The sequence below is a fragment of the Castor canadensis genome, chromosome 8, assembly GCF_047511655.1.
Source record: "Castor canadensis chromosome 8, mCasCan1.hap1v2, whole genome shotgun sequence".
In the NCBI taxonomy this organism is placed as follows: Eukaryota; Metazoa; Chordata; class Mammalia; order Rodentia; family Castoridae; genus Castor; species Castor canadensis.
Genome location: NC_133393.1, coordinates 126,826,662 through 126,970,840, shown reverse-complemented (window position 1 = coordinate 126,970,840; position 144,179 = coordinate 126,826,662). Strand labels below are relative to the sequence as shown.

Below are 144,179 nucleotides of genomic sequence, written 5' to 3'. Positions count from 1 at the left end.
ATTCTCTCTTTGGAAGGCAAGCAGGTTTTGTGTTCTAGAGGTTTTTGTTCTCAAATTTAATTAAATGGAGCTGGATTATTTTAGAAAAATAAAGTATCACAGGGATGAAAGACAGAAGAGTGTTCTGACTTCAGAAGGAGAGGAGATTTCTGGGGGACTAGAAGACATCCTGGAAGGAAGTAGTAACTCTAATGTAGGCCTGGAGAGTTTGTCAACTAATCCTAAAATTCACAGCCTTAGGAACTTCAGAGAAAGTCCAAGAGGCAAAATGTCAGCCATAAAGCTTCCAACCACATAATTTAATTTAGAAAAATAAAATAAGTTTGTTTTGGAACAAACTTATATCTCTAATAACAATATAACAAAAATTTAAACCTATCCTGCTTCAATCATTTGTTTCCTCTGAAGCTAAGATCTACAAGGCAACTGGTGATCCCTTGGGATTTTAGGTTGCCTCTTTCCTGGAAAAAGGGTAAAGAGAAATGAAGATCTGGTGGGACCAGGAAACTATGGGCAGAGCAAACAACATGTGCTGTTGGAGCTGTAGGATAATAGACAGCCATCCTTGGCATAGGAAGATGGTTTTGTTCAAGACACTAAAGTATATCATGGGACAGAAGGTAATGGCAATGCTTGGTACAGAGGATTGATATTGTTTTGGACAAAAAAGAAAAAAAAATCTCTAGATGGTACAAGGCAAATTTATGATATTATGTTTGGAATTAGGAAGATCTTTTTCTCACCAAAAGCAACTATGGGATGGTAGAGAACTTCCTTTTCTGTCAATCTCAGATTTCAGCACAGGGTAGACAACTGGGCAGAATGGAAAGGGCCCACATTCTCTATTCACAGAGAAGATGTGTTAAATGCCCTCTTGTGGTGGGGAGTAAAGAAAATAAAGAATACAAGCTTTTTGAACTCTTAATCTATTTGGTAGATTGAGCCTACTATTGAGACATTTATAGAACATTTAGACGTTCTTTGGGGAAAATTATTTTTCTGTATTTATAACAGAAAAAATGCTAAGTGAATAATGACCTACATGAAAAGAATCTTCTAAAATATAATTATTTCAAAATGCTCAATAAAACATGCATTTCTTTATTCACCCACCAAATTATTATCAACTGCAAATTGCATGAGTTATATTATTACCTCTTCCCTTCCCATTTCCCAAAATCTTAGCATGAGCAAAAAATAAAAACTTTATGATAGCTCATCTAAAATGTTCTTCTCCTAGAACGCATTGACTTTCTAAAATCTGTCCCATACTCTGACTAATGTTAGTGGCTCTCATTTCTTCAAAACTCCTTAGCTGAATTTCTTATCTGGCTGATAAACCAACAGAAGAAGTAAGTTGTTTGGAATATAATGTATTTCTAAAGTAGCTATAAAGATCAGGATTAAATAATACTTACTAAACTACAGATAATGGTCAAATGACCTTCTTCCTGACTTGGTAATGTTAAAAGCGCTTTAGATAACTTTTCATACACAAATAAAATGCCAAACAAAAATTAAGTATATATAGAACTTGGAGTCAATTATGTCTTGTTCTTTAAAAATTATCTGAAACCTTCATTTGATTACCTCCTTTGACTGGGGGTCCATGTGTTCTTTTCTCCTCCCTACCACTTACTCTGCTATTTAGCTTACTAATAAGCTTGGAACTTAATAGCTCCTCAAATTCAAAAGAAGAAAAAAGTGAAAGTGAAAATAACACCTATTGTCTTTAATCACTTCCTCTCTGCTCTCCTGGTACACCAGATCTTACCAGCCTCAAAGGGCTGCTCACCATTCTTCCCCAACACTGTGCCCATCATGCTGCCTTTAACAAGGGTACCCTTCTTCCCTTTACTCCCCTGGAGTCTTCCACAAGCAGCTGCTCCCTCTTGGGCCTTTCTTGGGCATCCCAATACTCTCTAACCAGAATTTAATGCTTGATCATTTGTCTCTGATGCTATACATATTCCTTTTGTAGCACTTAACCAATGGTGCTATAATTCCTTGTCTACATCCTAAATTTTTACACATTGCATGGTGTATTATAGATATCCAAATTTATTTCTAATTTCTGACAGAAATTTCATGTGCCAATAAAACAACAAAAATACCTATATAACAAATTGGCAAGGAATGTATTAATGGAAATATTGAAATTGCAAAGATTTATTTATGTTTTCTGCAGTATTATTTAAATAAGATGTGTTAAATGATTGTGAATAAATATTTCAAGTATATTTCCTCAAATAATTGCCCAAAAATTATCCTAATCTATGAAAGCACCAAAAATGTAGAGTTCTGATACTTTACTGAGTCAGGGCACTAGTTGTATCAGGAAGTTCTGTCTAGTAATTATACAACAACTTTAAAAATTAAAACAAATTTCTTCCAGAATGACCATTGTATAGAATGTGTTAATGAGTCTAATTTAGAAACTTTTGTAATAAGTCAAATCTTACAGTAGCTTGCAGTAGCAACTCTGTTTTATAGAAATCACTAAATCTTTTCCTAAGACAGTAAATATATACTATGTAAAGTATATAAAACACTCAGTAAATGTCAAACAAATAAGGAAATTAAAGAAACTGTAAAAAGACGACATTTAATTCAGGCTAAAGAAAAAATGATTCTTAAAAGTGTGTTTAAATTCTTTGTAATTAAAACTAATGAGGCATTAAAGGCTTATAACTGTTCTCTATTAAAAAATTGGCACAGAATTTCTTGGTCTTACACATTTTTAAGATGCTGCTTAATAGGAACACTTAAACATTCTTTTCAAAAACAATTGTTTTCCAAATATTAGTTTAAGAAAGAATGTCTCTTTAGATTTTTTATGATTTGGAGTATTTTACAGTTATCAGATCATCCTTCTTTTCCCTTTCTACTGTTCTCCTTGGGCAAATTATGTTTGTGCAAAGACCCAAGAGAAACACCCTCTCCCTTGGAAGCTCTGCCTAGTATGCCACCTGCACACGTAGAAGCAGAATTAATTGCTCCCCAGGCTGCAGCCCATTGTGCCTTATGGACACTATTATCATAGTTGTGGCTGCTTTTTATCATTGCTATTTATTTGTATGTAGGGTCTTTTCTGCTAGACTGACAGCTCCATGCAGAGGAGCATCTGTCCTACATTTAGGTAATAGGAACATAATTAACAGTAGACCTGAAAACTTATCATGGTGGAACACCAGCTGATTGGCAGAACACAGATGGATTCCAATAATATTCCTTTATTCAGAGGAAAATTATGGAATCAACTTTGCCCTGTTACAACTGTGAAAAATCCATCCACTAAAATAAAAGAGCTGGGCATGGTGGTATGTGTCTGTAATCCCAGCACTTGGGAGGCTGGATTAGGGGGATTACAAATTTAAGGCCAGACTAGGCTACATAGCAAGAACTTGTCTAAATAAATAAATACAAAATAAATAAAGCACTCAATCAGTGTTTGTTGGAAATCATTAAAAATCCTAACGCTGAACTTTAGTGGGTGGGGACAGAGGAAGACATGCTGTAGTAAGCAGGAAAAAATACACCTTTTACTAATCTGTCTGAGTGAGAAACAGAGCATCACACAGCTGAAGTCAACAGGGAACTGGTGGACACCACACTCTGGAAGTTCAGAGGTTATGGTATGACCTTGAAACATACACATCATTGTACTTAACGCCGAGCTATTTTTCCAACCTGACACTGCAGAGAAGGCTTGGAATGTCCTTTTTGAGAAACAGGAGGAAGAAATGGATAATAATATATTCTATATTTTAAAACAGCTGACAGGATTTTTAAATGTTCCTGTCACAAACAACTGATATATGAGGTGATAAATATGCTTAAAAAAGAGAGAAAGAAAGTGCTAGGATTGAACTTTGGGCTCAACATAACAATGCTTTTGATTGAGTTAATGTCTCTTCCAAGGCAGAATAAGAATCAAGAATCAGAAAGACTTATGAACCAGAAAACTTGACAAACCCCCAAGAGAAATGTCTTTTGGGAGGGTCCTAGGATCTTTTGAAAACCTGATAGGAAAAAGTATATGGTCTGCTTACCAGACAAGTTAATATGTGAGGTTTTTTTTTCTCTTAATGTCATGAGATTATAGGGTTCCCAGAATCCCATCCGTGTATGTGAGGGTAAAGACCCTTGAGGAAGTGGGAATCAACTCCAGCAGAAGCTGCCAGACTGGTGGGCTTGAAAATAACAAGTGTGCGGGCTGCTTTCAGGAGCTGGGTGTGATCTTCCAGGGTCTGTGTGAGTCCTCCAAGCAGCAGCCTCCTAACAGCAGCTGAGAACTGAGCAAGTGGCTGCCAGATGCTAAAAGCATTTTGGGACTCTAAGCCAGAGGTAAAGTAGACATAGAGCTGTGTCATGATGGGAACCAGAGCAGGAGGTTGACTTGTGCTTCCTTGCTCTGATGGTTGTAAATGCCACAGTGTACCCCCACCCAGCATAACAATAAAGGGAAAAAATAAATGGGGCTGCTTGGTAAGGGGGTTTTGAGAATCATGGATGGAGATGGCTCTTTTCACTTTCCCTCTTGGGACTCTCTCTCTCCTTGAAGAGACTTTTCAGGATAGGATTACAAATCTTTGGAACTGGTGCTTTCATACTCCAACAGAGTTCTTGTTAGCAATTCCATGAGAAAGCTAAATAAGGGGCTGTATTAGAATCAAAACAGAATCAAAAGAGGATATTATATATATTATGTGTGAGTATTTTTAATATGAAGTAGCTCATTCAATTATGGAGACTGAGAAGTGCTGGATCTGGAGTCACTATACTAGAGACTCACAAATGCCATGGGAGAGTTCTAGTCTAAGTCCAGGTCCAAAGGCAAAAGACAGTTATGCTGAAAAAGAGTCATACAGAGACACTGAATTTTTTTTTCAGCCTCTTTGTTCTTTTTAGGCTTTCATCAGATTGGATGTTTATTGGAAACAGCAATTGGATGTTCAATGTTCAGTCTACAAATTCAGTGCTAATCTTATCTAGAAATACCTTCATAGACATACCCAGGATAACATTTAACCAAATATCTGGACATCCTATGGCTGAGTCAAATTAACATATAAAACTAACCATCAAAGAGATTTCAACTAGAAGAGACCAAGGAAATTTAAGAGGACTCAACCACATCCCAGAGCAGAACACACACACAAAAAACCCTTTAGATACTATTGCTGATTATTACAAATGTGGCTAACAAGTCCAATCAAGAAGATGTATTGATACAATACCATTCCTTTTTGTCATAAGTGAGCTAAAACAACAAAAATAATGAGCTATTTCTTAGATCATCTTCCAAAATGCAATTTATTCCCAAAAGCATATGCTGAATGTCTATCAAGACTACTTTGCAATGTGTGGGTTGCTGATCATCCTTTTTACAAAGGATTATTTTCTTTTTATGTGTTGCTACACTTACTTCTGAAGCTATTATGATAGTTTAGAAGGTTGCCCAATCTTTATCATAGCAAAAATATGTGTATATTACTTTAACCCATTCCTAAGGAAAGTTAAGAAAACTGCTGGATCCAAAAGAACATTTTTCTCAAAACTGTTGCTCTGATTTAAAATGAAGTTAAGGGTGAGTCTGGAAAAGTATCTAATGTTTAGTCATTAAGAATATATCTATCAAGCTGGGCATGGAGGCAATTCCAGCACTGGGGAGGATTGAGTTTGAGGCAAGTCTGGTCTGCATAGCCAGACTCTATCTCAAAAGAACAAAACAAAACAAAAACAGAATGGATCTATTAATTTTATAGTATTTAATTATCTTATTTTTCTGTGGATTCCAAGCATCAGAATTTGGTTAACTACCAGTTATCTATGCTAATGAGAGGGAATAATTATAGCAGCAAAAATCATTTCAAACCATGAACAATATAAACAATACTATATATGATCTTAGATGTTATGTATGTTCTGGGTTTTAGTTTTCACATGGAACTTTCCTATATTCCTGTGTTTTTTTGGGGTTTTTTTTTTTTTTGGTGGTTGTTCTTGGGGTTTGAATTGAGGACCTTGCTCTTACTAGGCAGGTGCTCTACCACTTGAGCCTGACCCCTGAACTTTCCTATCTTCTGCTGATGTTTACTACAAGTTTTTCATGATTACATATCAACTTTATAATGGGAGGAAATTTAGACCCCAAAGACCTACCTAATATTTGGACTTTGAATCTAAAACAAGTTCTAGGACTAGACTAGAGGTGTGGTTCAAATATTAGAGCATCTGCTTTGCAAGCACAAAGCCATGAGCTCAAACTCCAGTCTCAACAAAAAATTTAATTAAAATTAAAAAACAAGCTCTAGATAATCACTGAAGTAAATACATCTCATGCAGTATTGCACAACACTGCATATTATCAATATTGAATGCAAATAGCAAATCTAGCTTTAAAAAATGCTGATGGTGACTTCAGTGAACATGGGAAGAGGAAGGAATCCAAATATTTTCGTCCCCTTTCTTAGAGGCTTCCTTGCTAACACTTCCCTAATAAAACTCTAATGTCCTTTGTTCCACTGCCACATAAGACTTTAATGGTAGAGCAGGAGATGGGTTTTGTTTTTGAAATAATGACTTCAGGAAAATCCTGGGTCCCTTCTCCATTAGGTCCTAAGAGTGGATGGAAGGAGAGGATTTCATACCTTTCAGTTAAATTTATTTTTATGAATTTTCTTACATTTCTTCATAGGTATTTAACTATTTACTGGAATCATCTCTATTTTGAAGGCTGGTTAAATAAAGTTCAGGTGTGGAGATAGTATGAGTGTATTCTGTGGTTTAGAGGAGATCCTGAAATGGTTTTTAGCACATACTTTCTAAGCATACTCATTCATTTTCTTTCCTCCCTCTTGATTTCTGTTTTCCCAACAGTTCTATCCCCTTCTTGTACTCCTCAGCCCAGCTTCCATCAACTTTTCAGCTACCAGGTTTACTGGTTCTGGAATTTGAACTCACAGACTCACATCTGCTAGGCAGATGCTAGCCACTCTCCCAGCTAACTTCCACATTTCTGAGGTGCCTGCTCCTTCAAATGTCCTGCCAGTGAGAGCTTGTTCGTTAATCCAGCTCTGTGATAGCCCTTCACACAAACTTTTTATAAGCCACTTTCCAGGTGACAGTCTCTTCCCTACTCACTGATGAGGTGCAAGGAAGAAAAGAAGGCCAGGAAAGCAAAGAAAGATAAAAGCAAAAAAGACAAATTAATGGCAAGTTTATTCAATACTGGCTGTGCATTTCAGGGCAGAGGAGCTGGTGATAGGTCACAACATTCAGAAATCACTTTGACAGTAGAACATCTGTCATGACTGAGGCCAGGCCCTGTCTGTGCCTGGCGCCAGGCCTGTGGCACCAATTTATATCTACTTTAAAGCCCCTGGCTCCTGATATAAGCACTGATGTAGCGTGTGCAGTGTCAACCACAATTAATACCCAAGTTCACCTCTGATCCCAGGAACTCAACTATTGACTAATAACAGTTTTTCCCCAAAAGATTAAAACTAACTATACTTAAAGAATATTATCTATAAAGCCCTCATTTTTGAGAAAGAAAGAGACTTATATGAACTGAATGATTTTAACTCATTGACAACAATTTAATGTAAAAATTAATTTACACCTTTCCAGAAGTGCCTCTATTTATCTTTAAACTGAAAAAGTCAAGGGGAAGAAAAAAAATCAGAGCTGTAAGACTACGGATAGTGAATTTTTTATTAATGAATCAGTGTTATTGAGTGTGGTTTTGTATTTCTTAATCTGAAGAGAATTTTGGAGAATAAAGCAGTGAGTAAGAAAAAAACTGAGATTGTAAAGCAGGCTTTGTGTCAATGGCAGAATTCCAGGGTGACAGTGGAAAACAACACTGTGACTGATCACAAAGTCAGATTGTTTTTCCACCCAAATTCCCTTTTATGAGATGTGTCAATCAAGTAAACACCATTCATTTTGAAAAAGTCAGATGACCTCTAAGAGTTCAGTCTCTCTAGCATTAGCCATCTTTTTCATTGCAATCAGATATTGCAGTCTTGTATATCTAGGTAAAATTTAAGCTCTTAAAATAATATAGAGTATAATATGATATGAAAGAGCCTTAACAGGCTATCTCTAAAATGAAGGAGATTTTCAAAATATTAACTTGCAAAATATTAAAGTACTATCCTCATTCATGTTTATATGTAAATTCATATTTATATTCATATTATATTTACTATAATGATAAATGTAAGGCATTTTAAAGATACAATACAATCTAACTAACCTGAGGGTCCTCAAGCTTTTCCAACTATGGAGCTGCCCTTTTCTTTGATATCCACATAAAAATCATTCATCTCTCCATCTTGAGTGAAAGCAGACATTCATGTCCCTTTCACCTTCCCCTTCTTTAACTGACTAAGAATCTCAGAGAACACTCACACATTCCATTGCTTGATGTGGGTGTCACTACTCATTTCTTGCTTTCAGAGAAAGCCACTATCTTTGCTGTTGGCCAAATGATGGAATTCAAAGTCTGATAGCATCACTTGAAAGAAAGCTGCTATCCCATTAACCTCAGAAGAGGAAACAGCTACACTCATAAGCTCAACACAATTGTGGTCAAAGAACTGTCTCATAATTTCCCAATCCAGGCCTCAATGATTTATAAAACTCAATTGAAAATTTAAGCTTATAGTCATTCTTTGGTATCATGGGAGCTTGGTTCCAGTAACCCCTGAGGATATCAAGACCCACAGATGCTCTAGTTCTCTGTATAAAATGGTATACTAGTTGTGTATAATCACTCTGGTTTCTCTTCAGATTGTATAAATCTATCACCTTTCATTATTTGTACATAGTTTGTGCACTTCTTCCCATACACTTTAATCCACCTCTAGATTACTTATACTATCTAATACAATGCAAATCTTATATAAAGTTATTAAACTATCTTGTTTAGGGACTAATTACATGAAAAAGTCTGTACATGTTCAGAACAGACACGTATTTTTTTCCAAATATTCTTGATATGTGGTTGGTTGAATGTATATATGCAGAACCCACAGATACAAACAGCCAACTATAAAGGAATCACAACAAAGAAAAAAAATTTAAGATCAGAGGTTATTAGTACTTCTTTTTTTTTCTTTCTTTTATTATTCATATGTGCATACGAGGCTTGGGTCATTTCTCCCCCCTACCCCCACCCCCTCCCTTACCACCCACTCCGCCCCTCCCTCTCCCCCCAACCCCCTCAATACCCAGCAGAAACTATTTTGCCCTTATTTCTAATTTTGTTGTAGAGAGAGTATAGCAATAATAGGAAGGAACAAGCGTTTTTTCTGGTTGAGATAAGGATAGCTATACAGGGCATTACCATACTTTATTATAAGACTCCTTCTCCTTTCCCCTCTTTTCCCCTAGACTTCAGGGCTGAGTCTCACAACTCTGGAAATCAGGTTTTTTTTTTTTTTTTTTTTTTTTTTCTGCTTTCTCTCTTTTCCCCCAATGACCCTTGTCTCCTACCCTTATCAGAGTCAGTTAGCCTAACAGCATCTCAGAATTACCAGCTTAGTCAATTAACACTGTCTTTTTCTCTGCTCAATAGAGCCACTTTTTCCCTTTTGTGCAAACCTTTTCCATAAGACTTTCTGATATTTTACCTTTACATAAGTAATGATCCTGTTATGGTGATTTTCCCAAACAAAAGGAGAGACTCCACTCAAAATTGAATTTTGCTGTTTTTAACCTTTCCCCACATAGTTGCAGTTTTAAAAAAAAATAGGTTGCACTTTTAAAAATAAATAAATAGTTGCACTTTAAAAAATGTTGTCCTATTGCCCATATATTAAATCACTGTACACTATGGGAAAGTGCTACTGGTGCTCAACTTTATTAGATGTGTGAATTTTTGGAAGGCAGCTATACTCACCACTATACCACCAATGGTTCTTAGATGCGAGAATTCTTAAAGAAGGTAAAAGAAAGAAAAAGAGAGGCTGAGAATGTAGCTCAGTGGTAAAATGCATGTCTAGCGTTTACAAGGTCTTGAGTTCAAAAAAAAAGAAGAAAGGAGAAAAGGAGAGAGCAATCATGGGGGCAATAGTTCAATAGCTCTAGAGCTGGCTGGGATTGAAAAAGGAAACACAGCAAAGAAGAGGCACAATGCTTGTGAAATACTACTGGAAATCTGATATCCTATATGCTGTTAGGAAGTTTCAGGGGGGTTGTTTTCACTGTGGTTATGACATATCAAGCAGAACTAAATTCAGCACAGTATTATATATAACAGTGAAACTACATTTTTACATCCTTAACAATTTTAAACAAATGTAGGAAATTCTCATGGAGTTCTACTTATATATTTGTCAAATTATTCACTTTTTGTAAGGATGAGTTTACATGTTTGTCTCGCTCACGAAATTGAACTTTCTGGAAATGCAATCTCAACTATAACTGGAAAGAAAGAGAGAAAAGAGAATGAAAGGGAAGGAAAGAAGGGGAGGCAGGGAGTGAGGAACAGAGAAAGGAAGGAAAGAAAGAAGGATGGAAGGAAGGAAGGAAAGCTACTTCTAATCAATTTCTATACAGTGAAGTCTCAAAATAGAGCAGATCCTCCTCTTTCTCTTTTCTTTTCAAGATTATAAGCAAAGCAAAGACCTGAAGACTTTCCATCCTGGTATTCAAATGTTTGCTTCAGCTGCCTTGCATTAGAGTAACCCAAGAACATTTCACTCTGTTAAGCTTTGTTCACTGTGTTGCCACTAGACAAAGGATCCAGCCCAAAGTTCTAAAGCCAGAGCAAAGATAGTCTATATGTGTGCTTCTTAATTATCTGGTTGCTAAACATAAAATGAAGGTGAGAGTGACGATGCCACAGTCACACTGGGCAATTTTGTATTCCATGAGCTTGATGTGAAAGAATAGAACTTTATGTCTACAAGTCCCCCCTCCTCGTCTCCTCCACCAACCCCATCTCTTGCCACAGCCACTGAAGACACTTCACATCTAAATATTTACAAACAGGAGAAATTTTCACAATTGTTGTGTTCTTGCCACACTGGCAAGGATCTCCCCCATGGCCCACACTGTGACCATTAGTGTCAGGAATTTCCCATCAGAGATAAGCACCCGAAGGTTTGAGATCAAATGAAAGTTTGATACTTGGGCTTGCCTTCAATAAACAGTCTTCTTTAAAGGCTTCCTTTCACTTCATAGAACCAGACACAAATACAAACATGATTATAAGAAGATTTATTTGGAAAACAATTTTTTCATGATGTTATGTCACATTTTCAATAACACAAATCTAGAACTGAAGGGGAATGACTTAGAGAGAACAAACAATTTGTCTAAGCCACACAAATGGTAAGCATCAGGACTAATACTGAGTCCCCAGATTCCCAAGTGAGTAATCTTTTATACGCAATCGTGATGTTAAAATGTTGGTATACATAAGAATCACCAACAGTGCTCTTTAAAATGCAAACTTGTCTCACCCTTTCAGAATCTTGTTTGTTGGGTCAAGAATGGAATCTGAGCTTTCCCAGTAAGTCAGACACAGGTGGACCACACTCAGTAATTCAAATTCAAGTATAGACACCACCTGGTTGCTGAAAAGAGCACCAATTTTTACTCACAGATTTTATGTAGTTTTATTTTATCCTTGCTTAGCCTCTCAAATTTCTCCTTTCACCAAGAGGCTCATGGTTAAGAGGATCCTGTCAACAAGTAGAAATCATGTTTAAACCCTCAGGGCATTATAAATTCTATGAAGTATTTTGTGGGCGGTTATACATGGAAAAGACACCCCCTCACATAAGGTGATGCTATGTATTTTAGAGAATTGTTTGAGTCTGAATATATACTCATGGAAGATTTTAAACAGTGCAGAAGAAAGTGGATTAAAAAGTGACATTATGCTTTTATCTGTCTGCTAGACTCAATTCTCTAGTGAGTGGGTTACTCACTGCTAACAGTTGGATGTGTATCCTTTGTATCTTTCTATATAGTTTTATATGTAGGTGTTTGTATGTGTAACAGGTACTTAAACTGATTTTGTTGAAAAGCATTAATTCCTCACTTTGGCCATGCAATTAACTAAAAGTAGGAGAAAACCTTGGCAACCCTCCCAACATTTTGTATTTGTCTTTAAGCCATTCTCTCTGCAGTCACATTGCAATTACCTTGGGTTCCAGGAAGAACAGGACTGATCTATAACATCTTAAGACAAGTGACTGAAACTATACCAAAGCTGAACCTTGCAAGACAAACCACCCCCAAATGAGTACAATTACCTGTAATAACGAGGGTGCACCCTGGATCAGGAGCAATCATTCATGAAAACCAGATTGCTTCCCTCAAGTGAAGACAGATAACTTCTTTGCAACCCTAAAAGAACAAGGACTGAGATAATGGTCAAGCAGGACACCCACAGAACCAATCTTGAGACAATAAGCTGCTAGACCACCTGTCTCCTGCCACCTCTGACTACCAGAACACACCTGCAACTGGAACTGTTTAAATATGCATAACTTTTGCCCTTGCCCTAATTCTTTCTTCATTTAAATCTCATATCTGTACTCTGAAGATGGCTGGAGATGAAGTGTTGTCTTCCTGTGGTTACCTGTGCCATGTAATAAACTTCCTTTCTCTGCCCTTCACCATGTCTCTTTATTTGGTGTATAGGGGTGAGTGGCTGAACCAGTCTTATGAAACCCAGGAGTTTAGGCCTAGAATCAGAATGGTTTCATATGTATGCCTTTTGCTCTCCAAAAGTTCTGCTTATAAAAGGATCTAGGCATTCTTCTATCAGATAGGTGACAAAGGATACTGTCTCCTGCAAAAAAGCAACCAAGTTTAAATCAAGGACAACTGATGATATGTGACTGCTACTGGTAATTGCAGCATCTGTTCATGACCTTTTTAGAAATGAAGACTTTCTGGACTTCACTGACCTTCTTAAACACATTTTGGCCAGTAAGGTATATAAAAAGTATCTGTGAGGATGCTAAAGGAAGAGGGAAGGGCTGGCAGTCACATCTTGAAAACTTGTGAATACTATTATAGAGTCCTCACTGGAACACAAGGTGCTAAATTAACTCACATTATAAACTCTGCAGGACTGAGAATCTGTTTCCTGAAGAATGATTGAGTGGGGTGAGACTGAGAGTACAGTGGGGGTTGCTGCCACACATTCATATGAACGGTGCAGCATCCATCCTGCTGTCTCACCTTCTAAACTCTGTGATCCTGCTATCTCCCTCAGCACCCCACTGAAATGCCTCTTCTGAAGGTCATTCTAGACTCTTCATTACTGGACCTCCTCTTCTTGACCTTTGCAGCATTTGTCAGTTGTTCATTTCTTCCTTCTGCAAAGATTCTTCTGATTCTGGTGAGACTGTTTGTTCACCCTCTGTTTTTGTCAATTTCTCTTTAATATTTATATCCTGGAAACTAGCATGCTTTTGTTTGCTCTGCACCCTCCACCTGATAGAACAGATAAAATCCAAGTCTTAGTTGTGACATGCAAATCTGCATCTCCAGCCCTATTTTATAAGGCATAGCTTCCAACAACTCAAACACAACATTGTCTAATAGCAAATGGGTGTCTCCCATCTCACCTTCCACCAAGCCTGCACCCCCCCATGACTTTCCCATACCAATTAAGGATAAAACAATAGGTCACTTCTCTATGTTAGAAAGTACATTACCATTCTTCAATCCTCCCTTTACTTTATTCTTTACATCAATCAATCATCAAATCCTGTGGAGTCTATCTTAAAAATGTTCATCTATTCTATTACCTCATCTGTTCCCATTGCTATTGCACTCATTCTCCTTGTCTCCACAGAGTAATGACTCCTAGCAGGCATCCCTACATAAAACTGTTTTTCCTCCAATCCCAAATATTTTGTACTGAAAATGTTGATGTTTCTGAAACATATATGTCACCCCCTGCTTAATAACCTTAAGTAATTTTTCATAGCCTATAGGATAAACATTTCAGATCATTAACACATTTTCTAATTCTGCCCCAACCTACATTTCTAATTTCATTTCTTGTCACAAATAAGCAATTCATCCAAGACTCTAGGATTATTCTCATCCATGCTTTTGACCATTCACTTTCCCTAGCCCGGGGTGCCTCCTCTGCTGTTACTCTTTCATGACACATACTTTCTTCTCTATAAACCCTTGACTGGCAACACCTCTCCACAACTTCCTAAATGCTGGCACATTTTCCTCTGTGTTTCCCCTATGTATCTGTCTCCACTGGGACACTTGTTCTAGTATTCATTTACACATTCCCTCAGTCAACATGTAAGAAAGCACCCACAAAAGTATTTTGCAACAGTAGAGTATAATCACTAAATCCTGCTCACCCCATTATGCATACTAAGTTAGGAACCCCATGCCAACCTCCAAAATATAATATACAGTGTCTTGTGTATGAAAGTTTCTTGACAACTGTTAAAGTAAACACATAATTCAAATAAACAATAGCTCACAATAGAAATCATCTTTATCTCTTTTCTTATTAAGTTAACCATTACAAAGTCATAGTTTTTAACTTTATTAACAGCTCCAAACCCTTTCTTCCAGAATTATGCATTTGTTTTTTATTTGTTCATGTATTCAATAACTATTAAAGATTTAGTTGTTAGGAATAGGGCACTAAACAGGATGGACAAAAATCTTAACCTCCTGATGTTTATATTCCAGTGATAAAAACAAATAATAGACAAATATCCAGGCAGTATAAGGGAGAATAAAGCAAGCAAAATGTAAATAGAAAGTATTAAGAGTATAGTTGAGGGAGAGGTTTCTAAGTATAGCAGTCAAGAAATACTTTAGGGTGGCATAGTTCTAGTTTCTATTATAGAGCAGCTTTCTGCAAAATCCAGAGGAACTAGGATGCCAAGTCTATTTTTAGAAAAAAAAAATGGGAGAAGCAAAAGGTATATAATGATTTGGAACCCAAAGTGACCTGTATCTCACCACCATGTGCTATGGATTCCTAAAGAGAATGAATAGAAATAATGTCATTGATAGGTTCATACTTCTCTTGGAACTATGTGGGACTATAAGAAAGGGAAAGCTTGAAGCTTTGGAGCCTCAAGGAAGCTTTGGAGGAGAGGCCCAGGTACATCAGCGATAGGTGGAGTTTGAACTCTTGGCCAGGAAGCCTGGCTGGCATGGAAAAGCAGAAGTAGGCCAGGGTTAACCATTCTGGAATGAGAAAATGAACAGTAAGTCTTGGTAGGATGCCTTTAATATTTAATATTTTTATTTATTTGCTTCCTTTTGCTCCACACTGGAGATATAGACCCCAATTATAGACCTGTTCTAACTCTATGACTTCCAAAATTTTTACATAATTAATGTTACATATGAATCATTTTTAACAATGTCCATAAATTTGATGGTTTAAAGCTGATATATATCTTTAAAACACACTATATCCAAAATTGTATGCATAATGATATTCAGCTACAAAGAACAGAAATCATTTGAAAGGAAAGGGGATATTCTAACAGAAATTTTTGGAGCCAGGCATAGTGGCCTGTAATCCCAGCACTCATGGGACTGAGTTCTAGGCCAGAGTAGGGTACATAATGAGACTCTATCTAAAAAAAAAAATTCTTCTCACAAAATTTGAATCCTTCCTTTGACTGCTGTCTTTAATTATGCTAATCAGGTTTTTTTGAGCACTTCTCTGGACTTGTCTTACCTAATAAACAATTGTTAGTATGAATACCTTTTCTTCACTAAAACTGTATCCAAATCTAAAACTTATAAAGGAATTGGCATTCTGAGAACAGGAAAGGATTTTTTTGTATATATTATTTTTAAATTTTTCATATTATTGTTGTATTGGGGGTACATTGTGACATTTATGAAAGTTCTTACAATATGTCATAGTTGAATTCATTCCATCATTCTCCTTAATGCCTTCCCCCCTATTCCTGGAATAGTTTCAATATGTCTCTTTGGAAAGGATTTATTAAGTGATGAAAACTACTGTCATCATTTCATTTTGAAATTCTCTTTACTCTTATTTAGGACACAAATGTCTTTTGGAAATAAGATGATACAAAATAAAAACCATGGGATAAATTCAGATTTAAACGCTGAAAGCTTCCATCCTAGATGATGAACTAAAGATTCTTGTAATAGCATATTTGTGAACAATGTCACTTGGACTGATAAATTACTTCAAGTAAGGCAGAACATTTGAGAGAGATAAAGAGAGAGAGAAAAAATATTTTTGGTACAAAATATCTTATTCCTGAAGCTAGTTACTACAATGCTATAGGGAGTGCTTTCTGTCCAAAACTAACTTTTCTTATTTCATAACTGTCAAGTTGTAGATTTGAAAATAAGTGCTTATCAAAGGGAAAAGCCAGACCCCTGCTAGAACTCTGCTAATGACCCAGAATCCTAGCAGATCTACTCAGGGGAAACATGACTATGAGGCCTTGGTTTGGTGTGAAGTGCTGAGGATTGAAGCCAGGGTTTCACGCATGGTAGGAAGAACTCTCCCACTGAGCTATGACCCAGACTAGCTGGTTTTTTTTTCTTGCTGAGGGCACTGGCCGCTATTACCTATATATTTTGCCTGGATTTTTTAGGAGCTAGCCCCTTGACCTTAGGCAGTCAGAGCTGGAGGCCAGGAAAAAAAGCAGTTGAAGTCACCAGGAAACCAAAGTAGAGTAAGAGAACAGAGATAGCACTAAAAGAAAGAAAATCTAGGTGTGGGTCCAGCACAAATGTAAGGCAAGAGAGCAAAGACAGCACTCCCCATAAGTGTGTCAACAGGATGTAGACCCAAGTGCCAGAGGGGAGTAAGAGCAGTTAAAGTTTAAAGACAAACAACCTTGGGGGCAGTAGGGGGGGGGTGGGGGAGGGGATCAAGACCTTATAAAAAATTATACCAAGACCAACCTATCAGAAAGCCGAATACAGGGTCTTGCAAAACCTGCCCTAAGAACCAGATAAACCCCCACCTGTGCAGGTGCTCTGTCTTTCTGTACTTCAATAAACTTTCTCTTGCTTGCTACTCACTCATTGTGTGAGCTTATCATTCTTTGACCCTGGACAAGAACGGCCTAAACTTCACCCTCATGGCATCACAATCAGTCATGTTTGGTATCGTAGTTTGGTCCACAGGCTGGGAAATTCTGGAAGACATCAAGGGTGAGTGGACTTCAGACTATGACTCTCTTCCTCCCTCTATCTTCTTAAAGGAAAAGGCCTCTGCCCATCTTGCTCCTTTCTTTTCTGATCACCTCCACAAAGGGGACCCAAGACTGGTAGATGGGAAGGAAAGTCTTCCTTGACAACTGAAGGTTCCTGGCCAGGGCTGCCCTCTGGTTTGACCCAAAGATTAAGGAAGTGACAACCTGGACTGTCTATAGCCCAAAAGGTGACCAAGTCTTGGGGAACCCCAGGCTATTCCTGAGCTCAAGCAGATAACCTGATCTCTCTTTCTTCCTTCAGTCTTCTGTGGCCCGAGGGGAGGAGCACCCTCATCCATAGCACTTTGGCTATTCTGCCTACCCTCAGAACAGAGGTGCTCTTTAACTCCCAAGGTGTATACCTAGAAGTGTTCTTTTTTTCACTTCTTACCTATTACATAGCCTGCTCACCCATTTTCTGTAGACTTCTTTCCAAAGATGTCTGTTCAGGTTTTACGATTAGATTCCAGAGGTTTTGGGGCTATTTTCCTGGTTCACGACCCCCTGTCCTGCTTATCTTTAATAGCAACAGAGTTCAATTCTGAGGTGTGGGCATCTCACAATAAGATTGGCAAGACCATAAAACACAGTCCCAGCACACATATACCTAAAATATGCCTCTACCTATCCTCACCAAAGGCAATTTCCCTTAAGACCTAAAGCAAAAATGGGACTTAAAGACATTAAAAACTTTAAACAACAGGGACTCCTTATATTTTCCCAGCCATGCAACTCCTCTATTCTTAAAATAAAAAAGTCAAATGAAAAATGGAGCTTAGTCCAAGATCTCAGGCCAGTCAACAAAGCTGTGATTCCTATTTGCCAATCATTTCCAATACATGCTTCTTTAAGTGCCCTTATCTTCATACTGTCCCTTTGCTGTCCCCAAATCCCTGAGGGGCCAAAGTGATTTACAGTCCTGGATTAAAAAGATGCCTTTTTCTACAGTTCCGGCACCCAAATTAAAACATGTCATCTCTCTCTCTCTCTCTCTCTCTCTCTCTCTGGGTTACAACAGATATCAGGGGCCTCTCCAAGGGAATTGGGCCCCTTGTTTACAACCCTGGAGACTTGGTACTGGTTAAGTCACTACCTTCCCTAGCTCCTTCCCTAGATCCCTTGTGAAATGGACCCTACACAGTGCTCCTGTACTTCCTCAGTCATAAAAGTAAATGGGATCAATACCTGAATACATCATTCTCAGGTCAAATCCTGTCATCAGGAGTCCTCTGAGTCTACTAAACCTAAAGCAGCACCCGAATCCTACTCTTGTAAACCACTGGAGGACCTCAAACTATTCTTCAAGAAGATGTTAATCCCTCCAAACAAGTGATGCCTGGACTCTTCTAGGCTTTCATTGTCATTAACATATCTGTATTAATAGGGCTGTACTCTGTGACTCCCCCTAACTGGACAGCCGCTGAGAGACTCCTCCTTTGCTTTTCCTTTTACTCTATTGCCATTATATTTTGGAGTCTCCTTCACATTTAAGCTCCTTAATGTTTTCTAATTTTAGCCCTCTACATATCTCCTGATTAAGGAGATATGCTTCATAGAATAGTCTTCCTAATAACCCAGGAAAATGTCTTCTCTCACCATCCTTGGTCTCCTACTCTATCGGCACTCTCCCAATTGACGCAAAAAAAAAAAAAAAAGCCTGCTGGGTGTGCCCCAGATCAGAAATGGAAACTGAGGACATTCCTTTAATAGCCTTGCCTCCTCCATCAAAACTCCCCCCAAGAGCATTAGTTGTTAAACATTTACTGGCGCAACTTGGCGTGCTTGCATGTTCATGCTTTTCCTAGTTTCTCTTATCTGGAAACTTACCGTTTTCTGCAGCTGTCCATGCTTTATCATGGCAGTGTACTTCTCCAAAAGCTGCATTGACAGGTGTGACACATATCTCTCTGGTCTATAGTATGAGCTGGTCTCGGAATACAAACACACCTGAATCAACAAGTAGATTGTACACTTACAAGCTCTTTAACCACCCAATTTCATTTTTAATAAATACCACTCTTCTTTGACATCCCTAATACAGACAACATTCTGTGTGTTAAATGTATCCCCTGGCTGAGATTTGTTTCTATGTGTACATATTTGATGAACTAGTTTGGGTGAATTGCTAGAAGTCTCTTTTCAAGAAATCCTAAGTTGTCTCCTGGGATACAACTGGCCTTCAGAGAAGAAAACTAAGCACTCTGGGCTTTCCCAGTGCCAAAGCTACCTTACTGTAAAGGAAGGAGAATCCTGAGATGAATTCAAACCAAAGTTAAGGAATAGTCACCTTACTTTATAGGAATAAGATAAGAATCCCTTTGCCCACCTACTTCATAGATGTCTTTTGTTCTGCTCAAGATTTCTGAAAAAAAAAATTATGGAACTTATGTTTCCATAGTTTCACCCCTGATTTTGTGTTACTGCATAAAACTTAGTTCAGTTTGGGGGTACCGTGAATTACGCATGTACTCGTTCCTATCTTACATCATGACAATCCAATAACCAGATTCAGTCTGTTTCCTTAATTCCACATCCTAAGTGGGAAATGTGGAACAACAAAATCAGTAAAGGCTGAGGCAGTTCTATATGTAGGAGACTGAACTGGAGAACCAACTATGGTCTGAACATTTATGTCTCCCAAAATACCTATCTTGAAAAACTTAATCATTATGGTGATGGTCTTAGGAGGCAGGGTCTTTGTGAGGTGATTAGGTCTTGAGGGCAGAGCTTTTGGGATTGAGATTAGTTCTCTTATAAAAGAGACTACCAATTTCTTGCCCCTTCCATTAGGTAGGAACACAGCTAGAAGGTACCATCTATGATCCAGAAAGCCCAGAAAGCATGTGTCTTTCCAGTGTCTTGATATTGGCCTCCAGAACTATTGTTTGTAAGCTACCCAGTCTAAGCCTTCCCTTTTATAGCTTCTCTCTCTCTCTCTCTCTCTCTCTCTCTCTCTCTCTCTCTTTCTTCCTTACTCTCTCCCTCTTCCAGGAAGGTATACCCTCCCCCTCCTCTGGCAACAGGGCACCATACACCTTGGCACTGAGAGAGTGTGGTATCTTGAAAGAGACCAAGGTACCAAGCAAGGTAGCGCTTAACAGAAGAGCTAGTCCTACTTCTTGACTAGTGTTTAAGTGGAAGAAGCTGCATGGGCAGCAGCAGTGCCCAGGACAGGTGGCAATGTCCAGCAGCACCACACTACCTAGGAGAGGAAGCTTGAAACTAAAGAGCGAAGGAAGACAAGTGTGTGTCCTCAAGACTCAATGAAGAAAGCCATTTCGTAAGCACATATGAGATGCTTCTTGGGGTTTTAGAGAATTCTTGCAAGAGGATTCTGCACAGATTTTGTGTCCTTTATCATTACGAAGATGGGAGAGTGGCAAAATATAGAATATAGGATGAAAATAAACTAGATAAAATGAATTCATTATTTTCAACTTTTCAAAGTAAAAGAGTTCTAAGCCTAATTTAAATAAACAGCTAAACTTGACACTATTTATTTATTTAATAACTTATCAAATATTTATCAATTTTTAAGTTACCTTTACCAGCAGGTATCAGAATTTATGAATATGGTATTAAGATGATATTCTACTTACTGTATGATTTCTGAAGAGATGCCCAAATTGAGAAGTAAAATACTTTGCTTATAAAATTTTGCAGATATAAATGTGCAGAGTTAAAAAATTTAAGAATAATATTTATAAACATAATTAAGAAAAATATTTAAAAATTACCCACTAACCAGGCACAAACAATAAAGTTACAGAATAAAAACTTTATGTATGATAGTAAGGATGAGAGGAAGAAAGAGGCAGTATCCAATTTTGCATTCAAGGATCTGTGCCAGCTGTGGGTAAAATCCATACACCACTAAAAAATGTGATGCATGGCTTTATTTTTATATTGATCATAATTTTCAGTGACAGTAAGTGGAATTATCAGCCACACAACCCCACATGAAAGCAAGCAAATTCCTTTATGATTATATCTTTGGGCTGCTAATTTTGTATGTCAACTTGACTGGGCCACAGGGTACCATGATTCAACAGGTTACACTTTTTTTTATTGTTTTATTATTCATATGTGAATACAAGGCTTGGGTTATTTCTCCCCCCTGCCCCCACCCCCTCCCTTACCACCCACTCCACCCCTCCCTCTTCCCCTCACCCCCTCAATACCCAGCAGAAACTACTTTGCCCTTATCTCTAATTTTGTTGAAGAGAGAGTATAAGCAATAATAGGAAGGAACAAGGGTTTTTGCTGGTTGAGATAAGGATAGCTATACAGGGAGTTGACTTACATTGATTTCCTGTGCATGTGTGTTACCTTCTGGGTTAATTCTTTTTTATCTCACCTTTTCTCTAGTTCCTGGTCCCCTTTTCCTATTGGCCTCAGTTGCTTTTAAGGTCTCTGCTTTAGTTTCTCTGCGTTAAGGGCAACAAATGCTAGCTAGTTTTTTAGGTGTCTTACCTATCCTCACCCCTCCCTTGTGTGCTAAAGCTTTTATCATATGCTCAAAGTCCAATCCCCTTGTTGTGTTTGCCCTTGATCTAATGTCCATACATGAGGGAGAACATACGATTTTTGATCTTTTGGGCCAGACTAACCTCACTCAGAATGATGTTCTCCAATTCCATCCATTTACCAGCAAATGATAACATTTCGTTCTTCTTCATGGCTGCATAAAATTCCATTGTGTATAGATACCACATTTTCTTGATCCATTCATCAGTAGTGGGGCATCTTGGCTGTTTCCATAACTTGGCTATTGTGAATAGTGTCACAATAAACATGGGTGTGCAGGTGCCTCTGGAACACAGGTTACACTTTTTAATGGGTGGGTCTGTGAAGGTGTTCCAGATGGGATTAGTATTGAAGCAATACTTTCAATAAAATGAAGTGCCCTCCACAATGTATATTTAATCCATTGAGTGTTTGATATTAAAAAAAAGCAGATGAAAGAAGGATTCTACATTTAATAGTTTGTTAAAAAAAAAGAAGAACAGAAAAGAAAAAAGAAAAAAACCTTAAATAACTATAGATAATGCCTCAGCTTAAAGTACATTTAGATGAGGATGTTGGCTCAGTAGCAGAGCACTTGCCTAGCATGTACCATACCTGGGTTCAATCCTTATATAAGGGGGGAGAAATGGGCTAAGGCTATAGTACCTGTAAGACTAAAACAAGGGTAGAGAGGTGAAGACTATGAGAAGAAGAAGAAGAAGACAGAAATTGAAGCTGGGCGTCAGAGGTTCACACCTATAATCCTAGTTCCTCAGGAGGCAGAGATCAGGAGGATCACGGTTCAAAGCCAGCCTAGGCAAATAAATAGTTTGTGAGACCCTTTCTCAAAAAATACCCAATACACAAAAAAGGAGCAGTGGCGTGGCTCAAGTGGTAGAGTGCGTGCCTAACAAGCATGAGGCCCTGAGTTCAAATCAAGTACCTGCAAAAAACAAAAACCAAGAGACTAGAGTATTGCAACCACAAACCAAGGAACCCCTGTAACCACCAGAAGCTGGAGGAAGCAATGTAGAATTCTCAGATAGGCTCTCTTCAAACCACAATCCCCTTCAGAGCAATCTTGGTCCTGCTGACACCTTGATTTTGAACTTCTGGCCTCAAGACCTGTAACACATACATTCCTGTTGCTTTAAGCCACTTAGTTTGTCATCATTTGCTCCAGTAGCATTAGGAAAGTGTTACAGTGGAGAGTGTTCTGGGCATAGCGCAGTGTCAGGTATAAAGAAGGAATTCAGGAATAATAAGTTTAAAAAAATCATCCCTTGAATGCTTATCCACTTCTCTACTTACAAGAAAAGGTCTTCTGGGAGATGGGCTCCCAGAGAGAAGGCAGAGTTCAAGTCTCTCTTGTTAACTCCAAGAGAAGATTCTAGGAGAGATCAGAATAGCATTTATACTGAGATTGGTTGAACTCCTGAGACACAGAGGCCAACTGTATTGTGACGATGTGTGGAATCAGCTACTCTTACATCCCAGCTTGTAAAGGTGTAAATTTTCCTACCACTACCGTGGCTTTTCAGCTCCTGATGCAGAGGATCTCACAAAGTCAGTGTGGTCAATTCCAGTCCATCCACCAGAGGACCCTGACTGGTACTAGAGTCTCTGGCTATTATCTTTCCTGCAACTGCCTTAAATGATGACAAGAATTCCCTGTCTGTGGACTCCACTACTCAAGCAGAAGTAAAGAGAATCACTTCATTGCTTGAAAACAAAAGTGCTATTGCAGCTGGGCACTCTCCTGTAATCCCAGCACTGGGGAGGTAGAAACAAGAGGATTGTGGTTTGAGCAGAGCCTATCTGAAAAACAAATTCAAAACACAAGGAATGAGAATGTGATTTAAGTGGTAGAGTGCTTGCCTAGCCAGCAAAGACCTGAGTTCAATTCCCAGTAACACACACACATAATCCACACACAAAGTGGCATTGCTTATGTTCTGAATCCCACAAGCTGTTGCATGAAAAGAACTCCCTCATCATCCAGCTACAGTGATTCTCTCCCCACATCCTCCAACACAAACACAATGAGGCTCAACTCATACTAGGCCAGGACATTTTCAACTGCTGTGGTTCAAACATAGTTTGAGTATGTCCCCCAAAGTTTCATGTCCTGGAAGCTCAGTCTCCAGCATGGCATTACTGAGAGGTGGTGGGACCTTTAAAAAGTGCAACTTTGTAGGACATAATGAGGTGTTGGAGAACCACTATGGGAGGAGATTAATGCTGTCCTTGAAGAACCTCAGTAGTTCACACAAGAGCAAGTTAAAGAGTGAGCCTGACCGCTGAGTCTCTCTGGCCTCCTGACTGTCCCTGTGATTTCTCACTCTCACTCTCACACAAGTTCCCACCATTGTGCTATTCTCCATGCTGTGATGCAGATGACTGGGCCCTCACCAGACACTGAACAGATGGTGTCACCCAGTCTTGTCCTTGCAGTTTACAAAACTGTAAGCTAAATAAATCTCTCTTCTTTGTAAGTTTTTAAAAAAGGCAGTGGATGCTCCAAGTAATGATGGTACATTCAACTCATAACAAAAGAATAAACATCATTAGGATAAATTCATCCTTGATCCTTTGCATTCTTCATTGAGAAGTTGCTTAATTCTGCCCAGGCTTTTTACTATTTTAACAGTCATCTTACTGTTTCAATGCCACCAAGTTCAGATCTTCATTATCTTTCGTGTAAAACTATTTTAAAACATTTCTACCTCCAGACTCCCTTTCCTTCTATTTCTCCTGCACTCTGCTATTAGGATTCTATTCCTGAGATGCAAATTTTGTCATTACATAAATATGTTTAGCTCTTTTGATGGTTTCCTATAGCTTAGCAACTCACATCTACACTTATCAGAACAATGTTTGGATTCTGGTAGGATCTTAATTTATCTTCTCAACTGTACTCCAGTACTGTACTTCACACAGTAATACTCAAACCAGCCTGTCAAAGTGATCTCCATGCATCTTCCATTTTTAACCATCTCTGTATTTGCTCACCCAGCTTTCATCATTTGTAATGTTCTCTCTCCACATCAAATCCTTATGTTCAAACTCTATCCCACCTTCAAAAAATACCACTTTTACTATCAAACTTTTCTGGTCTTCCTCTAATATGTGATCTCTAGGAATGCAATGTATATCCACAGAAAGTGATGTTTCATTTCAGGACTTTTTATGTAATTTTTTAAGGCATTTAACCATTTCTGTTACAGTTATGTGCATCTTAATGCTTTTATCTGACTTCAAACTTTCTCTAATTCTTAACACTGCACCATCCATAATCAATATCATTATGTTGTTCAAATATTATTCTGAGTGATTGGCAGAAAATCAGGTTAGAAAAACTATAATCTTTAGCAAGACATTGCTGTTTCTGCAGCAATAAATTAATGTTGGTTATACCTGGAATTTTAATTGATCTATTGATTTATTTGCATATTATTACATATCAGGAGCACAGATTCATATTTATTGTCCAAATATTTTATTCTTAAGTTAACATGAAGCCACTATAAAAATATTCAAATATGCAATGATAAAATTTTGAAACTGAAATATTCATCATGCCATTCAATAGAGACATGAATACTCTGCTTGAATTTAATAGGGTCCCACAGATTGCTGCACAGTTCTTGAAGTCTTAATAATTCCTTTGCATAATTCTTGCATACTTTTTGTTGGTTTATAAAGCTTTTCATATGATTTTTAAGCTTTTTTGAGGTATAATTTAATAATTATCAATATGTGTTTATACTAATAAACCCATCAGCCTAATGAGGATGATGAACATAATTCACCACACCAAAATTTTCTCATATGCTTTTGAGTTATAAATTGATAATCTGTAATTGTATAAATTTATAGGGTACAAAATAATGTTGTGATTTTAAATAAGATGTGGAATTAAGTCAAGCTAGTTAATGTAACCATTATAAGGTAGAGAAATGGAAGGGGCTGAACAGATCAAAGTAAAGCAGCTTACAATGGGGATACATTGAGAAACCCCTTTGAACATCAACTTAAATATTAAGAATGAAAGACAGGAGCATAAAATAGGTAGAGTGTCTGGGGGGACATGGTTGATGGACTTCATATACTTTCATGAAATAGAACAAAGAAACTACTTGCAATTGTTTTAAGTAGAGCAGGGAGGGAGTTGAGGGGAGAGATGATGGCAGTGATCTAACCAATGTACAATGTAAGCCTAATTGGAGTTGTCACTATGAATCACCCCGTGTAACAAATATGTCCTAATTTTTAAAATTTATTAACAAATAATATACCCATCACTTCAAATATGTAACATTTTGGGGTGAAAATTGAAATTTCCAGCTAATAATTTTTAAATTCTTTTAGGTAAATATGGAAGGATGGAATGATTAACTCATAAGGAAGGTATATCTTTTTTACTCTTTTGATGGAACTGTATGTAGATAAGAATTTTGCAATTAAATCTAATTATTATATCTCCATTAAAAAGAATAACTAGGAACTTACAACCATAGATAAATTGTGCAAAATACATCAGGGATCCAAAAATATAAAAGTTGGGAATTATTCACTTTTGAATTACTAACATCTGCTCTCATTATTGGCAATGATTATAATTAAATATAATTCTATTTGGTTTGAAATCTTCCTGTATTAAAGAATTGCAAATGTCTCCAAGCTTGCTGAATCATTGTAGATTCCTGCTTAAAATGAGAGAGAGAGAGAGAGAGAGAGAGAAATGAAGAAAGAAAAGAAGGAAGGAAGGAAAGAAGGCATTTCTTCAAATCTACTGATTCAAGATTTCCACAGGAGGAATTGAGACCTTGTAACAAGTGTCCTAAGGTAATTTTGCAGGCACATGGTCTGGAAAATATAACTTAGTATATAACCTCCTTTTTTATTAATAAACAAAGAAGTTGGTCTAGATGCAAAATAGAGGTGGTTAATGACAGATAAACTGGGATTATTAATAAACTTTTCATTATACAGCATTATGTTGGTTTTTGTATTATAGTTTAAGGCAAAGAATAATAAGATTTATAACACATCATCTCCACAATGAAAGCAGATGGCTATTCTTTACAGAATTGGAAACAGACAATATCTATTATATGAATCATTTTTAAGACATAAGAAAAATTTAGAACTGTGTTCAAGAAAAAGACCAAGTGCGTGTAGACTGTGTCTCGAAACAGTCAGCTAAACAAAATAAAAACAACCATAAAGATGCTTGTCAATTTATAGGTATATCTTCGAATGCATGCAGTATAATACTATAATGAGACTACACAATGAGGTAAATTACTATAAGTAATAAACATCTTTATTCTACTATCTACTGATTCCTACCCCAATTTCCTAGTATTTCTGCATCAAAAAGCTAAGAAATAGGGGCCTGGCTCAAGTGGTAGAGCTCTTACTAGCAAGTGCAAAGCCCATAGTTCAAACTCCAGTACCACCAAAAACTAAAAATATGGCATATAGAAGAAATATATTTTTTCAGTTAGTTTAACTCCTGGTTCAAATTATTTTTTTTCCTTTGGAGCAGTTGTGATTCCAAGATTTTTTCATTCTGATCCCACTAGCCCAGTTTCATAACTCAGAGTCAATTCCATGCTCTTTTCTCTCCTCATTTCTAGAATAAGTGAGTCTACTTCTGCCTTAAAATATTTAGAAGAAGAAAACAAAACCAGCCAACAAACAACAAACCTCTCCTAAATAGTACCTAGGTTTAAAGAGAAACAATATATTTAAATAGCAGATTAATAAGGGGAAATTTCATTTGCTGAACAAAATCTATGGGATGACCAAAGCAGAAGGTAGAGATAAGTTCAGAGTCTTATATGCTTTTGATATTTAAAAGAAATGGTGAAAATAGATGAATTAAGAATGTAGAGTCAGATGCAGTGACTCATACCTTAATCCGAGCTATTTGGGAGGCAAAGTTGGAGGATTACAGTTCAAGGTCAGCCCAGGCAAAAAGTTAGTGAGACCCTATCTCAAAAACAAGTGTAGCATGCTGATGCCTGTTAGAGGCTTAAGCAGGAAAAATGTGTTCTGAGGCCAGCCCCAGGCATAAGCTCTATCTGAAAAATAACCAAAGCAAAAGGGATGAGAAGTGGCTTAAACAGGTAGAGCATCTGCCTAGAAGCACTGAATTCAAACTTCAGTACTACCAAAAAAATTTTTAGAAAATTCTTTAGAAATCTTTTTGTTAGAAAAATTAAAATAATGTGTTCCTAAGGGAAGGTGAAAGAAACTCACTTAAAAACAAAATAACTTTTTGAAATAAAAATTTAAAATAATTACATTAATTACAGTCAAGTTTGTGGGTTGAGAAGGAATTAAAACAGAAACATTCTCAGAAAATAAAATGAAAAATAAACCCTCAAAAGTGGCAATAAAATTAGAAATTAAATATATACATGGAAGGAACATTAAAATGTTTTTGAATTTCTTTCTTTGTTTTTCCCCTTTGGCAATACTGGGATTTGAACTCAGAACTTTGAGTTTAACTTGCTAAACAGGAGGTCTACTGCTTGAGCCATGTCTCCAGCCTCAATGTAATTTTTTTGTTTCTTTTTTTTTTTTGGTAACACTGGAATTTGAACTCAGGGTAGGTAGGTTAGATAGGCACTTTACTGCTTGAGCCACTCCACCAGCCCAGAAGATTAAAATGTTATATGCAGTGAAATGGATGAAACTGGAAAACATTTATATTAAGTGAATAAGCCATATACAGAAATACAGACACTACAAGGTTTCTCACATGTGAAAGCTTAACAACATTGCAAATACAGATTAGCAATTAATATAGTCTGGGAAAGATAGGGGATGGGGGAAAAAGAAGGGTCAGCAAAAACATAAATAAAAATTTTAAAAAGAACTTTCTATCCCAAAAGATTAAATAAAATGGAGGAAGTTCTATTCTTTTTAGAGTCTTATGTGTTTTCCTGAATTTTTTGCCTGTCCTGTGGCCCTCATGTACTCCTGTCTGAAGTCCTCTGTGTGTTTGGGATTCTTTTTTATGAAACACAGTTCTGAGTATATTGAAAGTATTTCTTATTACCCCTAGTGTCCTAGGAAAAGTACAAGTATGATTTAAGATAAGAAATGTTATTATGAAGTCAACCTGAAGTTTCAACACCATTTGCTTATAATTAATCTTAAAAAGAAAAAAGAACAAGGCAGCAATGGCAGGGTGAGAGCAGGTAAGGTCTGATTTAATAGTCATGAAGGACTTCTGCACTCGTGATTATGAGTGCAGTGCCCTTTCTGCACACCAGGGAGGCTGCCATCACACCATCACTATTTAACCAAAAGTCGGCAGAGGAAACAACAAACACCTTGTTCAACTAAAGAAGGAAACGTGCATTTATACAATATTCTTTTGAAAAGCTGATAGTATTTTTGCATGGATGTTAATCTGGGTTAGTATATGAATTGAGGAATAGTTGAAACCATTTATGAGCTGTGCATCCCTGAATAAATTCCTTATTCAAAGCCACCATTGCCTCATCTATAAACTGAGCTAATAAAATACTATCTGCATAAGGATTTTGAGGAGGCAATTAAATAAGAAAACATGTGGAAAACTCTTAGCAGAGTAGCTGATGCATAGGTAGAACTCAATAAAAGTTAGCAACTATAAACATTTATTACCATAAAACTCAGACATTAGATTCTGTACCTAGAGACAATAGTTATATGATGCATAATACTTTATGGTGTGGCTTAAAATAAATACTGTGGGATGAATTGATATGACTAAACTAAAACATATTAATACTACATTATATTTATTAATTATTATTAAATGTATCAATACTATATCAGATTTATTAATCTATTAAATTTATTATTATATTTATTAATATATTAAATTTATTAAAATATTAAATTTATCAATACTATATTGCATTTCAATACTTTACATTTCTTTCACTTTGTAAAAGTATTTTGATATTGACAAGAAAGTTTTAAATAAAAAATTATTTAATTGGGGAAAAATAAATTTACTAAGGTATCAATGTCGATTTAAGCTTCACTTTTTTTTTTTAAGGAAATTAGAATTACTTAAAGTTTTGCTCTTTTTTTAGCAGTACTGGGGTTTGAATTCAGAGCCTCACACTTGCTAGAAGGGAACTTCTACCACTTAAGCCACTCCACCAGCAGTTCAGGATTGAGTCTTACAAAAGTCTCTTCTTAAACTGAATATAGCCAATAACCATTACTTTTAAAAATAGACATTTTTGAAAAATTTGATATTCCAATTTGCTTTATTAATTGAGTTATTCTTTCCTTAACTATTTGGAGTTTATAAATTTGATTTTTGATCTTAAAACTACAATCTTTTTTACTTCTAAGAGGTAGCAAAGCATTTTGCTAATTTTCAAATTTCAGGGGTCTGAAATCAGTTCAAAACTCAAAACCAATAGTGGCACAAGTGCATTAAATTTAGTACAAGCATATTCTCTCTGTTTCTCTCTACATGCTACAGATATTCTATCTTCTATTTTACATTTTGAAAACTGAAATAATAAGCAAAGGGTATCAACACATGATGAACTCATAATCAGAAAGCCTATTTTGGTTACTCATTTCTTGTTCTTCTAGGTTTACCCTAAAAATACATTTCTAGAAGGAGACTCCGGACCCATAGAACAGCAAGAATGTGGTATAATATGATAGAATTTAGGGATTCATATTACAGCCTGACACCTGTACTTAAAATGATATCATCTCTGGTAAATATCACTAAATTTCTCTGGATGTCAGTCTCCTTTTCTGGAAAATGGGGATGCTATACACATTGCTATCCTTATGGTCGTGCTTTGAAAAAAGAGATAATTCAGATGAGGGATATTTTTGTTGGATGCTGTCTGGTATCACATATTTTTCTCTACGAAAGTAAGTGTCGAGTAAGTAGGTTTATTAATGCAATTCTCATTTTTATTGCATGACTACAATGTATCATTTGTTACCTGACTACTAAGGGGTAGAGACTTTAAATACGTTATTGCTTAATTATTAAAATGTCACTACTAGATAGTCATTATTAATCTCATTTGAGAGAAAACAACTCAGAAGAGCATCAACCCTCTGTGTTTTGGCCCTGGTGCAGGAAAAGTTCTACACTACAGGCAGGAAACATTCCCATTCTACAGGTGCAGCTTCTGAGGCTTAGAGGTGGAGTTGTCCAAAATCAAAGAGAAAGCTAGTGACAGATCCAGGGAGGTCCCGAAACTGCGAAACTGCGTGAGGCAGGTAGCTGAAGTTCCACTTAACCTATGGGGAAACTGAAGCCCAGATTGGTTACAGAAGCCACTCTAAAGTTTCTAGGAGGTGCCAGGATTTAAACACACGTCTGGCAACTGCAAGTCTGATGTTCCTTTTACTACAGCACAGTGTCAAAAGACCCGTATTAGATAAGCAAACTACACCTCCTCCTTTCATTTAATAAATCATGTTGTTTTACAACTTCCTTGTTCACCTTCTCCTCCCTCTCTGGCTAGGAAGCCTCTTCTCTGATCTGTCTGATTCAATTGGTCTTCAAACCTGCTCCATTTTGCTTTCAGAGAGGAAGGTGTGGGTAGCATATTTTTTTTTAATACCAGCTCAACAGACATCTGTAGAGTTCAAGGATTATCTTCCTTAACAATGCTAGATCTTTGATGCCTTGGATTTAGGAGGACAGCTTCAATGTAAGGATGAATTGACAAAAACTTTTTAGTGAAGCTCAAATAGAAAAACTTTGTACCACTGCAAATAATTGAGTTTTTAGCCAGCCCTCTTTGTTCACAATATCCTAGGGTGTAGGCAGTTCTTTATTGACCTTCTCCCTAGGAATGCTTCCTTTTTCAAATACTTTCTGTAGGTTCGTTGTCAGTACTTTATAGCTTATTTCTGCTCTATACAAGCTTTTTAGTTTCTCTTTTCCTAGCTAGCACCACTGGAAACCAGATGAAGGCTGCTTCTCACTTTGCACTGAACGTTGATTAAGATAAACCCCAAAACACAAAGGTTACAGAGACGATATTGTACAAGCTATACTAAGGTCTGGTAACCAGAAACCCAGTAACAGGGATTAAGGGAAAAATCAGCACAGATAAAATTCAGCTTCTAGAGTCTGCCCCAAAAAGGCTCAGGGCTGGCTGAACTATTTCCTTTGCTCTACATAAAAGAAACTTGTTCCCTTTAGGAGCCCATCATTGTCATGAAATCAGTCACTTGAATCAAAGTCCTTAAGGACGTTTTCCACGCCTGCAGTGCTGCTTTGAAAGGTGTCTAATTATTCTGTAGTCCTAGTAGCTTCCCAGCATGCCCTATGACTTGACAAGTTACTATTTTACCTTTAAGCAGATAAGAAAATACTATACATTTTAGCGGTGTCAATACTACAGTATCAGAAGTATTTTACTCACCTCTTTGCCCAGGAATGTTTCTCTTTAACAACAAAGTATTATAAAGGACACAGTAGAGCATGGTGATTAGCAGTATGTACTTTCAGAGTCACCGAAACACAGGTTGAATCCCAAATTGCTCACTTTCTAGCTTTGTGACCTTGAGTTGTCACTTAACGGCCTTGTGGCTTAATTTCCTCATCTGTAAAGTAGGGAATAGTACCCGTCTCTAAACAATGACCACACTATACCCAAATGGCTTACCAAAACCAACCCGAACAACAGGGTGCTGTAAGTGCTACTGTACAGACTATAACAAATATTAAATAATACACGTAAAGTACTTACTGCTTGGTAGGTGCTCCATAAACGATTGTAAACTGACCTCAAGTCCATTTCATGTGCACAACTGTTAGGTTCTTTATGGTAGATTACACAGCATCAGACCATATGAAAAATAAATCACAGATCAAGTTTTTCCACATATACAAACATTCCAGTTTTAAAATGTAAGGCAAAAATGGAAAGTTAATGATTTTCACACATATTTTATTTAACTATCATTGTTACCATTGTCACTTGGCTGTACTGAAGACGGAATTCAGGGGCTCAATCACTTTGACCCATGACCTCTAACGCTTTGGTACTTTAGTTATTTTTCAAGTAAAGTTTCCAACTTTTTGCCTAGTTGATCTCAATCCGAAATATTCCTCCCTCATTGCTGGGATAACAGGCCTTTACCACCATGCCAAACTTTTTCTGTTGTTGAGATGGGGGTCTCACTAACTTTTTGCCCAGGCTCCCTTGGATCCATGATTCTCTAGATCTCTGCCTCTTGAGTAGCTGGGATTATAGATGTGAACTACTATGACTGGCCCTACATATTTAAATTTTTGATACACATTGTATTCATAATTAATTCTTTTTATTGTTGTGCTGGGTGGGGTACATTGTGGCACTTACAAAAGTTCTTACAATGTATCAAATATATCATACTTGAATTCACCCTCTCTACTGCTCTCCTTTATCCCTCTTTGCCCCAAAATTCATAATTATTTTGTCCAATTTCCCTACTCCAAAGAAAACAGAAGAATAGGGCCTTTTTAAAGCCATCTGATAAGGGCTGGTGGAGTGACTCAAGTGGTAGAGTGCCTGCTTTGCAAGCACAAATCTGTAAGTTCCAACCTCAGTCCCACTAAAAAAAAAAGAATAAAACCGCATGATAGACAAAAACTAGCTAGATTTTAATGTATTGTTAAAATCGTGGCCGATTTTAACAATATATTTAACATGCAGACATAAATCCAGCCATACAAAATATTCTTTCAAGATTGACTAAGTCTCAGGTCTTAAATGCTATCCTAGCTCCTTATTTGAGCTATTCACTTGAGATAAATACCACTTTTAGAAATCCTCCTCCACCCCTTATCAATAGCCAACAAGACTATTTGGGGCTCACATCCTTAGTATCATCTCTATTGTTAAAGGTTTGGGCTTCTTTGAATTTTACACTCTTCTCATGTTTATAACTCCAAAATAATTTTAACCAATACATTCCTCCTGAAGTGTTCCATTGTACCAACGAGAGCTTCTTATACGAATGATGATGGCGAATAAGCCAATATTTTCTCCACCAATGCCCCTATTTTTCCTCATAGTACGCTATTTATGAATAAGACAAACATATTCTTCTTTCTAAGATATTTCCAGCATTCATGGATAAACTAGAGAGGGATAAAATAGATTTGTATAATAGAAATACTTGCATTAGTAACCTGCAACATGGAACTTCTAGTTAGAAAGTTTGCTGGCTACTTCTTGCACTTGTTGGGCTGGCAGAGTGACTCTAGAGGTAAAGCACCTGCTTATCAAGCATGAGGCCCTGAGTTCAAACCCCAGCACTGCAAAGAAAGCCTTCAGGCTACTTCTAGACTAAAATTTTTGAACAGAACGCTTACCACACCTGGGATACATTCTCACTCAAATAACACACACACAATATCACACTACATATTTTAAGAGAAAAGAAAGCTATCATAGCAATAATTAATCCAAATTTAAGCATGTATCCTTTATAATTAAAAGGAAACTATATATTTAAGAAATGGATGGTTATGTCAATAATCACCTTATTTTCATCTACTGTCTTACCTTGAACGTAGTTCTTACAGTAAGAAAACTGGTATCTGGGATTTGCCATGGAAATCGTATGGAAGCCTCCATAAATGGAGTGAACCTTGGATAGAACCAGAATTAAGAAAAGAAAGGTGGTAAGTGAATATGCAGCTATGTATATGTAGCAATGTCTGGGGCTTTCCAGCCATTCTAAGTTTGTGTCTCTACTTCCAAAAGCCATCTTTTCCCTCAAAGCTTCTGAAGCATAGGTTCAAAACTGGTCAAGATCCCCATAGCCTCTAAAGATGGGGTTACTGCAAACAGTGAGCTTCTAGCTGAGAGAAAATACAGACAATGAAGTACATTGTTAACAAATGTCTTTTATCCAAACTTGATAAGTGGTCTGCTGACGTTGGAAGGAGACATGAAAAATCTGCTACTTGTCTGAGCAAGCTGCACATCTATTTAAAAAAAAATCTATAATCACTATTTCAGATGGTGGAGTCCACATTAGTAAAACTTATTCGTTCTCTAGCTGCCTTAATGTCAGATCTATTCCTTATCCCCCACCATCACCACCACCACCACTCACCAAAAGAAAGAAACTCCCAGACACGCAATAGCTTTTCTTTCCTTCCCTGATCATAATTTTTATAGGAAGATATAATCAGTGGAGTTGTCTTACATCTGGTGGTAGAACTTTTCAAAATAATACATTTTTCTGTAACCCTACACTTTACTAACTTTGCCATTTTACGAGTCATACAGAACAAACTTGTCAATTAGGCAATAAGCCATGGTCTAGAAACTTCTCATTTCAATGACTCTTTAGAGGACACATGTCTCAGAAGTGGAACATAAAAAAGAGCGTTGCCACAGAGCAACAAATCTCTTTTAAAACCAAGTAACTGAAAATAATAATATCACTGCTAAAATGACTGCCCCACATTAATTTATCTGAACACACCTAAAATTTATGAGGCATATATGAAAGCCATAACCTAAAATTATATAAAAATGTGCAATTGTATAATTTAAAGTGATTAATGAGAATAGGGACATGTGGCAAACATATAAAAGTTGTGGTATTACAAGACATTTGAGCATCTAAAAATACATGGATTCAGGTTTCCTATACTCAGAAAATGCAGAACATAATGCGTATAGAATACGTATATTCTCAGGATATACATTTCACTTCACCTTTTCTTCTCTGGAAATTGTTTTCTGAATAATCTTAAAGTTATTTTCTCATAAGAATAAATAATTTGGGTTGGGCCTACTGGCACTTGCCTGTAGTCCCAGCATATAGGAGGCTGAGTGAGGCCAACCTGGCCTCTACAGTGAAATCCTGCCTCAAAACAAACAAACAGACAAATAAAAAGAATAAATCACTCTTAGTCAGGTGTGGTGGTGCTTGCCTGTAATCCCAGCTACTCAGACAGCTAACTGCTTGAACCCAGGAGGTTGAGGCCAACCTGGGCAACACCAAAAAAAAAAGAAAAGAAAAAAAATTGGTGCCTCTTTTAAGACTACAACATTTAGGAGTACTGCTTCTGAATTAGTTGGAACATGGTTTCTAAGACAAGTCTGGCGATATGGGTTCTAACACCTCATTCTACCATAAATTAGTTCACCTGGGGTCTCAATTTCCTTAACTGCTGATTAGCTGTGTCACTACATTTTACCAAATTTCTTTTTCAGTTTTAAAATGTATGTTCATGAAATAAACCAGTTTCTGAAGTTTCTAAGGAGTATGAAAAGACAAAAATGTTTATGTAAGTTAAATGATCATATTTCTTTTATCTAAAACTTTAAGTAAAAAATATTATTTTAAACCTTTAGTTAAAAAAAAAGCCCACGAAAAATAGCTAACTTTTATCAATCCTATATGCATATTCTCCCTCAAGAGTATTCCCATCAAATGTCCCCAACCTATTTTATTCTTTTACTTAGTGCATTCTGAGCCATCCTTTTCTCCTTCACTGAATGGAGGCTCATGTATTACAAATTAATTCTCCCATTAACAGTAGACCTAATTAAGGTTGTAAGGAATTAGCAACTACTCTGCTTGAAAGAGGAAGTGATATTTGAACCAGGCTTTCAATAATGAAAAGGAGATTTCAGGCAGAAAATAAAGGAAAAGCTACTCCATGCTAAAGGAACAATGTGAGGCCAGGAACAAAGAAATCAAAGAGAAAATGTTGAGACGTCCAATATAGCTAGTTGGAAGGAGGTGGATACTACAGTAGACCAGCTTTGGAAGCTATAAATATTGCGACCAAATTGGAAGGAGCCTTAGGTTTTTATAGTGAAGCGGCATGACCAGATTTTTATATATGTGAGAGTAACTGGTAGCCATGTCAGGAAGAGCATTGGTGAATAAATTGATGAGACTCAGGAGACTGAAGTAGGGACAACAATAACAGGAATGAATAATACGTTTTGGAGCCCAGCACCTTGGACTCACACCTGTCATCCTAGTCACTTTGGAGGCTAAATCATGAGGATTGTGGCACCAGCCAGCCTGGAGGAAACAAGTTTGTGAGACCCTACCTCAATGGAAAAAAACTGAGCATGGTGGTTCAGGATTGAAGTCTAGGCTGGCCTGGGCAAGAAGCAAGACCATATGTCCACACCAACCAGAGCAAAAAGGGATAAGAGGTGTGGCTCAAGTGGTAGAATGCCTGCTTAGCAAGCATGAAGCCCTCAGTCCAAAATCTAGTACTGCTAAGAAAATAGTAATATGTTTTGGAAGAAACTATTACACATGCTGTTAAAATTATATGCTTTAGAGCATATAATCAGTTATTAACTAGTTATCAACTATTAGTAATTATTTTGAAGAAAAGTCATATGTTTTATAGAAAAGATTAACTTTAGAGAAAATTATTAATACTATCTGAGAGTATAAAAATATTTGTCAAAAAAGAGGATTAATGAATAAATAAAAGGAGTTATTTCTGCAACATTGAATTAGTAATTTTGAAATGTATCAGAAAATTCTAAGACCCATTTCTCCAATTCCTGGCTCATATCTGGCATCAGTGCCTAATCAGACAAATGTTTAAAAGAGCCACTGTGTTCTATGTATTACACTAGACACTGAAGATGAAGTAACCAGCTAGCATAGTCATAGCCAGTGATTTCAACCAAATAATCACACAAACAAATGTAAAATGCATCAGTTTTGTATAAAAGAGGGAATTTATGCTTGAGTTTCTAGTAAGTGAAAACTGACCAAATCAAAGAGATCAGGGGAAGTCTACCTGATAAAGGGAGAGCAGGGAATCATAAGTTGAGATCTAACTGATGAGCTGGTATTTATTAGGCAAAGATGACTGGGTGGAGAAAAGTGGTCCAAACCAAGGCAGAAGGAAGATGTGAGACAGAGAGAAGGCCCTTGCCTCTGGACAGGGGATCTCACGATGATTTGACTTTGGAAAGGCAGGATGAGGTCAGAACCTGGAAGGCTTGAAAGGCTTTGCTAAAATGCTAACTTCCATCCCAAAAGCAATGGAAAATCACCAAAGAAGTTTTAGCAGAGGAAGTTACATAATCAAGGAGTGATTCGTTTTCTTCTCCCTTTTTCCCTAGTCATCCAAAAATTGGGAGTAGATAGCTTCCCTCTGGTCTGGTTTTGTCAGACAATACCCGTTTTGGTTCAGGGTGCCATTTTTTAAAAAGAAAGATATGAAAACAGTATGTGTGCTTTAAAGAGCATAGCTGCAAAGTGGTATGGACACAAGATGTTTCATATGCACAAAACAAGATTTAGAAAATTTATTTACTAAATTAAACTAACAGCAACAAAAATGATAACACTTAAAAAAAACTTCCTGATAGATTCATTTTTTAACAAAGCATGAAGAAACAACTAGCACTGAAAATAATGCAAGACTAGATAATCATGGGAAGACTTTCTACTCAATATGTCACGTCAGACTCTCTGAGCTATATGATGGAAGGCTACTGCTTCTACGAGAAGCTATCCCCATGACTGTCCACTTGGGACACAGTCCTGCCTTCTATTAACTTTTGGAGGTTTTTTTTTTTTTGAGACAGGGTCTCACTATATGACTCAGGCTGACCTGAAACTTGTGATCCTCCTGTGCTGAGATTACAGACATGCACCATCATATTACCTTTTAAGTAGCTTCTTGGTTCTCTTCTGCTAAGGGAATGAATGGTGGTCTTTGTCTGCTCTCAAAAGACAGCTTTAAAGTCTGTTTTCTCAGGGGGTGTTGCTCAAGGGACAGTATACCTTTTTAGCAAGCCCAAACCCATGAGTTCAAATCCCAGTACTGCCTGAATGCCTGTTCTTCTTGACCCTCTTCTGATCTCTGGGTAAGCTTACCTATAATCTTTGGTTTGCCACTTCTTAATGCCTTTGATGTCTTCTTTCTATTCCTTTGACTTAATTTTAAGTAACTTAATTACACAACAAAAGTAATGTAGCAGTATGAGGAAAACAAAAGATAATAGATTTGCTAGTGTGTCCCCCAGAACTCATAGTTGGATACTTAGTCCTCAATGCAGCTGGGTTGAGAGGTGTGATCTTTGGGAGGTATTGGGCCATGGGAACTCTAGCCTCATGAATGCACTAATCTACTTATGAATTAATGAGGTACCATGGAAGCAGCTATGGTTTATGACCTCTCTCTGGCATGCTTGCTGTTCAGTCATAGGATGCAGTCTACTATGTTATGATGCAGCAAGAAGCCCTCACCAGATGTCAAGCTGATGCCAGTACCCTGCTCTCCAGTCCAAAAATGATGAGTTAAATAAACCTCTGTTCCTTATTAATTACCCAGTCTCTTTTTAGAGCAACAGGAAAGGAACTAAGACAAGAGTTATTGGAAAAAAAAAATCAGTAAGGAAATTAATTTAGTTAGAGCCACGGAGTGGTGGAGGATGGGAGGTAGAGATGAAGATGAGAGGGAAAAGTGCATTGTAGAAGGTAAATATAATGTGTGGAAGAAAAGAAATCAAACTGAATTTCCAATAGATTCACTGCCTGGTTTCTTAAAACCAAGCCCAACTTATTAGGTCATTCCTTTCTATTTGCCTCATAAAATTAATATGGTCTGGGCTTCCCAGGCTTCAGTAACTCTCATACCATCTTGATTTTGTCACATTCATCTTCCTTTAGTACTACTCATTATTTACTTAATGTTATACATTAAATTGAGTTTAAACTGGCACTAAACACTTTTTCTAGGGGGTGGGGTCAAAGGGTACAAAGGTTCACTTAGTCTTCAGATGAATAAATTCTAGAGGTTTATTGTATAGCATGCACAGCTAACACTGATGTACTGTATGCTTACAAATTGCTAAGAAAGTAGATTTTAAATATTCTCACCTCACTCAAAATGAAAAGTAATATAAATGTTAATTAGCTGGATTTAACAATTTGCAATGTATATATACATCAAAACATGTTGTACATGGTAAATGTACACCCATACATTTTTGTGTACACCTATTGATTGTTGGATGTCAAGTATACCTATAAAACTGAGGCAAATAAAATACTTGACTGTTAGGGAAAAAAGCATTTGCTATTCCTCAGCTATCATAATTAAGCAACTCTTTTTTCAAATTTGATATCTTACCTATTTATACTAATTCTTGATAAAGATAATATATAAAAAGCTTTAATCAACTATCAACTTGGACTCATGTCATATACTATCTATCTAAACACATGTATAAAATACACTTTTTAATATATACTTACTTGCAAAACAAATTCATAGGTATACCACCTAAAAAATCACCTCAGGGGCCTTTATAGTTATGAATGTCTCACTGCCAAACCTTTGAGGCCAGGTCTTAGAGCCTGCAATAGAATCTGAAATAGAACCAGTCTTCCTCAAAATCATTTCCTTTCCCATTAGAGCACAAGGCTAAATTTCAGGAGCACAGAACCTTTGTGCATAATATATGGCAACTGTTTGGACGTTTCTGGCAAAGCAAAATGATATCTAAGGGCTGGCTGAGTTAAGATTAGGATTCCCAAGAAGGGAACATTAGTTTAATGATTTTTCCATTTGGTCGTATTTAGGGCTATTTTCAGCCTTCTTTCTACTCTTGTTCAAAATGGCTTGCAGTACCTTTTTTGATTGAAAGTAAAAGCAATTATTGAGTGATTACAACTTTTCTTCTTGTCCTTTTCTCTCAAATGTTTATTTTTGTAACTATGGAGCTGGAGATAATCTCCCAGATGGAAGTTCCCACAGAGTGAAGCACTTGAAGGATGCACACTGACATTCCCACTCCCTACTTCTGCTTCTGTTCTCCCTGAACTTGTTTGCTGTTGAATGGAGGAGGCAGAATAAAAAGCCCTCCAAGGATACTATGTCTTAAGCCTGTCACTATGTTATGCTACGTGATATTTACATGGCAAGGAAGAATTAAAGGCTGTAGATGGAAAGAAAGTTGCTAAACGATTGACTTCAAATTAAAGAGATTGTCCTGGATTATCCAGGTAGGGCCAATGTAAACACAACCATCCTTAGAAGTAGAATTGGGAGATAGAAGAGAAGGTGAGATTGGTTTTATGTGAGCATCAGTAGCTTTGAAGATGAAGGCGGCTATGAGCCAACCAATGCTATCAGACTCTTAGAAGCTGGAAAGGCAAGGAAATGAGTTCTCCCACAAAGCCTCCAAAAAAGGAATGCAGTCTCACCAACAGCTGATTTTAGCTCAGTGAGAGCCACATTGGACTGTTGACCTCCAACTCCAAGACAAATTTGTTGTCTTACACCACTTAATTTGTGGTAAATTTTTACAACAGCAATAAAAAGCCAATGAGTGAGTTCCCAAATTTTACCCAGATTTTCTGTAATAGCTAAAGGTTTGGCACATTTTTTGAAACAAAAGCAACTGAACCAGTTAAGGCAAATTTGGAATCTTACCCTTAAGAAAATAATTTCAAGATTACTGATGTTATTGTCTAGTTAACATTTTCTCTATAAAACTAATAAAATAGTTTTTAGTGTTCTCCAATTTAAGAATAAATGTTGAAGGTTTTGGAAAATCAGTGAGATATCAGTTTGAAGTATTTTTAAAAGGCAGTGCATCCAAGGCTTCAGATTTAAATTAGAATGTGTTTGTTTGGGGGACATTAACCTCTTGAAGACTGTATTTCATCATTTCTAAAACAGGAATTAAAAAAAAACAGGATATATACAATAGATCCATGGAAAAGATTTAATGAGGTAATATATGTAAAGTTCTTAGTCAGGTGGAGGGTCCATAAAAAATTAGTACCTCACGTAATGGTGTTAGCTATTATTATTACTTTCTCATTGTCTTTCCGATTTCAAAAATTTCTCAAAAGTAGAGCTTTCGAAAACCTCTGCTGTGTCGGCGATCTGCACGCTTAATAATCGACTGTTTTTCTTTCTGATTTCTAACGACACGGCAGTAAATCATTCTGAAAATAGCGTCTCTCGCTTAGCAGTCGTTAACCCTGAGTCAATAACTCCTTTACTATTAAAGATTCATTCACTAAAGTCATTGTGAATGAAAAAATTCGAAGGGGTAAGACAATGGCGGCCTGACTATAGATCTAATTAAACTTTTAAAAAATGTTTTTCCCTAAGGCGGGGCGGGGTGAAGCGAACTCCTCTCCCTCCACAGTAGCCTCAGCATAAAACACCGGGCTCCGGGCCTCTCCAGCGCACGAGGTTTTCAGTCTGTCCCCGCGCGGTGCCAGGTAAAGCCCCGCCGGAGCCCGGAGGCCGGCCTGGGACTCGCCGCGCCCCGCAGTTTGCCAAGCTTCGCCCCAGGCTCCCCGCGCCCGCGTGGCCTCCCGCCGGTGCACGCCGGAGCCGGCAGGCAAGGGACGCAAAGGCCTGATCGGTGCAACTTCGGGGACCTTCGCCGCACTCTGACCGCCCTCCGGGGGCTCCCGCCGCGTCTGGCCCGCACCTCTCCCCCCCGGGGCTCCGGAAGGGAAGGAGGCGTGTCCGGAGCAGGCGGGCGGGAGCGATATAAAAGCGCCGGCGGCGCGGCGGCCCGGGCTTCACTCGCCGCCTCGCGCCGGGACCGGGAGCGCCGCGGGAGGCACGGGCCGTGGGGAGGGCGCTGCGCTCGGGCTACCCAATGCTTGGACTATCTGCCGCCGCTGCTCGTGCAATATGCTGGAGCTCCAGAACAGCTAAACGGAGTCGCCACACCGCTGCCTGGGCTGGATCGCAGCGCTGCCTTTCCTTATGAAGAAGACACAAGTGAGTAGGGCACGCTCGGGAGCTCGGAGGCTTTCCAAGACAATCGCGCCCGGAGCCCCGGGGAGGCCGGCGCGCCCCGGGACCGGCAGCCGGGACATGCGGGGCTGCGCCCGCGCGGTGAGCCAAGAGGGTTGCGGGGGGGTGGGGTTGCGGGGGGAGGCAGGCGCGACGTGCGAGTCCCCGCCACCCATCTGGGTGAGAGGGGAGAGGAACGGGAGTGATGAGAGCGAGCCCGTGTCAAGTTTGGAGCCGCAGCGGTGGAGTTGGGAGCTGTCATTCGAAAGCCGCATTCCCGATCAGATGGAAGAGTCGGCTGGCTCTGTGGCCCGGGAGTTTAGGTCATCACGGGAAGGCATGTAATGACATCGCACGGGAGACATTTTTCCCCGTGGATCCCGGGAGATTATGAAACAGGTCCCCATGCGCCACCCTCGCTCGCTCTCGCAAGCCAGGTTTATTTGTGCAGTCCCCCGGGGAGGGTGGGGGCGCGGGACGCGGCGCGGACGCGGGTGCAGCCGCGGGAGCCAAGCCAACCCCTAGCTCCTAAAAGGCAGCGCTCGGCGGGGCGGGGAAACTGCCCGACCCGCCCGGGAAAGCTTGGCTCCCTGCGGCGGCGTTTGCCTAGTTTGCAGGTCTGGGTGGGCCGCCCAGAAAGCTCTAGATGGAGTCCAGCCTCCACAGTGCGTGCACCTTCTTCCACCACAAAAGAAAAGTTCTTTTTTAAATGGGTACCTCGAATGATAGTTATTGAGATAATACCCAGTGTCGCTAAATGGTGCTCTATACAGAAAGCACTGTGAGTAACGCACTGCCCAGGGTACAATTAAATTTTTTTCTTCCTTGAAACAAGTAACTGGTTGGTCTCTTAGAAAGGGCCGCCCAGGTGACCCCCATCAGCAGTTCTCTTCTCCCGTGGAGGTGGCTACTTCTCCCTTTCAGAATTGTTCTGTGTTATCTACTGCGGGTTGGGTAAGGCTTGCACTTTCACCGCCCAGAGGTTCGGTAGGAGATTGCAAATCCCTGAAATGTGTGGAAGGGGTGGAAGTGGTGGGAAAAAAGGAAAATTGCGGATTTGTCCATATCGTCGGTTTAGAATCGTGAGTGTGTTGCAAATGCTTTATTAAATGACTCACTTAGCGTCGTATTTGAAATAGATATCTAGCTTGGAGATGTACACGTTAAGAAGGCAATAGGAAGAGTCAGCCCCTTTCACCAGTGAGAAGAGGGCAGGGGGAAGGGATATTGCCTAGCTTAAAGGAGGTGTTCAGTAAAGTACTCTCCAAGAGTCTGTAACTAAGGTAGGGAAAAAGAAGTGCAGAATCTGCCTGCGGTCTTGCAAGCAGGTTAGTTTTTAGGCGAGGCACTGAACACCACACCTGGAATCACAACAATGTGCTGTTGAGGTGCAAATATTAAAGATGCTTGCAACAAAGAAAAGTTTAATTATAATGGCCTGGTGTGTACCCGCTTTCTGCTTTGGGGAATAATAAACAAGGGGGGGGGGAACTTATTCCTTTTTATAGCAGCATCTGCTCGTTGGAATTGTAGTGGTGAGATCTGAGTAGAGAAACCTCTCTCAGGAAAAGAGCCCCAACTTTCCTATTTAAACAAGAAAACAGGAGACAGATCAGGTTAAGGTCCAACACTCCAAAGCAGGGTGATGGACTATCAAGTCACTTTGAGAGTCAGTAGGATTGATGATCCTTGCTCCCTCTTTGCAAAACAAATGTGAGTTCTGTAATCTCCTTTCTCACTTTGATTAAATGGCCGTGTAAATAGGATTACATGGAATAATTCCATTGAAAACTAGAAAGAGGTCAATCTAGCCTGAAACGCTGTGGAGGTGGCATTAGTGACTCAGTGCTGCCCACCAGAGACATTTGAAACAGCTAAGTATTTTAGAAATGTGACCTGTTCAGACCAAGTTAAAGTGCAGGCCCTTTGGGGGAACTTGCTGGTGTTAAAGGGCTTGCAGGGAGAGAGGGCATTGCTCTTGTTGAATGAAGGCATTCATTGCTCAGGATCTAATGACCTTCAAGGTTTCCTTTAAGGCTATTTCTAACAATTCCACATTCCTGTCTCTGAAAAAACAAGAAGACACTGGAAATTGCACAAAATCAATACAATAATCCATGGTAATGAAGGAAGGGATTAGATTCTCTTTCACATTGTCAAGTCTTTGGATCCAAAAGTTACAAAGTTATTTTCCATGCAACTCTGCATGGATAGAGAATAGCAAAAGGAAACTGAACTCTAAGAAGTAGGATCCAGGTGTTTGTTTGTTTTAGTTTAATGTTATCTTTACCAGGGAGGAATAGCTATTGGTATTCAATAGTTTAAATAGTCCCTTAAACAAACATGGCATCATTACTCAAGTTCTGTTATAGGCCAACTGATCCAGTACTGTTTCATTACCCAACATATCAAAATAGAATTTAACAATAGTTTTTAAAGGACTTTAACTCGAATAACACAGCTCTCCAAGAATCAAGGGAACAACCAGGCATTTTAGCCTTTCAATCAAGATAAATAAGTGAAAATTCTACCAACAACCACTTGGGGCTTGATGAATGATTCTTTCATTTACTTAGCATATGTGATGGACTCCAGTGTTTGAAAAATAATTACACAGGCAATAGTCATGAGGAGCAATTGAGACAACAAATTTCATCATACATCCGTAGAAATGGATGTATTTTGCATTTTTCGGATTTCTCTTTGACTGTATTTTATTTATATGGTGTGATTTTACTGTTTCTGAAGGAAATTGTGGTTCTTTCGGAGATGCTTAGAAAGAGCATCTTCTTCAATGCATAGACTTTTTAAAAAACATAGCACTGTGGTATATTAAATAACAATTAGGATGTCATATTATGACACCAATGAAGATTTGTTTCAAGGTGCCATTATCCTAATATGCTCCAATGCCACATTTATCCATGTTTTGCTTACCTGGTAGTCTCTGCACAGGTTTCGAGAGTAGTCATGACTGCTGTCAGTTTTTGAAATACTGAGATAGGAAAGATTTGTCTTGCAACTGTAGAAAAGGCCATTTTATGCACATTGAAGCTCTCAGGGAAGAAACAAAGAAAATTTTTGCTTTCACTATTCAGAGAAAAATCTCTCTTTTTTTGTCTATGAAGTTTGTCGCATGGGTGACAACGTAAGTTTGCTTTATAGAAAAATTAATATATTTATAAAAAGAGCATTTTAAAGTCTTGTCCTTATGATCACTCAATTTGTAATGTGTCCTTTGAATCATTCTAATTTATGTAGCTTTTAATTGATACATTCTGCCAAGACTTTAAAGTGCTAAGTCGATTACATTTAACATAAAACAAGGAAAATAACCATATGGAAATCTGAAATTCTGTGCCAAACCAATTAAAATTGCTAAATTTTATTTAAGTCTAACTGCTGATTTGAAGATAGCAAATTGTGAGTCACCTTTGTTCTTCAATGAAAGGAGATTAAAATCTTAACCACCACTTTAATCACATTAAAAGCAATACCTGCCCAAATAGCTACTCTGTCAATTTCAGAGGTTTCTTGCATGTTCTGTTTCCTTTTCCATCTCTGGTGAGTACCTAAAAATAGGGTTAATGGGAGGATTCTAGGTTCTCACTTCTAAAAACTTAGGTTCCAGTTCTTGTTTTACCACTTGTGAGACAAATGACCTTAGGCAAATGGTTAGACTTTTTGAGATTTCCATTTTGTAATCTGTTCGATGTTTATAAACTACTTATAAAGGTTTTTCTCAGGTAGTGGTTGTGAGGACTAAGGGAGATTTTTATGTATGTCTCCATCCCAGCACAGTTGCTTACTGTAGTTATAGTCTGAATTTATTTGTTCCTGAGAAGAGAATTGCCTTCCCACCAACTTTTATAAGCCAGAGAAAAACCGACTATTTCAAGTAAATGATGCTTAATGACCAAAGTAGAGATCAAATTTTCCTAAATCTGGGCCCATCACTTCCCATCACGTGCTGATACTTGATTATTGATTGTAATTAACACATGTCAAACCAGGAATGTGCAGAAACAAAAGTGACAGGCGCATGTGAGAGATGTGAAGTTCTTTTAAGGTTTTCTTTTAAAAGTAAAAGTGATGAATGAATTAGAATATAAAACCAAAACCAGCAAATGGAAGTATTGTCTCTGTCTTCTCCTCACTATTTCCACACTCTTGTTTTCTAAGTTCTCCTTGGATGAGTGTGAGGGCTTGTTTTATTTTAGATAAAGAGACTTGGTCAGCATCTCTCCCTGGTGTTCTTGCACTAGCTGTCTGAGTGAGGCTATGCATTCATTTCTGCAGGATGTCTTTGTTGTATTTACCAAGCAACATGCAGTGACATTTTTTTTTTCATTATCCAAGTGTAGGAGTTCCCCCCCCCCTCTCAATGACCTAAATGTTGCTTTTGTAAATGAGGGTAAGGCATTTAGATATAAATCTATCTTTTCTAGTACACAGATCACGAGCAGCTGCAAAAATTCTGTTTTTGGTCTTAGTTACCTGTGTAGTCAGAACAATTTATAAAACAAATTGAGAAGGCACCAAGATGTCTTTAAAATATATGCTGCTTTCAGGGCTGTTTTGTATAGACTTTGTTTCATGGAAACCATTGACTGTAGCCCTCTGATTTATAGATGCAGCAAGGTGTTTTTTGCCTTTTCATTTAATTATGGGGATACTAAAAACTGTTTACAGGGACTGGGAGTTTGCAAGAATTGTCATTATGCTACCCTTACCTATTTCTGTCTGTCCAGAGAAGAAAGTGGGGGGTGATTTTTCTTATAATTAGGCCTCCTGGTTCTTTTTTTAAAATCACAAAGTGTGTCATTGAAAGGAAGGCTGTTCTTTATGTAGCTCTCTGTCCTTTGGTTACATTTTACTGTTTTCTAGGCTGCCACATTGACTTGGGTATTAGGAAACTTGAGTTCTTTTATTAACCTGGATACGAAGTCATATGTCTTTGGGAAATGTAGACCTCCCTGAATCTGATGGCTTGGTTGAAACATGAGAAAGTAGGACTAGCTGATTTCTAAGTGCCTTCCATTTCTAAAATTCTGTTTCTAAAATACTAATAAAAGAGAGGTTTGAGCCAGATGGCATTGAACACTGAAGCTTCGTTTAGGGTTTTTTGTTTATTTTGAGACAGTCTTGTTATATAGTCCAGGCTCATCTCAAACTTGAAATCCTCCTGCCTCAGCCTCTCCAGTGCTGGGATGATAGGCTTGCACCACCATGTCCAGAAAATCTTCCTTTGGTTCTGAGATTTATGTAGCCATTGCTTCAGTATGAGTACATATTTTTGCCATCGTTTTATTATTGTAAGAATCAGCCAGTGGGAGAAATGAAGGTGATTTAATTTTAGACAGTTCTACTTTTAGCCATTTCACCTACTCCTTGATATTTCTCTATAACAAGAATGGTATTTCCACTTGAAGAGGACCTCTTCTTTCTCCCTTCTAATCTTTTAAGTTCTGTGAATAAGGAAGAATCCTAGGGTGAAGTCAGACAGCCCCAGAAGATGATTTTATACAAGGTAATGCTTGCCTATATTTGCCTGTCTTTTCTACCCCTTGCCTTGCAAAGAATGCCTGTGCTCCCTGGGGTGATCATGCAAAAAGGTGTGAAAAGACAGCAGCAAACTCATCCATCCCCAGCGCCCACTTGAAAAAGCAAGACTGGTCACCTTTGCAGAAAGGGCATCTCACTGCATAATTGTGTCCCTGTGCAAACTGGGAGGAAAGAAATAGCCTAGAGGGAGGCGCTGTTTGCCTTGTATACACATTTACTGCGCTGCCTTCCCAGGAGCAGAAGTTCATCTTCAGAACAAAAGCCCTGTGGGTGCTTAGAACACGTGCCTGTTTTTCACCTTGACATAAAATCCCTGAAACAAATGACCTTTCTATTTTACTGTCTTTACTAAACTCTAGGGCTGAATCGAATCTCATTAACGGCTTGTTTCATCTGAAGTGTGTGTGTGAGTGGTCATAAACCAGGTCACTTCTAACAGTCAGAACTGTATAGTGGTTGACAATTGTGGCAAAGGCTCTTGGGGCTTCACTGTGCTGAGTCTTCTACTATGTACTGGGTGTTCCTTTGTCCATGCCCCCAACAACCAAGGTTTCTAAGCAGAGTCCTACAGAGAAAGCATCTCTAGTTATAATGGTCTGGCCATTCTTTTGGAATGTGTTGCTCATATGAGTGTACTGCCTGTTAAATTTATATTCATTGTAGAATGTTAGGTGGAAGAGCCTTGGGAAGAAGGTAGCCATGTTTTCATATAAAATAATTTATAATGTGATTTAGAAAACCCCAGGATTGCAAAACAAACCTCAGCAGGCATTTGTAGAACCACTATTTATGATTCTGTGTAAACCCACAATTTAACACTTCTGAAATAGTAAGCACATTAGGGATTTTCGTTTTTGATGACCAATGAAAACCTCTGTGATTCTTTGGTTTGGGTCTCTGGAGGTTTTAGAAGGCTGCTGTGTGTGTCATGTGGGTCCAATCAGAGATCTTTGATATATTCTGTTAGGCAGAGGACGAACCCTAACACATATATCCTTCTACTGTTTTTTGGAAAGCTAAGCTACCACAGTACAGGGAAATCTTTTGGATTCCAGGTGGTCTACACTGGGGATTGAAATGCAGGGACAAAAAAAGAGTTAGAAAACATTCATGAATACTAAAAAGAGGTGATTAGCATAATGTTTTAATGTTTGGATAAAATTGATTCTATTGATTCTAGAAATGCATGAAATTACAAAATAGGATTTATATAGTTCTTTCATTGTAATTGATCGTGAGATCTGTTTTGTTTTGCTTGGCTGTACCAGGGTTTGAACTCATGGCCATGCACTTGCAAGGGAGGTGCTTTACCACATGAGCTATGCTCCCAGCCTAAATTGTAAGGTTTTTTAAGAAAATGTTTTTTAATTCCTTCCTAGAAAAGCATTTTAAGACATTTGGTATAACATGATAAAGCCTTAACAATCCTTAGAAAATAGTGCAACTCTTTCTTCTTTCTTTTTTTTTGGAGTGCTGGGGGTGGAATCCTGGGCCTTGTCCATGCTAGGCAAGTGCTCTCCCGCTGAGCTACATCTAACCCCAGAATTCCTTTTTCCCATTTGAATCTTGGGTCTTATTTAAAAAAAATTCTATTTGGACATTTATTAAACTTGGTTGTTTTATTTCATGTATGTGTAATTTTACTTGAGAATTTTTATTTAAAAATTAGAAATAGTAATAACAGCAGATTTTGATAGCTAGTGCTCACAATATGAGGGCCCTTTGCTGATTACATACCATGAGTGAGGCTCTGTGCCACAAACTGCAAGGTTTATCTCATTTGATTCTTGCAAAAATGTTGCAAAGTACATACAATAACGACATGATATTTTTTTCTTTTTTTAACAAGTAAGGAAACTAAAGTTTAGAGGTTAAGAAAACTTGACCAAGACTAAAAGGAAAAGGATGCAAGGAGATGGAAGAGCTGAGATTTGAAGACAAGTCTGTTAAATTCTCAGGACTAGATTCCTCTTAGTCACTAAAGTATAATGTGCTCATATTTAGACACGTGCATATAGGTACAGCCTGTGCTGTACTTGGGTTCTTGAATGTCACCCAAAGGCCCGTGTGTTGAAGGCTTGGTCCTCAGTCTGTAGCAGTACTGGGAAGTGGCAGGATTTTTAGGGGGTGGGGCCTACTGGAAGGCAGTTGGTTCATTGGAGGCATGCTCTGGAAGAGGATATTGGGACCTTAGCCCCTCCTTTTTCTTTCTGTTTTTGGAAAGGAAGATGAGGTACACAGGCCTCCTCTGCCACATGGTACCACCATGATGTACAGTACTGTGCCACTATGATGTACTTAGAAGTGGGCCTAAGCATCCTTTGAACTGTGAGCCAAAATAAACCCTCTTTCTTTTAAGTTGCTTATCTCAGGTATTTTGTCACAGTGATGGAAAGCTCACTCATATAACCTGTAAGCCTTCTTGTTCTTTCTTTTTTTTTGTTTGTTGTGTGCAGGTGATGATGAGTTTTAATCTTATTTCAGGAAATCTGAGAACCAGCAAAGTTGAAGCTTCCTGGTGAGTGCCAGGTTGCTTGTGACTCCACCTGCTCAATGCTTCCTGGAAATGAGGTGGTTGTCCACTATGAGCAGCTCTCCTGCATCAGTAGCCCCTCCCACCTGTCTCTTGAACTCTCAGCTGCAAGCTCCAGGGCTGATTTGTCTCATGATGTGGGGTGGGGGGGGCATTGTAAACTGTAAAATGCCTTTTTACTTGAGGGAATTAAGAGTTATTGCCAAAACTTTGGTCTTTCCTTTTTTTTCTAGTGGAACTGGGGCTTGAACTCGGGGCTTCACGCTTGCAATGCAGGTACTCTACCACTTGAACCACACTTCTGGTCCATTTTGCTCTGGTGATTTTGGAGATGGGGTCTGGTAAACTATTTGCCAGACTGGCCTGGAACGCTGATCATTCTGATAGTCTACCAAATAGCTAGGATTACAGCCACCACCATTGAGCTTCCTTGGTGTTTTTCGAATGCAGTAGTACTGGTTGGCAGAGAGCAGATTTTGAAATGTTTTTTGTGTGTCTTTCAAAGTGACTTCTTGAAAAAAGAAAGGTGCTTCAGAGATTACTTTTATCATTTTGCTCCTACTTATATGCTGGTTTTTGAAGACAGTTTTTAATGGCTGGGACAGATTAGAAAACTATTCAGTAATAATGTCTTTATGATTATGTCTGGGTGGAATTTTTTGGTTTTTGTTTGTTTGTTTTGGGTGGTACTGGGGTTTGAACCCAGAGCCTTGCACTTGTTAGGCAGGTGCTCTACCACTTGAGCCACGCTTCCAGCCCTTACGTCTGGGTTTTAATTCTACAAGTCATTTATGTAGTGGTTTTTACTTTGTCTTTGCCTTGTCAATCCAACTGCATTAATAATGACAGCTTATCTTCTGTATTAAAGTTACGATTTTTTTTAACAAATGCTGGTTAGAGCATCCTTCACAATACCATTACCTTGGTACTGTCTCATCAGCGCTTAGTGGAGGTGAACAGAGGTGCAGTTAACCAAACAGACTGCAGATAGATGGTCTGCTTTGGTTCAGTAAGCATGCAAATCTCTGAGCCTCAGTTTCTCCATCTGCCAAACAGGATGAGCAATTGAACATTTCTCCTAGGTTATGAAGGTTAAATGAAGTAATCCACCAAAAGCACTTTTATTTTTTTTTTATTTTTATTTTTTTTCATTTTTCTTTTATTATTCATATGTGCATACAAGGCTTGGTTTATTTCTCCCCCCTGCCCCCACCCCCTCCCTTACCACCCAATTCACCCCCTCCCGCTCCCCCCCTCAATACCCAGCAGAAACTATTTTGCCCTTATCTCTAATTTTGTTGTAGAGAGAGTATAAGCAATAATAGGAAGGAACAAGGGGTTTTGCTGGTTGAGATAAGGATAGCTATACAGGGCATTGACTCACATTGATTTCCTGTGCATGGGTGTTACCTTCTAGGTTAATTCTTTTTAATCTAACCTTTTCTCTAGTTCCTGGTCCCCTTTTCCTATTGGCCTCAGTTGCTTTAAGGTATCTGCTTTAGTTTCTCTGCATTAAGGGCAACAAATGCTAGCTAGTTTTTTAGGTGTCTTACCTATCCTCACCCCTCCCTTGTGTGCTCTCGCTTTTATCATGTGCTCATAGTCCAATCCCCTTGTTGTGTTTGCCCTTGATCTAATGTCCACATATGAGGGAGTTAAATCTACCTCTGAGGATGTTATTAGCATGAACTAAAAGGCAGTATAATGTTTAAGGAGTGATGACTCCTTTCTTAAAGTGACTTTAATTGTAAAGTCCCCACTGAAAGAGTGAAAGGGAAAGTTGGGGCAATTTATCCAAGTTACTCCATCCTCAAATTCACTTTAGTCCTGAGTAATTTAATTGCTTTTATTTTTTACTTTAACAAAAACTGGAAAAAAAGCAAGCTGTTAATAATTTTAATCTGAAGAGTTTGCTGAGGGCACAGTCACTTGTATCATGTGCCCCAGGTCAAAGAGCTAGTCCATGGTGGGGTCACCTCATGAGCCCGGAGGTCTGGGTCCAGAGTCCGCGTTCCTAAGCTGTATGCCACACCTGGAATTGGGGGGACAGAATGTAAGTTCTTCCCATTTTGATTTAGTGAGTGATTCTCTACTTTTCCATGTCTTGGAGATACAATTTTTAGCATCCTTAGAATTCCAGCCAATTTTGGGGGGGAGAATGGGAACAGCATGGCTTTTGGGTCAAAGGCACCTGAGTTTAACCTCTGGCTCCTGACTCTAGCTTGCCATCGGATCTTAGGCAATGTATTTAACTTTGCTTAACCTTTCCTTAACCTTCCATTAAATGGAAGAATGGTACTTTGCAGCTTCTCTCTCTCCCTCCATGTTTCCTGCTATACTGTTAACCACCAAATTATGTTTGTGCAAAGCATTTGAGTCATTGGACTCATATAGACTGGAAGGAACATGGACCTTGGCGTTAGAAAGATGAGGCTTAAATCCTAGCTCTGTTATTCACCAAAGACCCTAGTATTTATTTTCTTTCTCTAGGCTTTAGGATCCTCGTCTGTATAAGGGGCAAGAAAAGTAATAGTACCTAGTTGGAAGAAAACAGGGTTAAATGAGTTAATGTCAGGAAATTAATTGTTTGACCCAGATGTGTGCTCAAAAGTGATATCTTTAATTTTTAGGAGGTGGATTATACCAACAGAGAGATCAGCACTCTGTGTCAGTTTATTTCATTTGTAGGATAGCTATAATTTAATACCTGATGTCACTAAGAAGCAAAGCAAGCTGGGTGCCGGTGGCTTATGCCTGTAATCCAGCTACTCAGGAGGCAGAGATCAGCTGGGCAAATAGTTTGTGAGATTCTGTCTCGAAAAAAACCCTTCATAAAAAAAGGACTAGTTGGAGTGACTCAAGATGTAGGCCCTGAGTTCAAGCATCAGGACCATACACACACAAAAAAAAGCAAAGCAAGACTATGGATGATACAGGAAGTGAAATTGTGAAATTGTATGACTACAAACTGAGACTGGTAAAGGGTGTACATGTTTGTAAGTAAGAATGCTGAGCCATGTCTTGGCTCCCTCGAAAGCTGTGAGAGTTGAGAACCAGTAATGACCTCAAAGCCTGGCTCAAGTGGTAGACACCTGCCTCACAAGCATAAAGCCCTGAGTTCAAACCCCAATAATGCCAAAAAAAGGAAAAAAGTTAGTTGAGAGGCAGTAATGAATAGTCCGGTGCTCTGCGGATTGAACTGTCCTATTCAGAGGCCTATGGTTGTATTTTTTAAGCCCAAAATTACAAAATTTTACACTTTCAAATATCTGAAACCTTGAAGTTTATTTGCATCTCCCACTGCTGTACTACTTTTTGTGTCATCTGATTTTTAATAGCTTTGGAGATTCATAGGTCTTGAGGGACCTCTTAGAATTGTGTGACTGAGCCACTTAATTCTTCTTCTAATACTCTGATTTTTTAATTTATAAAATAAGGCATTTAGAATGTATAACACCTACAGTGGTTCTGAGCATTAAATGAGCTAATATATGAAAAGGGCTAGCTGTTGGATAGATGCCAGAAAACCTAGATAAATGTTTGTTGATTTCAAGTAACTTGCATGCATTTTCGCATTCAAAGGTTGTTTTATTTATTAATTTATTTTTGGTAGAGTTAGTGCTTGCAAAGAAGGCACTCTGCCACTTCAGCCACACCTCAAGTCTTGTTTTATTTTTTTTCAGGTGTTAATTGGTTTTGTTTTCTCATCAGTGATATGCTTTTTTTTAATATTTGGGCTAGAGATTGAACCCAAGGCCTCATACGTCCTAAGCACACACTCTACCGTTGAGCTACTCTCCTGTCACTTACCAGTGCTTCTGTTCAGAATTTAAGGGCTTGATTGTCCAGATTAATCTTTGAATAAGTTTTGTATCAATCAAGACAGATGGTTATTTTTATCAGTCCATTACTTTAGGTAAATAAGCATTCCATTCTTGACAGAATATTAAACTGTTATGTTTTTTGATGGAGTGCTGACTTTGTCAAAGCACTTGTGAAAGAGAGCAAACAGCTCCTGTTTTCCTATATTCTAAATCTAAAAGTCATTTCTAAAGGTTTCTCGACTGAATCTTTGACTATGAATACCTTAGTGATTAATTCACCAGGCTGGAAATTTGTGAAATAAATTTGGGTTCAACATAAAGAAGAGTCTAACACAAAAATATCAAACAACATGAAACAGTGGAAAATCTCTTTTAGATATACTGGAAAAAAAAAAGAGGAGGGGAACTTGTATACATTCTTCTAAGGCCCAAAGGAGGAAAATGGGGCAGAAACATTGTAAATGCTTGTATCATTTGTAATAGCTTATAAATGGCTTAAGAGTAGAATTAGGGCCTTTGGTTTGCACCTTGCTCTGAAGATTTGTGTTGTATAGCATTTCAGGAAGAGCACAGGAAAATCAGAACAAGAATTTGCTAACAGTATGGGAGAGCTATGTCCTGAATTCAGGTATCTAGCATTGGTACGTGGTTTTGTCCCTGTGAGGACACCCATTTCATTATTTGGCTCAAAAAATGGTGGGTTCCATAATTTTAAAGGTTCTGTCAATGCACAGAATCCACAGTTATTGAGGGAAGTCTGATCTTGTCTCTGCCGTGACTAAAATCCACCACTGACTTTGCATTACCTGCAGGATAAAGTCCAAGCCCTCAGCACACCATACAAGGTCCTCAGTGGCTTGGCTGCTGCTTATCTCCACCACTCCCTCAGTGGTAAATTTTATTTCAGTATCACCTACCTATGGCAGAGACATACCACACTCTATTTGGTCTTAAAGGCCCTGGCAGCCTCTTCATTTGCTTGGCTTAGAGGGTTCCTTCTCCAGGAAGCCCTCCCTGATATCTGTTTGCCCTTCTTCCCCCTCTTCATTCCCTACGGTGTTTTGTGATCTTACCCTGAAGTCCTATAGCATTAAAAAAGAAAAACCATGTTGCCTATCATATTATGTTGAAATTATCTTTTACTTACTTGGTCAAATTGCTCATGTTTGTATCTCTAGCTAATGATACAATGTCAAAATCTTGGTAAAGATTTTCTGAACTAACTACAATTTTAATGAAGCATACCAGGTGTATCTTTGAGAGCACACATCTACCTGTCAGCATTCCAAGCATGGATGTAGGCATTTAATAGGTTTATGACTGCTGACCAAGGGTGAGTTGGAAGGTAGAGGAAATTTAGAATATTACTATTATGTATTGATATCAGTAAGATACACAATTATGTATGTAACAGTCCTTTACACACATGGTACAAACAGAATTCTCTGCAGGGAGAAAAATGACAAACGGGCCCCTTGAGGTGGTAGAAGAGAGTGGAAACAGTGAATTAGAAAAGGAAGAGGGTGAGTCAGTGGCTTGCCATTCTTTAAGGAACTAACACAATAGCTTGAATGGAAAGTACCTGTTGGAGCTTGTAAGATATGGGGAGGTGTTTGGAGCCAGAAGGGTTTCAGGACAATAAATGTTCATTTTGTGTGCTAGATTCAGAATTATGAGCTAAGTGTGTTACTTATCTCTCCTAATTCTCCTTATCTGTGAGAGTGGAGGTGTGATTGTGAGAAGAATGTGAGATCAGAGAGGTTGAGCAAGTTGCTCAGCATTTTACAACTATCAGTCTTCAAAACTGATGTACACCTAACCCCTTTCTTGGTTTCAGTATTATGGTCATCTTCTCTTTCCTAGATAAAATGTTTATCTTTTCTTTCTTTCTTTTTTTTTTTTTGTGGTATTTGGGCTTGAACTCAGGGCCTTCACCTTGAGCCACTCACTCCACCAACCCTATTTTTGTGAAGGGTTTTTTGAGATAGGGTCTCGTGAACAATTTGCTTGGGCTGACTCTGAACTGCTATCCTCCTGATCTCTGCCTCCTGAATAGCTAGGATTTCGTGAGCCTGGCACCCAGCCAGATAAAATTTTTTTTTAAATACTTAATAACTAGTAAGATTGTTAAAAGTATGGTGAACGGATCCATTCTCCCCAGCTCACCCGCATTCAGGATGCTTCCTTTAATATTTTCTTTTCACCAGTTTGTACTGGTTAATAGGTAGCCAGTGCTGTAGACAAGCACTGGATGTTGTCGTAGTTTTGGATACTGAGGCATATTGTCTGTCTACAAAGTGTTAAAAGACAGAATTATGAAAATGGGAGAAGTTTTAGTTGGTCCCATTGGAATGATATTTATGGATGGAAAGCAGGTATGTGGTTAAGAATAATGTTTCAGTTCTTAATATCAGACATCATTTAAGTGTAGAAGAAGAAAGTTGGAGAAGGATTAACAAGAAGTGGTGCTTTCAAATTTCATGTACTCATCTTAATGAGCCAAGACAATATAGTCACTATTCTATAATACAGTGCTCTAAAGAAATATTGCAAAGGTTTTTTTTTTTTTGTACTTTAAAAATTCATTTTGGGCATACAAAATGGATACCAACTTTTGATAGTTCTAGAGTTTTTAAATTATACAACTTTATAGCATGAACTGTTTTTCCTTTTCATTTTCTTTCTTCAATCAGTTCAACTTCTTTTCAGTGTAGAACTGAAAAGTTAACATTTCTAAAACCAATAAACTTTTGTATAATTGTATCACAAAGACAAGGTCTAACACCTGCCTCAATTTTCAATCATAATTTCTGAAAAGCACCACAAATGAGAAGAGATAATTTTTTTTTTAATAAAAAGAGCACTGAAGTTAGATGTGCAAGAGAGTTGTGCAGATTTGGTACTTTGAGGGCCCAGCTGAAGCATATCTTTTTAATTTCATTTAGCAGAATGCTCTCTCACAAGGCCCTCTCTCCGTTTTCTGAGGAAGTAGATTCCCATTCTCTGCCATATGGTGAGAGAATTTCTTTGCTTTCCAAACAGTCTTCTGTTTACTTTTCTTCCCCCATCCTCTATGGATTCCTCAGTGAAGCAGCTGCTTTGAAAAGAAACTCAAAGGATTATCTCAAGATGGTTACCCACTTAGCCTCTTTTCTGCCCAAAAGAGAAAGTTCCTTTCTTTTTGTCCACAGCATCATTTAGTGAAGGGATTTGAGGTTTTGAAGTACATTTTCCGTACCCCTGTTTTTTAAATTTGGGAGATTAATTGGTAATCTGACTAAACTTTCCTATAAGAATGAATTTCAGAATGAAAAATAATTTAAATTTACTTAGCAGATTAACTCAGAACCTATAAAAATAATGTTTAGTAATAGTAACGATAATAACTGTGTCTGATGAGTACTGTTATCTTGATAAACTATAGAACATTCATCTATAGTTTATCTAACTTGTGATGTACGTCTTTCTGTGTCTCCGAACTGAGTCTCCTTTAGAGTTGTATTGTAGAAATACTAAGCCAGAACTCCACAGACCTCATGTTGAAAAATTGGAATTAAAAAGTTTGCCATTTAATCATGCTTATGAGCATGAAAATGCAGTATTACAGCCTTTTCTTTCTTTTTTCTGGTGTGTGGGGGGTGAGATGTTGAGTCAGCTCATGAGTAGTATGACATTCCATTTTCTGTTTCTAACAAGCAAGTCACAGGATAGGGAAGCGTCCGCACTGCATGTGACATTGAAGAACACATATCTGGTTTTGTTCTTTAGTCAAAGTAGGGATGGATGTGGCCAACAAAAAAGAATTCAGTTCAATGAGCCTTTTTTTGTCTGCACTAGTAGGGATGACAGACAGATGAAAGAGTGAACCAAAGCTTTAGGAAGAGATACATTAGCATTTAAAAGCTTAACCTATGTCATCACTTCTGGATGTATCTGTTCCTAATTGAAATCTTATTCCCAGTGTGTGTTTCCAGAGATGAATCACCATGAATAATTTTTTTATGAATGGCTGCTTCAGAAATTTTGATTGCAGCTCTTTGGGGTGATCAGGAGAAATTTATTGTTGCATGAGATTGTAGAGTCCTGAGACTTGCACTGAATTTACTGAAGGACAGTGGCTATGTTCCAGGTCTCTGACTTCTTTATTATTATTTTTTAAGATGCCTCTGGATGACCAATAAAAGAACGAACTCCACTTTGTTATACTTATCTGGTTCTTCAGAAAAAGAGCTTTGGAGGGTACAGAGGTTGAGCAGTAGGACTTAAACTTTGACACCATCTACCAGGAGAGACATTTTCTAATGGTTGCTTATTGATTAAAAAAGTATTTAGCATTTACTACAATCAAGGGGGATTGTTCAAGAGGCCAGTGATTCAGTAATAAGCGTAATAGTTACATTGTCTCTACTCCTCATGGAGCTTGCACTCTGCTCCTGGTTTTATATCCTAATTTTCCATTTACATGAAAGTAGAGAAATATTAAAGGCATAAAGGAAATTAGAAATTGAAACTGAGAAGCATTAAGGTGATTAATTAGCTAATCATTAGGATATAGCAAGTACTGTACCTAAGAGTAAGAATTGTGACAGTGGTTTATACCCAATGGATACAAGACTCTCTGTTTATCCTTCATTCTTTCTAAAAATATTTATAAGGGGCCTCTCCATACCTGGCACTGCTCTAACCACTATAGATAAAACAGTGAGGGGTAGAAAGTTCTGCCTTATGGTGCTTACACTTAATGTAGGAGACAGATAAGCAAAATGGGTTGGTGATGTTGAAACTCCTTTGTGTAAATATGGACACCATCTGCTGAGGATCGAATTGTACATTATCCAGACTTTATCTCTGCCACATTTTTTCTCAATAAAAATGATTCAACTATTGCAACCACCATAGTCTGTACTATATAAAAAATATTTGATTGTAGAGGAATTTCTTATGAGTAACTCAGTTGTGTTAGTCACTTTTTTTGTTGCTGTGACAAGGTACCTGAGAAAACAATGTAAGAAGGAAAGATTTACTTTGGCTCACAGCTCCAGAGGCTTCAGTCTATGGTAGAGAGAGAGAGAGAGAGAGAAAGAGAGAGAGCGAGAAGGAGGAAGAGAGGGATGGACAAAGGCACAAAGAGAGACAAAGACAGAGAAAAAGGAGGGGGCTGAGGAACAGATCTACCCTTCAAAGGAATACTGCCAGTGACCTACTTCCTCCAACTAGGCTCTGTCTCCTAGTAGTTCATTCAGCCATGAGTTTATCAATGGATCAGCCAATGGATGAAGTTAGAGCCCTCAGGATCTAATCACCACTGAACTCTGCTGCAGGCAAGCTTTCAGCACATGAGCCTTTTAGAGGAACACTTCATGTCCCACTGCAGCAAACAATGCATGCAGTCCACAAATGTGAAAGAGCTAGGCACTATGCAGAAGGACCAGGTCATGGTGCTAGAGAAAACAATAATGAATAATAATAATCTTCCTGACACCATTTATATTCTTGTTTGGAGGAACAGATGATAAGTAAATTAATTGGGTTGTCAAGATAAATTTTGAAAGTGAAAACAGTTTTGATGGAAATAAAACTGTGAGATGATATATGGAGGGTTCCTTTGAATGGGTTACCTGGAAAGGTTTTCTGGAGAAAATGATGCTTGAATTGAGTTCTGAATGATAAGAAGGACTTGCCATCACAGCAAATACAAAGTGCTTGAAGCAGGCATCTATTGTGGCTATTTTAGGATCATAACAGAGGGGAGAGGATGCTTTATAAGACACAGGTACAGAGGTGGGACAGTGTGTTATGTAAGCCTGCCTCAGAAGTTCTAGTCTTATTATAAGTGTAATGGAAAGGCTTTGGGATATTTAATGCAAGCAGGAATGTTCTGTATTCCCAGAACCCACTATTGTGAGTATTAAGCATGAAAGCAAAAATGTTGTTTATAGTGTCCTCATAGTGATGGACTGGTACCAAGATGAAATGAAGAGAAGCGAATGTTTTAAGATTTTTTTTTCTTGCTGGTAGAAAGTATGACAGACCAGATGTAGACATAGGAGAATAGAAAGAATCAAAGATACTTGAGCCACTATCCTTCAAGTTTGGAAATAACATTACTGGAGAATGCTTACTTGATTGGGTTGAAAATGATAATAGCTGTAACATGTATAAGACATTTTTAGGTAAAAGTGTCTTTCATGCATAGTTCTATTTAATTCTCAACAAACGTGTTAAGGAAGTTCTTGTATTATGCCCATGTTACAGATGAGGAAACTGAAAGACTAAATAACTTTCTAAAGGCCACAGGCTAGTATGTGGTAGAAGAGAGATGGAAATTTGGACAATTTGATTCTAAAGTAGATGTCTCCCCCTTCCCCTACCATACCACTCATATATGCAAGAGTAAACACACTGTTTTCCAAAGTTGTCTTGGATTTATTATTGAAGCTAGTGTTGACTTTTCAAACTATTTAGGTTAACATTAAGCCATTGACCAAACAGCCTAGCATCACTTTTACACAGGTAGAAATGAGTCTGCCTCCTTCCGGGGAGCTGATCTAAATGCAGGCCCAGGGGGCAATTTCACAACCTCTTTTTGTGGCCTTCCAGTGCTGATCTGTAATCTGTGAACAGGTGGAGCATAAACCAGCTTGTATCATTCACTGTCAGTACAGCTTTTAGAATAAAACATGTAAGGATTTTAATGCCACTACTAAAGCAGTAAGTAGCATTAACAGTCATGTAATGATCTCCTATATCTGCTAGTGCTTTACATAATATCTTATTTAATCTTTTCAAAAATCCAAAGACATGTTATCACCACGAGAAAACCAAGGCTAAGAGAGGTAATATAATTTGTCCGGGGATGTAGCCCATAAATGATGCAACCAACATTCGAATCTAGGTCTTACTTTGATGATGTTTTCTATTTCAAATATCATTGCTTTGACACACAATGAAACAGAAATTGTAGTGTATTGTGACCAGAGGAAAGTGTTCTAGACATGGTAAACCCAGCAAATGCTTTGCTGTTCTTCATATGGTAGAACTGTATTTAAACTCTTATGAATTGCCAATCAAAAAATCTTTTAAAAAAACTAAACATGATCCTCATTTTACAATTTGAAATGTGAACTGTTAATGCAAATTTTCCTAAGAAAAGTTTCAACCAACCTTTATGGGAAATAAATAAATGCTTAATAATGTTTTTTTTTCCCCTCAGTTTTGTGTAGGGCTTAGTGGCAGACAGTATAATCCATGATAGCTGATTTAAAACAGAATAGGGTGCATTGAAGTACATTGGATGATTTATAAAACCATGGAAGAGCTGCAGGCTTGGGCTGTAGGCTGAGCCTGCAGAACACTCCTAGTACTCAGAACCAAGTTAGGTCCACTGCAGTCCATTGCTTTTAGAGCCAGAGCAGATGGTATTACTGTTACCGACTGCAAAGACTAGCTGCTCTGCTACCACTCAAACCAGCAAAATGCATGTCAGCATCCAGCTTCTTCTCAAGTATTTCCCTTCCCAGAAGAATCTTGCAGAGTCCTGTCTGATTGGCACAAGCTAAGCACATTTGCAACCCTAGCAAACTGCAAGGCAATCTGAGCAATGGAGGTTCTAGCTTTCCAGCTGCTATAGGACAGGAATGCTAAGAGAGAGGTGTCATGGGATTTGAAAGAGCAAATGCAAGGTTTCCTTCACACTCACTGTACTTAACTTTTCTCTTGTCAAGTTATTCTTGAACAGAAGCTTTTACTAGATAGGCTGGAATGAGATGCAATCTTGTATAACTTTTTAGAGTTTTTTGCTTGTGTGTTTTCTCTAACCACATAGCACCCATAAGCTATCTAAAACAGTATGTCTCATACGTTAGAGTCATATGGAGGGCCTGTTTAAAATGCACAATCCTGAGAGGCACTCTCAGAAACTTGGATTGACTGTGACACTCAGAAATCTGCATTCTAACTCAACACCCCAAATGATTACAGTTTCCTCTTACATAAGAAAGTCTCCTCCCCTTGTTTTACTTGGGGCATCTTCAGTGAAGGGTGGGGCACTTCCCCAGTTTATTCAGTTCAGCAAAAGGCAGTTGGTGTGTCTGGCACACATTGCATAATCTGGAAAGCTAGTTCTGTGACCTTGGCAATCTGGCTTGTCATCAGATGTGATGGAGAAAATGATCAAGATGCTGAATGTTCTTTCAGCCCATGCCTGTAACCCCCCTGGTTCTGATGACTTTTTTTTGGAAGCAGTTATAGCAATGTATAAAGGCTTAATTTATTTTAATGTAGTGAAAAACTGGGGTGGAAAAAAAATTCGTTGGCAATTGCTTGAACTGGTTCCTGAGATTAAGTTTTTTAAAAATTAAAAGGCCCTGTGAGACCAAACTTGTCAGACTCTGAGTAGCTGATCTGTCAGTACATCTGAGCACATTTAATTACACCCACGGGGGAAAAACACAAGTTCTAAGAAGTTCAGTATTCAGTTTCAGATTTGTCACATGGGATCCAATGGCATCAGGAGCCTACACTCATTTTCTATCACAGAATTGTTTGGAGTTCAAAAAATTTTACAGATTTTGAAGAATTCCAGGCTTTTGATTTACATGAGATCACACTTTCAGAAACAAGATACATATTTGGAAGAATATAAACTACAATTTAGGTTTTTGTAGCTGTTTTTGGACAGCTACAACCCTCAGATTTTTGCATATCATAGTGGTTCAATTTTAAGAGCAACTAACTGTCATCAAAGTGAACAATGCTAGCCAAAAGAACCAGTGTCCATGAAGAGCTAAAGATGGCTATGTAGATTTCAGAACTGTCATGGACATTTTATGGTATTTCCATACTCTGAGCAATGTTGGGGACCTTTACCTCTTACTTCTTTGAAAATACATATAGTAAACCAGTCAGTAATAGATATGTAATTCAAAATTTAACTATCATCCATCAATTTTCTAGACTAGTTTGTCATCATTTTCCTAAAATTGATTAGAATTGGGTGTTAACCAGCTTCTCCTTAAAGTAGATTACAAGGTGTAGGGGAACTTTTTACCTCTCTGCTTTAGCATAAATAATAAAGAGCTATATTGATGAGTAGTCAATAGCCTTTTTTTTTTTACTTCCATCTTCTTTTTAATTTATGTTTATTGCAATACAATTGAACTCAGGACTTCACACTTACTAAACAAGTAGTCTATCACTTGAGTGGTACTTCTAGCCACTACATTTTTTTTGCTAATGAAATAATCTATGCTGCTAGAACAAATGCTTATTCCATAATGTATGTCTATATTCAAAATAACAACAGCAAATCTTGAGCACTTGGGTCCAGCTTCTAGCCTGAGCATTCTTCACCAAGTCCTTCCCCGGGATTTTCACACAGGATCAAAAGTCACTAAGCTCACCTGGCTCTCATTAACCAAAGGTGAGTTGTCCTATGCCTAAGCCATTTAAGAAAGAGAAATGTTCTGAGTTTATTACTTTAGCCTCACTCTTCCACAGCTGACTTTTCTCTTCTACCAAGATGGAAGTGAGTTTGTACATTTATAGATGTTACTCGCCCTCTTTGTTCTATTATGACAAGCTGTTCTATTATACACTTTGGGTCCCTCATACTCACTTCTGTGAACTGTTTACTGTGGTCTGACTTCATTTTCATCACTCTGTGGAAACTGTTTGCATCAAAGTCCACACTAGGAACTTCTTAGTAACGGCTATGTTGACATCTTTTGGTTCTTGTTTTATTCTTCATACCCTCCCTGTAATGTTTTTCATTGAATGCAGTACACTATAATCAACTGATTTGCCTTTCATCTCTGGTACATCCTTTTACACGTCTCTGGGTCATGATGGAGTGCCTTCCTTACACACTATTCTATGGATCTTTGGTGATGAGCCCTAATCTCCAGCTGCCACTTTTCCTACATATCAGACTCACTTTTTAAGTAGTTCTCAAGGTTTTCCATCTTACTTTCATATCATTTTGAATTTGTCCATTTTCTTCATTCCAACTACCACTGCCCTATTTAAGGTAGTCATCTTGCCAAAGTCTGGATGTAACTGACCTTCTGCTCCCAGGTTTGTCCCCCATCCCCACCAATTCCATCTTTCATTCTGATGTCTGATAAACTTTTGACAGCTCTTCTGCTTAAAATTTTTCAAGAGCTTCTAATTCTTTTAAGATAAAAACCAAAATCAATTAACAGAATTGGTAAGGCCTTTGCATGCCTTGATAGCCTCATTAATTATTGCTTATTCCTTGAAACTCATTTCAAGGAATTTCACCTTATTTCAAGGGTTTCATAAACATGAAATTCTATGAAACTGCCTCATTCTCTCACTTCTGTTGGCACCTGCTATTCCCCCAGGTCTTTTTTGGCCTGACTAAATCCTGCATACCTTTGAAGAAGATTGCTCTCCCAGAACCTATCTTTGAGCCTCTTCCTCAAAATAATTTGTCAATAAATTAAGCACCTCACTTAATTGGAAGACATTTAGCTATACCTTCTGGGTCCTTCCTTGAGAACTCCATCCTGCTGTGTTCCTTAGTAGCTTGAGCTTCCTGAGGCAATCACAGTATCTTTTCTGTCTTTATCTTATCTACTTATCAGGTACTCTGTGTGTGTTTGTTGATTAAGTGGCTTTTGGGATGATATTAGAAGTCAGAAAGCACCTACTTTTGTTTTTATCAGAAGGAACAACTTATCACTTTAAATTTTGGGTTTCTTCCTTCCCTCTAGCTATGCAAAAATTTAAGCCACAGTTAAGTATAACATAATTTATCTGTATTACTTGTATAGTTCAACCTACTAATGACTTAATATTGTAGTTTGGATTAGAAACTACATCTATGTTGTAGATGTTTGACGTAAAATTTAATAGTTCACTAAATGTAAATGAAAGCAGTTTTATTATCTTACACTGGCCCATTGTTTTTCTTTCTAGCACAGTGTAGGTCTTGGTTTAAATCTAATTTAGTAATTTTCTAGCAGAGTGGCTATAAGGAAGTTACTTAAATCTCTTTGAATTGTGTTTTACTCACCTGCAAAACAGGTAAGATCTACTTGGTTGATTGGAAATGTTGTAATGAAATAATATCTGCCAACTGCTCACCCTATGTGTGACTCTGAAGAGTCATATGTTGGGTTACTTCCTCTTTAAGTAGCTTTTACATATGAAGAAGACTAATTATCATATGGCATTTTCTTTCAATAGATTGAATACCTTGAAATCTTTAAATTTCCTTATTACATTAAAGCCATTTGTCTGCCTTTTTTTATTAAACAGTTCCTTTCTAGGATGCTCAGTTTTGGTAATAAGAGTTTGTTCACCATGATATTTTAGTTATCACCATATTTTAGAATGCTTTTCTTTTACATCTTCACAAAAGATGGAGAGATAGAAGAGTATCCTTACATGGTTTTAGCATGTCAGTTTGGACTTCATGCTGGCTTTTGCACATAGCTAGCTAGTCTGTTAATGTCTGCTTTACTGATAGCAGTAAAAATCAAATCTGCTAAATGTTTCCTTTGTCCCTTTGAGATTACTGGACAGCAGTTAGAGAAGAAATTTAGTTTGTGTAGGAAGATTGGGTGTTTTCTGTGTAATGTTTAATGGTAAATTTTTAAGCAAATGAGCAAGTCATAAAGAACTAAATGGTTATTCAGTGAATGAGAATCCTGTTGTTGGTTTGTTTATTTCAAGAATGTTTCTGAAGGGTATGGTTTCTATGACCTCAGAAGACCTGAACTCAGGATTAATTACTCTACCTGTGTGTTGGTAATTTACTTTCCTGACTCTAGGTGGCTAAGCCTGTTGGCTGTCTTCCAAAGCACATTTGGGCTACAAGGGAACTGCCCGCTTTCATAGCAGGCATGTGAGATTAAAGAGAAGATGAATGTTGTTTTTGGCAGCAGCTGCTGTTTTGTTCAGGGCAGTTCTAGTACCTTTTTGTTAGGTCTGTGCATAAAGAAAACGAATCACACTACTTCCAGGACTTTGTGCAGTCTATAGTGTGGACCCTAATAATGTGTATTTTAAAATTGCTTTTCACATACATACAAAAGAATGTTTTGTTTTACTTTGTTTCCAAGTTTAGAAATTGGAATCTTCTGGTTTCTTGAATAGTACCATGTTCCCCTGAAGGTCCTGGGCCACATGCATGTTAATTTCTCCTGTAGCAAAGATGTCTGCAGTGTGATATAATATAATATAATAATAACAGAATAATAAGTTCAGACCAAGAAAATAATTTGCTTTAGGAAGATTTTGCAACTTCTGTGCCCGGCCTGTAGCTTTTTGCTGAATTCAGGAGGCGTTAGGGATCAGGTGAATATTTCACTGGAGTCTGCTAAGATTGTTCTCAACAAAATTGAGAACTTTGCCTTGGTGGACTTCATCCTCCTGTAACTTCTCCCCTTCTTTTGAAGTTCTTTTCCAGAACTGTCTACAACTGTTGAAACTGCTGCCGGACAAGGACCTGCTGTCTGTCATTGCGAATGGAGTATGAATTTTAATCACTGTTGCTTCCCTCTACCAGGACTGTTTCTATTGCATAATTTAGTCTTAACAGTATATAGATTTCTCATCAATGCCTCCCCCCCATCATCCACAGAGTTTGAAAGTAACTTTTAGCAATGAAAGGATTATTGGCAGCTTTGTGTTTATGGGGAATGTGTGTAGGACATTTTTGATTGAGGCCTCTAAATAAAAAAAAATCTAGAACTGCCATAAATAAGATTAGTGTAATGTGTCTGTGCAATGAAAGGTTATCTTGAAATGAGAGGTTATCACACAATGAGCGTGACCTAGAGAGAATAGTTGTACTATACTAAAACAAAGTAGCCAAAGAAAAATGTCATGCAGACGCAGGGAATGTTACAGAAAAAACAGCAAAATGATTACCCAAATTGAAAAGATACAATTTAGAGCAGAAGTCACAAACAAGGGACATTTTGCTTCAGCACCATATCTCCAGCGGGGTGTGTGCGTGCGTCTGTGAGCACACCCACGCAGCTAGGCACCCGTGTACCCTTGTTAGAGTTTATAGAACTTAGAGAAAGGAAGAGAAAGAAAATGAAGATAAGCACTTTGTTGATGTGTTGGATACCTCGCTTAGTTGGAAATTCATTGTCTATTAACTGCTGTTAACTTCAATACAGTTGAAAACTACATGAATTGACAAAGATGTCTGAACCCCAAATTAGTGTCAAAATATCCATGTACTAAAGGTCATTTTATTCATACTTTAGAACAAGTGTCATATATGATAAATACAGTTTTATCTATCAGTTAAAAAAGGAAAGGTCATATTCTTTGTTCATGGATAATTTACCTTATAAAATCCTTTCTGACTGTTTTATTCAAACATTTCTAATTCCTTTCTCCCTGGTTTCCTAGCCAATCCAAAACTCATAAACTACACAACAAATGATTGCATAGCACTTCTGGTTCAAATGGGTTTTCATTTGATTTTCATCACCAACTCAAGAGATGGGTGAGGCAAAAATTTTCTTATTCTCATTTTATGAGTTGATAAATGGATACTCAGGATGATGAACTGACTTGTTCGAGGTCACATGGTAAAGGACTCAGAGGTTTTCTGGATCCATATTCTACCCATGGTTTCCGTCCTTGGAAACCTTTGTTCAAACAAAAGCTTACTCAGAGGCATGAGTAAACAAAACAGAACAAAAGCTGAGTTTCTTTGCTGAAAATAAAAGTTGGGGGCCCAGAAATCTGGCAAGGGCAGCCCACTTTTCTCACCCTGAATAGCTTGAACATCACCACAGTACACCCTTTACTCATTAATTCATTCAGAAAGTGTGTTCACTGAGGTCTGGTTTATTTTTCATTGTTGCTGTAAAAATTATCCCATATTCAGTGACTTAAAGCAATGTGAAAGTATTATATTATGGTTTTAGCAATTGTAAGTCTACAGTGGGGCTTACTAGGCTAAAATCAAGGTGTCAGTGGGGTGGTGTTCCTTTTCAAAGACTCTAGGGAAGAATCTGTTTCCTCCTCTTTTCCAGCCTCTAAAATCCACCTGCATTTCTTGACTCTTGCCCAATCCCTCTATTTTCAGTGCAATCAGTGGCAAATCGATTCCTTCTTATTTCACTCTTTGTGTAAACTTTCTTCTAATCATTGTGTCTCTCTGGCCAGAGCCTGGAAAGATTCTCCATTTTTAAGGACCCAGGTAAAAAGATTGGGCCTAGGAATCCAAGACAGCCTCTCCATCCTTAATTTCATCATATCTGCAAAGTCCATTTTGGCATATAAAGGAATCTATTAACTTCTAAGGTCAGGATGTGGGCATCTTTGAGGTCCATTACACTGCCTACTACAAGCTTTCATAATTGGATGGACTATATGTTGTGCTTGCTGTAAAAAATAAGCCTGTAAGAGGCTGGAAGCAGTATATTGGCAGTCAGAATATTTTGCACATAATGACCCAAGAATCTGAGAGAACTAGGAAAATAAAGAAACAAGCCCAAACTAAAAGTTTTAAAAGTCATTCAAACAAGTACAGTAATTTGGAACAACTGTACTTAGAGAAGAATGGTCACAGTGAGATAACTGAGTTGCTTTGCAGGTCTTCGCTTTGAACTTGACTCATCAAAAGAAATAAAGTTTAATATTTCAACCCACTGTTTAAAAAATCAGAGAAGTATGTGGGCTATATATTGCGTATATTTCTGTATAGAATAATTAATTCTGAATTTTTTGCATCTAAAAAGTAAAGTCTGCATTTCTGCCCTCTGGTGAGAGGACTGAAGGTTTTACCATTTCTGTGCAGAATTCCCAGTGCATGTAACTTGATTGCTTGTCCTTCCTAATATTCAGCTGTGCTAGAATGTAAATTGTTGGATTTTACAAAAGGGGAGTATTCCTAAATGATATCAAAGCATATGCAAAATTACTCTACAACATAAGTTTACTTATAATGGCTTTAAAATAAAGCACTTCATTGACAGAGTGGCTTAAGTGGTAGAGCGCCTGCCTTGCAAGCCTAACAAATATGAGGCTGTGAGTTCAAACCCCAATACCACCAGAAGAAAAAAACTGATAAAATAAAGTACTTCAAGAAGTATAGATTTTTCAGTGATATTTGAATATTATGAAGTTACCAGAGATTTAATCTTAGCCTCGGTCAAGTGGATTCCTATAAAATGAGCAAAATCATATCTTTCCAGACATTTGTATTTCACTGACACCAAAAAATTGAGGCTTTCCAAATGCAATTATTTTGCAATTGTTATAACCATCTGTGTTGATATATTTTAAGAAACTCTCCAAGGACATATACCAAAAAATATGATCATCTGAATAATGTAAAATATTCAGCTGTGCATGGAATATGGAACAGACATACCCACATATGCTTGGTATTTGCAAAATTATTAAATTTCTAGATATATTCCATTAAAGTCCTCACAAATGCTCTAACAGATTTCTGGGAATGCTGGGACAGCATGGGGTAGTTAAAAGGACAGGCATGAGAATTGGCAGACCTGAGTTTTCATCCTGATTTCACCAAATCTTCTGTACCTCAATTTCTACATTTTTAAAATTAGGATAAGTGAAAGTTACATTCTGATTGTTATTTGACATGCAAGATGCTTAATACACAGTAAATGTTCAAAAAAATTTAACCCCATCTCACCCCTCACTTCTTGTCTACTCATGGGCATTGCTTCAGCAATCCCTCTCTTCTGACTTCCATCAGCAGTTGCACCTGCCTGCTGGATCATCCCTATTGGCATAGAGAGATCCTGATATTTCTACTCTTTCAAATAAAACTCTTCCCCCCACTTCCTTGTCAGCTCCCACCCCATTTTGCTTTTACTGATTTGTGTGTTTATTTACTGGCTCTCCTTTGAAGGAAAACCCTTCAAAAGAATATCATACTCATTCTTTCTGGTTACTTTTTTTCTCATTCTTTTTAAACCCACTGCAGACTGGCCTTCCCCATATTGCCTCAACAAAAATGTTAATGTCACCAATAACCTCTGTGGTGTCAAATTCAGTGGCCAAGTATCAGTCTTCCTTTTACTTGAGCATTGTCAACATTCGATACAGTTTGTTTTTCCATCCTTCTCCTTAAGGTTTTGTGAGGTTTGTTATTGTTGTTTGCTGTTTTTGCAACAGGGTGTCATTATGTAGACCTGGATGGCCACAAGCTCTTTATGTAGATCAGGCCAGCCTCAAGATCCTCCTGCTTTAGCCTCCTGAGTACCAGGATTACAGGCATAACAACCGTGCTTGGTTTTGGTCAGGCTGACCTCAAATCACAATCCTCCCGTCTGCCTTCCACATAGCTGAGATTTTAGGCATGGACCATATACCTGACCCTTACTTGGCTTTCTTTTACTCCTCTGGTGTCTCCCTCTCTGGGTGCTGTTTGGATTCTAACTCTTCTGCAGATCTCCGAAGGTTGGAGCACTGAAGGATGCTCAGTCCTTTGTTCTTTTTTGTACTTAGAATCACTCCATTGCCGATTTTGTCCATTCTTTTGCTTCAAGTACCATTTGTGTACTGAAAGCTATCATATTTACATCTCCAGCCCAAACCATTCTTCAAAATCCAGATTCAAATGTCCTGACCATCATCATTGGGATGTCTCAAAACATTTCAAAGCTTACTTATATACTTCAAAATGTATCCCCTGATCCTCCTCACAAACCTCTACGCCCAGCTTTCCCCATATGGCTTAATGATACTGCCATCCATCCAATTGTTCAGGCTCAAATCCTTGGAGTTACAAATGGCATGGAAGTCAGGAGATATCTGCTCTACTGTCTCTGCTCTTTGGTTGCCTGTCCCGAGTCCTTTCTTAAAGCTCAGCACAGGCACACGCTGGAGATAGCGTGGGTTCAGTTCCAGACAACCACAGCAATATAGTAAATATTGTGACAAAGTGAGTCATGAATTTTTTAGTTTCCCAGTGCATATAAAAATTACATTTACACTATGTAATAGTCCATTCAGTGTACAATAGCATGATGGGTAAGTAAGCATTGTGTATACCATAATTAAAATTTGTTGCTAAAAAATGCTAACAATCATCAGAGCTGGAAAAATGGCACAGGTAGACTTGATCAAGGCAGGGCTGTTACAAACCTTCCATTTGTAAAATGTACAATAACTGTGAATTGCAGAAAAGCAAGCACAGTGAATTTATGTATTGCTACAGAGCGCTTGGTGCTGGGTGAAGTGTTTGGTATCTTCTGAGTGACAGTTTGAACCTAAAGTCACAGCTGCTCAAAGATCTGGGTGTACATTGTCATCTCCATGTCCTTACCTGGCTCTAACATTCCTTTTTCCACAACCCTTAACAGTTTTTGACATGCTCTATAACCTAGGATTATGTTTATTTATGGTTCATCTTTCCTCACTAGAAAGTGAGCCTTGTGAGGGCGGGGAGGTCTTTTTGTTCATTAGATAGCCCTGACATCTTGAGCACACTAGGTGGTTAATATAGTTATTGAATGAATGCATGAACAAAAAATTTTTTTGGTGTTCATTCAGTGCCAGGCATAAAGCCTTCATATTTCCTAAAACCTACAATGTAAACATTATTGCTAGTTACTGAGGTCCTTTTAGGAAGTTTCCCAAATCATATCAGGAAAGAAGGCTTTGGAGACATATATTTCAAGCAGCAACAATATAATAAACCCTAGAATTAAACAAATTATATTCATACAGTGTGAAGGAATACTGTTATTCATGGAAATTTTATATGTTGCGATTACCCTGAAAGAGGGATTTCCCCCCGAAAATCTTCCATTGTGGTCCAAGGGAGATGGCATTGTAAGGATTTCTGATCCCACACTGCTTGGAGTAGCCTTATAAAGTTGAACAAGATTAATGCTAAAATAGGCCACAATGCTAAAGAAATAAGAAGGTTTTAATTTTGTTTACAAGTCACTATGTCCACAGAGTTAGCATTATGATGCTAGAAATTTTAGCATATGATCGTCATTACCTGCTCCAACATGATGTCTAGTTAGTGTGCAGATATTAATGAAAAATAATAATTCAGATCCTTTTAACATATGGCTTGCTACATGCGTAAGAAAGATTTCAGTCATGTGCACCTGGCTTTTGTGTACTTTTAAAATGCCATAGATGAATGTTAATTTATAAAAGAATTCTCGCATATTTTAAAATATCTTCACATTTCCATGTCTTTGCTAATGCTATTTATTTTTCCTGGAATGGCCTTTTGTTATTATTGTTATTGTTATTATTATTAGTAGTAGTAGTATTGTTATTATCATTGCTTGAGAACTTCTCCTTGGCCCCCCAAATCCAGGAAGAGTCACATTTGTTCTGACTTTCCTTGGAGCTGCCTTCCTGCCACAGGTTCACCCCTTTAAGATTAATTGATTGTTACTTTCTTCACTGGGCTCCCAAAACATTTATCACAGGGTGTGGGTATTATTTATTTTCTTGTCTCTGAGTTTCAAGGGCATCTTCATCATCTTCATTTCCCAGGTGACTGGCACAGTCTCATGGTACATGTTCAGAGTGGTTGCTGGACTATACCATTAGACTATATTTTTACCTTGGCCATAAATTCATCCAGAAAATATTTATTAAGGGCTTTTTATATGCAAAGCACCATTTTTTTGTGTGTTACACAGATACTGAAAATTTAAATCAGATGTTTAGGTTCTTAAAATTCTGAAAAATACACAAATAAGGAAAAATAAGACATGCATAAAAATAACTATAATTCATTGTAGAGAGTGTTATTTTTCACAGAGAGGGGTGTGTGTGTATGTGTGTGTGATTTCTTCCTGCTTAAGGTTCAAAAATATCTTCTTGTTGGCTAAGAAAGTATTTTTCCTTATTAAATGACTCAAAAACTGATTTCATACAATAATTCTTTTGCTGCCTCAGAAATTAGGTTAAATTCTGCTTTAGATCTAAAAATACACCTCATTTTCTAGCCTTAGCTTGGTGTGCTGTTGCAGACAATTAGATTAAAGCCCCACTCAGGAGTTATGCCGCTACTTGCCAAACAGCCTGCACTCCAAATAGAGAGAGGTTTCTTTTGGTGCCTTAAGGTACGAATCTTACACATTCTCTAGTTTTCAGAAGGTATCCTAAGTGATAATTCCTTCACATGTTCTTACAAGTTCATTCCTAATTGCCATTAGGAAATTGGCTATAGAAAGCTTTCAACACAAGTTAACAGTAATGTCATTGAAAGAGTAATTCAAACAAGATTTTTAACTGGGAGTTTTATTTTTTGGTTTTTGTTTTTCTAGTTTGGTGAGAGTAGATTGATCCTTTAGCATATAGAAATATAGTAGGTTGGCTCTTTCCACATAAGGCATAAGATGTTAATAATTTGCATGATTATAGATTTTAACTGATGGACACCAAGAAATGTTTCTGTTTTTGTTTAGACTTGGATTATCACTTGCATTCATCTTCAACTGCTCCTCTTCAATCCTCTCGTCAAAACTGAAGAGATCTGCGGGAATCCCGTGACTGATAATGTAAAAGACATCACAAAATTGGTAAGTAGGGAATGCCTTTCAGTAGCTGAAACTCTTTGTTGTGATTGTTGGTTAGAGGCTTATGTTTCTGCTGTCCTAAACTTGTATTTTTCTAAGACAAGGAAAGAAATCATGGGGTTATTCTAAAGGGTTTCTAGAGAGTAGATAAGGAGATATTTATGGCTTAGAGAATTTGTTAATAAAGTTGACCCATCATACACCACTTCAGCGACTTTGTTTCTTTGTTGGTCTTGTCCGTCAGTCACAGGCAGTGAAAGGCCCTGGAGAGGTCGATGTGTGCAAATATGCCACACCAGCTCGCTCCCCATTGTCTGCTGAGTGGGCTTCTCTGTGGTCTGTCCTCTCTACACACCTTCCTATTCTTCTAATAGGCTTCACAACAGGACATCTGAGGTATCCATCTCCTCTTTCTGTCACATGTGTGTGCGGAGGGGGTTGCTCCCTCAGTGAATGAAGTATTTATTGCCTAAATGTGGAACAAACTCATGTCCACATTTGTCACATTGTAGCTCTTCCCTCAGCAAAAGCCATTTTGCACTGGTGCCCCATGGTCACTGCCAGCTTCCTGCCTAGCTTCTCTCCATGCTTCTTTTAAAACTCAAACCCGAGAGCATAACCCATCTGAAGTGCATTCTTCCCAATTCTCGTGACCTAGGCGAGATTGTACATACTCATCTGGACTATAGTGTGATTTCAAGATGAACGAAGTTTGAGAAGCATTTTTGTAAATTTCTTGTTCAAAATAGTTTCTCAGTTATTTGTATATTGACTAGAGAATATAGGTGATGCTAGAATAGGGAAGAAATGAGACTTGTCATGTTGAAAGAAGAAAGGAGAATATACTCGTTGAGGTAATTCTATATGGAATGGAGGGGACTGTATCTTCCCTGCTTTTGATGTACATTCCTAGTTTAAATGCTTTATTTAGGGTTCATCACAGAACTTGAAAATAGAAGTTTAATTTTGTAGTTGAAGTAGCCTCAATACAGAATTAGAAAAGTACAGCTAACACACTCAGAGAGAGAGAGAGAGAAAGAGAGAGACAGACAGACAGACACCATTTATGCAGATTTCTTAGGACACCCCGACAGTCAAGGTTTAAAAGCATTCTTTGTTTAGTGTGCACAAAGGCCTGGGTTTGATCCCCAGCAATGAAAAAAATAGACAGGTAAATAAACATAAAAACATTCTTGGTGAAGCAGCTAACTTTGTATCCTTATGCTTTACTTGGAAGTCTGGTGAACAAAGCAGTAGTTTTGCTTACTGTACACTCAGCTAGGTGTTGAGAGAAGGGATGGGGTTGAGGGGAAGTATTTTTTGGAAATGTAGAGCATGATCCTTTTCCTCAAGAAAAACCATCTTTTTAGTTTATGACCAAAAAAGCAGTACTAAAAAGATAATATGTGTTCAGATTATAAGTTCTTTATATCTGTGTATATCAGTAGAAGGTGTTCATGAAATTACTATTTTATTTATTTGTTTTAACCCAGGGCCTTGTGCATTCTACATTCTAAGTAAGTGCTTTACCACTAAGATATATCCTCAGTCCAAAATTCAAGTATTAGTCTGCATTTTTTTTTTTTTTTTGGAGGTACTGGGGTTGAACTCAGCTTTATGCTTGCTAGGCAGGCATTCTACCACTTGAGTCATACCTCTAGCCTTCTTTTAATTTTTTTTTTTTTTTTGAGACAGGGTCTTGCCATGTTACCAGGGTTGGTTGGCATTCACTGTTGCCCAGGCTGACCTCCAACTCACAGAGTTCTGGGATTACAGTTGAACACTATCACACCCAACTAGATGAGCTATTATGTCAAAAGTTTAGAGATCAAAATGTGTCTTAACCCTAATTTAGTCATAGCTCTTATTAAGACTAGTTATATATTCACTATATAGATTTATAAGAATGTCAGATTATTACAAACTTCAAAGTATGCTTAAAGTAGGTCACTGAGAAATTGCCACTCTAGTTGTGCTGCTTGTGTAACCATAGGCACTGAGAATGGGTTGGGAGACTTGCACTGGCCTTAGAGAGCAAAAGAGGCATGGTTGGAGGATTATGGTATCTCTAACCACAGACTGAGCATCCACGATTGACATGATATTTAAAAAAAAAATTAGTCAGGTGTAGTGGCTCCTGCCTGTAATTCTAGCTACTTGGGAGGATCATGGTTCAAGGCCAGCCCAGGCAAATGGTTTAAGAGATACAACCTCCAAAATAACCAGAGTAAAAGGGACTGGAGGCATGGCTCAAGTGATGGAGTGACTGCTTTGTAAGCACAAAACCCTGAGTTCAAACCCTACTCCCACCAAAATAAAGAAACATTACTTGTAGGTGTTATTTTTGAAGTGTTAAAGGAATATGACTTAATAAGCATAAATTCCTGTGAAATGTCAAACCTATGTTTTGAAATGGCACAGATAGGCATTGTAAGCACCTTCCAAGATTTTCTGTTCTTGCCTTTAACCATCTGCTTATTATCATCCTGTTACCTTTCATTAATATGATGGCAAGACATATTAATAAGGCAAGAAAGAAGAAATTATCAGAAAGGAATATTATTAATATTGACAGTAAAATAATATAATTCCCCCACTTTAAGGGCAAATGTCAAATCACTAAACTGAGAAAAAATGGTTTTCCACTGCCCAGCACTTGACTTGGAGAAAAAATATTGATTCCAAGAGTTGTTCTATGTAAAGTTAATGTATTTTCTTTGGATAACATATTTAAATAAGACACTTGAAAACAAGTCCAGTTAATAAAAAGTCAGACTCAGAAGATCACTTGTAATTGACTAAAGACCTGCATAATTCATAGCCTGTATTTTGTAGAGGAGGAAATAGAAAAGTATAACATGATCTCAGAGCTCAGGGCTTTCATAATCTTGTTTGGGAGATAAGCATTCTAAATAAAAATATGAATTGTATCAATAACATCATAATAACAAAACATAAGTAATGGCCTTTAAAACATTTCGTAGTACAACATAGGATCCAACCTGGGTTAAATGAATGAATTTTGGAATCTGGCAGATGCATAGTTTAAATCCCAGCTCTTTGCCCTTGGCTAAGTAACTACCTTTCTAAATATCAGTTCCTACTTCTCAATTTTGTGGTACAAATTAAGTAAGAAAAAGTATATATGAATATGTTTTACTGGTTACTATCACATAATCCTTGTGCCTCAGTTTCCTCAAAAGTTGTAATAGATTAATAGTACTTAATGTTTTAGAATGACTGAAAATAAAAGAGTGCCTGGAATATATACTAAGTGCCTTTAAATCTTAGCCATTTATACTGTTGGTGGTATTTGTAGAATAAGAGGATACTGGAGCTGGAAGGGAAGTTAGAGACAGCAAAGTATTTTATAAATAAATAAGGAAACTGATACCAAAGAGTGGTGAAACCCAGCTCCTGGTATTACTAGGGCTGTGTCTTCAGAAGCAGTGGTTTTCAAACTGACTCTTGGAGCCCAGGAAGCCCTTTTGCTTTTGTTTATGTAGCTGAGTTTCCAAATAAGACTTGGCTTGAAAAAAGACTCAATGGAGCTTATGAAAGGGTACTTGAATGCCACTGCTTTAACCAGAGAACCATCCAATCATATTCTCTCAGAGAGCTTATCTGAGGTAGGGCAAGGAGGGTAGCCCTGCAGAAATACTGAATCTCTGCTTGGGGAGGTGAGGAGTAGAAACCTTCATGCTTCAGACTAGGTTCGCACAAGATAATTTGCTTAGAAGTTCTAAGACTGCCTGGGTCATAATGCTTGTAGTGGTTTTGTCATCATTACTTATGTTTGAAAAAGAAGCTAGGTGTCCCTATTCTAACTCATTCACTTCATTAATTCAAACAGTACAAGTTTTATAGAGCTGGACAATCACAACATTTCTCTAAAATATGGTGAGACAAATCATCTTGAGAGAAGTGAGGACCTCTGGGTTTCCTGGATGACCATGCATAAATTACCAAACCTTTGTGGGATTCAGTTTCATGATTTTTGAAATGAAGAACCTGGACATGATCAATAGTTCTTTACCCAGGACTCATGCATTTCAAATGCTTGCATGTGGAACATGTGCCTTATGTCATTTATGTCTGTTTCTGAGGAGAGAGTATGTAGCTTTCATCACTTCTCAGAGAAGTCTGTCATCTCCAAAGAAGAGAAGACCCTTTTAGTTAGAGAATTTTGGAAGCCCTTTCAGCCTTAGGTTCTTTTATTCCATAATGATATTTCTGTAGGTCACACTTCTAGGAATAAATCAGTATGCCTCCTCCAAAGGAGATTGTATAGAATAGGAGTAATGTTGGTTTATTTTATATGAGGAGAGAAAGTGAGCTGACAGTATGTCTTTGCCTTGTACTTGCAGTAATGTTCCCCAGTAACTTTCTTTGTATTCTCTACCAGTTCTGCCCTTGCATTAGGTGGAGACTCGCCCTATGCCCACAAACCTTAAGTTTGTTCTCGTTGGAGTGAATTCCATGTCACAGAAGCTCATGATTTACGGCTTTATATATCTTTTAAAATTTCTTCTTGGACACTTTGTGCTGCCCCTATGGTTCCCGTGGTTTTTATTTGAAATCCTTCTGGCATGTTGACTTAGCATAATAGTTCATCTATTTACAGAACATTTTGCCTTGTTTCTAAAAAATGTTGCAAGACTTGTTTTAAATGGCAAACTCAGATCTACCTAGGGAAAAAGTCAAGTATCTAGGAAGAGGATGAATAAAACTTTAAAAACTTTCACCTATCGGTAACCAGGGTATAGCTTTTAATACTTGTCAGTGTTCATGTAAGGAGGAAGCCAAATATTGAAGTAGTTCAAATTAGTTTTCCTCATTTGTTCTCCCTACTCTTCCTTTCATTTCTGGTGTTTTCCTTTATTTCAGGAAATTTAATTAAATGTGATATATTTCAGGAAATTTAATTAAATGTGATATTCTTGCTTTTTAAGAATACCTTTATCTTTAAATATCTGAAGTGTCTTTCTCAGTATTTTTTAAGGTAGATGGCTGTCCCATCCCCATCTTGCAAAGGTGAAAATCACTCTCTTTTCAAGGTCAGTCCACACATCAGTAGGATGGAATTGAAACAAAGGAGTTCATGGTTTTCCTGGTCTCATGACAGATCCTTACCTTAAATTGTTACAGTAATGCATGACTCTTGGAGATGAACATAAGAGGTCATAAATCTATCCTCAGATAACAAGTTTGCACACTTTGAATGAATAGTTTTGATTAATTCTGATTTTAATTTTCTTCAAACAGTATTTTTTTTAATTTGAATTACCTATATATTTAAAGTGAAGGCTTGGAGTCTCTGAATTTCTCCGTTTGTAGATTAATTAGAAGCTTTTCTTCAAATGATCTTTGCATGATTTCTTTTTAAAAAAAGAGGTCTCACATAAGGATGTTTGACCTTTGAGAGTGATAGTTTGAAGATGAATAGCTTTAAAAGTTTGGTTTTTTATTAGTTTGTAATATTTAGCATTCTAATGTCTGTTCCTATAGTCAGTAGACATTTATTTATTTAAAGCTAAATTTTGGACTTGCAGTATTTAAAGAAAGGGCAGAATGTATTAAAAGTAATATTTATAAAAAATGTCTAGTTTGCATCCAAGTACCACACAGAATATGTTGATAGATTATCTGCTGTAGTTTCCACAACTCTATGGGATAATTACCTTTACCGCTAGTTCCTTGTTTGGGAGGCTGGAATCTAGGATGAGCAACCTGACCATGGTTACCTGGAAAATGGAAAGTTGGGTACAGGGTTGAACCCAACCCTCTTGTTGCACAAGAGCCCAGTTCATAATATATAATGCCTGCCCAGTAGTTTGAGATGAAAGCTTCAACTTGTGAATTATCATGGTAGTGTATTGAATTTTATTACCTGAGTAGCAATCATCTTGAATCTTCATAATGAAGAAGTTCAGTTAGTGCTGCTTAAGTGGAGTCATCATGTGTGCATACACGCTTTTGTCTGTTTTCTGTTGCTAATAACATAGAACCATAAACTAAGCATAATGAGATTAATTTTGGCTCTGAGTTCAGGTCTAACATTGACAGACCACACCTCAGTGTCTTGTGGTAGAGTCACGAGGCGGTGCAATGTATCACATGGTGAGATATGGGGATCGGGGTTGAGATCATGTCAAATTGGCTTTTGTAGAAGATTCACCCTTGAGATAACCCATTAATTGCAGGAATAGATTAATCTGTTTATGAGAGGAAAATCCTAAATACCTCTTAAAGGTTCTACTTGGTCATACCTCTTTATATATCATAATGGGGGATTAAATTTCAGCATGAGTTTTGGACGAGACAAAGCATATTCATATAACATTTGAAATAGACCAAATGTTTTTAATCTCTTGAATTTAAAGGAAACAAGGAAGAAGATGGTCTAGAAAAGTCTCCTGAGTATCCCAAATTTGTCTTTTTTTTTTTTTTTTTTGTGGTGCTGGGGTTTGAACTCAAACCCCAACTGCCTTATGCTTGACAGGCAGGCACTTTTTAAAATTTTTGAGTTATCATTTTTTAAAAAGAGAAGAAAAAACACCCAGAGACTTTTGAAAACTAAAGGAAATTGACCTTCTTATTTAGATTTTTTTAGTAGGTATTAGTGGGAGGTAATTTATCAAAAGAAATAAAAAGACATTTTCCTGAGTTAATTCTGAAGGCTGAATAACCAACATTATAATAAGCTGCTGTACCTGAGTGAACTAACTATGATATTTAGATAGATTTAGTTTTTTCTCTGTATAGGCATGGTTCTTACACTTTGCTGGATTTGATGAGACTAAAAGCATGGATGCCTTTTCCAGAAAGGTTCAGCTACGTATAATATTTCCTATAGTGTCAAGGGAGTCATGAGTCACTACTGTACTTTGAGTCCTCCCTTGGAGACAACTGAGACTTGTAAGGGTCTTGCCACAAATGTCAAGCACTGCTGATCTCATGAGATTTATGGATGTCAATGACATTTGAATGAGGAGACCCAAAGATCTTAGATCAGTGACCTAGAGAGGGAATTAAGTATTCTGACTTTGAGTTCTTTTCTCCTGAGTCCATATACCTGCAGGGTATGGTATGCAGTCAGTACTAGTTTGACTTGCCAAGATTTTTTTCTTGGCTGAGTATCCATGATTTCCAAATGCAGTTCTCCTATGCAATTTTTTCCAGTGTCACTGAGTATGGTCAGCCCTCAGAACATCCCTTGAAGATAGCAAACAGAGCCTTATTGTAAATTTAGCCCATCGGCAAATAACTTGTTTTTAAATTTTATGCATTTTATAAAATGTGGCATAATACTGATGTCCTTGAACTCCAGATCAAAGATTGAAAATTTTGGCTTTTGGTAAAATTTCCATCAGTTTATTTCACTTTTCTCTCTCAACTTATTTTAGTAAAATAGATTGATTTTCAAAATATGGAGTATTATTTACCTAGCTATTTAAACCTGACAACAGGGTACCCCTCCCTGGAATCTAGACTGGTTCACATTTTTCTAGAGACTGTAAAAATATTTAACACAGTCAGAACTTTTCTAGTAGTCTTCTAACCTCTGTCTGTCTCTATTCTTTCCTCATTCCAGTCTGTCCTTCCAGACTAATCCTCCTGAATTTACTGTCATGTTCTTTCCCTGATTGCCACATTCAGTACTTCACCACAGATTTTAGGAGAAAGTTAAACCAGACTGAATCTTTAGTAATTATCTAGTTCCCCTCTTTATTTTACAGACAAAGAATAGAAGGTCCAGAGAGATAACACGATGTGCCAAAGGCCAAAGTGACTTGTAAGGTCTTGTAGTAGACCTGTTCCTGCTAAACCTTGTTGCCTCCCATTTGACTCCCAAAGCCCAGCATTCAGGATTTGGCTTTCCTGGCATATTTCTTACATTTTATCTGTCTGTTCTTGCTAATACACCACTCTGTTGTATTTAATATTCAGACAAACTCAGACCTACTCACACCATGCCCAAGCACTTAGTAGTTCACATGAGTTATTTGGTCCTTATAAAAACCGTTATCTCAGTTCTACTATAATTCCCACTTTCATACATCTGGAAATGAAAGCTAAAATAGTTGAATTAACTTGCTCAAAACCTGAGTTAACAGGTGGCAGGGACAGGATCCAACCTAAAGCAGTCTATCTCTAGAAACTGTGCTGCCCCAATATCAAACTCAGTGCCTTTGAGGAACATTTACACTGCAGGCCAAAGACTCCCTCTACTCTATAAAATGTTCCACAGTGATCAATATGCATCAGAGCCACTGAATTTTTCACAAGGTTATTTGTGTTTTCTGAATGCTATTCAACATATTATAAGTGCTTAGAAATTTATATAATAGTTCTTGAAGTGACTGTAACTACCCACAACTTGACTTTTTAAGTTCTCTTCAAAATAAAATTGGAAAGAAACCGATGAAAGCCAGGAAGGTGGTAAAGTGGAGACTGCTCTGAAGCTTGGTTTACAGAGCACCGGCACAAAGCCAGGGTTTGCTTCCTACCTCCAATAGCTATCCTGATACCTGTGACCTTGGAGATGCCAGCTAACCTCTCTGAGCCTCCTTCCCTGTCCTCATTTATAAATGGGCTTAATAAAATATGTCTCAGGGGATTGTGGTAGAGACTATATTTGAAAAATTATAAACTGAAAAACAGTTTTCAAAAATACTATCATTTTTAGTCTCACTAGAAATCCAGTAAGTCAGCTCAATGTAGAAATCCATCCTCCAGTTGATACGAGGGGAAATTTCAGTGTCCTGGTCAGAGAACTTCTTGTAAACTTTATTTGATTTCTTTGACCAATTTAAATTACCTATAATATGATGTTGGGCGGAATGTCCCTTACATTTTCTTTCCTCTTTAGATACCTACTTTGATCTTATGTTTTATAAATACTAATTAAACTGATTCTATATTTATATTTTTTAAATAATTTAAATTATGCTTAAGAATAGTCTAAATTGTTAAGCAGCTTGTGTTCACAATACCTGCCATTTCTTGCTGCATTTTTCCTTGTGGAATGGCTTTAATTTTTACATAGTTGGTTCATAATGAGATATTTTGTGACTGCTCAGGTTCATATTCCATCTTTTACTCCTACAAAGGTGTCCACTGTGTCTTTTCCACCAGGACTTATGTAAAATGGCTAAGTCTTTTTTGCTTTTCAAAGATGAGATAAAGATTCAGAAGATATAAAGAATTATGGGAGCATGGTGGGATGATTGAGAGGAAGAAAGTTAAGCTTGAAGAACAAGTGAGTTAAGCCCTACAATAAGTGAAAAACAACACCTTCTGTAGCAGCCCAGATGTGTTTCCAATAGGCAGTGAGGGTTCTGTCTTATTGGGAATGACATAAAGAGGAGTAACAGTGGAGACTTGCAAGGAGAAAGTACCCAGGACAAATGTCCAGAAAGTATATGAAAATGTGAACCACAGCCACAAGGCAGAAGAGGCTTTCCTGTCACAGGAACTAGAATTCTAGTCCAGAGTTAACATGTGGTGGCCATGTGACCTTATACAAGTTACTTAACCTCTTTGAGCCTCAGATTCATCACCTGTTAAATAGAGATGCTGTGTCAGAGGGATCTGAGGATTGGATGTGACAAACATCTTATGCCCTCCATAAGCACAGTGCCTAGCACACAGAAAAGATTTGATGAATATTAGCTGCTTTTACTCATCAAGTGAATTGAAGAAGGAGCAGCCAGATAAGATGTGTCAGCTCAAGTCTGAGATGAGAGTGAAGTGGTACCACTGGAAGGAGGATGGTGGGTGTACAGGGTGACAAGTTACTACCTTGGGTCCCCTCTGACTATGCAACCTTTGCCTGAAGTCTTTTCTTACTAAGTTGTCCTCAGATTCTAAAAGCTATTGGCAAGACTAAGAAGCAATATATGACTTGTGTTATGGAATGCTTGAAAGAGATGATCTAGTCTTACAAACATGCATATGATCTCAGCCTTCCATAGGAAAAAATGAAGTTTTTAGGGAAAAAAAATGAAGAGGTTATTTGCTTTGAAATCATTTGTCTCTCAGTAAATACATCTTAATGGATGAAATATTCATGATGTGACACAGTAATGTGACTATTAAGTGATTATTTGATAATAACTATATCTCCATGTTATAAATGAGAGAAACCAAGGAACAAAGAGTTTAGATTGGTTCCAAATTCTGTGATTCCAAATATGTTACTTATTCACTTAGGCCAAAATGACTTGTGAGTATGTTCAACATTTCTTAAAAAGCTTTTAAAAGAAGGTAGGCAAATATTTGAGGCATCTCAAGTGTCCATTCCAAGGTAAGTGGATTAAGTTATATCAAAAAACTCAATCATTCTAAATTAAGTTACAAAGCATTTGCATCTTATAAATAGCTTTGTTCTTTTGAAGTTTCACTGACTTTTCTTAGGATCTACATAGATTAGTAGTTCTCCATCTTGCTCTTGTGTCAGGAGCATTGGAGGCTGTGCTAAGTAAGATTCAAGAATGCACCTTTCTAGCAGGTTCCCTGTTCATGCTGATATGTCACTTTGAGGTATGTACTTTGAGAATCACTGACAAGAAAAGCATACATTATTACAAATTCTATGCAGAAGCAAGTTGGAAAATAGTCCCAGAGGGGAATTCCAAGACTACAGATGGAGGTTGAAATTCATGTCATGTTTCCAAACCTGAGTATGTTATACTTAGCCAACCATAATTGAATTTGGCATTCAAAAGTTTTGTATTATTGAGCTGGGGGCATGGCTCAAATAAAATTCATGCCTGGCAAGTGCAAGGCACTGAGTTCAAACACTAATATCTCCAAAAGTGTTTTGTGTTATCATTTACTTTGCTTTTAGGAGGTTCCCTTTGACTACAAAGGGAAATAGAGGATAAATTATTATAGTTGATGTGTATGAATTTTCTCAAGGAGTTCTTTTTTGTTGTTGTTTCTGTAGGTGGCAAATCTTCCAAAAGACTATATGATAACCCTCAACTATGTCACCGGGATGGATGTTTTGGTATGTAAACCGAACATTTCTGAGTTTCATTTTAGTAGCTGATAGAAGAGATGGGGCCAGTCATACCAAGATAGGAAATTATCTGCACTTTAGGATTTTGCCAGTTGTCAAGGTTTAAAGAAGATATTTTTGGAATTTGATTTGCAAAGTCTTTTTTTTCTTTCCTTCTCCTCAAGCAAATTAATCAATGAGCATGTTAGTACATATGTCTTAGACCTGTACTCCCAAAGGAAATGAAGTCATCATCCTTACACCTAGCTGTGGATTTCTTTTTTCCCTGAGCATCTCTCAAAAAGGCTTGAGTATAAGATTTTATTGTTTTTACCTGAAAAGTTCTCATATAAGTTTCCCTTCTTTCCTATTTAAGGACACAAACATTATATTTCTGAACTTACTAGTGGTGCAATAGATTCTTTGAACTTGATAATGTACACATGTGGTTATGGTTATAAACACTATTCTACTACTAAAACTGAGAAATTTTAATTATTTTTGTCATTACATATTGTCAAAGTTCATACATTAATATTTCAATCTTAAAGAATACCGTATGTGTACACCCAGCACAGTTTAATCAAACCTTACCATTGTAATATTTGCTTCAAATATATTCACTAACAATGAAACATTATAACTAAAGCCTCACGTATGCTCCTTTCCTATCTCCATTACTCCCCACTTTGTTTCCTAGTGGCAACAATTATTCTGAGTTAGAAGTTTTCATTTCAGTGCCTGTTTTCAGGTGTTGGGCTGTGGACAGCATCCACTGGTGCTGTGCAGAACAAAAGGATGCACAGTAACCCTGCATGCTCTTATACTTTCACTGCAAAGAATGCATTCATGTATAAGATGTCAAGATTTCACATATTTATAAGTGTACTGTTAATGTTATTATACTATATACCAGGGTGCATCTTGCTTATATTTTCCAGCATGCTACATGTTGTTCCATGTTAATTTATTTTAACTGTTGTGTTCTTAGAGTACCTTTAAAATCACCTGGGTTGCTCTCTTTTTTGCAATTCTCATCTTTCCATAATTTATCAGGTATCTATTAAATATTGACTTTGTATAGGTTGTTTAAGGTTTTGGGTAATTTTTGTGGATTGGTTGATCAAAATTATTACCAATTTAAGCAATCACTATGTACTTTAAAAGGCCCTTCAAAGACTACAAAAGGTTTTCATTTCAATTTTGTTTCAAGAGACTGTTCATGGCTGTTTGTTTTACTTAGTCAGCATTTTAGCAAGAACTACCTAAAGTTCTTTAGAACTCTTTAGAACATGTATCTTCATATTAGTTATCCTCAAGCCTAGGTCAGTGTCTGTCCTACAGAGGTAGGCATAATGCTCTGGAAATAGAGATATAAAATTAAAGCAACCTGAAAGTAAATTAATCCAGTCATTTGATCACTGACTCAGGAAGTGTTAGGGATCCAACACTTTGCCAGGACACTTTAAGGCTATTTGCCTTACAAGTTTAAGTAATGTTCATAATAACTGGAGGGAAATTACCTGGTCTTTTTATAGCACTTTTCCATTTGCAAAATGTTTCATATATGTTTTTCACTTGGATGACTGGGAAAAGTCTGTGAATTGGTAGAATAGCTATTTTTGTTTCTGTTTAACAAATGACACACTGAGGTTTACAGCTTGGAAGTATTTTTCCCAAGATTATGAAACTAGAAAGTGACAGTCTTAAAAAGAAACCCCCAGGTCATCGGACTCTTTTAACCCTGGGATACAGAAAGTAGGGAATCTGAATAATTACACCGCCAAGGAAACTGTTGGGAAGAAAGCTTCTAGGTAATAAAGACTTACCCTGCTCCTGACCACAGCAGCCTTTAGTCTGGTGATTGCCAAACTTGCTCAAAGAAACCCAGCTGCTCTTTGCAAAACAAGTGTTAAACTGAAAATAACTAAATAGATTATTTGGTGCTGGTTTAATCATAAACGATGCTAGGTCATAAACTTCAGCATTGGTTGGTGATAGCAAAGAACCAAACATAAAAATAAAGCCAACTTATTGCCACATATTTCATGTATGTTTCTGTAATTGAGAAAAATCCACTATTATTTGATCTTGGCATGCTATCCTGGAACCACTGGAGAAACATTGTTCTTGGCCACCACAGTTGGCAAGAAACAAGCCCACGTGTGGGCTTTGGGCAGAAATAGGGGTCTCACCCTTTGTTTTACCTTCATTTTAAAAGGTTAATTTCTGCCAAGACCAGAGGGGCTTCCCAGTGGAGAGGCCTGTGATTATTTGTCAGTGGTCAGAGTCGCAGCTGCCTTATCTTTTGTCTTTAAACAATGGAAGGTGGAGTGGGAATGAGCGCCAGGAAGATTCCCTAGGGCCAAAGCAATAAAATTCTGCCTCAGGCACTGGGCAGGAGAAAGCTCTAGAATAGAATACAGTTTATTTTTTTTTTTTACTTTTGTTTTAACATCAGCTAAGTATTCCTGAAAAAGGGAGTCTACTTTCCTTAGGACCTTCTTTGAAAATGACCTAGCAAGTTCTCTGTCACAAATAGTAGGCTGTGATCTACCAGTTAGTGTTTAAATCCAAAGATAATCACCAATTCTATTTTAAAATCTTCAAAACTATAATATTGCCAACTGGTTGGGATTTCCTTCAACTTCATAATCTTAAAAATACCTGAAACGTTTCTGGTCCTTTTCACTTACTCGTAATGTTACTGTAGAAAGAATAGTTGCTGGATTGCATTCTAGTGTCTGTAACGTTACATGAACTATGAGTGACTTCTTTGAGCCAAACATTCTTGGTTTTTAATTCAAGTTTTCTTTGACTTTTTATTTGGAAATATTTAAAAATTTACAGAGAAGTTGCAAGAACCTTATGCACTCTTCAATCCAGGTTCACTTATTTTTAACACTTATTAATAAATAGCTTTCCTTCTCTGTGTGTATACGTATTTTATTAATTTTATGAGCCCCTTGAACAAGTTGTAAGCATCACAGCCATTTACCTCTAAATATTTTGGTGTGTATGTCTTAAGTAAAGAATAATTCTTTTACCTTACCATAGTACATTTACAACTCCAGTAAATTTAGCAAAAACGAAAATCCTTTAATCTATTGGCCAGCATAAGATCCAGTCCAGGATTCTGGTTTGCATTTTGATATTATGTAAATATTGGCTCCCCAAAGGTATCTTGTCCTGTGAATGTGTTAACATAGCCAAGATGACTTGGAAGACGCAATTTAATTAAGAATTTTAAGATAGTAAGGCTATTCTGGATTATCTGGGTAGGCCCAATCTAATTTACATGAATAATAAAAGAGACGCAGGTATGTCAAAACTAGAGTGGGAGATTTAAAAATGTTATTCCTCTGACTTTAAAGATGGAAGAAGGGGCCACAAGGAGAAGCTAGAATGAGCAAAGCAAAGGGGATTCTTTCAGAGCCTCCAGAATAAACACAACCCCAGTGAACATCTTGAGTTTAGCTTAATAAAACCTATTTTGTACATCAGACCTCAATAACTGCAAAATAAAATTTGTGTTGTTTAAGTCACTAAGCTTGTGGTAATTTTTTATAGCAACAATAGGAAACTAATAGATCCTGTTTCTTTAGTCTCATTTAAGAGTTCATGCACTTTGGCTGGCAGAGTGGCTCAAGTGATAGGGCACCTGCCTAGCAAGTGTGAGGCCCCGCCTTCAAACTCCAGTGCCACAAAAAAAAAAGTTCCTAAGCTTTTCTTTGCCTTTAGTACTGGTGTGTGTGTGTGTGTGTGTGTGTGTGTGTGTGTGTGTGCTGGCTAAGCATTCTGCCATGTGAGCCATGCCTCCACTCCATTGTTGCACTGGTTATTTTGGGTTCTTATATACTGTTTGCCTGGGCTGGCCTTGAACCGTGAGCTACCCAATCTCAGCCTCCCAAGCAGCTAGGATTACAGGCATGAGCCACCAGCACATAGTGTGGTATTGAAATTTTTGAATGAGATAGCCCTTCCCTTGGTACAGTGTTTCTCTGTCAGATAACTGATTGCTGTTTCTTAATGATTCTGTGGAGCTTATTCATTCCAAGCCATGATGCTATATACACAATGATGCCTGCTCAGGTTATGTCTAGAGGCAAACGGTATCTGCCTTACTCTCAACAAAGCTGTTTGTTTCTATCACTTAGGCAAGGTGTTCAACAGATTTCTGTGTACTTAGTAACTAGCATCTAAGACCATGTACAACTTTGCTGTTCAGGGTTTGTAGGTTTTGCCCATAAGTTTAGCATCTGTGGGTGATTCCTACCCGAACCATCTTTACTGTTACATCTTTGTCAGTTTTTAAATTTTCTTTCTTTTTTTTTGGTGCTGAGGATCAAACCCAGGGTTTTGTTCATGCTAAGCACACTGAGCCAGCCCCCAGCCCCTCAGGTAATTTAAGGCACAGCTACATAGGGAGGTGATGACTACATATATTATTACTCTAGCAGTAAGCCTCCCAGCCACCTTTCCTTGGCTGTACCCTCCCTCAGCCATGCAGGATTTCGCTTCTGAGCTGTCTCTACTTTCCTTTCCCTGGCCCTGATGTCTCTGGACTCATATCTCCTTTGCTATTCTAGGATTTATTATTTGATGTCTTATTTAGTTGACAGAATGGCTTTAAAATAATGTTTTATCCCTCTTTTTTCACATTAACTGACTTCCCCTGGCTCTTCAGAAACAAGAAATGGTGCTCTTGCAATAAGGCCTCCATGACTGTCATGATCTGGCATTTTTCCAGGTTCTAAACCCCTCAGCCTCACATGTTCCTGTAGCCACCCTTCCTTCCTGCATGGCTTTCTCTAAACCTGGAGTTCTGATTGGTCCTTTGGTTTAGGTGACTTCTGACTCTTTCAGATATTAGTTTCCCTTTGTTAAGGAAGACTTCCCTCACCTCCTTAATGAAACGAAATCTTCCTATTAGAAGCTCTTTTCAGAGCACTCCTCAGAGTAGCAGTTTATTTGTGGAATTATTAAAATGGATTATCTTCTACTAACCTGTAAATTTCACAGGGATGAGAATTCCATAAATATACGGAGAGAATTCTATGTGTGTGTGTGTGTGTGTGTGTGTGTGTGTGTGTATATATTGCTCTAAAAGGATGTAGGCACTTAATAAATATTGCTAAAGCTGAGTGCAGTGGTGTACCCTTGTAATCCAAACACTCAGGAGGCTGAGGTAGGAGAATTTGAATTCAAGGCCAGGCTGGGCTACATAGGAAGTTCAAGGCCAGCCTGAGCTATGAACTGAGACCTAGTCCCCTCCAAAAATCAATAAATAAAATTAAAAAATAATTTGTGGAATAAAGAAAAGGGGAAAGTGTCCTGTTTTTGATTACTTGTAATTTCCTTGAGGTGCACGTTTGAACTGAATATAGCCCACAAGCTTATTATGATAAGGTCACTTCCTCTAATTAATTCATCACACAGAATCGGCACCTTAGCATTACTGTTATCTTCTTTTTAGTATTTGTGCACTTCATGAAAGAGCTTAGGTATAAGAGTTCTATTATACAATTTCAAGAAAGTGGTTTTCTTGAGTCTCCTGCTTTTATTGAGTCATTTTTATACTCAAGAGCACCTCATTGTTCCCACTTACTGAAGGCCGAAGGCCGTAGTCCTAACCTGATGCTTAGGACTTTCCCTAATCTTGTTTCACCCTAACCATCTCATCTTATACCCGTTATTCCCCCCCACAGACTTGCCACCCCAGCCAGATGCATGTTATTCTTAGCTCCAATGCTGGGCTGAGTGCTGCCTCCCTTTGCTTGGGGTACTCTTTCTTCTCCCAACCACTTATCCAAACTCTACTCATGGAATCATGGCATGTTTTGGAGATGATCACAAGGTGGTCATCTCCTCCAAGGGAGATTTAACCTTCCTCTTTCTCACAAGGCCATTTTATACTCTTCTAGACTGTGCTTTCTCTATGTATCATATGGCCAGGGATTGGCACCTCACATATTCTGTGCTGAGCAGTTTGCCTGGTGCTAGGACACATGGTCAGCAACACTGACACTACGTGCCGTGGATCTTACCTTTCAGTTTGTTACCTTTTGGTTACTATAGAATATGTGCAGAAAGTATTCAGTTGGGTATAACATCATAATGCTTACACAGCAATGTAATGTTGTATTTGGTATGCATTTATCTCAAAGTATTATCAGAAGTAATTAAAATGAAAAGTTTGAGGTGTGATACGTATACAATAATCGTCGGATGCCATTATCATCATCATCATTATTGTTACTGTTGTTATATGTTCTTGTTTTGTCTTGAGACAGGGTCTTGCTATGTAGCTCAGGTTGGCCTCAAACTCATGATCTTCCTGCCTCAGCCTCCTGAGTGCTGGGATTACAGGCATGTACCACTATGCCCAGCTCTCATTATTTTTTATAATGTTTTCTTTTTATTCTATCTTAACTATTGAAAGAGTAGATATGAAATCTTTCACTTCTTTGTATTTCTTTAACATTCATTAGACAATCTAATGCAAATAATAGCTACTCAAAAGTTACCAATAAACATTTAACTATTGGTAAAAATTTCCAAGTATTGAAAGAGCCCATCTTATTAGTTTAGACTCCTGAGATTTTTGTTAATAGCAGTCTACTCAAGCTTAGAGAAAAAAAAGCAGAAAAAGAAGCCATTATTATAAAAAATAGCATGCATACAAAGCAAGGATGCAACGGGGCTTAATGGAAGAATAGGAACCAGGATTGGAAAACAACCAGGTTTTCCTTTTCCCAGCTCTGAATCTCTACAGATTTTTCTTCTCTCTGTGTGGATTGTTTCTTCTTTGTTCCAGTCATTTGGTGGAATATAACTGCTTTACAGCTCCCAACCTGATATATTATAGTTTCAGCCTGCTCGGAGACTAATCACGGTTCCTATCACCACTATTGATTTTGGGAGAGGCATTCTTATTGGGCCATCTAGGTGAGGTGTCTAGCATAATCCAATCAGATGTAGCCTACAAGAAATTTTACTGTATGGATCCTGAGGGTCCACCCTTATGGCACAGAGCATTTACTATAGAAATAGAAGTCAACCAAGTAGCAAGCATACTTATCTTCTTGTCTACTTCCACCTCCCATGTAATATGAAAGTATTTCTTTAAAAAAAAAGCATAAAGTAGATAAAATATGACCTTAAATACTATTTTAAGTAGTTTTTTTTTATACTGGGACCCATCTTAATAAAAATTAGTTATGGTAGGACACTATTCAGAACATCTAGGCCATTATTGTCCAATAGAAATAAATGTAATGGGAGCTACATATATAATCTTAAATTGTCCAGTAGCCACATTAAAAAAAAGTGAGAAAGAAGAGCTGCAATTAAGTGCAGTAAATTTTATTTAGCTTATTATATCCCAAACACAATAATTTTACTGTCCATTTAATATAAAAATTATTAATAGACTATTTTACATTTTTATATTATTCAAAATTTACTGTGCATTTTATGCCTACAACATGTTGCAGTGCAGACACAAAATTTCCTTCAGAAATATTTAATCTATGTTACTAGATCTTCATAAAATTTACTATTGAAAAATTTAGCTTCATATACCTAATTTTTTCAAGCATACTTAAAAGTTTTCCAATCACCAAATCAAATATCAATTTTCAAATATAAAGAAATTACAGCTAAGTAAAATTTTATTTCTTTAGTTACCTTAGGCATATTTTGAGTTGTAAGTAGTACCAAGTAGATAGTGATTTTCAAGTTGGCTGACACACATTAGACAGGGCCCTTTATTTTCTAGATGGAGAAATGGATGCCCTAAATTGCTTTGTTACTTGTATGAAATCATAAAGTGAGTTGACAGAGTTGGGATTGAAAACTAAGGGTCTCCACTCCATCAATCATCGCTACCTCATCTCCTGATGTTCTTCGTTGTGCTACCTGAAGTCTGGCTCAGGGGCTATTTATAGCCCTGCTCTGGGAAATAACATGTATTTACAGTGCTTGGGTTGATTACTATCTTAATTAGTTTGAGGCTTCTACATTACTTTAATTCAAACAAGAAAATGCAAAGTTAGATGACTAAAGTAAACACTGAAGATCCAAGAAAATTGTCTAAGGAGAGGACTAAAATCAATTGGAAAACCCAGCTTATCCAAAAAGGAGACAAGATTTTGGATATCCTGTGCTAGTAATGTGAACACACAAAGGTTTTGCAAAGTGCTTTTATAGGAAGTTTTATATTTGCCTGCCCTGGAATTAGACTGCTGCTGATAATTAGATTAGTTGGATTAGAGGCTAGGTTTAGAAGCCAGAGCTCCTCCTTCAGAATCTCCTTCACAGAGAATTTTCATGGTTGATAACAAATTTAGGCCCAAGAAGAAAGCAAATAGAGGACCAACTGTGGTGGCTCACTCCTGTAATGCCAGGTACTCAGGAGGTAGAGATGGGGAGGATTAGGGTTCAAGGACCAGACAAAAACTTTGGGAGACCAAATTTCAATCAAGAAGACTGGTTTGATGCCTCATACCTGTGATTCCAGCTACACAGGAAGCTGTAGGTAAGAGGATCATGGTCTGAGATCAGCCCTGGGCAAAAACGATGAGGTCCTAAGTAGCTAAATAACTAATAACTAGAGCAAAAAAAGGACTGGGAGTGTGGCTCAAGTGGTAGAGCACCTGCCTAGCACGTGCAAAGTCCTGAGTTCAAGCCTCAGTACTGCCAGAAAAAGAGAGAGGAAAAAATGAAAGGGGGGTGGTGGGAAGGAAGGGGGGAGAGGAGAGAGAGAGAGAGAGAATATGATTGGCTAGCAGGCCAAGGACATTGGTTCAATATCATGGGGTCAGCATTCTAGAATAATGCATGTTGTAAGTATATAACAATAAAAAGTGCATGGTGTTCAGTAGTCCTAGACAGGGCTGCTCTAATTTATCCATAAAATGTAAGACAGAAGCTACCAAGAAAAAAGGTAGCAATTATATGTAGCACGGAGTCATGGAAAAATCCAGGCATGGTTTCTATTCAAAGCAGTCTGTATTTCTTCTTTTGATAACTATGCATAGGGGTGAATGAAATCAAGCCACATGTACTTCAGGAATCTGAACACTACTCTTTATGTCATCTCTTTAACATCTCCTGTAACTGATTACAGTAAAAGAGAGAACACTATATCTTACGTTCTTCTAATGAATGTTGTGAGTCAATATTTATTTTAAACTATTTCAGTTTAAAACTGTTTCTGAAAGATAAGAAGCAGTGATAATGCTATTTATTAAGGCAGAGGAAAAAATTCTGTTTGTGAATTTGACAACATTTAATCACTTATTTCATAATCATAATCTTGGAAGAACTGAAAACAGAAAGAGCTCCTATCATCTCACAAATGAAGTAGTTCATTGTGTTTGGGTCTCTTTGCAAACCATTGACTATCTTTAATTAAAAAAATACAAAACAGTTTGATGTTCCAGTCAAAACTGGTTTCCTCTGAAAGGCAGGCAAGTCAAAACAAGTTGACATTTAATATTATTTGTTCACTTGGGTTTTTATCTTTAATGAAACCAAGAATCTTAAAAGGCTAATATGCAGCTGGCTAAACAAATTAATAAACAGAACTTTGAGTTGATGATATAGTCTTTTGCAAGAGAGTTATGGCACAAGCAAGAATGAACATTTAGAATACAGCAGTGAGGATTTTAAAAATATATGGTTATTCAGCAGTGTAGTCAAGAAATTTTTATCAGCTGTCAGCATATTGAAATGAATGTTTTTGAAAGGTTGGGGTAGCATTAGATTGTACGATTTCTGACATTTAATTATAAGAGACCATAGGATTAGCATTGAAAATTTTGGTGAAAAAAACTTGATTGTTCAGGCTGTTGATTTAGGTATGTGAAAATGGGGGCTGGAGGCGTTATAACTGAATAGAAAGTAGTATACAAAATGTAAACAGAGTTTAGTTGAAAATAAAGAAAAGCAGAAGAAATACCAGTAAATACTCCAGAACTCTCCAGTTTGAAAATAAAGAAACAAATAAAATCTTTTCTACTTTAACTGCAAAAGAAAAAAAAAAAAAAGGCCGGGGGGGTGGGGGAGAGATCCCATTCATGTAAGGCAACAACCACAGAAACAAAAGGAATGCCTTAATTCAAAACAAAGGAATTTAATTTTGGTTGTTACTTGTCAGAAGATCTGAGAGAAGGATAGGCAAGAATATTTGTAACATTGAACAAAGAGTTTTAAGAGATTAGTATATGGAACTTAATTAACACAGAAAAATTTGCACAGTTACCGCTGAATGAACTAGTTGGTGAAGACTAGCCTGCTGAAACTGGAGTTTTTGGACCCCAGGCCCAAACTCCTGGGATTCCATGTTTGGTCCAGCCATTTGCCACTATATACCAAATAAAGAAAGACACATGGTTTAGGGCAGAGAAAGGAGATTCATTATGTAAACTGGGCAGCCACAGGAAGACAGCACTTCAATTTGTCTCCAGCCATCTTCAGGGTACAGGCATGAGCTTTAGCCTGAGATAGATAAAGAATTAGGGCAGGGGGCAAAAATTAAGCAAAAACAGCCCCAGTTGCAGGTGTGTTCTGGTGGTCAGAGGTGGCCCAGGTAGTCTCACAGTACATTGTCTCAGGACTGGTTGGGTGGGTCCTGGTAAACCATTATCTAGCAGTTGTTATCACTGTCATCACTTGAGGGGAGCAATCTGGTTCCCAAGAGATTGATTATGCCTACTCCAGGGTGCTGGAGATTACTCCAGCTCTGGTGATTGCCCTCATTTCCGAGGTGATCTGTCCTGTGAGGTTTACTGTTGCTTGGGGGTAGTTTCAGTCCCTTGTCATAGTTATCAATCAGTCCTGTCCTTCCTGGAACCCAAGATGAAAGAATGGCTCAGACAAAGACAGATACAAAATGGAGGCTGGGATTCCTGCTTTTAGTTAATCTGTTGGCCCAAGTAAGGAGTCCATGTTTCTCAATAAAAGCAGCTTTTAAGCACCTAGTATGTGAACGCAAAAATACTATTCAAATACACTATTTGCTGTATTCCATATCCTATCAGCCCTTGCTCATAGGGTAGACTACCTAAACGAAGTTAGCACTGCCTAATAGGAGAGATATTTGGAGAGCAATTAAGCACCCAAGGAAAGACTGACAGCTTTGAAAGAGACTTGTTAATGATGCAAGTAGGAACTTGCATGCGCTTTAGATGAGTGGTGATTTAAAAAACAAACGATCCATTCTGAACATTCTTTGTTAACATGTAGTCTTTGAGAAGTTAGTTATGATGAATTTGCCAGCCAGAGCAAACGTTAGTGAGACCCAATCTCACTAAACAAGCAAGGCACGGTGGCATATAGTTGTGACCCCCTAGCTACACTGGAGACATGTGTAGGAGGATCAGAATCCAAGGCCAGCACCATGCAAAAAGAAGGAGACCCTATCTGAAAAATAACCTAAAGCAGAAAGGACTGGGGGCATGGCACAAGTGGTGGTGCAAGGCCCTGAGTTCAAATTCCAATACAGCCCCCCAAAAAAGAAATCCATTTTTCTCATTAGTAGATCCATATTTCAAAAGATTATTACATTTTGAATTTTGCAAAAAAAATGTGTGGAAATATGCTTTATCTTGTTGTAAATGTATCCTACCATAATATCCTTTGTTTTAACTCTTGGTACACCAAGCCTGAAATATTAACTCTCTTGCCCTTTGCAGAGTACACTAAACACCTGATAAAGAGTGTTTTTTCTCATTATTCACTGTTGTTTGTTTGTTCATGCATTCATTCAGAAAATAGCTTCTGAGCAGCTCCCATATGCCAGCATGTTCCAGGTCGGAGGGAACATGATAGGGAAAAAGACTTTTTAAAAACAAATATTGTCCTCATGCAACTTATTCAAATTATTCCCTTATGGAAGGTTCCATTATTCTCATTCCATACACAGGCAATTCAAGGGTCACAGAATTTATGTAGCTTGCCTGGAGTTTCACAGCAAGATTGAGCCCAGCCGTGTGTGGCTTGAGCATCTAATTATGGGCAAACCTGGCTTTATGGGCTGGGCTCCCTGCTTGGATTAATGTACCACTCTCACAATCTTGAAAAGCTTAATAGTTTTTGAATAATAGTTTTAAACAAGGAATACATTTTCATTTTGCTTTGGATTCTACTAAGAACATAGCTCGTCCTTCCACTAGGCAAAAGCACTTCTATTCAGATCTTGGACCAAATTCTTGCCAGGGCTATTTTATTTTATTTTGGTGGTACTGGGACATCAGGGTTGCTTTTAAAAACATCTACATGATTTTATCTGTTTAGAAGCATTGGCATCTATCAAATATTTCAGGAACATAAGCTATTATTAGTCAATTATTTTATAGTCCAGTACACCAAAAGACTGGGACTTCCTTGAAGGGCTAGCACACTCTCCCTCAGTAATTTATTTTGTAATTCCCTCTACATCTAAAATTTTTTTGATAACAAAATGAGTAAATTATGAATAATATCCAGTAGAGTTTAATTTCATTAATATTTGAACTTTGTAAAGGGTAAGGATTGTCTTTGTATTGTCTGACTTTTCTTCCATGGAAGGGCAAAACCTGTGACATCAATGGTCTTTATGCATTTGTCAGTTTTGAAACTGGATATTAGGTCTGAGTTAAGCAAAACACAAGAATTGACCTGTTCTGCTACAAGGAAATCCTTTGTCCTGTCGTCAGTAGCGAAAACATTTAGTTTTGAGGTTCACTCTAAATTTATTGCACTTACTAAAATAGATACCTTGTCTCTTCTCTCCATTTCTTCCAGCCTAGTCATTGTTGGTTACAGGAGATGGTAAAACAATTGTCAGTCAGCCTGACTAATCTTCTGGACAAGTTTTCAAATATTTCTGAAGGCTTGAGTAATTATTCCATCATAGACAAACTTGGGAAAATAGTGGATGACCTTGTGTATTGCGTGGATAACATCTCACTTAAGGTAACTGTGTACATTGGGATTGTTTGTTATTCTCTAAAACTTAGGTATTAGAAGATAGGGAACATATTTATTTTGTGCTGTTTTGAGCGTAAACTTTGAATTTAAAAATAGTTTAAGATGAGCCCAGAAAACAAGTGTTTGTAGCTATGCTATAATACTAAAAAATATACATTCAGACTTATATATTGTTTAATATAAAAATAAATTTTTATACTACAATGTAAAAACAGTTCTGCCTTTGTCTTGTTTTTATTTCATATGTGAATGAAGTCTACATAACCTTCCTATTAAATTACAGGTTAATTTAAACAGAATGTTGTTTGTAACGAACTCATTTTTGCCATATTATCTGTAATGTAATCATCTCATAGGTTACAACAAAGAAGTGTATTTTGGGCTCTCAAAGTCATTGTATAATTGGTTATCACCAATTTCAAGATGTGGATATGAAATTTCTTTGGTTTTTAACCATATGAAATAGGTAGTATACTGCAGAACTTAAGAAATTAAAGTAAAATGTTGGCTCAATTCTGGATCTGTCACTAATTAGCATTGTGTAACAAACTTCTCTGTGCCTCATTTTTTTATGCCTAAAATGGGGATGATGGAGGATCCATGTCTTAAGGGTTGATATTATAGGGTTTGTGATGAGTGCTTTAGCACCACGTCTGGCAAAATAAATGTTTATGAAATTTGACATTATTGTTTATAGTACTGTCTCTCTGATAGATTAGGGCTGGGGAGACCTGCTGTGGTATAGAGATCAAACGACTAAAATTTCACCTACTGGAATTCTAGAAGGCTAAACCCAAAGTTCTAAACATGAATCTGAACCTTAATACCTGATTGCTCCCCACCAACCAAAATTCCACCTACTTTTAAAGACTCAACATCAGTCCCACTTGTGTTTTCCAATCTTGGAATTCTTGCCATATTAATAATCTGATCTCTGTATTTTACTGTCTCTGTTCCACTTTCTAATATCTGAAGTCAGAATGTATCTTGAAATTAATGACATCTTAGCATTAACATCTTTTTAATAGCATGTTACTCCTGCAGATAGTGTGCTAATGGCATTCATAAGAAGTAGAGATCACAAAGAGTAAGGCACATTACTATAGGAATGTACCTTATACATACTACATATGATATGTATATTATAGGAAGTAGTGTATGCCTTGAGGCCTTAAAATAAGTTAGGTATTCAATAAATAGCAATGTTAGACATTGCCAGTAATTAAGACTGCATTTATTAATCATAGCACATTGTCTAGAACACAGAAGATTGCAAATGGCATTTCTTGATTGCTTTTGGGATCAGGATATGGAAAGCACATAGAATACCATGTTGTAAGTTATATATAGGTGTTCATTATTACCTGTTTGTTTTTTTTCTTAAAAACACCCATTTATGTGTCCTTAAAATATAGTTCTGATTTGCTTTTTTAAATTTTGTATGAACTAATCCTACTATTCTTATTCTTTTGTGACTTGTTTCTTTTACTCAGTATTGATAATAAGATGTACTAACTTTGATATACATAGCTGTGAATGTTTTTACTGCTTATAGAGTATTTATTGATTCAGAATACCCCTATTTATTAAGTCCTTCTGATGACTGATGTAAGGGTTGGAAACTTTCTACTATGTCTTATAACGCATATGTATAAGAGTCTCAGTAGAGTGTTTACGTAGGAGGGAAATTTCTGGGTTATAGGATGGGCACGTGCCTGATTTTTCTAGATAATATTGAATGTGCCAACTTACATGTAGAATTTAAGAGTTACCTTCATTCAACATCTTGCCAATATTTAATAACATCAGAATTTTAACTTTTGAATATTGGAGCATGGTTATGCGCCAATAAATCAACACTATTGTTTTAATGGGCATCTCTTTTTAAAAAATGTACTCAATTTGTTGTCAGGATCCATTCATCATTGCTATGAAATTGTATTAATTGCCCTCCTCCTCCACCTCCCCACATTGCTTTGGACATGAGTTGAGTCCCAACCATTTGGGACTCAAATGGGATCTCATTACCCAATCTGGATTATCCTACATTACAAACTTCAATTATGTACATTAAGACAGCTTTCTAAAAGTGTTAGCTTGTAGAGTTCAAATAGTGAATCTTTGAAATATATATTTATAGTCCATTATCTTGACCTCAGTAAGTCTATAGATTGTTTGAAAAACATAATCTTGGTTTTTGTTCTGTTTTGCCTTTGTGTGTGTGTGTGTGTAGAATGTAAAAGAATCATCTAAGAGGCCAGAACCCAGGCTCTTTACTCCAGAAGAATTCTTTAGAATTTTTAATAGATCCATTGATGCCTTTAAGGACTTTAGGGCATCATCTGAAACTAGCGATTGTGTGCTTTCTTCAACATTAAGTCCTGAGAAAGGTAAGGAACATAAGCATTGCCAATTTAAATGTAAATAGCTAGCTTGAATTGTGTATCTGTAAGAATCTACTTCTGGATTAAATACATGTGTATCTCTAAAAAGATACATGTGTTTTACTAATAAAAGCAAATATCAGTGGCACAAAAGAAACTGATTGTGAATGTGTTGATTTCCAAGACAAAACAATATTCAGTCATTTAAAAAGAATTATCTATGAAGAAACAATATGAGGAGATGGTTGCTCATATTTTTTCTTATCTGATATTTGCTAATAGTATACAATTATATTTTTCCTTACCTCCAACCTCCTTCATGTTCCTTTCTCACATATTTTCCTTAAGGATCTAAATCGGAGTCATGAATTCTGATCCTCACCTTTTATTTTCTGCCACTGGGTACCTATTTCAAAACCTCATTGCTTTCTTTTCGTAAAAAGCAAATTACCAACAACTTGTCATTATTCACATTTATTAGTATATGTGTGCAACAAATCTTTGTTCTACAAGGTGACTGGTAAATTTCTTAAATAGAACAGCAGGACTCACTATGAAATAAGTAGGATACAAGTAATCTCGACTTGGGAAGCAGACTTTTCACATAGTCTGATATTGCACTTCACCTTTTGGGAACTCTGTAATTCATATAAATCACCATATAACACTGACACATTATTGCTTTCTATTTAGATTCCAGAGTCAGTGTCACAAAACCATTTATGTTACCCCCTGTTGCAGCCAGCTCCCTTAGGAATGACAGCAGTAGCAGTAATAGTAAGTACACCTGTCTGACTTAATGCATGCATGGCTCCAATTAGCCGCTATAGGAGTATTGCATGGGCTTGAAAGGAAACTTATAAATTATTACTATTAACTGTTCTGTTACTGTTATTCCTCTTATGGTCTTCCTGAGAATCAAATATCTGGTTTATAGAATTTGATTTCCCTAGAGCATGAAATAATGCTAAGATAAAATTAATTTTAGAAGTGTGATGTAGACTTTTTATCATTACATATTTAATATCTGTTTCGTGGAGAAGTGCCTGACCAAATGCAATTTTAAAGTTGGAAGTATAAATGCTGGCTGTGTAGAATTCCAAGGATATTTTCAGTTTTGAGTATTTGTATAGCAGTATTCACTAGTGTACATTTGGAAATTTGATGTTTTTGTCATTTTACCATAAAAGTGTATGGTGGAGAAGTATATACTTCTTTCCTTGAAATTTCTTTTCTTTTTTTTGGTAGTACTGGGGTTTGAACTCAGGACCTCATGCTTACAAGGCAGATGCTCTACTGCTTGAGCCATTCTGCCAGCTCTTGTTGTGAAATTTTTGTCCTCTTTGCCCAAGAACCTAGGTCCCTGGAAGACGGTTCTTTTATCAGCTCTACACAAAGGTCATTATAAAGGTCATTGTGTTTACTGTATACCCTCTAGCCTCATGGAAGCAGTAAGAAGAAAAAAAAATCTGGTGATCTTAACTAGAGCCATCCCTTGTGACTTATAAATGGGCCATTTGCTTAGGAACACAGGAGACCTTTTTGTAGAAAAGGGAGAAACATCACAAATCCACAACAGTTTGTCTACAATGTAGATTTTCTTTAAAACTCTCTAAAATGCAATTTTTTAGATTTTTGCCCCTCCAAAACTTGACCTTAGCTGAGATGAAACTACTTACAGTCTTTTATCTTTCTAAAAATGAATATTTATACATTTCAGCATAGAATATCAGTGTGTTTGATCATAGGATGCTACCCAGAACTCACTGAGTATAGTGGAAGATTTGTAGGACAGAATCTTCTAAATTCTGGAATTTTGAATTACATGCATAAGATCTAAAAAGCTTCACAAAGGGACTACATCCTGCAGGTGTGTGTCAATTTTAGTCTTTCCTACTAAATATGGATTTTATTAATCTTTTCAAAGGAGCACCTTTTGGCTTCTTAAATTCTCATTTTGTATTTCATTGATTTTCATCTTTAGTATTTCCTTCCTCTTACTGACTTTGAGTTTAATTTACTCAACTCTGTCTAACTTCTTTGAGACAAAGTCTCCTTAATGTAGACCATGGTGGCCTTGAACTTGGAATCTTCCTGCTTCTGCCTTCCAGAGTTCTGGGATTATAGGCATGTACCATCATGTCTACCTCAAATTATTTTTTAATTCTTGTCATTTTTTTGATTCATGGATGATATAGAATTTGGTTGTTTAATATCTAAAAGTTTGGAATTTTTATAGATATCTTATTGTTGGTTCCTTAATTCTTTATTTAAAACACCCTAATCTTTTGCAATTTATTGAGAATTGCATGTATTGTTCATTTAGGTGTAGCCTTTTCAATTTGACCAAAGTGGTTTGATAGGGTTCGTATCTTACATTCCTTACTAATTTTTTGTCTACTTTTTATCAATTACTGATCAAGGTGAATTAACGATATTTCCTTTAAATTTTGGATTTGCCTGATTCTCCTTTTGGTTCTGAGTTTTTTTGCTTCATATATTCTGAAGCTCTGTTACTGTATACATTCATTTATTATTGTTACATCTTCCCTGACTTATTAACCTGATAGTGCTCATTGTCTTGACTTATGCTTTGTCTGATATTAGAAAAGTCAATCTTCCTATGTTTACTGTTTTTGTAATATACCTATTTTTTCTTTATTTTCAAACTATTATCTGTATTTATAAAGTGTACCTCTTATTGACAGTATACAACCTTGCTATTTTATCTAGTCTTCTCTGATTCTTAATTTGAATGTTTCAACCATTTATATTTAATAAATTATTAGTATGGCTGGACTTGAATCTCCCATTTGTGCTTCTTTTGTATTTGTCCTATGTTTTATTGATTTCCTTCTTTCTCATTTTTGTTAATTTTTTTAGTATTTCATTTTAATTATTATTTGCTTTTCAAATTTTTTTTTTTCTTGCAACAGGATCTTGCTTTATAGCCCAGGTTGAACTTCTGATTCTCCTGCCTCATCCTTCCAAGTGCCACCACCCCTAACCTGTTTGCTTTTTTACAACATCTCTTTGCACTTTGGGGGTATTGGTTTTAGAAATTAAAATATGCATCCTAACTTATGAGCATTGCACTTTGTTACTGTATCCATATACATCTTTTGCATGCTGTTGATCTATATTTCTATGTAAGTTATAAGCCCAATAAATATAGTCTTAAAATTGTTGCTCTAAATAATTATGTCTTTTAATGAAAGGAAGAAAAGGAAAAATGTTGCCTCTTATATTTGCCTACATTTTTTAAAAATTTCTTATACCGTTCATTCCCTCTTGTAAATCCAAGTTTTTATCTGATGTTAATTCTTTTCAGGTTGAAAAACTTCCTTTAACTTTTCTTACAGTATAGATCTACTGACAATAGATTCTTTTTATTTTTAATTGGGAAACGCCTATATTTTGTCTTGCATGTCATAGGTATTGTTTACTAGATATCGAATTCTGTGTTAACACAATTCTTTTTCTTTCCATTGATGTTATTATATTTTCTTCACACAGCTGTTGTATCTGAAAAAAAAGGCAGCCATAATTTGTATTATGCTTTTCTCTGTATGTGCTGGGTCATTTGTTCCCTTTGCTTTCTTTTAAATTTTTCTCTGCTTTAGCAGTTTAAGATGTGCCTGTGAGAGTGATTTTTCTTTTTATGTATCTTTCTTGGAATTTGTCAAGCTTCTTAAATCTATGTTTATTCCCCCCCAAAATTTGGCCACAATTTTTGTTAATATTTTTTCTTCATCCTCTTGTTCCTCTCCTTCTGAGATACCAATCACACACATTTTAGGCAGTTTGATATTGTATCATAGATCACAAGAATTTTATTCATTTTTAAACCTCTTTTCCTTCTGCGGTTCTGGGTTTTGCTGCTGTTGTTATTTTGGGGTTTGTGTGCATATGTTCTTTTCTTTCATTGCTGGGATCTGATTTAGGGCTTTGAGCAAGCTAGGCAAGTACTTCATTGCTGAGCTACATCCCTAGCCCTTCTCCTTTCTCTCTACTGTTCTCAGTGGGTAATTTCTACTTGTATGTTTTCCAGTTCACTAACCTTTTCTTCTGATGTCTCTAATCTGCTGAGTGTTTCATTCAGTGATTTTTTTTTTCATTCAGTTTAATTTCTGGATTTGTACTTTATATTCTAAAATCTGCATCTGATTATTTTTGTATTTTTCATCTATATATTTATTATGAAAATATTTTCTTTTTTTGTCCGTTTGCATAATAGCTGTTCTAGAGTTCGTCACCTAATTTCAACATGTAGATCATCTTAAGGGTAGTGTCTATTGTCTTTTTTCTCCTTGACTGGGGGTCAAATACCCTTTTAAAGGATTAGTAATTTTTGAACAGACACTGAGTATGATGGGTACAATATTGTTGAATTTTGTAGCATTTCCGTAAAGGCCATTGCACTTTGCTCTGGTAGAAGAGAAGGTTCACTTAATGGTTGGTAGATGAGCTATTTTCGTTTCCAGGGTTATAATTAAACTTTTGTCAGCTCAGGGATGAGAGAGACCCTTACCTTAAGGCATGGGATTTCTGAGGCATCTCTACAGTGGTAAGAAAATTCCCAAGAATCTTGCTTGTCAGAACTCCTTTGTCCCTCGTTGCTATTTGACTAGTAGCGTATCTGCAAAGATTAGAGCTTCCTGAGAGTTGTGCTCTTGCCAGGCTTTGTGATGTGCATGTACAGCTTATTATTTGTTCAATAGCTTAAGGAGGCGTGTGTAGAATTTTATGGTGCTTCTTCTTTGCACAACTACCTTCCCTCAAATAACCCACCTTTACAACCCCAGCCAAATCAACAACCTGAACTTCTACCTCTGGCTCCCTGTCTCGGTGAGACCACTGAGGCTCGTTTAGGTTCTGTCTTCCAAACTTCATTTTGAAAAGTGCCACCCAGCCAGGAGAGCCAAAAATTAGAAAGCCAGGACAATCCTGGGTCTTACTTTGTATTTTTCCTCTCTCTTGGGAATTATGCTTTCATACTGCTGAACACTAATTTCTGAAAGTAGTTACCTCATATAATTTGTCCATAATATATTTATGTAGGTTTGTCAGACTAGTCTGCTACCATCATGGTTAGAAATAAAAGATTTTCCTACTGACTTCAAAAGAAATCAAATGAAAATACCTATTCAACCCTGTGCCTCTGAATCTGAAGGTAAATTTTAAATTGCAAGATGAATGGACAGTCTTCTTTTTTGTTTATTTTTTCTTTCTTTTTTCTTCCTTTTGTGAAAAAAATATAGGGCTTTCATTTGTCATCAACTTTTGGCTAGTTATGATGTCAATCATAAATATAGGTATATAGGTATCTGTACCTATACATCAGACAAGCTCTTGTGGTGCTCACATTCTAAAAGATAGAGCTATAAATAAAATCCATATAATACAGGATATAGTATGTATAATAAAATTAATAAATTATTTTGCTTGTACCAGAAAGGAGATAAGACTTTTATGGGAGAACAGTTAGGGAAATTTGAAGAAAACATGGTAATATTCAGGTATAAGACTGAAAAACTGGCTGTGCTAATCAGAGGAACACAGCATATAAAAGAAATGTATAATATACAAGCCTACCTTTTAATCAGACTGCCTGGATGTACATTGCATACAGACATAGTCCTTGGCTTTCTGTGAAACCTTGGGGAAGTTACTTAAACTCTCTAACTTCTTAGTCAATTCAAGGGTGATAATCCCTCCTTTATACACTTTCTGTGAGTTTAAATGAGTTAGTACATGAGGAGTCATGCCTGATATCTAGTGAGAGTTCATCATTAATTATGAAGATAATTAGATACAATAAGGTTGTGGCTCAGTAATTGCAGTAAACATGTAAGAGTTTTGGATGTGAATCAAGGAGTATCTGTTTGCTTGTTTCCTAAGCACCAAGAGATTACCATTCACTGGTAATGGAGTTCCTCACCAGGTTTACATTCTAAAAAGAAGCACTACAAGATTATGGCACCATTGCTTTGTGTTATATTTTTCTAGATTTTGATTACTATTAGTCAGAACAAACAAGTCAATTCACATGAAATTTCAGCAGTGAACAGTTTTAGTAATAACAGGACACTATTTAGTAATAACCCAGGAATTTAGGATTACTCATCAAATCCTGTTCAGATGAGCTTTCCTTCCCTCAAGGTCTCTGCAGGCAGTCTTTACATTGAAGCAAACCTTTCTTATCATCTTGGGCTTTGGCCTCAAATGCCCTTCATATGGACCTCATGGCATACTGTTCAAATCTCATTAATTCCCGGTAGATAACTCTGTTGGCAAGTGGTAGAAGCCCTCCCTGGATGAGGAAGCAAGTTTTCTTATTTTTCTCTTCCTGCAGGAGGGAATTAGTGTCCTTCGAGAACTGAAAGCCTGGCTTTTAAGAGTGAAATAACAAAAGTAAGATAACATTGGCCTCTATAGGAGGTGATGCTCAGGTACCTTTCTTTCCCTTGTTGTTGGGATTCCTCTCCCTTCCTCTGTTCCCAGGAGGATTGATGCTGCGTCATAGATTTCAGTACTTGAATTGGCTCATAGTCCTAGGGGTGTAACAAAGTGGTGAAAATTAGCAATCCTAGTAGACAGTGGGGGCCACAGCAGGAAGTCCATCAAGGAAAATACAAGCACAAATAGCCTATTATTTATTTATTTATAATGATACTAAAATCCCTAAAATAGGAGGAATTGCTTACACCTCCAAACCTATTCCTCATAGAAAGCACTTCTATGAATGGTAGTGAAATCCTAGACTATCCCCCATAATCTTATATAATCTTTAAAAATAGCTATATTATAATAATAGTACTACTCCAGTTATATTCACTCTCATTTTATAACTCAAGTTTTTTCAGTGAGAAAATTCGTATTGAACACCAGTTTGACATATCTAAAACACAGTCTGTCATGGGCTGTAGGATGAGTGGTGGGCCAGAGGAACCATGAACTTTGTCTCAGGTGGCAATTTGTGATATGTAAATGGTGAGCCTACTTCCCACAACTGCCTGCCCAACCTCTGCACCTTATAGTAGATATTCATCCTTTATTGTCTCCTCCCCTCCAACACACACACACACATGCACACATGCCCATGAACACATATGCACATGTGCACACATGGAACCATCTTAAGATTGAAGTCTCTTTGGAAACAGGAAATTCTTGCAGTTCATGTATATTGGGGGTATGGGGAGTTCCTGTTCTATAAGTTTATTTTCCCCTTGTAAATTATGATGCACACACAGTGCATCTGTTCTTTTATGTGTTTTAGGTATGTTAGGTATAAAATTGGTAGTTGTAAGCAGACCTTATAACCCAAGTACTTTTGCAATATTAGCCAAAGTAGTCACTTTATGACGAGTTTACATTTTGCTGAGATAATTGTTAGAAATTAATAACTTGTCCAAAAGAAAATTGCAAATTTTAACTCTTACAAACTAGCAAATATGTGTCAGTGCTTCCAAATAGCTACGTTTTCTTTGTAAGAAGCCATATAGAAAAATTTGTCCTTATAAGTTTTGTGTCGGAAGGAAGAGATTCTTGTGGAAAATGTATTTTGTTTGATTTATAAATCATTCTGCTTTCTATGGGTGAATGAGACAGGACCAGGGAAGGGGTGTGGCAAGACAATCCCATTTGTCTCTTTGTCACAAAATTACTTGTTTAAACTTTTTGTGTGAAGTGTCACTGGTGCCTTCAACCATTCTTTAAATAGTTTCAAGCTTTCAATGTAAAAATGAAAAATACAACCCATAGCCCATAGCGCGATACTTGGCACTACCTGGCATCCAGTAAGTGTGTGATGAAGATGTGAGTGAGCAAACAGTCATGCTTCTAAGTATGGGGACCTAACAAACATCATCCCTGTAGTGCACACTTGATGATAGTATTTGCAAAAGACCAAATCTACATGTATGCATACAGTCCCAGTGCAGCTTGTAAAGCTTCATCTTTAAAAGTTGGGGGCAAGATGTCAAGAGAGTAAGAAAATGAAGGCAGTAGAAGATAAAGACACAAGAGATGGATTTGCTTGATAGCAGAAATCATCCCCCCCAGGAATACACCAAGTGTGTTTTATATGCATAAACATTAACCGAGTGAAATCTTTCTGTCTATTGGGGTCTTCTTTTTTTTTCTTTTTAATACGATCATCTTTTAGAGATTATGTGGACTTACTGCTTTGTACAAATAATACTTAGCAGAAAAACCAGCCTTTCAAATACTTTAAACAGATATAGATCAAGAGCATTTTGTGGAAACAGTTGAGAACAACCACAGCGTAAGAGGAAAACCTATGTGATGGGACCTCCTGTATTCACCAGATGCTCTTTAAATTTAAATTTGCAGGGAAAGCAGTAAATTCTACTGGAGACTCTGACCTACAATGGGCAGCCATGGCATTGCCAGCATTCTTTTCTCTTGCAATTGGCTTTGCTTTTGGAGCCTTATACTGGAAGGTAAGTATTGCTGTTACTTTTTTTTTTTTTTAATCTCTTGACTCACTTTACCTATTCATTTGCTCATGCTATATATATGTATATGATTAGCAAAATTCTCTTTTCCAAGAAAGGATCTTACTGATAAAACAATGAGTCTTACCTTAACTTATAGTCTCAACAAAATTTAAATTTAAGAAACATTTCCACAATTTTTCATTAAGCTTTGGTTATAGTCTCTCTATGTGGGAATGCACACTTAAGGAATGGGACCTGGTTTAATAATTTGAACTGAATATAAAATGGAAGAAAATATGCTGAAAAATCATAGGATGTGCTTAAAAGCCAAATAGAAAAATCATTTGTATTACTGCTATTTTGAATTTCTGTTCTTTTGTTCTTTTCTTATTGAAGCTTGTCTAAAAATTTTAGAATGTGCTAACTCATCATGACTCAGCCTTTAGAAATATCTTTTGAATTTAATTACTCTTTAAGTCTGACAGTTTCTTTTTTGCTGTTTCACCCCCAACATCCTAAAAATGCATTCTTTGAAATCATTTTTTGCAAAACCATTCTGCATGCTGAAAAAAATGTTGTTGGAGTTAATTGACATTAAAGATAAAAGTGAAGTTCACTAACCTCTTAAAGATATAGCAGTCATTGATAACTTTTTTTTTTTTTTTTTACAATATATGCCATTGTTCTTTTTCCAGAAGAAACAACCAAATCTTACAAGGGCAGTTGAAAATAGACAGATTAATGAAGAGGATAATGAGATAAGGTATTTTGTTTTGCTAGACATTGGTGTTTCTTTTATTGTGCATATTCACGCTCATAATGTTTGTAAGAAGTTGTTCGCTCGTGATCAGCTCTCAACCAGTATGTCCCAAATCGTTTCATATTTCTGACCTTTTACTGTCTTTTTTCCCTTTCTGCACTGTCTCGTCAATCCTACATTTTTATTTACCTATAGAATACCTTCACATAAATGTCCCTAAAAGTACATTCTCCTTTTCTCTTTCTTTTCCACACTATTATCAAAATATACTGATTTCCTTAAATTCTTGGCAATATTTATCTATGTCTATATATCTGTTGGCTGAGTTGCTGCCACAGAATCTTTTGTTTAGTCCTTCTGTATTTAATGTTTGTTACAGTCTTCCTTAAGCCCTTATTTGTGATGTCACTTCCTATTCAAAATACTTTCAGTGACTTTGTCTTGCATCCATAATATATTTTTTACTGCCCTTAACTTTTCTCAACTTACTTATTATTTTCTTTGAAGCTAAATACATTGTTATTTTTGTTTGTTTGTTTTTGCTATACTGGGGTTTAAACTCGGGGCCTTGTACTTGCTAGACACTCACTCAATCCCTTGAACCACACCCTTAGCCCTAGACACATTGATTTAAGATGCTTTTCAGCTTACTGTAACTCACCTGTGTTACTCTACTGCCTTTTCCCATATTGCCCCAGCACTATTATCTTCATTGATCTTTGGTAATAATTTTCAGTGTGTTGCTTTCTCTCATATCATGCCATGTATGTATATACACATATTAAGGGTATATAAGCATTTCCAGTAAATACACAAAAAATTTTTTAAGTAGTTGGGGAAGCTGTCATAATACTTATGAAGGTAAATTTCCCACCCAATTTTGCAATCTTTTGCTGCTATATTTACCAAAAAACTAGCCTTTTACAATGCCCAGATCATGGTGTACTTCAGAATTTGTCCAAAAACAAATAAACTTTTTTCTTGTTCTTTTTCAGTATGTTGCAAGAAAAAGAGAGAGAGTTTCAAGAAGTGTAATTGTGGCTTGTGTCAACGTTGTTACCTTCATACATTGGTAAGTTTTTAGAAGTCAAGCTGAAATATTTCGTGAGAACTACATAGCATCTTAGAGGCCAAAATTTAGAAACAAACTTATGATTATGTTCTCAACTAAGCAGATGCCAGAACTTAAACCAAACTTGTTGCACAATTGAATTATGCAAGTCTCACAATATTCTCAAGTTCTGAGAGCAAGCAGTGTTAGACCTGATTCGTGGATTCATCTTGTATGGGAGATATACAAAAATTATCAGCTGATATTTTTAACTTGTATTATTTTTGAGAATAGAAAGTAAATTATACAAGAGAATAGAGCAATTTAAGACTAACATAAAATATTAGAAGAAGAAAAATAAATAAAACCAATTCCATTTAGGTGTAGCTATCATAAGATGACAGTATTCCATTGTTAGATGCTGAAAAAGAGAGAACTGAAAATGTCTCCCTGCCATTTTAAGGGAAAGGAGAAAAGGTCAGAGTATCTTATAATCAAGAGAAGAAGGCAAAGTGCCATGTGCTGCAGGACAGGTAATAAGTATCCTCATCACAGTGCAGAGACCAGAATGCAGTGAATATAAACCAGTGACAGATACCTGCTGTGATTGTGTGGTTTGGGGAGAGACTATATCAGAAAGGAGAGTAAGACATGGCCAGAAAGGACTGATGTGAATTATATTGTGTTCTAGCTGCTTGTTCTATTCCCAAGCTTGGGCATGGTTGAGAGAACACCCAGAATGGCATCAACTCAATCCAGAATCGATTCATGCTCTCCCTCACTTTTCCTTCTTCTTCCTGTTTATTAGTTTTGCTGTTGCTCCTTGAGTTCTGGGTGCATTTACAACAGTGGTGTAGGAATGTTCACTACTCTTCCTAAACCCTCAGTTCTTCCTACACTCCCTTGTATTGAGGATCACTTACTCTCTTAGATTATTAATGACACAGCCTCTGGTAAACTCATCTTTTTACTTAAAGGTCACTGTCCTTCCAGCTTTCACTTCTGTCCCAGATTCCAAAATTATCTCCAGATTGAATCTTCCCCCCCAGGAAGCTGGGACATAGAGTCTTTTGCCTCTAGCTCTAGGAACTCAGTTTAATTAGGGATAAAAAATCATTTCTCAACAACCTGACATAGCATGATGTAATAATTACTCCACTTCTTCATTTTTAACCTTCAAGCCTACTCTTGGTCACCATGAACAAGGCATGAATAGCATCCTCTCTTTCCTGCTCCCATCCTGGCTTCTCTCTAGGTTCAATTCTTTCTGTACAATAATGTAAATGAATAGAACCTCTTTATTTTATGGAACAATATTCTCTTAAATCATTATGTTTCCTAGAAACCCTTTTCTCTGCCTTTCAACCCCAATACAAGCCTCACTTTCTTAACTCCATTTCATTTCTCTTAGGCTTGACATCCATAACCACACACTAAATGGTTAATTAAGTCTTAAAAGCTCAAGTAATGTCCTTTGTTGTTTGGTTTGGGTTGCATTGCTGGGATCTTGTTTTAGCACACAAGTCTTCTATCATGTGGTTTTTAGTTGTGGTGTTTGTCCTGTGACACTTTGGAGAATGGATTATTATGGGGAAACCCAGGCCACTTGTTTAAGAGGAAAAAAGATGGCATTTTAAAGCAACCATAGTCAAACAACTTATGCTTTTTTTTTTACTAGTCAGGTAACATGCAAGGACAGGATCTGGGTCTGTGTGGTTCTTGCCGTATCCCCAACACGGAACTTGTTGCTTGTGCAATGTGGGCCCTTGATAAATGTTTGTTGAATGAGAGACTGACCAAATGAATAAGGCTTAAGTGAAGTTTAACCAAGTGGTAAGAGATGATTCTTCTGAAGTAGGACTTGTTTTTGTATTGTGTGTGTGTGTGTATGTGAATATATTTAATTTTCTGGTTTTGATCAGTGGGCAGTCAGGTGTACACAGCAAGTCATTCAGGAAGTCTATTGTTAGTTTTATTTTTTCAAAAGCATGAACTATTACTCATGTATAAAATGAATCAAATTAGACAGGTAAAAGAAGTTCAGAAGTGTTCAGAAGTAAAATCATCACACGTATTGAGTGGTCAGTGTGAAATGGATGGTGGGATAAATGAAGAAGTCTGTGACTAATTCTCTTTTGTCATCATTTCTGCAGAGCTCTGTGAAGGGTCAGTGCAGAGTCCACCACTTCCAAAAGTCTGGCTTCCCATTAAACTAATCTCTATTTGTGGGCTTTCAATTAAATTTCGTTTGACTCTTGGTAGAATATCATTTTTGCTTATCACTTAAAGATATTTTTGTCTTCTTTGAAACCATGAGCTCTTACAGAGAAATATTTGTTTCTGTACTTAATCTTGGAATCCCACCAAACTATATAACTTATACTTTGTACATGTAAGTGATAAATAAACATTTGTTGGATAAATGAAGACATGAAAAAAAAAACTCAGAGAATTACAATAAGGTAAGATTAAATTTATGGAGATAAAAACACAAACATAAGAGTTCAAATGCTGAATTGAGCATGGTGGCTCATATCTGTAATCCCAGCTACTCAGGAAGCAAGACTAGTAGGTTTGTGATTTTAGACCAGTCTGGTCAAACAGTTCACAAGACCCCATCACAATCAATAAAGCTGAGCAGAGGGGCTCCTGCCTCTCATTCCAGCCACATGAAATATAAATGGGAGGATCATGGTCAGACATAAATGTAAAACCCTATCTGAAAATTAACTAGAAGCAAAAAGGACTGGGGTCATGGCTCAAGTGTTAGAGTGCCTGCCTAGCAAGTGCAAAGCCCCAAGTTTAAACCCCAGTATTTCCAAAAGAAAAAAAAAAAAGAATTCAAATGCCATGGAAAAAATAGGGTAAAAGTGGGAGGGAGCAACCTTATCACCAGGAATCTGCAAATCCCAAAGTCAGATGTGTATCATCTGTAGTAACTGACTGACTAACTATTGTATAGAGCAAAGCCTACGCTTGTCCTTGTACCAGACCCTCCAAAGGGCTGAGTGTGGCAGTGCACACTGGTAATCCAACTATTTGGGAGGCTAAGGCAGGGAGATTGCAAGTTGCAGTCCAACTTTGGCAACTGGACAAGACTCTCTCAAACTAAAATTTAAAGAAATAAACAAAAGGAAGTAGCTGAGTGATAGACTGTTTACCTAATATACACAAGGTAGTTAAATCCCCACTATAGAAAATGAATGAATAAACAAAAAAAACACCTCTCTAAGGAACTTTAAATCTACTTTGGTGAGAGAGAAAGGATTTTGGGAGCAAAATATAACCTGATGAAACAGGAAATCTTCCAAATATTAAGAATAACTATGGGAAAAAGTGCCAAAATAGAACAAAGTGCCAACATACTTGAAAAAATTAGATGTAATTTGGATAATAATCACTTTCTTGGTTAATGAGAAAGGAGAAACAAAGAAAAAGCCTCTTATTTATGACAAGTATTTCCCCTAAAATATAAGATTTACCAACTAAAGCAAATTAAATCACAACAAATATTGGAACACTGGAATAGTTAACTTTCCAAAGGAAATAATCTATAATTTGGAAAGAAAAAGAAGTAAAGAAGATAAGTATTTTAAAAATAAGGAAAAAATGTGGTGGGAATTAGCTAATAAAATAGAAATAAAACATGTTTGCTTCTAAGAAAAAAATTCCTAAAATTGTGTTTATTCAGTGTCAGTGACACATGAAAACATTTACGTGAAAGTTAAAAGTCCACCATGTCACCTCACTGATGCCAACTACCCTTTAAGAACACTTCATGTATTGAGTTGTGTGTAGCACAGTTTAAAAGAAAGAAATAAAATAGAGATAAGTTACATTTAAAGCCTCATTTATGATAGTATATTATGAGAAATTTTTGCTTTTCCTTGTTCCCACAAATGGTGATTCCAACAAACTCTTGTAGGTACTTTGTAGATACGAAACTTAGTGTAGCCTAGTTGTATCATAAAATTGCTTATAGCCTACAAAACAAAATAAGACATATAGAGAACAACTTTTTAAAAGTAAGCTCTAGGTTTATACAGGAAGCAACAAAGGGAGCTAACAAAGAAAATGCAATAAGAACTTAATGTCAGGGCTACTGCACATGGTTGTACAAGATGTAAACTCAACATCACCCTACATATTGGTGTGAATATCTAGAATTGTGCCAGGTGCATCCATATACAATCAACTTATTTGAAGAGACTGAGAAATCATGAGCAACAGACAAAAGTCTTCATTTTATAAGTGATGGAAGTAGCTTTGCACTAAGATAGTTATTGGATGATGATTCAGAGTTTATTACCAATAGAAGGAGTTTCTCTAAATACTGCAGATTGCATAAACTAAGTCAGGAAGGCCCCAGAGTAAAAACTGTTCAAAGTTTTTACAAATGTAGTCCAGAGGAAGTTATACTCCACAGGGTCAATGCTGAGAAGAAAGAGGGGGTATCAGTTTGAAAGGTTCTGAATTCTAGGAACCTATTCTGTGCTCTGTTACATAAGACAAAGAGCTGTTTGAAGGGGTAGAAAAGAGGTGCTAATCCCATCAAAGCAGAGGTTTAGGAGGTCAGGTGTTGGTGTCGATAGAAGGATATGGCAGCAGGAGGCCCATCTTCCAATCAGATGATCACCTGAACTAGGGTCAGGGCCATGGCTAAAGGAAAGTAGGAAAATTTGGGGACATTGCAGGAAAAGAATCAACAGTTCCTTGTTACTGATGGGATGTGAAGCTAGACAGGACTCATGTATGATTTGGAGTTTATGGGATTAGCAGATGGTGGTGCTATTAAAAGAAAATGAGAAGTCAGGAAAAGGAACTGTTGGCAAATATTGGTGGAACTGACCAGCAGCCAAACATGTTAGACTGGAACTGCAAAGAACAGCTGGGGTTGGAAACCATGGATTTGGAATTTGGGAGTCATGTATAAAGAATCTTAATTGGGACCTTGGGAGAAAGACTGCTTACTCACAGAGAAGGCTCAGTCTGGTTGACAATTCAGTATCATGTATTTATAGCATGTACTCAGTTAAACAGTTCCTTGACTTACTCCACCATGGTAAATGTAGAAAGTAATTCTCATTACAGGTAAGCATGTGGAAAGACTGATAAAAGAAACACATACTAAAATGTTTCTGTAGATCTGGGCTATGATAAAACAAAATCCATCTTACAATTGAAACAAGGACAAACTCAAGTCAAGCTTGGATGTTTAGGGCACAGGACTCTGGAATGGTAGCTTACAAATTATCAAGATCTATGAATTTTTACTGGATAATTTTCTAAAAATTTCTGGAGCATTGGGAATTTTGTTTCTGAGCTTTCTTTCTGTAGCTACCTTGCAAAGTGGGGAATGAGAAGGGACTAGACTTGTGTTCAAGCCTTGGCTCTGAAACTTAATAGTTGTAGGACCCTGAATGAGTCAGTTAATGTCTTTTAACCCCTGGTTTTTTTTCATATGTAGTCATGTACTACATAACAGTGTCCCAGTCAACAGTATGTTGAGACCTGTATGATCGTGATCCCAAAAGGTTATAATATAGCCTAGGTGTGTAGCGGGCTATACCATTGAGGTTTGTATAAGTACACTCTATAATGTTTGCACAATAGAATCACCTAAGACTTCATTTCTCAGAATGTATCCTGTCATTAAGGGACACATCACTGTATAATGAGGGGAAAATAATACTTGTCCTGCTTATTACATGAGATTGTTATAAAAATCGAGGGTATCATTATAAAAATTGTAGTGTGTTCTATGGGAAAACAGTTGTCAGCCTTCAAGTTTATATTCTTTGCTAAGTGACCCAGGGACAAAATAAAAACTCTACATTTAATTAAGTCTATAATTTCAGGTTATATCCTTTTGCTTTTTGTGAATCTCTTTTGTTTATTTAACTATGCTTTGTTTTTTAAAATATCCCCTATATATTTTTGATTTCTGAAATTTACTCTCAATGTCTCTTAATTTTTCTTTCTGGATTTAATTATGCTTTCCTGAATTACTGGAAAGTTGAAAACTCTGAAAGCTCAGTGTGTGAACGTCAGCATTAAAGAACTGAAACAAAGTATGGCTTTTATTCTTTACCAAATACAATAAGCTGTAGTGAGGGCAAATGTAGTGCCAGAATTTCAGTCTTTTTTCTTTTGAATGGAAATTTGAATGAGATCTTGCTACTGCTATTTCCTCAGTTGGGGAAAGTGATTGCTAGAACCTAACTAGACAGCCAAGATACTGAAACTGCTCAGTGGCTATGAGGCTGTTACTTGTTACAGCCTCTGACCAGGTTCTCTACCTGTCCTAAGTAGCTCTTTCATGCTGCTCCATCTGTTTCTACTTTCCACTCTCCAGACACTGCCTTTTCCTTCAACTCTTCTTCACTCACCTGTATACTATTCTACATACTAGAGAAACTCATGGCTAAATAGATAACCCACATATCACAAATTGAAATAATTGTTGGTATTCCTGGAGGGATGGAAGCCACAGAGTACTCATTTATCTATTCTTATATTCAAAAAGTATTTATTGAGTTTATTCTATGTGCCAGGCACTATTATAAAAGCTGATGTTCAATAGTAAAAAAGGTGACATTCCCTGACCTCATGGAGCTTACATTCTAATGGAAGGAGATAGACAATAAATAATAAGGAAGGTCATTGGAGATAATCTTAAGTGTTTCCATGGAAACCATAGAGAGTGGCTGATCATCACAGCCAAGAAAATTGCCCAGTTCTTTTAGGCTAAATGTAATACACAATGTCAATCTACTATTCTTTCTATGGTCTTATATGAATTCTGCTATTGAGAATGAAAGGAGGGTAGAAAGCAGACATGCCATAATCTCTCTTTTTTATTTCCTTCTTTTCTAGGCTGGTAACAGTTCATGTTTGCTTCATAAATGAAGCAGCTTTAAAACAAATTCCTATTCTGTCTGAAATGACAGACCTAATCTTTATCTGTTCTTGCTACCCATGACTTTATGTGGATGATTCAGAAATTGGAACAGTGTTTTACTGTGAAACTGGCCATGAATTAATCATCTTTAAAGAAGAATTTGCATGGAACAGGACTCTGTTTGAAGGACCTGGAGTCTTGTGGTCTCATTCAAACTTGCAAGTGATGAGGGGAGAGAAAGCACGTGTTCCAGTCCACATGCACCATTTGCATGGCTCCAGAAGTGTCTAAGTGCTGAAGAACACAGCTTTACTCTTCAGTTACAACCTAAACCTGTAGTTGTCCTGATCTCTGCAAGTCAATTTCAATCTGGAGAGTGGGGGGAATAATTTTTTTTTTCAAAGGGAACTAGAAAACAATTTAAAAAACAAAACTCAGTAACATCAGCCACTGAATGGAGTGGAAAGCAGTGAATGGGAATGATGATTGGAGCAGGCACATCAGCTCTTAGGTGCTGATTAACAAAAGGGGTCTGACCTTGATATCTTCCTGACAGACCATGCTCACCCATATCCCACTAGAGAGAGGAACATGGTTGGCTGGTTCTATCCATGCAGGGGAGCCAGTGCTGAATTAGAACTGTGATGCATTGATGTAGGGAAGACTCTCTGAAAGTAGTCATTGCAGGAAGAAGTTATGAACACTGACCAGCTGAAGACTGGGCCAAGAAGGACACTTGGCCCCTCTAGTGACGTTGGCCTTTTCCCTTGATCACTCTAGAGTGTATAAATATATTATGACATGTTTATCTTCTAGAACTATTACAAAGGTATGTAAACGGACTTGGGAGAAAATGCTGAATCTATGAAGTTCCCATTTTTAGTTTCCATCATGGGAGAGAATAAAAATTATGATTATTTAGCATCTAGGATTAGAAAACCACACCCACATGCTGATATGGGTGTTGAAAACTAGGTTACTTGGATTTTACAAGACTGCAAAGAATCAGGAAACTTTAGTTAACTTTAGCATAATCACCATTATGTGTTTAAAGGAACCATTTATTTAAAAATCAGGCACTCTATATTCATTAAGGTTCATGAATTATAAATAAAAAGAGAGCTTTATGTAGTTATGCATGTCAGTTTGCTATTTAAAATGTGTGACAGCATTTGTCATATTAAGAGTGAATTTGCCAGGAATTCCTAAGGTGGACATTGTGCTTTTAAATTAAAATTTGTAAGACACTATGTAAATTCCCCCTTACCATTTTTTATAGTCAGAAGAACACCTGGCTAAAGTCAAAAAATGATTTTTCTTATGGTTTGATTTTGGTGAAGATTTTTTTTAATGTATCATGAGCAAATACATAAAGGGATCCAAAGTTTTTCATTTTAATTTAATCCTTATGATAACATTATTGCCATATACTATAACTATAAGATAACCATTTTTAAATGTACTTATTCAAAATGGCATGAAAAACAAACTGCTAGCTTTTCTTTGGTTTTAAAAGCCCAAGAATTTCTAGTATGTTTGGATTTTAGCTTGTATTCAAAGCGAATTCAAGTGCAGCTCCAGTGTGTGGCCTTTGCTCTTTTTTATACCAAAGAGCTCAAATAATTTCCATGGTCCCTTTCTTCTCTGCAGTGCTGTGGTTCCTCAGGCACTAGTTATTTTCTCTAAGCCCAACCCAAGTGCATTGGGGAGCTTCATTAACTTGTTCAGGCCCTCAAATATCCCATGGTACAATTGATTAGCAATAAAATTAGAGATCAGTTTAATTGCTGAAAGGACCTATCTCAGTGTGTGGCATAGATTGTTTTGGAAACTAGGTATAGGTTAACTTGAGTTACATGTGTGGGTGTGTATAGGTTGAGAATATTGATATTTCTCAGTCTGATGCTTTGATCTATTTATCTAGAAGTTTCAATTTACTTGAGCATCTGAAAATGCTATTTACTGAACTTGAGTGTACAATAAATATGCTTTTGTTCTCAAAGTTAGTTGTTGGGTTTTAACACTCAAGGGCATGGTCTTAATCAACAGACCTAAGTAAACAAATTTAACAGGTTATAAAATTTAACATGGTAGGGATGGATATGTGTCCTGCCTATTATATGTATTGGTTCATTGAGAGTTACATGGATTGTCAATTTTTAAAACACTAAGGTTCAATAAAATGCATGAACAATAGAAAAATGCTGAATATTGCTTCGGATGCTAGCTGCTTGGATATTAACTATGTCATATCTGCTTTCAGATTAAAAATATGTATCTTTGCTTATTTTATCCCATATATGTTTTGAATATCCTTTTACATAAATTATTTGAAAACTCACAACTGAGATGATAAACCATGAAATTGCCTTTTAAATTGGTGCCATGTATCTGATAGTGTCTCCAAATTGCCTTTTAATTAAAATATTCTCAGAAGTCTGCAGATTCTAAATATACTGAAAGCTTTGGACCTCTTTGATAGAAACCAAGTCTGTAAAGAAACTGGCTCTGTGATATATGGGGCCTTCCCAGTGACACTGAAGTGTTCCTGGATATTGTAGAATAATCCAATGGGCTTACCACACTGTCACGTTTAATGAGTGAGAGGCAAATTGATGTTTTTCAATATGATAATGAAACAAGAAACTGATAATCTTAAAAAAAAATTACATACATGAAAAAGTATGTGTCCATAAAGTACTTGCTTTTAGTAGGAATTAAACACACATTGCTGAGTATTAATGTGCTTTGGAGAAACTGTGTTGAGTAATAATAAATGAACAGAAAAGTCTATTCTGAAATTGTGGCTGTTTCCTAATGTGTTTTTGCAGTAGGTTTGGTTTCAAGATTTAATCCTAATGTGGAGCCTTTAGCCATTCCATACCTAGTCTTCTTTAAGAAATATGTTTTTCAAAAAGGCAGCTTGGCACAGTGGGATGGACGTTGAGAAAGCTTGACAGGAGCCTCTACTCAGCCGTTAACTAACATGGCAAGTCACCTCCTCCTCCCCACTTGGATCTCAATTTTATAGTTAGCTGTATGGTAAATTCAGGGGTCACTCCTTAGGGTAAGGCCTTAAAATAAAATAAAGCAGAAATTGTTCCATACAGAAGATCCAACTCTGGTCTCTGAATAAGCATCTCGACTATACAAAGTCTTGCTGTTTTTGTTGCTAATGTAAATAGGGTCCACTAGTAAAAGTGAATTTCAGTCTCCAATCCAGTGAATTGATAATGATTTACATAAGAGATGGCTTTTACCTTTGCTTAAATAAATGTTTTTGGATCACCTTTGAAGAATGAAAACCAGTAGTGCATTTTAGTCAGGAAGAACGACTATAAAATGTGTGTAACATTTGGAAAAGCACCAAAGTAAGCATTAAAATGTTTTCATTTTATTGAAAGCTAAGAGCAGAAGATCTAAGATGCTCATAAAGTTTTGAATGCCAACAGGCATTTTAAAATCAATTTATAAAAGGATAATACATAAATTACATTTAAAATTGGAAAGTGGGACAAGAACTTTAAAGTGAGCCAGCATATCTTTGAAATAATATTCTTCTGAATTGGCTTTAGCATATAGCTATTCAGATTAAAGTTCATTTATGGAATTTGCTTACACAACTCATGGTGTTATTGCTTTCCATTAACTAGCTTGAAATGGCTTTGTGAACATAAAATAACAAATGGTACTTTCACTTCATAATAAGGTGTTATTTTAGAAATGATTCATATTAAAATGGGTATTTATGATCCTAAAATGTTTGCTAAGCATTGTCAATCTGTAACTGCCATCTCCAACTATATTCTTATAACCTTGTTCATCTAAAAACCATAGTGTTTTCATTTACTTGATTTTTGAGCTATAAGACTCACTAAATATAATTTCCCAATCAAAATAGCTCATTCTCCTATATTCTAAGGACTAATGTATGATTTTACTGTCCACTTGCCACTGTTTTTTTTAAGTCAACGGACTTGAAAAGTATTCAGACATTTAGATGGATGCACAGATATATCCCTAGTTCAGTCATTGATTGGAGTTTGAATATTGTAATGTAAATGTATGTCAACACTATTCTAAATAGTTTTATTATGACCGAAGTTTAATTAAATAAAAAAGATTGTAAAATGTGATGTGTATGTGTATATACTGTATGTGTACTTTTTAAAATAGGTATATGTCCTGACCCTTTTTATACAGGTTTGAATTTGAAATTACATTATATATACATATACTTTATTGTTCTAAATAAAGAATTTTATGCACTCTCAAGTTTGCACTGTCATTTCATATCTTAATGTTGTCACCATGTTCATAAAATGGATTTGCATTTATTAAGTTCAAATCAATTTTTTTCTTGTGAAAGCTTTCATCATTACTCAGCACTGTAGAAATATGGATTCAAGAGAATAAGAAGACATTTAAATTCAATAAATATTTATTGATTATTAAAATAAGTAAAAGTAATTGAAAAAGATAAAGGTGAAATAACACATTATTTGTTCTGAAAAGTTTTATAACTTACTAGAACCACGGCTCAAGTGGTAGCATTCTGCCTAGCCATCACGAGGCTCTAAGTTCAAACCCCAGTACCACCACCAAAAAAGAAAAGAGTGAATGCACTATAATATGTACGAAGTCATACTGAAGTAACTACCTACATGAAAAATGAGGCCCAGTTGATGTGTTTAGGGCACACAAGAAGGAGGAATGCATAATGGGAGAAGTACATAGAGGAGTTGTTTTTCAGTCTAAGAATTATAAGGATGAGACAAAATTTGAATCTCTAAAGCAAGAGATTATAAAATTTCTCAGTTTATTCCATCAAATCAAATGGGTTTGTCCTTAGCATGTACTGTATAAAGAGATATGCAGAGAGATAAGACCAGACTGTTGATTGGCACAATAGGCAATGCAGACATTATTCTCAGTGTTCACAATAATGCATGCTTCTGAGAAAAGGAATGACAAGATCAACTCTTTATGGCTTCTGTGGTTTAGGCAGTAAATAATCATCCTACCTAATCCCTGGTTGGTGTTTGACTCTTGAGACATCCCCCAGCTTTATGACATCACACTTACTCACCCAGCATTTCTTTTCAGAATTGTTTGCATTCCACTTCCTTTATATTGCAGACATCCACCAATATAACCCTAGATGACTATAACAGTCTTCTAACTGATCACACTTTTTTAGTTTGTTTTTAATCAGTTCATCACATTACAGTGAATAATACAGAGAAATCTGGTGATATTTTTCTCTGGCTAAAACACTTAAGTGGGCTTCCATTTTTTTCAGGATAAAACCCAAACTCTTCAACATGACTCACAAGGCCTTCTTTTATTTGTCTCCTAATTTTTTGATTGCTAATTGTTTGACTTCTCCTTTATGCTATAAACAACATGAGAGCTGGGCCCATGAATTCCTCAAATTGAGTGCAAATAATAATTTATGGAATTAAATTGGAACAGAGTTTGACTAAGTATCACTTGTTACACTGTCTGAGAAATTAAAAGTTATTTCTTATAATACAAAGTTTTATTATGGGCAATTTGGAATATACACATAAAAGTAGATAGGACATTACAATGAACTCCCATGTAGCCATAACCCTATTTTAACCTTACTGAGCTCCTGAGTAATTTTGTTCTAATCTGTACTCCTTATGTACTCCCCTTTCATACTATTTTCAGACAAATGCCTGAACAATCTTCTTTATCAAAACTAAGTGCTATGTGAAAGTCATTACATTGTACCATTTAGGAAATAATAAGAAAGAAAAAGTCAGTACATGCTCAGTACAAATACATTTTTTTTCAAACATTTTCTATCTGTGGTTGGTTGAATCCACTGAAGTGAACCTGTTGATAAGACAGCTCACGTTTTACACTGCAGTACTGCACTGAAACCGGAACTAAGGTACAGGTAAAAGTCTACCTTGAACATTAAAGTTAGCTACCCCCAAAGATATCTCTGCCAACTATAGCTTGCTAACTTCTAGAATTTGTTTTATATGTGTAAACTATATATATACATATATGCAATACTAGTTTCTAATTTGTCTTTTCACTTACTAGAATGATGCAGTGGAACACACTGCATCAGCCCAGATAAACCTTCCTCCACTCTACCATAAGAACCAGGAAATTATAGATGGGCATCAAGGTGTAATAGAATGTGTACCCTCTGGCAGTCTAGTCCATACTTAATAAAATGTAGCACACTCTCAGGGCTTTCATTCATCATCTTCTCAAAATTGAAATGAGGCTGTCTTTTGAGAACATATCAACCTCTTCAGCCCTCTCACTTGTTGACTGTGTTGCCCTCACACATCTGTCACTGTGTCTGATGATGGGTTTTTTACTTCTCATTGCCACTTCTGTGTCATCATTTCTGCTCTATAAATCCTCCTAGATTTGAACTTCCTGTACCAGATTACAAATCTAATGTCACTTATTGTTCCTTTCATGTAGTAACTTTCAGGTTTTTTCATTTGTTTTCTGGATGTTTTTAGCATCTAAATCACTGTCATTTAACTTTTTGTATGTCTGTCTTAATTACTGGGGATTTCAGTATATTCATAAATGATCCTTTCAAATCCTGCCCTTTTAGGTCCTTGAACTTCTTTCCTTAGGGAACTTGCCTTCAACCCTACTCTTGCCAATCAGCCTTGTGGTCATCCTATAGACATCATTGCCATTAATTGCAACCATTCCTTGGTTGCATGCACTGCATCTCTGACCACCTCTTTGTATCTTTTCAGTTTACTTTCTCATAGAATTCAAATCCCAGCAATCCTTTGACCTACTGGCCTGTGAATCTACCATTTTCACTAGTGATCAACTTTTGATGCCCTTGGCTTTCTCCCTAAGCACTTATTAAAATCCACGATTCAGCATTATAATCATTCTCTTAGATACAACTTCTTCTTGATCCCGCTCTCATCCTAATTTTTGCTAGTTAAACCATGCCCCAGGATCAACTCCAATTCTCTACTTATATTTGTCTACACATAGAGCACAATACACCATCATACCTACTTATAAAGGGGTGCTATTGTCACTCAGCAATTGGACTGTGTTTCCTAATCTATTTGCTTTTCTACTCTCTAAGCAATTTCATAATTCTTCACCCCCCAAATACCCACCCATTCCCCATTCTCACTTTTAGTTGACAATCTTGATTGCTATTTCACATTGAAAATTAAAGTAATAAAAGGCTGATTTTGCTGTAATGGTAAAGAAACATAAAGACCTCCCTTACACAGAGTCTTTATAAGTCCTGAAAGGGGACCCAGCAATCTGTTCACATGGTCATATGTTTCTGTGCATTTGCAGCCACATCTATTTGTCAGTAACTATTCTCATGTAGGGATGGCCTCCAGTGACACTTGCACTGACCACTGTGTCATCTCACTAGGGCATCATACCCAAAGGTGCATGACCAGAGAATATCATGATTGAAATGTCTCCTATGGACCTGGCACCAGAAATGTGGGTGAAGGAGAAAAGATTCAAAATATATGGAGGCAAAAGCCAGTCTGTGGAAAATTTTCACAATCATTGCAATTAAAATATGTGTGACAAAAATAGACATGAAGACCAATAGATTAGAATAAAAGACCCAGACATAAACCCAAGAAGCTACAGCCAACTGGTCTTCGACAAAGGAGCCCAAAGCACACAAAAGACAGGCTCTTCAACAAATGTTGCTGGGAAAATTAGATATCCACATATAGAAGACTGATACTATCTGCCTGTCTCTCACCTTGTCCCAATATCAACTCAAAGTGGATCAAAAACCTTAATATAAGGCCTGAAACTTTGAAACAACTACAGGAAGTAGTTGGAAATACACTGGAACATATAGGTACAGGGAATGACTTCCTAAAGAGAATTCCACAGCTTTGCATCTAAGAGAAAGAATGAACAAATGCATCTGCATCAAACTAAAAAGCTTCTGCACAGCAAAAGAAACTGTCACTAGACTCAAGAGACAACACACAGAATGAGAGAAAATCTTTCCCAGCTATTCATCTGATAATGGACAAATATCCAGAATCCACAGGGAACTCAAAAACTCAACCCCCAAAGAATCAACATCCCAGTGAAGAAATGGGTACATGAATTGAACAGTGATGGGTTACTGTTCCCACACTGTTGGTGGGAATGAAAACTAGTACAAGCATTGTTGAAAGCAGTATGGAGATTCCACAAAAAACTGAAAACAGAACTGCAATATGATTTAGTGATACTGCTCCTGGACATACATCCAAAGGAAGGTAAAGTCAAGATACAATATAGACACTTGTACACCGATGCTTATGACAGCACAGTAACAATAGCCAAGCTATGGAAACAACCCAGATGCCCTACAACTGATGAATGAATCAAGAAAATGTGATAGATAGATAAATAGATAGATAGATGATAGATAGATAGATAAAATGGTGTTTTACTCAGCCATAAAGAAGAAGAATGAGGCCATGTGGTTTGAAGATAAATGGATGCAATTGAAGGACATCATATTATATGAAGCAAGTCAGGTTCAAAAAGATAAAGTCCTCATGTTGTCTCTCATATGTAAAAGAAAGATCTGAAAGATAAACATGTACACAAAAACAAACAGGATCATATATAAATATATATGTAGAACATTTTTGTAATGGTAGAATTATACTGTGGAACTCAGGGAAGGAGGGAAAGGAAAATGGAATGATAGAGCATCAACAATATCGTAAAACATAACATCTGTGAAGGTAGAGGATATAAGGATATGTTGTGAAAGTTGTTGAAAAATGGGGGTAGTAGGGAAAAGATAAGGGAATGAAAGGGGTTGAATGGAGGATTGAACTGACAAAGTAAAGTAAACTCACAGCTGGGATACATTAGAAACTTATTTGAACATTGACTTAGAAATTAATAACGAAAAACAGGACTGTAAAATAGGTACAATGTTAGGGTGGGGGTTACTTGTGGGAGGAAGGAAGGTGAATGAAGGAGATTAAGGTGAAGGAATATGGTTAATGGACTTTATATACTTAGATGAAATAAAACAATGAAACCTCTTGCAATTGCTTTAAGTGGGCAGGAAGGAGTTGAGGGGAAGGATTGTGGGGGTGATCTAACCAATATACAATGTAAGCCTATTTGAAATTGTCACAATGAATCCTCCTTGTACAACAAATATATCCAAGAATATGGAAAACAAAAATGATGTGTGAAATTGTAAGTGGAAACTCTGGCTTCATTAAAGTCTAGGCAAAACAGAAGTTTCAGGAAAATAGTAAGTCAGGGCACTTATCCCTTGACACTAGATACCAAAATCTCCAGGTACCCATATTCTTTATAAAAAATGGCTAGGATTTGCATATAGCCTATGTACTTCTTCCCCTTTACTTTAAATCATCTCTAGATTACTTGTAACACAATGTAAGTACTATGTTAATTGGTGTTATACTTTGTTGTTTAGAGAATAAAAAAGTCTGTAAGTGTCCAGTATAGACACTTAAAATGTTTTTGATAAAAAGTTGATATAGAGGGCCAACTATATACAATTATAAATAAGCCATTACAGTTTTCCCATCAATGGTGAGGAAAACATAAAATTTAATAAAATTGCTTTATTTATAGAGCCAGAAACTCTGTATGTGAGGTCACATGCTTTACACTTCTCAATGTAGCAGCTTGACAAATGCATAATGTCTCACTTGTCTACATTCTAACATTAAACAGACTTGTTTAATTGCTCTAAAAAAAAATCCCTTGTTCATGTGTTCCATGATCTTCCCTCCCCTGAAGCTCTGGAAACCACTGAAATTTTGTCATTATAGCTTTTACCTTTTTTTATAAATACTATACAATTAAAATCCTACACTATGTAATTTTTTTAAATTGGCTTCTTCCACTTAACAATATCCATTTCAGATTCATCTGTCTTTTGTTCCTTGATAGCTCATTTTTTTAAATCACTGAATAATATTCCATTTTACGGATATATCACAGTTTGTTTACCCAGTCACCCAATGAAGGACATCTTCTCGGTTCCACTTTTTAGTGATTATTAATGAAACGACTTTAAGCATTACTGTGCAAGTTTCTGTGCCGACATACATTTTCAAATCTTTTGGATAAATACCCTGGAGTACAACTTCAGATTCTATAGTAAGACTATGTTTAGGTTTTTAAGAAGCTGCCAAATTGTCTTCCCAAGTGGCTGTACCATTTTGCATTCCCAGCAGCAATAAATGAGGGTTCCTGCTGCTCCCTATCTTTGCCAACAATTGTTTTTACGAGGTGTTTGGATGTTCGCCATTCTAATAGGTAGGTAATAGCATATCATTATTGTTTCCATTTGCAATTCCGTAGTGACAAACGATGTTCACTATCTTTTCATATGCTTATTTGCCATTTGTAGATCTTCTTTGATGAGGTTTCTGTTCAAATCTTTTGTCCATTTTTAAATTGGGTGTTTGTTTTCTTATTGTTGAGTTTTTAGAGTTCTTTGTATATTTTGGATACAAGTTCATTGTTAGACATGTGTTTTGCACGTATTTTATCCCAGTCTGTGGCTTGTCTTTTCATTCTTTTAACAATGTTTTTCACAGAGCAGCTGCAAGCATTTTTTTTCAAAACATGCAGGAACAGAATATGTATCTTGACCAATTCATTCCTTAATCTCATTGGACAAAAAACAGTCTCCACATTACCTGAACTTGTATACTGGAGTATTTTGCACCTGCTATATGTTTTTTTCCTGGTTTCTCTTACTAACAGAGTATTTTAAACATTTGAAAATTTGGACTTTTAAGAGATCTTGCATAATGAGAAGCTTGATTCTGTTAAAGCTTTATAATCTAATGACATGTTAAAGAATTTTAAAATATACTTTTTAAGATACAAAACAAAAAGTCAAACAGTGAGAGAAGTAAGAAGTTGTCAAAATTTATACAGGTTTAACTATACATTAGAAAAATGTTTTGAAATATTTCATAAAAACAGTTGAGAAATTGCAAGCTTATGATTCAAACATATAGACTGGATATAAAGGATCAATTTCTGTGGTATTTGTATTTATTTATCTACTTATTAAAGAATTGAGAGACTATTTCCATAAAAATAAATAGACTTATGGTTCTAGGCTTGGCCGGGCAAAAAAGTTCACAAAACCCCATCTCATGGACATGGTGAAATACACCTGTCATCCCAACTAAGGGAGGAAGCCATAAAATAGCAGGATCATGGTCCAGGCTGGTCTGGGCAAAAAACGGACACGGTATCTCCAAAATAACCAGAGCTGGAGGAGTGCCTCAAGTGGTAGAGCTCCTGCTTAGCAAGCATGAAGCCCTGAGTTAAAACCCAAGCACTGACAAATAAATAACAAAAAAATCAATAGAGATGATTAAAGGGATAAATTTAAAACATTCTGGCATTGAGAATCAAGCTGTAACAAAAAATGTACCATATCAAAAGTAATAATTTGTCAACAGGAAAAGAGATCTTTCCAATGTGAGTTATGAGTAGGTATTTAAACTAATTTACAATCAAATTAATTAAAAAATGTACCACTGAGGCACAATGGCAAATAACTTAAATTTTTTGCTAATTTGATACAAAATACTACATTGATGAAAATAACATAAAACTCGTATTTCTTCTCCAAAACAAGGGTATCAGTTCAATAAATATTTAATCACCGCTGTGGGTTGAATATGAAATGTCCCCTATCGGCTCATTTCCTAAATGTCTGATCCACAGTTGATTGCTATTGAGATGTGACTGGATCATGAAGACGCTAACCTCAGCAATGAGTTAGTCCATTGATAAGTTCATCGCTGAATGGGCGATTGGAAGGTGGAGTCTAGTGGCAGGTAGTTCACTAGGGGACATATCCTTAAAGGGTACTTGGAAATGCTGGTCCCTTCCTACCCCCAAGTCTGCTTCCCAGTCTCCATAAGGTGAACATCCTCCTCCACCATCTCCCACCGCTATGATGCTCTGTCTAACCACAAACCTAAAAGCAATGGAGCCAGCTGACTGTGGGCTGTAACCTCTGAAACTGTGACCCAAAGTAAACTTTGCTTCCTGTAAGTCATTTATCTCAGATATTTTGTCATAGTGATGGAAAGCTAACTAACACAATTGCAATAAAAGAAGACTAGAACTGATCTAAAATCTTACAGCTCATGTATGTGAAGAAAAAAAATTACACATTTCCTCCAACTTGATAATTCTACACATTTACATCCCATTGCTAAATGAGCTGTGAAGAGGAAGCTTCCTACATCAATGATTAAAAAGCAAGTTGGTCAATTCTATCCATTGTGCTAGTGGTATAGTGGTGGGAAGACTAAATTATCTTTGTATATAAAATATATTACACAATAATTTTCCTAGGAAAATGTAGTAAAAGGGCATGCTGCCAGAAAGCAGGAAATAATTGTTATAGAGATGTGTCTGGTTGTCACATCCCTATCCAGAGGGCTCATACAATTTATCTGTTGGGATTACTAGAATGGGAAACTTTTCTACCTGGAATCGTTGTTACATCAAATCAGATTTTTTTCTTCCATGACACTTAAAACTGCTTGCTATGATCTCCATGCAATTAATTCCACTGGTCAATTCTGAGTTCTCACTCACTGTATATCCCCAATAAACTTTTTAATTCTTATCTTCCTTACTAGTTCCTTGTTCCCATTCTCCCCCTTCCTCATCTTTTAAGTGTTCCATCCATGCTGGAGTGCTCAGTCCTTGACTCTCTTCTGTTTCCAGTATTCACTCATTTCTTGGGAGTCTACTGTCTTTAATAACACCAATATGGCAATTTTCCAATTAATCTATCTAGTCTAGACCCCTTTCTTCTTGGAAATAAGTGTTATCTCAAATTTAGCATATAAAACTGACTAATTGGTCTTACTGCCAAAAAAAAAAAAAAACATAAACAGCAAAAAGCCCCAACAAAACTCTTGCTTGAGTTGATATTTTTAAAGTCTTTTATTGCTATTATCCAAATGATCTCTTAGAAATATGAAGAATTAAAGCTTATATTTAAACTTAGCGAAAAACATTTTATTGCTAGTATTAATTGCTACAGTTAATTGCTTTGGAGAGATGGAAAAAAGTCAATGGGTATTTCATTACAGTTACATTGGAGGAAGAAGCGCAGCTGTAATATTGCACAATAGAGTAGCTACAGATAACAGTAATGTACTGTATATTTTGAAAAATTAGAAGAAAGGATTTTGAATGTTTTCATGGTAAAAGAAAGTATAAATATTTGAAGATATATGTTTAATATGATTTAAGCATTAAATAATATATATTATTGAAATATGTGATACATGGTAATTAATATGCACAATTTTTGTTTTTAATGTGTCAATTAAAATTAATTTAAATTTTAAAACTTGTTTATTCAACAGAATAATGTATATGCAAGTAATTAATATTTGTGCTGTGATTTAAATGTATCTGAAGGTACATTGCTCTTTTTATCTACAAATACCCTATGTCTCATACCGAAATGAACTCAGTTAAAGTGTGGTATTTATGTGGGTTCAGGAAGATTCTATAGGGATTTTGATATTAGATAAATGGAGACCATATAAAACATTAAGACTATTCTTATAATGTGAATGATTGTCATATAAATTATTTTAAAATATGTTAGCATAATATTACCATAATTTAACCTTAAAGACTGCTGCTTAAAAATAACTTATCATAATTCTTTAGATGTTTGATGATGAAAACTTAACTACTGTAAGATAAAGTTATCCTCTACTCTTTATGCACAACTGCTTTTTAATTTAAGATTGTACACTACTGTGCCAAACTGAAAGTGTTGATTAGTTAGGGAATGAAGCATTTCTTTGTACTCAATGATACTCTGAAGGACCACTTCATATTCTAAGCAATGATGTTATTTAAAGCTTCAATTCAAAGGTAGAGAGCTAAGTATTCTAAGACAGATACATTTATTTATATAAAAATACATGAATTCTGAAATGTATTCAAAAGCACTTTAAGCTACATATTTTAATTCTATCTGGTAAAAGTTTATTGAAATAGTGGAAGATTCAAATGTAAGTGGTTTTTTTTAACTTAACTAAAATATCCATCCATTTTTGAATATATGGTTGTCTTAAAACACAATGACTCAATCTATTTCCCTGAGAGGAAAAGCCAAAGTTCTTTTTTATTTTATTTCCATTTTTATTAGCACATTTCATTGTACAGGGGGGATTTATTATGACAATTCCAAATAGCTTCACACTGCACATTGGTTAAAAGGCCCCCTTCCATCTCCCCCACCCAAAACATACCCTCCTCCCCATCCCACTTAGAGCAATTATAAGATGTTTCATCGTTCTAGTTCCTATATGTATATGAAGCCCATCAACACATTTCCATATTCTTTCACCTTCATCTCCTCCTTTCATCCTCTCCCCCTACAAAAACTCCCCCACACTCTATTTTAAAATTCTGTCTTTCATTATTAATTCCAAAGTCAATATTTAAAGGGATTTCTCAGTGTATCTCAACTGTGAATATGTTTTACTTTGGCCCCTTTGTTATTCTCCCTTACCCTTTCCCTCTGAGCCCTCATTATTAAACAGCTTTCAGTACATATCATTATGGCCTCTACTTGTTTGGATTGATGTATTTCAATATTGTTGACTCTCTATCATTCTCTTTTCCTTTTCTTCTTCCCCTGAGTTCCATAGAATAATTCCACTATGACAAACATGTTCTACATGCAGATGTATATGATCATACTTGATTTTTGTGTATACATTTATCTTTTGGATCTATCTTCCACATATGAGAGAAAACATGTGGCCTTCGGTCCTTTAATGGCATACACAACTTGCCTCCCTGACCCCTGCTTGACTTACCTCTTTCTACTTTCTTTTTGGGTCAGTATTCTGCAGCTATACTGTCCTCCTTGGATGTTCTGGGCACATGCCCTTCTTGAGGTTCTTGCACTGGCTGTGCTGTCTGCTTGGAACATTCTCCTTTTAGGTACCTACATAGGTTACTCTCCAATCTCTCCAAAGCTTTACTTGAATATCACCTTCCTAGTGAAGTCTGATGGGTGTACTCTATTTAAAATAACAGCACAACCCTTCTTGCCCCAGTACTCCTAGACCAATTTAGTGTGTTCCCCCCGACCCCTTTTTTGTCCTAAGTTTTATCAACTTCCTACACAGAGGTTCCCAAACTTTATCAAATCATAGTGTCTTTAGTTTCTTAATAACCATTTTGCAACACACTAGCCAAAAAAAATACAGAACTATTCTATACAATAAATAGTTAGGTTTAAATGACCTAATAACTATTTATGTCCTAACAACTCAACAGTCATTTGGAAAAATAATACACACAGTTGAAAGAAAGTAATACTTTCATTTCATTTTTAAACAACTACAATTCTGTACTAATAGGGTGCATGTCCCTATTGGACCCTGAATAGCTTGTCAATGTTTAGAATGTTAATAGATAATGCCACACTCATGTGCTGATGTATATTGATTTTTGTGCAGACTTTTCATTATAAGTACCAAAAAGTTGGCTTTGAAAAGTATATCATTGAACAGAATTTAGTATTATGTAATGTTGAGACTCTGATCACCTCAGCTAGTAATTTGGGCATTATCTGAGAGATGTTGCCATGTGTCTCATTCTTGCTGCAATAACAAAGTATATTTGACTGGATAGTTTATCAACAACAAAATTTATTCCTCCTAGTTCTGAAGGACAGGAAGTTCAAAATCAGGTCACTGGCAGATTTGGTATCTGGTGAAAGCCTGTAACTCTTAGATGGTAACTTCTTGCCATTTCTTTACATGGAAGGGCAAACATATTTACCTTCTGTTAGTCCCACTTGTGAAGCTGTAATTTTTCATTACATTGAGAATTAATAATTTTTCAAAAGACCCTACATCTTAGTATCATTACATTGAGAATTAAGTTCCAACATATGAATTTTGGCAGTCCAATATTCAGACTCTTGAAAATGTAAATAACCTATAGTATCTTTGTAATTTTTCTGCAACACACCAGAGTCCCTTGGAACAGTTTAGGAAAAAAATTCAACATATTATACAATTACTTACTTGTCGGGTGTATTATCAAATGTCTTCACCATCACCATCCCTCATGATAGAATGTGTCCAAGCATTTGGAAATTTGTACCTGTTTAGTTCTCTGATATATCTTAATTACTCATATAACCTAGCATAGTAATGGAATGGGTACGTTTTTAGCATGTATTTGTGAACTAAATGATTGTCGTCCACTTATAATATTTTTCTATGAGTTCTCTGTTTATGCTTTCATTAATTTTTTTTCAGATGTTTCTTAGGTTTTTATTGGCTTGTGAATATTGTTTGCTTATCCAGTAAATTAGCCCTTTGCTTATTATATATTCAGCAAGTATTTTCTCACAGTTTTTGTTTCTTTTGACATTTTTATAGTATTTTTTGCTACTGGTCATTTTGCTTCTATATTTTATATAATTTTGTTGCATATAATTTTAAAATTTTCATATAATCAGTTCTGGCCTTCTATATATTCTACCCTATAGATGCTATTTTATGATTAAGAAGGCATTGCCTGTTTCATAATAAGAGAAATTATGCCAGACATTTCTAATTTTTATACTTCTTTCTATGATTATTCCCATAAATCAATTTCTTACTGAGGAATTCATTTGGTTTCTATGATAAAGATTCAGTTTGATCTTCGTCCACATGGCTAGCCAGCTGTCTCACCACTGCCTATTAAATAATTGATCTTACCTCACACATTATAAATAACAACTTTGCCACACAGTAAATTCCCTGTGTGTTTTATATTTATTTCTGTAATGTCAATTCTGCTTTATCTGTCATTTTGTTTCTTCTCAAGCACAAACCTCTTTGCACACTGTGCTCCTGATGGCTGTTCTTAGTTTACTTTCACAGACTAATAAATCTCTAAATTGGAGATCCAGGGGCATAAAAATATTGCCCCTTGAAATCATCCCTAAAAAGTTAATTCCAGCAAACAACTCAATAAGAATTAGAGATCACAATTCAAATAGGATCTAAACAGAAGTTCTTCAGGAGACCTCTTTTATATCCATTCAAGTATTTATTACAGTTCCAGACATACTGTGGACACATAGAATGTCAATGAATCAGTAACTTCTAGCAGCGAAACAGGCCGCATGAATGAACTTCTTGTGACGGAAAGCTGGCAGTGACTAGAGTTTTCTATATATAATTGTCTACCTGGTTAGGTATTGTGCTAGCATGAGCTTTTTTAACACAGGACATGATGTCATGAATTGTTATTCTGTTTTCAGTGAATAACCCAAAGGCTTAGACTATGCAATTAGAAATCAAATCAAGGAATGATAGAGCAACAGTAATATTGTAAAACATAAGATGTGAAGGTAGAGGATATAAGGATGCATATTGAAAGCTGCTGAAAAATGGGGATGGTAGGTAAAAGGGCAAGGGAGAGTAATTGAAGGGATCGAACAGATCAAAGTAAAGAATACCCACAGTGGGCATACATTGAACATCAACTTAAATATTAATGATGAAAAACAGGATGGTAAAATAGGTGCAGTATGTATGTAGGGATACTAGTGGGAGGGAGGAAGGTGAATAAAGTAAATTAAGGGAACAGTATATGGTCGACAGACTTCATTTACCTATATGAAACAGAACTAAGAAACCTCTTGCAATTACTTTAAGTGCGGCAGGGAAGGGGTTGAGGGGGAGAGATGATGGGGACAATGTAACTAATGTACAATATAAGTCTAATCAGAACTGTCACTATTAATCCCCCCTGAATAACAAATATAACCTAATAAAAAAGAAATACAAAGCTAAATATTATAATGTCCTCTTTTTTTAAATGATATTTCTGAATACAGTATGTACTTTGCTCACATTGATACAATTGAACAGCATATACCATCACAGTTGACACCATCATTATTCTCTAAGGAAAGCCTCTAAAGACTAAAGAAAAACCTTATGCACCTAGATGAATTCAAAGAAGATGTACATGCATATACATATGCAAATGATTTCAGATAGCTCTTGGTGAGTAGATATATGTAAATACTCAGAATATTAATATTGACTTTAAAAGCTTCAACAATTTCATCACCTGATCCAAATGCTCTCACAAAAGTAATTATATTTCCTTTTTTTTTTTTGTCATTTGGCACAAGTCCATGAGAAGCAGGAAAGACCTAAAGATACAGGGATTACAGGGTTCCCCTCCCCCACTCCTGCCTCCACATTTAGATATATATGAGAGCTGGGCTTTTGGCCAAAAATGAATACAAGGACAATTTTCTTTACTCTTGGCAACGCAACATGCTTTCTTGAGCTGATGGAAAAATATTCTTTGAAAACCAACCGTAGGAGCCCTTCTTAGTTCTAGCTAGCAACAAGCAAATTAAATATGTAACAGTGCAAAGAGCAAGTAAGGTAAAGAGTGTAGAAACAGAAAAGTGCTATGCTCAGCTTTCATCACATGTAAATGGCTATATCTCAAACAACCATATTTTTTAACCTCCAGTTTCTGAGGATTCTTGCTTTTAATAATTTCTTCTGTGTCATGAAGCTGTTTAAGACTAACCAACTCTATTATGTGTGTTATTTTGTTCCCAAAGTTGTCATTGAATGTTTGGGGCATTCATACCATTGAAAATATAATTCTGCCAGCATGGTCAGGTAAAAGCATTTCCAATTTCTATAGAAAATGGACAAAACTGGGATGTTTCCTGTGCCAATTAGCACTTTTGCTGAGCAAAAAGGAAGTGTGTCTAAAGATGCTTGAATAAGAACCCAGCAAAGCTCAGTGTTTGAATGAGAACAGCCCAGCAAGCTTTCTTGGGCTTTTGGCACCCATGCACACCACAGTAAAGAGTTCCCAGGAAGGTCATCCAATTCCAATGAACCATAGGATTATGTGGGAGGGAAGCAGTTGTGTGGCTTATTCCTTTCAGCACATGTCCAGGGGAGGACATTTGCCAATGCCTGGCACCATACGGCTTATAAATATTTTCTAGCTGAACTTATGAATACAGCTTTTCAAATACAAACAATTGGTGCTAAAGAATAAGTTCCGTGAAACCTATGAATTGTCTGAAAATTCAATGAAGTTGCAAATTTGTACTTGGAAGAAACATACATACTTCAAACACATAATTTGAATTAGATTCAGGAACCAAATTTAATTAACTGTGGGATACTTATCTGATGACTTGTCTGTGCTGCTGTTCAACACAGCCATTTGAGAAATGCCCATCTTTCCAGGGTCAGTAACATTTAATTTAAAAGGCAACAAGCTGCATTACAGTAAAGTTGGTATCATTTTACATGTTTAATTGAGTATTTTACTAGAATTTATTTTATTTATTTACTAGAATTCTATTTTATTTTACTAGAATTTATTTTACTAGAATTCTATACTCTTTTCGGTCCTAACTTATTTTGAAATCTAAAAATGATTTTTTATTTTATTCTTATTTTTAAACTACAGTCTTTTTCCCTATAGGTGTTCATTTAACTTTTTTTCTTTTCCCTTATTATACTCTACTGCCTATATCAATTTAGTTTTCCTGGTCTATAAAGTGAAGCTTAACAAATCTTTTCAGATTTCATTTCATACATTTAATACATACATGATTCATGCCCAATGAAGAAATGGGACAAATTCAACAAATTTGTAATCACTTAGTTAAACACTTGCAAGCCATAAGTAGTAAGATAAATAAAATTCAAGTATTATACTAAAAGGATGAGATAACACTGTAAGTAAATAATTAATTAAAAACTAAAATCTATAATTTTAATGTGAGAAATGTCCTCCCAAAGTCTGCTCTCAACCAAGCAACCAGAGACTTTAAAAATGAAGCAGATGATGTGAGCTCTTTCCCAAACTCAGTGGCTTCCAAGTCCTGTCTGATCTGGCTTCTATGTTTTCATTTGCTCCCCTCTCTTATCATTCCTGCCCCTCTCTCATTCCTTTTTAGCATACCAGTATGTGTGCTCACTTGCTCTTCATTGGCACACTGATATTGAACACGACAAATGTACTCCTGCCTCACTTCCCCCCAGATACCCACCTACTTTCTTGCATTTTTTAAACCTTTTCTCAAAACTCCATTCTTTGTGAGACCTTCTGAGACATTCCACTTTACATTATAGTCTTTCTCCAGAGCTACCTGTCCTTTCCCCAAGATTTGTTTATCTCCAAAAACACTTTGTATGCCCCCATATCATATTGGTATTTAGTTTCTGTTTTGCCCTTAGAATAAGGACATGTCTTACATGGCTGGAACATATTTCAATTTGCCTATTTCTGTGTGTTTAGTGCTCATTAATCATGCAAAATGATTAACAAGTATGTATTGAACCAATGCACAACTACCAGAAGTATGAATGAGAGTTCTACAGAGAAACAGGAACAATTATGTGAGTGTGTGATTGTGCATGTGTGTGTGGAGAGAGAGAGAGAGAGAGAGAGAGAGAGAGAGAGAGAGAATTGTAGGAATTGGCTTGCATGATTATGGAGGACAAGAAGCTCCACAATATGCAACCTGCACCAGAAAAGCTGGCTGTGCAATTCTGCTCTGTTAGAAACTGAAAACCTGAGAGCAAGGAGTGTCCATGTCTGAAGTAAGAAAAAGATGGATGTCCAAGCTCAACCAAAAAGTGACTTTGCTCTTCCTCTGCTTTTTTCTTTCTTTTTTTTTCTATTTTGCCATCAAATAGAATAGCCCCTTCCCACATAGGTGAGGGCAGATTTTCTGATTCTATCAATTCAAATGATAATCTCTTCTGACAACACACTCACAGACAGCTAGAAATATGTTGTACTAGCAGTCTGTGTGGGCTTCCATTAACCCAATCAAGTTGACACATAAAATGAATTACCATAAAGTAAGAATAAAATGCCATGAGAGAATAAAAACTTAAATGATCCTTGCACATGGGATATGGAAAACTTCATGGAGGATGTGACAGTTTAGCAGGGCTTTAAATGAAAGTAGATATTTTCCAGTTATATAAAGAGAAGAGGGGGATAGTCTAATCATTGAGAGCAGTACATTGAGATGCTTTGAATGAACTAGAAATAAGAAAACAAACTCAAGTTCTTTAGTCAGTGATGAAAGGCATTGACTCATATAACTGGAGGTCCTGAAGTTGGACAGACTTACTAGCTGGCATCATCCAATTGTTCTTGTCCTCTGTCTGTGATACCTTGCCTCTTGAGTGGTTTTGTCCTCAGACTGGCTTCACTCACAGGAGCAAAACCATTGTCATAGATTCAAACCTTTGCACTACAGCAACCCAAGGAAAAAGAAAGCTCTCAAAAGACTAGACAATCTTTTTTTTTTCTCAAATCTCAACTGTTTTTTTAAATTAGTCACTTTGGGTGTGCAAATACAATAGACAAATTGATATTAGCCTGTTTTATGTAAATCAACCACAAAGTGGAATGATTACCATACCTATATTAAAGTAATCATGGGTTAAAAAAGAAAAGATATGGAAGTAGAAAGGGGACTATTTGGGAAGAGGAAGGGAACCAGAAGGAATTAGGAAGGAAATAGAAGGGAGTTTAATGGGGGAGGGTAAATATGATCAAAGTACATTATATGATTCTATGAAAATGTCATTGTGAAACGTATTATTTTGTACAACCAATATACACTAATAAAATTATGGTTTAAAAATAAAATAATTATGGGTACCATTGGATCTGAGGGTAGTGCCATTTCCCTCTAAATCCATGTTTCCCATCCAATGGGTAGGGAGATTTTTGGTAAAACCAACAATAAATCCATCACAGTAGATTATGTGCTTCCTGAAGGATGCTTAAAGAAAATGAGAGCGATTGATTGTGGAAAGGCAAATTGATGCCAAATTATAGAGTCCTGCATAACTGGATAAAAAGATTGGACTTTATTAGGGACATGCTAAAAAAAACCTAATAAGTTTGTTTCTTAATTCAAGAAAGTGATATGGTAAGATTATTATATACTTTTTCATATTTTAACAACAAAAATAATTATGGAGCAATACAAAACTAGATTTGAAAAGTCTGAAGGAAGACAAATCATGTATGATTTTATTGTAATAATCCAGCACAACATGAACTGGGGAAAAGAGAATGGAACTTAATTGGGCAGATATTTTTCATATAATATCAAGAAAACCTTTTATGAGATGGAGGTCTAAAAAAGAGGATGCTTTTCAGAGAGAGAAAGAATAAGTATTAAGAATGTATTAGAAGCTGTGTGCCAGGCAACTATTTGTGAGACCCCATCTCCAAAATAACCAGAGCAAAATGGACTGGAAGCTAAGCTCAAGTGGCAGAGTACCTGCTTTGCAAGTATGAAGCCCTGAGTTCAAACTCCAGACCCACCAAAAAAAAGAGTGTATTGGAGAGCATGGTATGAAAACCAAAATGTTACAAGAGTAAAGGACCCTAAAGGAAAATCAAGAAATCTTGAGAAAGAGTAGAAACAATTCTTTCTCAGAAGCATGAAGTATGGTGGATTTTTGTTATATTTTGATCAAATGGCATTCATTTTTCCTCTACATGGCACCCTGATTACCTTTTAGGGAAGTACAGCTTCTCTGTTGTTTTCTGATGGGTCATTAATCATTGGAGGTCTTGCATCAATTTAGCCATTCTACAAGCAACTTCTGTAACCCAAGGTAAGTCATCCAGATGCTCTTAACTAGTGAGCAGAGTGACAAGAGCCTGAAAATGGATTAATCAAGTAGGTCAGACCTGAAATTCTTAGCTGTTTTGGCCAACAAAAACCTTTTTCTAATTTTGTCTAGGTTTTCCTTGGTTCCTATAAAATTTCCAGTCTATGTCTCCAGGATTTTTTTTTCTTTTGGCAGTGCTGGGGATCAAACCCAAGTTCTTTTGCATACTAGGCAAGTGCTCTACCACTGAGCTACATCCTCAGCTCTTATATCCAGGCTTCTTGATACCACAATTTACTATATATTGTACCAAAGACAATTCCATTTGTCTTTGATAGTCCATTTTGTGTCACTCCAGCCAAAAAACTAACTAATACAGAAGAGAGAGAAAGATGATCTTTCAAAGAATAATATGTTTGAAAGAGTAGATACTGATGATGTTCATAAAACATATACAATTCTAGGTTACATATAAATTAGGCTATCATTTTTACAGAATCAGGGGCTTGAAAAAATCTACAGGCTTTTTTGGTCTATTTTATTTTTTCAACTGCCCCTAAAATGAATGGGTTAGATAATGATAAAAATGATTGAATAATTGCACATCTCATTGTGGCTGAAAAATATAAATTTTTGATGGTTTCCAGTGAACATAATTATGCAAATTAATTTTAAGGTATTTAGAAATCATGGGATGGGATTAGAGAATATAAACTAGTAAGGACTACAAAATGCTAATATGATTTAGGGATTATTGGAGTATATGCCACTAAATAGTAAGAGAATGAATAAATGAAGTGGGAAAGCTCTGGGATTCCACTGGGCTAGTATTGCTCTAGATCTTATATATGAGGGTGGTTAGAATCAGTAAGCCCCCAATAAGGGTTACAAAAGGATTGGATTTAGGATCGAGCAATTCCAGGAAGAGTATTTATCCACATGTCTACAGGAAGCACAGACCAAATGAAAACCCCGGCTTATGATCCAAGAAGGGAAAATAACTCTATAACCCTGAATACAGTCCTGAGCCTCAAGCACAGAGAGTAATAAAATGCCACAAATGTGAAAATGAGTGATAAATTCACAAATTTGGGGGAGATGGAGCAGACTGAGATGTGATAGGATGTGATCAAAATGACTTGGAGGATGTCAAGGCACATATTCCTGCCTGGTTGTTGATAGGAGATGTGATAATAGGAAAATGAAGGTGAGGCTCCAGTAAATTGGAAGACAATAATAAATAATTGGAGAATAGGAATAGCTCAAAAGCAAAAATAAAACTTGTTAAAATTGAGAGAACAGAAGAGATGGAGAAATTCAGAAAGAAATCTCAGGATTGAAGCAAATGGAGGTGTAAACACCATGTGAGTGGATTATTAGTATAATATATATTAAGGAAATTAATCTAGGATATATGATGAGTCATAAACATAGAAATTAATTATGATTGTTGAAAATTTATAAGAAGAAAGGATGGAAAAAAAAGTCTTATCATCTTCAGTGAAAACCAGTTTCTGGCAGATAATTCAGGGATGGAGGGACAGTCTGAGAGGTGACAGCCAAGAGGAAAATGATGGAAACCAGTGTAGACTACTAGTCCAAAAGATTGCACAAAAAATCCTGATTTTGTAGTAACTGTGTCCATTCTCACTCTTTCCTTTACTGGATCTTTAGGTCAACCTAATCTTTTTGAAATGAGATGATTTCCCTTATCAGACCAATATCATCACTGTGAGAATCAAGCCTCCACACATTCAGGTTTTTTCTGCAGGGTTAGCTTCATCATTACAAGTTTTCCTCAAAAGGCTTAGGGAATGGTGGCGAGTTTATTGAGTTCACTGTCTTGAGGGATAGATGCAGAAAAGGTGGTGGAGTCCTATGACAGGTGGAGCAAAGGTGCTGGGCACTGCAGCTACGTGAGGGGGTAAAACCCTTGGGTTAGAACATGGAAAAGATTTGTAGTATTTTGGGGTCAGAATTCACATGCTTCATGGGGAAAAAGACAGGAAAATTAACATGATCCATAATAATCAAGACCAGGGACTTTGGAGTAAGGAAAATGTTGATTAAAATATTGGCTTTGCTAGTTAACAATTGTGTACCTTCCTTCAAGCAACTTTCTTTTTTTTTTTTTTTTTTTTTTTGGTACTGGGTTTTAAACCATGCTTACTGGGCACTTTACTACTTGAGCCACTCTTCCAGTCCAATATCAGGTGCAGACTTTGTTGTGTATGGAGCAGGTAGTTTTTTGCTTTTGAGGGGGCATTTTTCGGGGTACTGAGATTTGAACTAGCCTCATCCTTGCTTGGCAGGCACTCTACCACTTGAGCCACTCCGTCAAAGCTTCCTTACCTTTCTGAGTCTGTTTCGTCATCTCTCAAATTGCTACAATATTTCATTATATAATCTTATGTGAAATAGCTCCAGTAACTCTTTTCTCATTAAATATGGCCATTCTGCAAGCACACTAACACACAGTCAGTGCTCATCAGATGGTAGCTTAAAAGAAAAATCTAACCATTAGGGTTGATGTAGTGACTCAAGTGGTAAAGTGCCTGCTTAGCAAGTGTGAGGTCCTGAGTAGTTCAAACCCCACATCCACCCCCAACCTCCCCCCCTGCCCCAAGATCTAACCTTTGGATCTAAGTTATTTGGATCAGTGGTTTCCAATTCCTGTAGTTTTCTATATTGGCAACATATTTTTTAAATTTTAATTTATTTTAATTAATTATCATTTGTGGTGCTGGGGGATCAACCCAGGGCCTTCAGTGTATTAGGCAGTCTACTATTGAGTGACACTCTTAGTCCTGCTTTAATTATTTATCTTTTTTATTTAAAGTTATTTTATCCTGATTCCTTCTGTTTTGTTTTTAATCTTGCACATTCAGCTCACGGCTATATTTTTCATCATTTTATTTATTACTGTAGTATCTGTATCATGGTATAAATAGTACACTACACTTTAATCATAATTTTTTCCTCGATGATATAAATTCAGTGGATGTTACATATCCAGTGAAAACTCAAAAAGCATATACAAGTCCCTTATATTGTTAATCTTTCAATTACTTCCCATCACACTAAACACTACATTGGCAAGCTCTACCGTACCCATACCACCAGACACACTTCATCAGGCCCGATTATTTATAGTGTAATTTCATTCATTCAGCTCACTACACCTCTCTGACCACCAGTCTCCACAGCCCACCTAGTTCGGGGCCTTTGATTTTCCTAGAACATTCTATGTGTGTTCTCATCTCAGAGTATTTGATCTTGTTCCTTTTTTCTCCTAAAATGCTCCTCCAAAGATATATTCATGACAGATCCTTCATTTCATTTTTAACACCCCTGAAATTGCCCCCCATAAGATCTCCCATCAACCAATATAAAGAAGCATATCTGCCTCATTCATGCCTTTTTCCCTCAAAATACTTCTCACTTCCATACGTTACATGTTTATTCATGGCTTATTACTTTCTCCTCAGTGGGCAGGGGGAGCAGCATCTCTCAAATAGGGGCTCTCCAGCCAACTCTCAGATATCTTTTCTTGCATAATTGGATGGCATACTCACAGCTAAGGATTTCTTCCATTTCTTTGAAGGGTACATTTCCATGTCCTTAATTTGACTCTCAGGTGCTTTGATAGTATCATTAACCAGATATGCTGGAGATGAAGCACCGTTCATTCCTCTGTATTTCCCTTTGGGTGTCAGAACCACAGTGGGTGAGAAACACCCTGTTTTCTATGAATGAATAAGTGAAAAAAGATGGGTTATCATTTTTACTTTAGAAGGTGAGCACTATGAGGGTAGGGAACTAACTTTATCACAATGATTAAGAGTCATTTCTTCAGTCAGTTAAATTTCACCAGAGAAGTTGAAGATAATTGTACAGTTTTTAAAGATGAAATCTTTTCCAACAAAGCACATTTTATTTATTTA

The 144,179-nt window shown here is 36.8% G+C and overlaps 1 protein-coding gene across 3 annotated transcripts; it reads left to right on the top strand.

Annotated features, from left to right (window-relative positions):
* The first annotated feature begins 42,340 nt into the window (after positions 1 to 42,340).
* Kitlg (KIT ligand) lies at positions 42,341 to 121,768 on the top strand. Of its 3 annotated transcripts, none has more exons than XM_020162337.2 (10): positions 42,341 to 42,489; positions 73,842 to 73,955; positions 84,904 to 84,966; positions 97,747 to 97,917; positions 100,166 to 100,322; positions 101,010 to 101,093; positions 108,675 to 108,784; positions 109,477 to 109,544; positions 110,537 to 110,613; positions 117,469 to 121,768. In XM_020162337.2, exons 1-9 carry the CDS (start codon positions 42,475 to 42,477, stop codon positions 110,574 to 110,576), a joined length of 822 nt encoding a protein of 273 aa, XP_020017926.1. In that variant the 5' UTR covers positions 42,341 to 42,474; the 3' UTR covers positions 110,577 to 110,613; positions 117,469 to 121,768. The 3 variants fall into 3 exon arrangements, with proteins under 3 accessions (XP_020017926.1, XP_073940188.1, XP_073940189.1); XM_074084087.1 differs by having other exon boundaries at positions 42,341 to 42,606; XM_074084088.1 differs by lacking the exon at positions 101,010 to 101,093 and having other exon boundaries at positions 42,341 to 42,606.
* The last annotated feature ends 22,411 nt before the right edge of the window (positions 121,769 to 144,179 follow it).

What these genes read in the sequence shown, in the direction of transcription:
- Kitlg (XM_074084087.1), top strand. Translation starts at nt 42,475, where the DNA reads ATGAAGAAGACACAAGTGAGTAGGGCACGCTCGGGAGCTCGGAGGCTT. An exon ending in AACATTAAGTCCTGAGAAAG is followed by an intron (nt 100,323 to 101,009) that starts GTAAGGAACATA and finishes CTTTCTATTTAG; the next exon opens with ATTCCAGAGTCAGTGTCACA. An exon ending in GAAGAGGATAATGAGATAAG is followed by an intron (nt 109,545 to 110,536) that starts GTATTTTGTTTT and finishes GTTCTTTTTCAG; the next exon opens with TATGTTGCAAGAAAAAGAGA.